This window comes from Somniosus microcephalus, chromosome 9 (assembly GCF_052327205.1).
Source record: "Somniosus microcephalus isolate GS21.2 chromosome 9, FLI_Smic_1.0, whole genome shotgun sequence".
Classification (NCBI taxonomy): Eukaryota; Metazoa; Chordata; class Chondrichthyes; order Squaliformes; family Somniosidae; genus Somniosus; species Somniosus microcephalus.
In genome coordinates, this window is record NC_140995.1 from 62,747,816 (window position 1) to 62,891,994 (window position 144,179).

A 144,179-nucleotide genomic window follows, 5' to 3' on the forward strand; every position below is an offset into this window, starting at 1 on the left:
ACTGGAGGGCTCCCCCGGAGCGATCGAGACAGCGGAACCGTTGCTTGAGCACGCCGATTGTTTGTTCTATGAGGTTCCTCGTCGCTTGATGGCTCTCGTTGTATGCCTCTTCAGCAGGGGTCGTGGGCGCGCGGAGCGGGGTCATGAGCCAGGTACACAAAGGATAGCCTTTGTCCCCGATAAGCCATCCTCTTGGGGGAGGCTGTGCCTGGAACATGTCAGCCACAGTTGTCTGTCGCAGGATAAAGGCATCGTGGCTGCTGCCTGGAAAGCGGGCATTGACAGCTAGGATGCGCTGCCTGTGGTCACACACCAGCTGTACATTGAGGGAATGGTAGCCCTTCCGGTTGCGGTACTCCTCGGCATGCTCAAGAGGTGCCCGCAAAGCCACATGCGTGCAGTCAATGGCGCCCTGCACCATGGGGAAGCCCGCTATTCTTGCAAACCCCACTGCACGCTGCTGCTGCTTGTCCAGGGTCATGGGGAAGGAGATGAATTGATGTCTCCTTCTGAAAAGGGCTTCGGTCACCTGGCGGATGCAGCAATGCACGGCGAACTGGGCGATGTTAGCGATGTCCCCAGTAGCGGATTGGAAGGAGCCGGAGGCATAGAAGTTGAGAGCCACCGTCACCTTCACTGCCACCGACAGAGACGTCCTGCGCATCAGCTGTGGCTGCAGATCTCTCTGAAGCAGCCGGCAGATGTCTGCAACCACCTCCCTTCGGAATCGCAGCCTCCTAACCCACATCGCGGCAGACATGGTCAGATAGGAGGTCTGCTGGCGGTATACCCTGTGTGGGTAAGGCCTCAGTTGGCGACGCCTGTTGCCCCCCCTGCATCTAGCCAGGGCTGCCACTCTCTCACGGCGTCTGTAAGCCCTTCTGGCATAAGGCTGAAATTCAGCGTTGCCACCCAATGCAGCCCCCATTATATGCTGGCAAACACTGAGCTCTGAATGAAGGCAAAGATAATTGGTAAGCTCTGGCCTGAGCCAAAAATACCTGTCCAAGTGTTGGTCCAAACCAGTAAACTCTCCTCTTTGGTCTCTGTCCAAAAAACCGTTGCACAAGAGTGAATGCTGCAAAATGGCTGGCCTTTATACTGCTGGGTAAGTGCCCTTTAATTGGCGCTCCCCACGGCCCGGCTGGGCTGTGTGCCGTTCCACTTCACAGTCGCTCGGGCCGCCCGGCGCACAATGGGCCGGCGCGAGTGAAGTTCCGGTTTGGGGCGCACAAAGGGCGTTGCACTATTAAATGACGTCATGATCTGCGCGCGCAGCAGGGCGTGCGCTAAGACTTTGCGCCGGCGCTAAATGTGTCCTGAAGTTGGGGAGAGGCGCAGATCACGCTGCGCCCAGGCGATAAGCGCCTAGCGCTCGAGATCTACTCCTCCTAAGGCGCTAACGGCTGGCGCGCCCAACTGAATTTCTAGGCCATAGTTTCCAGCCTTCTGCCTACTACCCTTTTTAAATAAGGGTGTTACATTAGCAGTTTTCCAATCTGCCGGGACCTTTGCTGAGTCCAGGGAGTTTTGGAAAATTATTACCAATGCATCCACAATCCCTAACGCCACTTCCCTCAAGACCCTAGGATGTAAGCCATCAGGTCCAGGGGATTTATCCGCCTTGAGTCCCATTATTTTACCAAGTACCACTTCCTTAGTGATTTTAATCGTATTTAGCTCCTCCCCCCCCTCGTGCCCCCTGTTTGTCCAGTGTTGGGATATTCTTAGTGTCCTCTACCGTAAAGACTGATACAAAATATTTGTTCAGCGTTTTTGCCATCTCCATGTTTCCCACCATTAATTTCCCGGTCTCATCCTCTAAGGGACCAACATTTACTTTAGCCACCCTTTTTCTTTTTATATAACTATAGAAACTTTTGCTATCTGTTTTTATATTTTTTGCTAATTTACTTTCATAATCTATCTTCCCTTTCTTAATCAATCTTTTAGTTATTTTTTGCTGTCTTTTAAAGACTTCCCAATCTTCTATCCTCCCACTAGATTTAGCTACCTTATATGCCCTTGTTTTTAGTTGGATACTATCCTTAATTACTTTACTTAGCCACGGATGGCTATCTTTTCTTTTACACCCTTTTTTCCCTCAGTGGAATATATATTTTTTGGAAGCTGTAAAATAACTCCTTAAATGTACACCACTGATCATGTACCGTCTCACCCTTTAATCTATTTTCCCAGTCCACTCTAATCAATTCCGCTCTCATACCTTCATAGTCTCCTTTATTCAAGCTTAGCACACTTGTTTGAGATCCAACCTTCTCACCCTCGAATTGCATATGGAATTCAACCATATTATGGTCACTCATTCCAATGGGATCCTTTACTAGGACATTTTTAATTAATCCTGTCTCATTACACAGGACCAAATCTAAGGTTGCTTGCCCCCTGGTCGGTTCAGTTACATACTGCTCAAGAAACCCATCCCTAATACACTCAATGAATTCATCCTCAAGGCTGCTCTGCCCAATTTGATTTGTCCAGTTAATATGATAGTTAAAATCCCCCATAATTATAGCTGTTCCCTTATTACAAGCCTCAACTATTTCCTGATTAATACTCCGTCCAACAGAGTTGCAACTGTTAGGAGGCCTATAGACTACGCCCACTAGTGTTTTTTTCCCTTTATTATTCCTTATCTCCACCCAAACTGTTTCACTATCCTGATCCTTTGACCCAATATCATTTCTCTGTATTATAGTGATTCCTTCCTTTATTAACATAGCCACCCCACCTCCCCTCCCTTCCTGCCTGTCCTTCCTGATTGTTAAATAACCTGGTATGTTTAATTCCCAGTCATGGTCACCCTGCAGCCATGTTTCTGTAATGGCTACAAGATCATACTCATATGTAGTTATTTGTGCCGTTAACTCATTCATTTTGTTATGAATGCTACGTGCATTCAGATAAAGAACTTTCAAATATGTTTTGTGACAGTTAGTTCCTGTTTTTTCCCCTTTTACTACTTTACCTTTTACTCCATACCTTCTGTCCCTTCCTGACACGTTCTGTTTTTTTATTCCCCCACTGCTACCTAAGTCTATGACCTTCTCCGTTGTCATTTCTATTATTTGCTCTCTAGAAACCTCCCCCCCACTAATTAGTTTAAAGCCCTCTCTACAGCCCTAGTTATATGATTCGCCAGGACTCTAGTCCCAGCACTGGCCAAGTGGAGTCCGTCCCAACGGAACAGCTCCCTCCTGTCCCAGTACTGGTGCCAGTGTCCCAAGAAGCAAAACCCATTTCTCCCACACCAGTCTTTGAGCCACGCATTTAACTCTTTAATTTTATTTATCCTATCCAAATTCGCTCGTGGCTCAGGTAATAACCCAGAGATTATTACCCTTGAGGTTCTGTTTTTTAATTTGGCCCCTAGCTGCTCATACTCCTTTAACAGAACTGCCTTCCTTGTCCTATCTACGTCGTTTGTACCAACATGGACTACGACAACTGGATCCTTCCCCTCCAAGTTTCTTTCTAGCCCAGAAGAGATGTCCTTAACCCTGGCACCGGGCAGGCAACACAGCCTTCGGGACTCCCGCTCTTGACTGCAGAGAACCCTATCTATCCCCCTAATGATACTATCCCCTACCACTACAACATTTCTTTTTACTCCCTCCACTTGAATGGCCCCCTGTACCACGGTGCTGTGGCCAGGTTGCTCATCCTCCCTGCAGTCCCCGCTCCCGCCCTCACAGGGAGTAAGAACCTCGATCCTGCTTGACAAGAGCAAGGGCTGCGGCTCCTTCAACACTTCCTCCTGGATCCCTGTACCTGCCTCACTCGTAGTCACACCGTCCTGTCCCTGACCACGGACTACATCTGCATTAATTAATTTCATAGGTGTGACCACCTCCTGAAACATAGAGTCCAGGAACTTCTCCCCCTCCCTGATGTGTCGCAGTGTCTGAAGCTCGGTCTCAAGCTCTTTAACATGGAGCTTGAGTTCCTCTAGCAGCAAACACTTATTGCAAATGTAATCACCGTGAGCCTCAATGGGGTCCACCGGCTCCCACATTTCGCAACAGTGACACATCACCTGTTCACCCATATCTATGTAATTAATTAAATTTCTTATTAGTTATGAAGACCCTCTGCCCCAATATAGATAATATTACACCACTATTCAATAGGACTTACCAACTTAAAGGTATAAAAGAGAAGAAAACCAACCAACCCAGCTGATCGCCAACCTCCTCCTTGAATACTGTCTGTGGGGCCTGTTTGGTTGACTCGTCTCGCTGCTCCGCCTCCGCAGTGCTGTCTGAGCCTGGGAGCGGGGAACAAAACAGAGCAAAAAACACTCCCTCACCTCCCACTTGCCCGAACACTCCACTTACCAAACTCTCGCAGCACTCAGTGCACAGCAGCAAAACTTCAACTTCTAATTCTATGATCCCAAACTAAAGGATATGAGTAAGACTGTCATCATGATTGTTTATTGCCATTTGCAGCTGGTCTTCCAAACATAGCAGCCTGTTGTTAATTGCTTCACACTGTTCTCCTATGTCCACTGCAGAACCCTTATAGGCAACCTACAAAAACACAAAATTCCATGGTCTGTGTGAATTGTAGTACTTTAAATGTACTTTTAACTTGTATCAAAACTATCATATTTACATGTCTCTAAGTAATTTGAACATAATATCTGATGTTCTTTAATGTTTTTGTTTAAACAATTACTGTTTGATACCATGGATAGGCTTACAGGAATAATTAAGGCTGACAGTATGAAGGACCTGAATTAATATCAGTTAAGATATAGAAGTGGATTGTCCTGTATGCAGCCATTAATGCTACTTTTGGCAGTAAATTCAAGGTAATTATGTGCATTTACATCCCAATAGTATTGACGATGTAAATTTACCAATGATGGCAAGTTAAACTAGAAAATTATTTTTTCCCAATGGCTGTTCTTAAGCAGCTTCATTAGCTAGAAATCAGGCCCTTATACTTATCAGATATACTTTAACTTTAGGAGAATTCCATACTTTTACTCACTGTATTTCAACTCTATATTGTATGAATATAGAAACATAGGAACAGGAGGCGGCCATTCAGCCCCTCAAGCCTGTTCCACCATTTAATTAGCACGGTGGCATAGTGGTTAGCACTGTTGCCTCACAGCGCCATGGACCCGGGTTCAAATCCGGCCTCGGGTGACTGTCTGTGTGGAGTTTGCACATTCTCCCCGTGTTTGCGTGGGTTTTCTCCGGGTGCTCCGGTTTCCTCCCACAGTCCAAAAATGTGCGGGTTAGGTTGATTGGCCATGATAAAAATTGACCCTTAGTGTTAGGGGGGATTAAATACGTGGGGTTACGGGGATAGGGCTTGGGTGGGATGGCTGTCGGTGTAGCGACCGGGTGCTAGGGTTTGGATGATCAGCCATGATCTCGTTGAATGGCGGAGCAGGCTCGAAAGGCCGAATGGCCTACTCCTGCTCCTATCTTCTATGTTTCTATGACTGATCTGTCCCTCACTCCATTTACCTGTCTTTGATCCATATTCCTTGATACCTTTACCTAATAAAAATCTGTTGATTTCAGTCTTGAAAGTTGTATCAATATATTGACTTGGTTACTGCACAATAATTAAAGATTTATCATAATATTTCAAGCAATTTTCAGTTCTACAAATCTTTGTACTGAGCACAGTCCAAAATTTAAAACCAGATGGAATCAGTAATATAGGCCCAGAAATTTGGGTCGGGGGCTTCCCGCGGGTGCAAGCCCCCGACCTGCATTTATCTAGCGCGCCGGCCGTTGAGCTGTGGGCCCCCGTGGAATTCCGATCCTGGGCCTGCTCCAACAGCCGGTGCGCAGTGCTTGCGTATCCCAGGGGCGCAGTTAGTTCGATGCGTCCCCTGGGATCACGTGGGCCATGGAGAGCCAATCGGAGCAGGGAATGCTCCATTCCTAAGTCTGACAGGAAGTGCTGTCAAACTTAGAAATACTACGGGCCCCAAAACATCACTAAATCTTCAAATAAATTTAAAACATCACATTTTTAAATAAACTATAAATTACATGAAATAACTATTTTAAACAATAATTTAAATTTTTGAAAAAAAGTAATTTTATTTTCTAACGGGCCTAAAAATAAACTTACCTTTCTTTAAAGTATTTAAAAATAATAAACCTGTGGAAAAAATGTTTTAATTTAAATTAATTCCCCACTTACCTTGTAAAAAGCAGGCCTTATGTCTAACTTCTGGAGACTTACCTTCCCGGGAAAACCTGTTAAAAAAAACGAAGTTCGATGCGCACGCGCAGCCTCTCCCGCGCACGACCTCTGAACCCCTGCTTTCAGGGGCACGGAAGTGCCGGTTTCCCGCGCATGCGCAGTGCATGCAGGAAACGGGCACTTCCATTGGGTTTACGGGTGAGTACCCCGTGCGTACTCACCCGTGGAGACCCGAATTTCTGGGCCATTGCCATGAAATTGCACTCCTAACACACTGGCAGCAAAGAGGCACTTTACACAGTACTGTTTGTTCCACTGGGTTTTGCGAGATACTGTCATTAGTATAGTGCTGTTACATTTTGCATGATGCATTGTGAGTGCAGAGGATAGAATGGAGGTGGGAGGGTTGTATTTCCTCTATAGCGGCTTATTAATAGCGCAGGTTCAGCACCTTAAAGCTGTACACTCACCTCCTGCTGTGCTTGAAAAAGTTGGTTAGTAGTACAGAATGCAGCAAGTGCTTAAAAAATTAGTCTCAAGTCAGTCAGTCAGTTCATAGGTTAGAGGCAAGACATCTCCCTTGAGGCAGGGACTACCTATGCTGAAACGGACCTGACCCAACACTGGAGGTTGATATGCCTGGTGAGATGAGACGTACTGGCCTTCAGAAGGGCACAGATAGACCCCTCCGGAGGGATCAGAATGTTCAGACTAGAGAAGCAGTGTGGACCCCCTAAGATTAGGTAACTTCGATGAATTGGCCCCTTTATACAGGAACCAATGCATGGGGTATTCAGAGAGGAAGGGGGACCCCTGGTCATCCCTCCCATGATGGTGGCTAGGTGCAGTGTTTCCAGCATCATATAGCATGCCAGGACCTGAGATGCACCAGCTGGCCCCATGCAAATGAGTTGCCCTCCAAATGACCCCACAAAGTCTGGCGGGATCAGTGCTGAAGGACACTGGTGGATGTAATGCCAGCATAATTGCGGAGATTGCAGATTGCATATTTTTGGGGCCCATGTGTATTCAGGTCTTATCAACAGAACAAGAAAATATAACCCACTATTTAAACCAAAGAAATAACCTAATCTAAAGTTCATGGAAGATTTGATTGTTTGGATGATATTATTTCCAGGGTATATTTCAAATGTCAATTTAAAATTTGTATTTCTTTAATTTGTAATCAGAGGTCATGCTGGAAAGTCATCTGTGTAATAAGCAATTAGCCCAGGGGAAAACAGATTGCAAAAAACACATGGTTTAACTAACTGCCTTTAAATGTATTCAGCATGCCACTCCAACACATGCTTCCAATTATTTCAGTCTTCAAACACTATAGCCATAACACCTAAGAATTTGTTATCACAGAAATAATTACATCATATCTGTTTGGCTGACCTTCTATTACATGTTAAACTTTAAACCTAAATATGTAAACAATTATATCTTAACAGCTAGGAAAATCCATCATCCATTTGCTATCTTTAAAGAGATACCTAATAAACGTTAGCATTGTTCATTTTCTTTTACATTTTAGTGCTGACATTTTATAAATATAAATATAACGTTCTAAGGATTTAATGTCTTAAATGCTTTCTTTAAGTAGTGTGAAAATAATGGTCAATAGCAGAGATTGCCTAATGCTTATAGTAATATATGGAAAAAAACTAAAGTGTGGCGGAGGGACTCAGACCAACTATATATAATTCCCTTTAACAATATGTTAGCTAAAGCCTGAGTCTGTATCTTTGTTTTACTGTTTGCATGTACAGAGCGCGGTCCCTTTAAGAGCGCGGGCAAACGTGATGATGTCACGTCGTTCATCATGTGATCCCCCACCGGCGGGAAAAACGTGATGACGTCAACCACGGGACTGCCCGAGCAGTCCTCGTGGAGCCTCCGAACTGACTAGACCTGTATACGTAGTTCTCTTGCATTTTGTTGTTAAACTCTGTTAGTTTTTCATTAAACATCGTTTGTTTGATCGCCTGAGTCGACCTCAGTCTCTTGATAGGAACTAGACATTCCTACAAAAGGACCAATTTTTAATCACCCGCACCTTATGAGAATGGGGCAAGCGAGAGGTTAAAATAGAGGACGAGTCCTGCCCTCCAACTAGACACTGCACTCACGTTGGCAGGTATTTTAACTCCTAGCTTTTCGGTGAGTGAGGGCTTTGCCATAGGCAGGCAAGCGCTTCATTAAAATGCAACGGTTGGGGCCTGATGACCTCAATCAGACCCCAACGCTATTTTAACTTTGTGTTGTGATGTCAGCGCAAGCTCCTGGCCTCGCTAGGGAAACCCAGCAGGCACAAAAGAAAGACAAAAAGGTAAGTAATTTTAAATAAGAAATGTCTTAAAAAATGTTTCCCTGTAGGCGAGGAGGGGCAGTAGGTCTTCCCTGCCTCCCAGTCACTTACCTGACTGTGAGAGACTGTTTCCAGACCCAGCTGCGGTCTCCAGATTCCCGTCCGCTAGCCTGACGTCGTTCACGCCATCTTCATGCGGGAGTTGGTCCTTGGATCACCAATGACCAGGATTTATACTTGGATCACCAATAACCAGGATTTATACTTGGATTACCACTGACCAGGATTTATACTTGGATCACCACAGACCAGGATTTATACTTGGATCACCACTGACCAGGATTTATACTTGGATCACCACAGACAACGATTTATACTTGGATCACCACTGACCAGGATTTATACTTGGATCACCACGGGCAAGGATTTATACTTGGATCACCACTGACCAGGATTTATACTTGGATCACCACGGACAAGGATTTATACTTGGATCACCACTGACCAGGATTTATACTTGGATCACCACTGACCAGGATTTATACTTGGATCACCACTGACCAGGATTTATACTTGGATCACCACTGACCAGGATTTATACTTGGATCACCACGGACAAGGATTTATACTTGGATCACCGCTGACCAGGATTTATACTTGGATCACCACGGACAAGGATTTTTCATCCAACACCAAGTTTTATGTATATTATATATATATATATATAAACGGATCGTTCTGTCTGTCTGTCCTTCTGTCTGTCCTCACGTGTGCATCTGTCCGGCTATGCGCTCGAAAGTTATAGAGCGTACCTACGCGCGCGTTACCTCCGAAGAAAGCTTACGGTTCCGGGACGGTCGTAAGCGTATTTACTTTTCGGTCGGACGAAAATTGTTCGCGCCTTATGCAAAAAACCTTCAAAATTAAACTCATTATCTGCTACTTAGCATTGATTGACTGACGTCAAGGTTCGACCAATCCTGTGCCGTCACGATTGACCAATTCTACAGTACGGTCCCCTGATGGTTGGCCAATCGGTGTGTGTGTGTGGGCAGGACTAATCATTTTCATCTCAGGGATCTGGCAGCCATTGTTTCACTGCCATTACTTCAGCTTCCAGCTCAAACTACTTTGATCATCCAGCTTTGAAAAAGTTAGTATCTCTTTTAAAAATAACATAAGATTTACCAAAAACGTTTTTAAAGTACTTTCACTTTCATCTTTCAAGGTATTAAAAGGTAGAAATGTTGCCCGGCAGCAGATTGAGAGAGGGACACAGACAGGGCCCAAAAGCCTGGGACTCGATTTAAAATGTTGCCCGGCAGCAGATTCACAGAGGGACAGAGAGAGGCCCCAAAGCCTCGCACTCGATTTAAACCACCCGGCCCAAAACAGCCCTGGCAAAGCCGGGCTCCCCCAGCTAGTAAGTAATAATAGAACTTTTTGGATTGTTAGGAAAACAACACAGTGTGGTTCTTTGAATATTGCACTTTGTGCCTCTAAAGTACACAGTAGGAAATCATATTGGCCTTTTCCCTTTCTACTTGTGCCACACTACAAGCTGCAGCACCAGGAGAGAACTTCCAAACACTCACCTCTGACTGTGTATCCTTGATGCTGAAAGAACATTTCATTGACACCTAAGAAATGAATATACAAAAGGTTGTTAAGTATATGATGGTGATGGCACAAGAAGTTTACATCAATTATCATTTAAAAAGTATACATCAATAATATTGATAAACAAGAAAGAAGATACCAAAGCTAAGGTAAGTGAAAGAATAGTCATTTGCAAGGGAAAGATGTACTTTAGTTTATCTGTATAACTACATAAGGGGTACAAAAAACATACAATCAGAGACAGTGAATACCATGAAGAAGGAAGTCTTTATACACAAGTGACAAAATTGTTAGTGGGTTGTGAAGGTCTTGGGTATGAATGAGACTCAAGATCCTACTAAACTCTATTCTGTATTATATGTACTATAGATAAAACTATCAACATGATTTGATGTTAAATGTAGTTACTAATGATGCCTTCTGGAAGGTAATAAAAGTTACTGAACAGCAGAATTAAGTACAGGATAATATACATGTGGGAGGGTGTTCCAAGATAGTGACATACAAATGTTCCACTGGCAAGAGCACTGTGGAGGACAGTGGAGGATAGCAATGAACAGCGTGGGCCAGTTCTTGATTTGAGAAGCACTGAATATAGCAATTAATTAAAGGGCCACTCTTCTGAAATAGTAAACCTTGTTTTGTTGTTTGAACACAGAATTAAATGACATCAGTTGCATCCTTGTGTTACTTACATTCAGTGTCACCATGATAAAAATGATCATCCTTTCTAGTTTCCTCTCCCCAAATGAAAGAAAGCTAGGCCTTGATGAATTTAACATAAGAAATAGGAGCAGGAATAGGCCATTCAGCCCTTCGGGCTTGCTCCGCCATTCAATAAGATCATGGTTAATCTTCTACCTCAACTCTACCTTTTGCACTATCCCCATATCTCTTGATTCCCTTAGTATCCAAAAATCTATCTACCTCTGCCTTGAATATACTCAACGACTGAGCATCCACAACTCTCTGGGGTAGAGAATTCCAAAGATTCACAACCCTTTGAGTGAAGAAATTTCTCCTCATCTCAGTCCTAAATGGCCGACTCCTTATTCCAAGACTGTGACCCCCCCTAGTTCTAGACCAAGGGAGACATCCAGCATCTACCCTGTCAAGTCCTTTAAGAATTTTATATGATCATCTCTCATTATTCTAAACTCTAGGAATATCGGCCTAATCTATTCACTCTCTCCTTATAGGACAATCCCCTCATCCCAGGAATCAGTCTAATGAACCTTTGGTGCACTCCCTCTAAGGCAAATATATCATTCCTTAGGTAAGGAGACCAAAACAGTATGCCAGGTGTGATCTCATCAACACCTAAATAATTGTAGTAAGACGTCTTTACTCTTATACTCCAATCCCTTTGCAATAAAGGCTAACATACCATTTGCTTTCCTAATTGCTTGCTGTAATCGCATGTTAATTTTCTGTGATTCATGTACAAGGACACCCAGGTCCCTCTGAATATCAACATTTCCTAGTCTCTTACCAATTAAAAAATATTCTGTTTTTCTATTTTTCTTACCAAAATGGATAACTTCACATTTATCCACATTATATTCCATCTACCATGTCCTTGCCCAATCACTCAACTTGTCTAAATCCCTTTGCAGCCTCCTTGCTTCCTCCTCACAGCTTACTTTTCCACCTAACTTTGTATCAGCAGCAAACTTGGATACATTACACTCGGTCCCCTCATCGAAGTCACTGATAATAGATTGTAAATAGCTGAGGCCCGAGCACTGATCCTTGCGGTACCCCGTTAGTTACAGCCTGCCAACCCTACTTTCTGTCCATTAACAAATCCTCAATCCATGCTAATATATTAGCCCCAATCCCATGAACCCTAATTTTGTGTAATAACCCCTTGTGTGGCACCTTATTGAATGTTTTTTGAAAATCCAAATACACTACATCCACTGGTTCCTCCTTATCCATCCTGCCAGTTACAACCAATGTCCCCTTTAAGCAGCATGGCCGCACAGCCACGTTGCGCTCTGCAGCTCCCACGCAGCCAGCTCACCGGCTTTTAAATAGGAAAAACCACGCATGTGCGGTATTTTGAATGGGTGCGCACCCAAAAAAAATTATAGCGAACATTGATTACAACCTCAAAAGACTCTGATCAGATTTGTCAAACACAATTTTCCTTTCATTAATCAGTGTCAACTCTGCCCAATTATATTATGATTTTCTAAGTGCCCTGTAATCACGTCCCTAATAATAATGAAGGAAGGAAATAATGGCATACAGAAATAATATGTACTCTGCAATAGTTCAGGAATGGAAACTCAGGGTAGAAACTCACACTATACTAAAAACTCTATGCAGAAAATCAAACAGACAAGAATAAATAACAGATGTTAAATCCAGAATAATGGTATAAGACCTTCATAATCCAGCCTTGAATTTGTCACTCCTTATTTTATGAAACTTTCCTCATTTCAGGATTAACTATGTACCCCATCTTTGTAAACGATGTAGGTTCTAAGACTGCAACTTGCTTGCTAAATACTGTATGTTAAACTAGTCCACTATGTTTATACTATGGGGGTATAATTTGGGTGGATGCACAAAATGGCTGATAGCTAATTAGCAGCCCATTTTACACCTACATGGTTTTCTTTATTGGGCACGGTGTAAAACGGGCTGCTGATTCGCTTTTGCCCACTTTGCGCTACCAAGAACAATTTCACTCCCTCTATGTTTGTAAATTATAGGCATAACAACACATGGTGGTCTGTTTTTGAAGGATGTAGCTTTCCATTTTATATTTACTTAATACTTTTATTCAGAAGAAACAAAAAAATTATACATATTTTACATTTCTTTCTTGGTTTGTTCAATCTTAATTCTTTCCAAGTGTTATAGCTATTATTAGCCATATATTCCTTCACTTTATTAACTAGAAATTCTTTTGTACTATTTCAAACAATATCGTTCACATTGAATAGACTTAACTAGTTAGGCAATACTATTATGAACTGTGGCTTGTACTTAGTTTATATCCTTTTTAATTTATAATTAGCCTTATAACCTCAGAAACTTTTAGAATAAAAGAACTGGCAAAAACAAATTGAGCTGTAAAGTATATCAAATTTATTTAGGCTGTCAATTCAAGTATTTATTTTATAGTTAAACAGGTGCCTGTATTTTGTAATGATTGTTAGAACACATACTGCAGCTACATAGTTATAAATTATATGTACATAACAAAATACAAAGAAGTATCAGCATGTTATTTCCTATGAGGTGTAATTCTATGATCTCGTGCTCCTAGCGGGGAGCCACATTCGCAGCAAACCTAGGTCAAAGAATCAAGGCTACATTATCCTAGACCCATTTCATCCATGGTCCCTTCAAGCACGGTTTCTCCACTGGAAGTGCAGGATCACAGATATACTCCTAAGAATTTAAAAAGTAACAAAAAAGTATATTCATGTATGAGAAATATTAATTAAATGTCTATTTTAAAGATCGACACAGCACCCAATTGTCTACTACAGAAATACTAGATGGCAGTAGTGTTACCTTTGGCCGTTTCTCACCTTCACTGACTTGGAATCTAGTAGGTTACTGGGAAGGTCAGCCTCTCCTTCATAGGGACAGAAAGGGAGCACTGCACAGCATGCAGGGCATAGAAAGAGGTCAGGAAATTAAAAAGTAAGCTTTAGGTATTTACCACAAACTACTACAGTAAATACGTTGGAAAGAAGAGTCAAAATTAGGTTCAGTTACAAAGCTGCTGATCTCCATGCAGAATCTAAATTGAGAATTGGCATGCAATAGTGTATAATATGAGGAAGGCTGTTAGTTAAGTCAGCAGAAGGAAGAGAAAGAACTGTTATCAAACATAGCTACACAACCCAATTTAGCTGATCAACAGCAATGACAAGTTTTGTTTTTCCAAAACTCCATATATACCCAGAAGTGTTTAGTGTGGCTAAGTTAGCATTTTGAAAGCACCACTATATTAAATAGGTTTCAGTTGACAGTAGGATTCTCTCTTTATAAGAATTCGTATTCTATATGGTTTTGTCTAAAATGTACTGTAATCATGTTCAATGACTCTATATAGGTCAATGAAAAGTGACGAGGATAGAACATATGCAAATCATTATGGGAAGAGATATATTTTTAGATATTGGTTTTAGGACATCAAGTCAGCTTTCACCTCTTTTATTCCCCCTTATAAAATTTGTGTAACTCCATTACTGTGAATATTTAGGCTAAGGAAAGAACCTGCAGCAATAGTAGTGAGTTGCAGAACAAGATAAGACTGTGTATAAAAGCCCCTACATGGCTACTTTTTTAGTGCTCCCCATTTTACTCTTTATGTTTTTGTTTCCCAAAACTCATACACATGAAAAATATAACTGTGAGTGTATATATGTATTCTTGTTTCATCTATGCTTGGATTTTTCTTATTTAAATCCTGTTAAATCCATAACATAATTTCCCTCCGAGTTCTGTTGATGGTTACACACCCAAATACTTTCTGTTTACAGATACAGACCTGGATATTGGAATACAGCGTAGTATTTCTAAATTTGCCAATGACACCAAATTTGGGGGGGTGGCAAACAGTGAGGTGATGCTAATCGACTGCAACAGGACATAGAAAGGCTAGCAGAATGGGCAGACAAGTGGCAGATGGAATTTAATACAGAGAAGTGTGAGTTGATGCATTTTGGCAGAAGGAACAGGGAGAGGCAATGGCACAGATTTAAAGAGTGTGCAGGGACAGAGGGACCTGGGAGTTAATGTATATAGGTCCCTGAGAGAGTGGTTAGCAAAGCATATGGGTTCTTGGGCTTCATAAATAGAGGTATTGAGTACAAAAGTAGAGAAGTTATGCTGAACCTTTATAAAGTGCTGGTTAGGCCACAACTGGAGTATTGCGTCCAGTTCTGGTCACCACACTTTAGGAAGGATGTGAAGGCACTTGAGAGGGTGCAGAGGAGATTTACCAGAATGGTTCCGGGGATGGGGGATCTTAGCTACAAGGACAGGTTGGAGAAGCTGGATTTGTTTTCATTAGAGCAAAGGCGGTTGTGGGGTGATTTGATAGCGGTGTACAAGATTATGACGGGTTTGGATAGGCGAGACGGGGAAAGGCTGTTCCCACTAGTTGATGGTACAAGGACTGGGGACACAGATTTAAGGTTTTGGGCAAGAGATACAGGGGGGATGTGAGGAAATAGACAGCCCATTTCCTATATGGATTCTTCACCTGACCGTGTCTTCCTATTTACCACTTATAAATTCTGTTTAATTTTTAAGGGTTCTCCTTAATGGAAAAGTTGCTGAAATACCAAAACTATTCCTATACAAGGCAGTTTAATGAAAGTTATTATGAGAATAAATGTAACTTAGCTCTTTGAATGTTTTAAGTTTTGGTTTAAAACTTAAAACAAATGTACCAATACAAATCTCCCTTCTTGAAAATGAAACTACTGTATATACAATACTCATGTGGAAAATTATCATGTTATTCCCACACATATGACACTGCAAATATCATTAGTTGGTTTTCTCCGTTTTAATAGTCATTCAAATTAATTTTTTATCTGGTTAAAAATATAAATCTCATAAATGGAATATGTTATAGCTGTTAGTGGCCTGTGATTTTATTTTTATAGTGAGGCTGATTATATAACTCATGAGCAAAAATGTACATCAAAGGTTTGGTCATTATCAGCTCTGGATTTTTAAATTTTATGTAATACAAATGTAGCTGCTAAGTATTCTTTACGTACAAATTAAAATAACAAATTCCCTGCAAGTGAAGTAAATATGGAATTAAAACAGAGGATATATACACAATCTCTTCATAATTCTATTTTACAAATTGGTAGAAAGTGTTCTACACAAGTGAGCAATGCAGTTTGGAATTTGAATCACTCTTTGATTTTGGCCAAACTGCCAACAATTGTTTATTAATAACAGTAATTGGGCAGGATTTTCATTGTGCTGTGGAGTCGGGATTGGAGGCGTGCGGGGGGTTAAAATCCCAAAATCACGGGTCCCGACCCCTTCCCGCACCCAAACCCGCCTCCATGCCAGTTTCAAAGGAGGCAGGTACCCGCCCCGCACTGGGACCCACCTACCCGAGGCGGGAAGGGATTAGTGCCAATTAACTGCCTGTTAACAGGTAGTTAACAGGCAGTTTTTAGCCTAATCCCTATTTTTGATGTTGAAGTATGGGATTCCCGACGGCTCCAAACCACGCCAAGTTAGAGGAGGCGGGCCGTCAGGCTGAAGGACTTGTAGGGGTCGAGATGTCGGTGTTCAGGTGAGTGATGTGTGCATGAGTGCAAAGGTAAGTGTGTTTTGTGTGTCTAAAGTGATTAAATAAGTTTTACATACCTTTTCAGCCTTCCTTCCTTTAGGTTCCGGGAGTCCCTCATCTCACCGGCACAGAAAGCAGAATGGCTGTGAACTGTCAAAAGTGACAGCCTGCAGCTTTCTGTGTAGGAGAGATTTCTAACTGAGTCTGTGGAGATGGACTCAGATTAGAAGTAAGACCGTCAGTGTTTGACAGCTTCAAACAGCTGTGAAACACTGATATTTCATCTGTCAAAAGCTCTTGACAGATGACATTTCAGTCTGTGACGTCACCTGTTGCCGGGTGGCCCTTAATTGGCCTGCTGAGCCCGCTGGGCAGGCTCAACAAGGTCAATCAAGTTAAAATCGTGTGGATTGGCCGCATCTCGATGGAGGCGGGACAACAACTCCGAAAGACTCCGGAGTTAAATTCCTGCCTATAGACTCAGTTATTGGGACAGATTGAGTCATCATATCCACAAATATGTGGGAACTGGTAAGGAGCAGATTATCTAAGAAACCTTATTTAAGAGTCTCCCAGTAGCTAAACTCAAACTGTTAAGCTGTTACTGAATCTAACAGTGGCACTGCATTGGCAACCAGTGTCAAAATATTCGATGTGGAATACAGAATACAATGGTTACCTCAGATGAATCAGTTTCTTTTTGGTCAGAAACAGAACACTGTATAGCACACCAATCTTGTTTACTTGGAAAGACACAGTCCCTTGTATCTTTAACCTCTGAGCATGCATCTTCAATGGCCTCATCCTCTTCATCTGCTCGGTACTCTTCTCCTTCAGAGGCACGGTAACTGGCCTCTTTCAGCTGTAAACTTCTGACAAAGAGCTGACAGGCCTCTAAGTCTGCTTCCCACACTTTGTCAAGCAGCTGGCTTCCACAACTGAAACAAGAGCCAAGGAAAGTTAGAGATATCCTGCAAAAGCTGCCAGTTACACTACAAGTGACCTACTTTTTTGAAGTTTAGAATGACCTTGTTTAAATTGTTACTCAAAGAATATTATTGTTCATTTAATCAGTTACATAAAATAATTAATACAATCGTAGTTTAAAAAATCTACCGTAAATTAATTTTAAATACACAAAATGAAGTAGCCAAAATACAGTAACTGAACTGCTTATACTCTGGCATAGGGTTATAACAACTGTTTTATGATGGCAAAACTTGCATTTATATAGTGCCTCATTAAATCTCTCAGAAACAAGCCAAAGTGCTCCACATACAATGAATCCCTGTGAGTGCAGTTATCTCGACAAATGTGGCAGCCATTTTCCACACAGCAAGATCCTACAAACAGCAATGTGATGAATGACTAGTTAATCTTGGTGTAAAAGTAATTTTGATGTATCTTCAAATGTTTTATTGCATTTTAAACATTCTTAGAAATGCTGTTACTTAATTTCATGAATGCTTGCCACAAAATACCCTTTAGAGCTTCAATGGAATCAGAAGAAATTTACTTAGATCAGGAAATGTGTTCAAAATCAAGTTGATACAAAATATTTCTAAGTTTAAGGTTGCTGTGATAAGAGTTGGGAGGTGCCTTATTGGCTTTTTGCTATTATAATTAAATACCTCAGTCACATTTAGTTTGTTTAAATTAAATGATCCAGTTGTTTCCCATTGAATCATACATTCCAAGAACGTAATTTAAATAACAAATCAGTACTATTTGCAATCCTAAACATAGGAAAAGGAGTAGGCCATTGAGCCCCTCGACCCTTGAGGGTAAATCAGTGTCAGAGAAGTGTTGAAGGTAAATCACTGTCAGAGCGGTGGGAGGCATTCAAGGAGGAGACAGTGAGGGTCCAGAGCAAATATGTTCCCACAAAGAAAAAGGGTGGGACTCCCAAATCTAGAGCCCCCCTGGATGTCAAGGGGCATACAGGGGAGGATAAGGGGAAAAAAAAGGGAAGCTTTTGTCAGATACCGAGAGATCAATACTGCAGAAAGCCTAGAGGAGTACAGAAAGTGCAGTGGTGAAATTAAAAAGGAAATTAAGAAAGCAAAGAGAGGGCCTGAAAAAATATTGGCAAGTAAAATCAAGGAAAACCAAAAGATGTTTTATAAATACATAAAGAGCTAGAGAATAACTAAGGAAATAGTAGGGCCTATTGGAGACCAAAAAGGTAACCTATGTGTGGAAGCGGAAGACGTGGGTATGGTTTTTAATCAATATACTTTGCGTCTGTCTTCACAGAAGAGAGGGACGATGCAGACATTGTAGTTAAGGAGGAGGAGTGTGAAATATTAGATGGGATAAACAGAGAGAGAGGGGAAGTATTATGAGGTTTTGCATCTTTGAAAGTAGATAAATCACCAGGCCCGGATGAAATGTATTACAGATTGTTAAGAGAGGCAAGGGAGGAAATAACAGAGGCTCTGACTATCATTTTCCAATCCTCTCTGACTCTAGGCCTGGTGTCGGAGGACTGGAGGACTGCTAACGTTGTGCCATTGTTTAAAAAGGGAGAAAGGGATAGACCGAGTAATTACAGGCCAATCAGCCTAGCCTCAGAGGTGGGAAAATTATTGGAAAAAATTCTGAGGGACAGTATAAATCATCATTTGGAAAGTCAGGGATTAATCAAGGACAGTGAACATGGATTTGTTAAGAGAAGGTCATGTCTGATTAACTTGATTGGATTGAATTCAATCCAGAGAAGTGCGAGGTAATGCATTTGGGGAGGGCTAACAAGGCAAGGGAATTTTTTTTTTAATTTGTTTATGGGATCAGGGCATCGCTGGCAAAACCAGCATTTATTGCCCATCCCTAGTTGCCCTTGAGAAGGTGGTGATGAGCCACCTTCTTGAACCGCTGCAGTCAGTGTTGTTAGGTAGGGAGTTCCAGGATTTTGACCCAGCGACGATGAAGGATTGGCGATATACTTCTAAGTCAGGATGGTGTGTGACTTGGAGGGGAACTTGGAGGTGGTGGTGTTCCCACGCGCCTGCTGCCCTTGTCCTTCTAGGTGGAAGAGGTCACGGGTTTGGGAGGTGCTGTCGAAGAAGCCTTGGCGAATTGCAGCAGTGCATCTTGTAGATGGTACACACTGCAGCCACTGTACGCCAGTGGTGGAGGGAGTGAATGTTTAAGGTGGTGGATGGGGTGTCAATCAAGCGGGCTGCTTTGTCCTGGATGGTGTCAAGCTCCTTGAATGTTGTTGGAGCTGCACTCATCCAGACAAGTGGAGAGTATTCCATCACACTCCTTACTTGTGCCTTGTAGATGGCGGAAAGGCTTTGGGGAGTCGGGAGGTGAGACACTCGCCACAGAATACCTAGCCTCTGACCTGTTCTTGTTGCCACAGTATTTATGTGGCTGGTCCAGTTAAGTTTCTGGTTAATGGTGGCCCCCAGGATGTTGATGGTGGGAAATTCAGCGATGGTAATGCCATTGAATGTCATGGGGAGATGGTTAGACTCTCGCTTGTTGGAGATAGTCATTGCCTGGCACTTCTGTGGCGCGAATGTTACCTGCCACTTATCAGCCCAAGCCTGAACGTCGTCCAGGCCTTTTTGCATGCGGGCATGCACTGCTTCATTATCTGTGGAGTTGCGAATGGCGCTGAACACTGTGCAGTCATCAGCGAACATCCCCATTTCTGACCTTCTGTTGGAGGGAAGGTCATTGATGAAGCAGCTGAAGATGGTTGGGTCTAGGACACTGCCCTGCGGAACTCCTGCAGCGATGTCCTGGGGCTGTGATGATTGCCCTTCAACCACCACAACCATCTTTCTTTGTGCTAGGTATGGCTCCAGCCAGTGGAGCGTTTTCCCCGATTCCCATTAACTTCAGTTTTACTAGGACTCGATGCCAGACTGGGTCAAATGCTGCCTTGATGTCAAGGGCAGTCACTCTCACCTCACCTCTGGAATTCAGCTCTTTTGTCCATGTTTGGACCAAGGCTGTAATGAGGTCAGGAGCCGAGTGGTCTTGGTGCAACCGAAACTGGGCATCAGTGAGCAAGTTATTGGTGAGTCAGTGCCGCCTGCTAGCACTGTCGATGACACCTTCCATCACTTTGCTGATGATTGAGAGTAGACTGATGGGGCGGTAATTGGCCGGGTTGGATTTGTCCTGCTACACAATAAATGGTAGGATTCTAAGAAATGTAGAGGAATAGAGAGACCTTGGAGTGCATGTCCACAGATCCCTGAAGGTAGCAGGACAAGTAGATGAGGTGGTTAAGAAAGCATATGAGATATAATCTTTGCCTTGGATAATAAAAGAAAGTAAGAGCAGAGAACTGTATAAAAAACTAGTTAGGCCACAGCTAGAGTACTGCGTACGGTTCTGGTCACCACATTACAGGAAAGATGTGATTGCACTAGAGAGGGTACAGAGGAGATTTACAAGGATGTTTCCAGGACTAGAGAGTTTTAGCTATAAGGAAAGATTGGATAGGCTTGGGTTGCTTTCTTTGGAACAGAGGAGGCCGAGTGAAGACTTAATTGAGGTGTATAAAATAATGAGGGACCTAGATAGAGTGGCTAGGAAGCACCTATTTCCCTTAGCAGAGAGGTCAATAGCCAGGGGGCATAGATTTAAAATAATTGGTAGAAGGATTAGAGGGGAGTTAAGGAGAAATTTTTCCACCCAGAGGGCGGTGGGGGTCTGGAACTCACTGCCTGAAAGGGTGGTAGAGGCCATGGAGGGATTTCAAAATAAGGATGAGAATTTTTAAATGGAGGCGTTGCTTAACCGGGAGCCAGTGTAGGTCAGCAGGGGTGAGGGGTGAATGGGGACTTGGTGCGAGTTAGAACACGGGCAGCAGAGTTTGGATGACCTCAAGTTTACGGAGGGTAATACATGGGAGGCCAGCCAGGAGTGCGTTGGAATAGTCAGGTCTAGTGGTAACAAAGGCATGGATGACAGTTTCAGCAGCAGAGAGGCAGAGCTGAGGCATAGGCGGAGTCAGGCGATGTTCTGGAGGTTGCAATAAGCGGTCTTAGTGATGGCGCGGATATGTGGTCTGAAGCTCATTTCGGGGTCAAATATGACATTAAGGTTACGGACAGTCTGGTTCAGCCTCAGACAGATGCTAGGGAGAGGGATGGAGTCGGTGGCTAGAGAACGGAGTTTGTGGCGGAGACCTAAGACAATGGCTTCGGTCTTCCCAATATTTAGTTGGAGGAAATTTCTGGGAGTATGATACTGTTGCTATCACAGAGACATGGGTGTCGCAATATTAATCAAGGAGTCAATTACTGCAGTAAGGAGGGATGGTATCTTAGTAGGTTCCTCTAATGAGGCCATATGGGTAGAACTTAAAAACAAAAAGGGGGCAAGCACTTTGCTGGTAGTGTACTATAGGCCCCCAAACAGTCAGGGGGAGATAGAGGAACAGATATGTAGGCAAATCTCAGAGAAGTGTAGAAATAATAGGGTAATAATAGTGGGGGGTTTCAACTTCCAAGATATTAACTGGGATAGTCAGAGTGTGAAAGGCTCAGAGGGTGCGGAATTCTTAAAGTGCATCCAGGAGAGCTTTTTGAGCCAACATGTAGAAAGTCCTACAAGAGAGGGGGCGGTACTGGACCTAATTCTAGGGAATGTAGCCAGGCAAGTGGTAGAAGTGTCAGTAGGAGAGCATTTTGGTGACAGTGACCATAATTCGGTGAGATTTATGGTAGTCATGGAAAAGGACAAAGATGGACCGGAAATAAAAGTTCTAAATTGGGGGAAGGCTGATTTTAATATGATAAGGCAGGATCTGGCCAAAGTGGACTGGGATCAGCTACCTGTAGGAAAATCCACATCAGAGCAGTGGGAGTCATTCAGAAAGGAAATAGAGAGAGTACAGCGTCAACATGTTCCCGTAAAGGTCAAGGGTGGGACCAACAAGTCCAGGGAACCCTGGATGTCTGGGATATACAAGAATGGATTAGGAAATAAAGGGAGGCTTTTGGCAGATACAAAGGACTAAAAACAGTGGAAGCTCTGGAGGAATATAGAAAGTGCAGGGGGGTACTTAAAAAATAAATTCGGAGAGTGAAGAGGGGGCATGAAAAAACACTGGTGGGCAAAATAAAGGAAAATCCCAAGGTGTTTTATAAGTATATTAAGGGCAAGAGGATAACCAGGGAAAGAATAGGGCCCATTAGGAACTAAAGTGGCAATCTGTGTGTAGAGCCAGAAGATGTAGGTGAGGTTTTAAATGAATATTTTGCATCTGTGTTCACTATGGAGAAGGACGATGTAGGCATAGAAATCAGGCAGGGGGATTGTGATATACTTGAACAAATTAGCATTGAGAGGGAGGAGGTACTAGCGGTTTTAGCGAGCTTAAAAGTGGATAAATCCCCAGGCCCAGATGAGATGTCTCCCAGGCTGCTGTGTGAGGCAAGGGAGGAGATTGCAGGGGCTCTGACACAAATTTTCAGAACCTCTCTGGCCACAGGGGAGGTGCCAGAGGACTGGAGGACAGCTAACGTAGTACCATTATTCAAGAAGGGTAGTAGGGATAAACCAGGGAATTACAGGCCAGTGAGCCTAACATCAGTGGTAGGGAAATTACTGGAAAAAATTCTGAGGGACAGAATTAGTCTCCACTTGGAGAGGCAAGGATTAATCAAGGATAGTCAGCATGGCTTTGTCAGGAGGAGATCATGTCTAACCAATTTGATTGAATTTTTTGAGGGGGTGACTAGGTGTGTGGATGAGGGTAGTGCAGTTGATGTAGTCTACATGGACTTCAGTAAGGCTTTTGACAAAGTCCCACATGGGAGACTGATCAAGAAGGTAAGAGCCCATGGGATCCAGGGCAATTTGGCACATTGGATCCAAAATTGGCTTAGTGGCAGGAGGCAGAGGGTGATGGTCAAAGGTTGTTTTTGTGACTGGAAGCCTGTGTCCAGTGGTGTACCGCAGGGATTGGTGCTGGGTCCCTTGCTGTTTGTAGTGTACATTAATGATTTAGATATGAATGTAGGAGGTATGATCAGTAAGTTTGCAGATGACACAAAAATTGGTGGAATGGTAAATAGCGAGGAGGGAAGCCTCAGGCTACAGGACGATATAGACGGGTTGGTAAGATGGGCAGAACAGTGGCAAATGGAATTTAACCCTGAAAAGTGTAAGATGCATTTTGGGAGGACTAACAAGGCAAGGGAATACACAATGAATGGTAGGACCCTAGGAAGGACAGAGGATCAGCAGGACAGGTAGATAAGGTGGTTAAGAAGGCATATGGGATACTTGCCTTCATTAGCCAAGGCATAGAATATAAGAGCAGGGAACTTATGATGGAGCTGTACAAAACGCTAGTTAGGCCACAGCTGGAATACTGTGTGCAGTTCTGGTCGCCACACTATAGGAAGGAAGTGATTGCATTGGAGAGGGTGCAGAGGAGATTCACCAGCATGTTACCTGGGCTGGAGCGTTTCAGCTATAAAGAGAGACTGGACAAGCTGGAGTTGTTTTCCTTAGGGCAGAGAAGGCTGAGGGGGGACCTGATTGAGGTGTACAAAATTATGAGGGGCATAGATAGGGTAGATAGAAAGGAACTTTTCTCCTTAGTAGAGGGGTCAATAATCAGGGGGCATAGTTTCAAGGTAAGGGGCAGGAGGTTTAGAGGGGATTTGAGGGAAAACTTTTTCACCCAGAGGGTGGTTGGAATCTGGAACTCACTGCCTGAAAGGGTGGTAGAGGCAGGAACCCTCACAACATTCAAGAAGCATTTAGATGAGCACTTGAAACGCCATAGCATACAAGGCTACGGACCAAGTGCTGGAAAATGGGATTAGAATAGATAGGGCTTGATGGCCGGCGCAGACACGATGGGCTGAAGGGCCTCTTTCTGTGCTGTATATGACTTTAAATCGTGGTGAGGTAGAGCTGGGTGTCGTCAGCGTACATGTGGAAATTGACGCTGTGTATTCAGATGGTGTCATCGAGGGGTAGCATGTAGGAGGAGGCCAAGGATAGATCCTTGGGGGACACCAGATGTAACAGTGCAGGAGCTTGAAGACAAGCCATTGCAGGTGATTCTCTGGCTATGATTCAATAAATAAGAATGGAAACAGGCGAGTGCAGTCCCACCCAACTGGACAACAGTGGAGAGGCGTTGGAGAAGGATTATGTGCTCAACCGTGTCAAAGGCTGCGACAGGTTGAGACGTTAAAGAAACTGTGTAATATGAAATGGTGGTTTATCATACATATTTCACTTGGTTAATGAAATATTTTTGGTATTGCCTTTTTATTAAAATCAGTGTAATATCTCCTATTGAAATCCAAAGCCAGCACTTTCATATTATATTGTCACATAAAGTATTAGCTGCTGATTGTAAGCAGACAGCCAAGAGCACTAAATATAACTCCTGAAATATTTATAGTTTGGAGGAAAAAACACATGTTTTCACTTCATTTTCACAGGAGAGAAAGAAACTATAGTAGAAACAATACAATGACAAGTCATATTTAAATTTGAAAAGCCAAATGTTTTGGAAAAAACTCAATGTACATTGAAAATAAGGTAACGTGATTTTTTTTCTTGCAGTGACTTTGTAAAATCTATCTGTATGAAAGTTTTGGCAGCCATCATACATCAATTATCAAAAGTATTTCAAAAAAGAGAAATAAAGGCAGACAGTCATTTCATGCTGTGTTTTTTCTCTTTTAGTCAGAAATTCACAACCAGCTTCCAATCTAGAAACTTCCTTCACCAAAAAGCAATTAAATACTGATCACCTCAGGCTGTGTTTATTTCCAGTAGTTAAGACTTTGTGGCCTTAAAAGGAAAGTTCATCTTAAGCAGAAATCCAGTTTAGCTGCAAAATAATACTGTGCAGTACATGGGACGCACAGTATGATATTCTGTTGGTAAGTGACACTGCTTATTCTTCTCCCACTCCAAGGAGACCATGCTAGAACGCTGCTGCACGTCTAAAACAGTGCATCATCTGGAATAGTTCTGATGAATGGTCATCGACCTGAAACGTTAACTCTGGTTTCTCTTCCCACAGATGCTGCCTAACTTGCTGAATTTTTCCAGCATTTTCTGTTTTTACTACAAATTTCCAGGATCCACAGTATTTTGCTTTTGTTTTAGTGTATCATCTGACTTACTGTGAGTAATGACACAGGAAATTCACTAGTAAAAAAAGTACTAGCATAATGACATACTGGAACTGGATTTCAATATTTACAATCTTGCATTAGACCTATAGGCCTAGAAATTCAGTATAGCCACGTTTGGGGCGCTACAGCCGGGCGGCCGCTAAAGTTCGCGCCACCTTCGCTGATATTCAGTGGCATTGCCCCAAGAGGTTGCTGCTGCGCTAAAACAGGCGATGCACGACTATCATTAGGCGCTAAGCGGGAGGCCCGGGGCGATACCCCCGAGGGCGGGCGCAGCGCAGGTGCGGCGAGTTGCTGATTGACGGCAGACACTCTGGCGCCGGTCAGCTCTTAAAGGGGGAGGGTGGATTTGTTTGCCTGCCACGCCCTGCACACTGCAGCCCTGAAGCAAGGCCTGACCACTTCTGCTTCATCTGTGCAACGCCCAGGACTATGGAGAAGGCCAGGGAGAGAGCGCAGCGCTTCAGCGACGGCGACCTGAGGGTGCTGGTTGGCGCAGTGGAGCGCAGGCGCCATGTTCTGTTCCCTGAAGGTGGCAGGAGGCCGCTGGCCAGCGCCTATCGGAAAGCCTGGAGGGAGGTGTCAAACAGGGTGACCTCCAACAGCGTGGTTGCCAGGACTCCTGTGCAATGCCGGAAAAAGTTCAACGACCTCACTCGGGTTGTCAGGGTGAGTACCCTTTCCAGTGTCCTCCTCATCCCTGCATGTGCACCTCAGTTTATGGGCAAAGGGACCTGAAAGCCCTAATGGCCAGCCCTCATCCAGCAGCTATGGGACTGTCATGAAAATCACTTGCACATTCAGCACTTTACACACTGTACAAGCTATTCGACCATGGGAGGCAGTACAGCCAAGTTCAGGGCTTCACACTGTCAGGGCTAGTCCACCATGGGAGGCAGTGCAGCCAAGATCAGGGCTTCACACTGCCAGGGCTAGTCCACCATGGGAGGCAGTGCAGCCAAGATCAGGGCTTCACACTGTACTTAGAGGCCGTCCTTTCTCTTGCAGGCCAAGGTGGCGCACAATCGGAGGCAGCAGCGTGAGACCGGGGGAGGCCGTCCTGACCTCAAAGAGCTCTCCGACCTGGACCAGCGTGTGGAGCGCATTATGGCAGGCCGGCTGATTGGCCCCGTCGCCAGTGGAGATGCCGACCCTGTTCTGGGCCCCAATGGTAAGGGCATCACCTTTTTGACCTCTCTCTTTCCACTTGCGCCTCAGAACAGCATCCTTTGCCACTGTCCGACCAATGCAGTGCATGGCAGCACTCATGCCTCCGTCGCTGCCGCCCTGTCCTCACTCTAAAGCAACTCTTGTGCTTCCCTGCTTTCAGATGGTGACTCGCCAGGTGAGGAGGCGGGCCCTCAAGCTGCCACTGATTCAGAATTCGAGGAGGAGGAGGAGGAAGCCGGCCCATCAGTGCCACCCTCAGCCGAGGCAGCCCATGGCGATGATGGGGACACGTCTTCCCTGGAGGGGAGCCGGGGGGAAGGGTCGGAGGAGAGTGAAGCTCCGGGGCCCAGCGGCCTGCACCAACGCGGGAGGGGTGGGGAAGCTCAGCGGACTTCTCCCCGGAGGGTGAGTGCGGCCTCCAGTCCTGCGACGGTGAGCGCAGAGGAGGTGCGGCTCCTAGAGGAAATGGCCGCCCAGGCTGAGCGCAGGCACACTGAGCTCATGGCTGCAGTGGCAAGGATGCCTGACTCCATAGAGTCACTGTCAAGGAGTGTGCAGGAATTCGGGGCAGCACAGGCGGCTTCTAGCCAAGTGCTCAGTCGTGCCGTCCATTCACTGGCTGGTGTCATGCGGACACAGACCAGGGCCACACGGGCACTAACTGCTGCCACCCTCGCTGGATCGGCCAGGCATCGCCAGGGCACTCGCCACGCCGCAGCAGCCCAGCAGTCTGTGCTTCAGCAGATTGCTGCGCATGCTGCAGTGCTGGCCCGTGCGAGTGCCACTGTCTCAGGCGACCAGGGAGTACCTGTGATCTGTCAGGTTGGCAGCATTCCTGCAGCCGACACTGCCACTCCTCCGTTGCAGCTGCCACCAGCCGCTGGACAGAGTGCTGCCGCACAAGCAGAGTTGCACTAGTCAGCAGCCGGCCCCTCCAGGGCCAGACCTGGTCCAGGCCGACCCCCAAGGGCATCTGCCGTCTCGCCATGTGACCCTCAGCAGCCTTCCCCCAGCCTTGCTGCAGCCACTGGGGTCCCAATGAGGAGGAGCTGCAGGGCGGGCAGGGGCCAGTCACGGATGCGAAAGGCATCACCCTCGCAGGCCAAAAAGTAGAAGGTGTGCCCAAATGTTTTGTTTCACATGCAAAGGCTGAGACTGTTCGTTTCGTGTTTTTTGAAAGGCCGAGATTGTTCGTTTTGTGTTTTTTGAAAGGCCGAGACTGGTCGTTTTGTGTTTTTTGAGGGGGCTTCTCTCCATTAGTTTGTAATGTGGGAAGGGCAGAGGTTTCCAAGTAATAAATGTTCTTAAATCGCACTGTCCATGCTTTATTTTGCAAGTCCTGGTTGCCCTGCTCGGCTGAGGGCTTGTGGAGCGGCTACATTCATCTGGTGACATTGGCACAAGCCATTCCCTGAGAGGGGGCCTAGAACCGACGTTCAATAAGCCGCCGACGGGCGGCCCTTGCACTTTCTGCCTCCCTCCTGTGCTGGTCCTCCTCCTCCTCAGGTGGTCCTCCAATCTCTGGTGGCAGTGGCTGAGTCCTGCGGATAGCCAGGTTGTGCAGCATGCAGCACACGACCACGAAATGGGAGACTCGCTCAGGCGAATATTGTAGGGCTCCTCCGGAACGATCCAGACAGCGGAACCGTTGCTTCAGGACGCCGATTGTTTGCTCAATGATGTTCCTGGTTGCTTGATGGCTGTCATTGTATCCCTCTTCAGCAGGGGTGCTGGGCGCACGGAGCGGGGTCATCAGCCAGGTGCACAAAGGATAGCCTTTGTCCCCGAGAAGCCATCCTCGTGGGTGAGGCTGGGCCTGGAACATGTCTGCCACAGAAGTCTGGCGCAGGATGAAGGCATCGTGGCTGCTGCCTGGAAAGCGGGCATTGACAGCTAGGATGAGCTGCCTGTGGTCACACACCAACTGCACGTTGAGCGAATGGTAGCCCTTCCGGTTGCGGTAATCCTCGGCATTCTCTAGAGGTGCCCGCAAAGCCACATGCGTGCAGTCAATGGCGCCCTGCACCATGGGGAAGCCCGCTAATGCTGCAAAGCCCATTGCACGCTGTTGCTGCTTGACAAGGGCCATGGAGGAGGTGGTGAACTGACGTCTCCTTCTGAAAAGGGCATTGGTCACCTGGCGGATGCAGCAATGCACGGCAAACTGGGAGATGTTGGAAATGTCCCCAGTAGCGGATTGGAAGGAGCCGGTGGCATAGAAGTTGAGAGACACCGTCACCTTCACTGCCACCGACAGAGACGTCCTGCTCCTCAGATGTGGCTGCAGATCTCCGCGAAGCAGGTGGCAGATCTCAGTGACCACCGCCCTTCGGAATCGCAGCCTCCGAACACACTGCTCGTCAGACATGTTCAGATATGAGAACTGCTGGCGGTATACCCTGGGTGGGTAAGGCCTCCTTTGCCGACGCCTGTTGCCCCCTCTCCGTCTGGCCATGACTGCCACTCTCTCACGGCGTCTGTGAGCCCTTTGAATGCAATGGAGAAGGCCAACGTTTGCACCCATTGCAGCCCCCATTATATGTTTGCAATCAATGATATGACACTGAAGTTAAAGACAAGTGGAAAGCTGTGGCCTGAAGCCACAAGTACCTGTGCGAGTGTTGAGCCAAAGCAGAAAGCTCTCCACCTTTGTCTCTCTGCAAAGATCCGTCTCTCACAAAGAAGGAGTGTTGCAAAATGGCTGCCTTTTCTACTGCAGGAGGAGTGCCCTTTAATTTGCGCCCCCCGCGCCCCGCAGCGACTGAGAACCGTTCCCCTCTACCAGTCGCTAGGGGCGCCAGACGCACAATAGGCCGGCGCCACTGAATTTCCGGTTTGGGGCGAACAAAGGGCGTTGCACGATGAAATGACGTCAGGATCTGCGCGCGCAGCTGAGCGCGCGCAAAGGCTTTGTGCCGCCGCTAAATCTTTACTGAAGTTGGGGAGAGGCGCAGATCGCGCTGCGCCCGGCCGCTAGTCGCCTAGCGCCCAACATCTCCTCCTCCTAAGGCGCTAGCGGCTGGCGCAAGCAACTGAATTTCTAGGCCATATTGTTTTACAATTCTACTTTAAAAATGCAGTTTTCTCAAATACAACCGCGCATTAACAGAAATTACAATTAAATTGAAATTACATTACTGTAAAGATGTAACAAATGCACAATTGTAGATTAGAAAAATAAAAATATGCTGAAGTCTAAATCTCAAATTCTGAAGACTTATTTAAATATCTGACAGAAACCCTTACCTATGAAGTTTGTCTTCTAGGACTTCCATATATTTAAAAACATTTTCCCTCAAGTTATTCTCTGCAAATTAAAGCAAAATATGAACCATCAACATCTAATAGATTTTTTGGTGAAAATAATATAAAACATTTGCCGATGGTGGCTATCCTCTACATTCAGTGGTAATTTTATGTACCCCTTCCCAAGTGCAAAAAAATTATTATGCATAAACAAATATTAAGTTAAAAGATAATATATTCTGGCAATCTAACTGTGACTCACAGCCATAAAGAGAACTGCACTTCTTGCATATGTTGTAATAGTATACAATTATTAACATAATAGAGGTAGAAATTAGTCGGGGCCTGTTTTTAGGCCCAAACTTGGTGCTGCAAGCACAGCTTGCATCCAAACAGAGAGAGGCCTGAGGCATCCCCGAAATTGAACCTCGGTTTCGTCTACATATTTGGGCCGAGCTGCTGGTGCCTCTCACGCCCCACGAGCAGGATCGCCAGGACTCTTGCTCCTCCTGGCTCCACAGAAAATGTAATTGATGAAGGCCCCCACAGGCGGACGTTTGTAACCAAAGGACCATATTCAATGAGTGAGTTTGCTCAATTCAGGACCGGGACTTGGAAAATAAGGCAGGAAATGGAGAAGCAGGAGGAATGACAACAGCTCAGGGTTGATACAGAACTTAACCTTCCTTTACACTCCATTCTATTTCCACCACACCCCATCACAGACACAACCTTGCATATATCAACAGCTGGCTGTTTGGGAGAAAGACTGCTCATCAATAAGTTATATAAGGACAGCAAATGCTGGAAAGACTCAGCAGGTCAGGCAGCATCTGTGGAGAGAGAAACAAAGTTAACGTTTCAGGTTGATGACCTTTCGTCAGAACTGAAAAAAGTTAGAGATGTAATGGATTTTAAGCAAGTACAGAGGCAGGGAAAAGGGGGAGGGGAGGAATGAACAAAAGGGAAGGTCTGTGATAGGGTGGAAGGTAGGAGTGATTAAATGGCAAAAGGGACAATGCTGCAAGGCAAAAGGGGGTGGTAATGGTACAAGAAACAAAAAAGATGGGTCTAGAGGAGCAGTAAATGGCAACAGCAGAACCAATACCATACCAGCACCTGCTGTCTAAAAAAAACAGGAAAAATGGTTATGATCTGAAACTGTTGAACTCAATGTTGCCCAGAAGGATGTAAAGTGTTTAATCGAAAGATGGTACTGTTCCTCAAGCTTCCATTGAGCTTCATTGGAACAGCATAGGAGGCGGATGACAGGGAGGTCAGAGAGGGAATGGGGTAGAGTATTAAAATGGCAAGCGACCGGAACCTCAGGGTCACACTTGTGGACTGAACGGAGGTGCTCAGCAAAGCGATCACCCAATCTGCGTTTGGACTCCTCAATGTAGAAACGACCACATCGTGAGACGGGAATACAGTATACTAAATTGAAAGAAGTAAAGGTAAATCGCTGTTTTACATGGAAAGAGTGTTTAGGACCCTTGACGGTGGGAAAGGAGGAGGTGAAAGGGCAGGAGTTGCATCTCCTGTGCTTGCATGGGTAGGTGCCGTGGGAAGGGAAGTGGGTGTTGGGGGTGATTGAAGAGTGGACCAGGGTGTCGTAGACGGAACGGTCCCTTCGGAATGTTGAAAGGGGAGAGGAGGGAAAGATGTGTTTGGTGGTCGCATCGCTCTGGAAGTGGCTGAAATGGTGGAGGATGATCCGTTGAATGTGGAGGCTGGTGGGGTGGATGGTGAGGACAAGGGGAACCTTATGTGCTGGAGTTATAAGGACATGCTCCTAACACTTCTCTTCCTTCTGTGTCTTTAGCTATAGCAGAAGAAGCTGCTGCGAGGCCTCAGAACTGGATTCTCCCAACACCCCATCACCCAATCTCATTCTGCCAGCAACAGCTAAGATCCATCCGATTTGGACTGCCAGTTTGAGGGCACACTAGGTGATGCACAGAGCAAAAGTGTGCAGGAGTAAGTGGAGTTGGTTCAGGAAGAGCGGGAAGCATCTGGCTGGAGGGTATAATCACCTCCATCCATACCGGATGAGGGCAGGTTCCTCATCTCCGGGATCCAGCTTTTAAAAGAATATTTTCTGTGTACACAAGATAGTTGGAGTCGCTCGGCAATTTCACTAGGCGCTTTCAGCACTTATTGGTTCTAATTAAAGAGGAACGTTCCAGGTTTTTTCCCCTAATTGGCCTGGGCTTTAACTGTTCTTTGCCTCTCCCAGATTACATGGCCCGGGTGGGGTGGGAGTGTCAGTATTCAACTGTATACTCTGCACCGAGTGACTTCTCATCCTCGGTGATTTCAACCTCCATCTCAATTCATCATGCTCTCTCTCCTCTGAGTTCACTACACTCCTATCCTCCCTTATTCTCTCCCTCCATGTGAATGCCCCAACCCATATTCATGGCCGCCCCCTTGACCTTGCCATCTCTCGTGGCCTCATTACTCCCGTGTCAATCGCAGATAAGGCCATCTCTGACCACTTCCTTGTATCGTTCTCCACCCACATACCCCTTCCCCCACACAACCCTACTTCTGTGTCCACCCCTGGAGAAAACTCTCTCCCAAGTCTCTTACAATTGCACTTATGGAAATCCCAACTGTCCAGCATTTGGCCCTCCATTCACCACAACATTTCTGCAGCTACCAATCAGCTCAACCACACCCTCACCACCACCTTTGATGCCCTAGTCCCTATTAAAACCATTACTCTCTCACCCTGGCCATTACCCCGGTACAGCCCTCATCTTCATTCCCTCAAGTCCAAGGGACACAGACTTGAACAGATATGATGGACAACTGGTTTAGCCATTCACCGTCAGATCTGTCTCGACCATATAAAGCATTATCGGGTCCCACTCTTGTCTGCCAAAATTGCTCACTATTCCAGGATAATTCTGGAATGCAAAGATAACCCCTGGCCTCTACTCTCTACTGCTAACTGTCTCCTTAATTCTTTCTCCCCTGTCTCCTCCACACTCGCCTCCAACAACAAGTGCGAGGACCTCATGGACTTCTTTGTCTCTAAGATTGAGACCATCCGAACAGGTGCCTCTGCCACTTCCCTTCCTTCCCCTAGCCCACCGGGTCAAACTTCCTCTAAAGTTCCCCCTGCCCTAGCCCTGAACTTGCATCTTTCTCCAGTTTCTCTCCAATCTCCACTCTTGACCGCTCCAAGCTCATCTTGTCCATGAGACCCACTTCCCGCTCCCTCGACCCTATTCCCACTAAACTGCTGACCACCCAACTTCCTTTTCTGGCTCTCATGTTAGCTGACATTGTTAATGGTTTGCTCTCCTCAGGTACTGCCCCCCTCTCCTTCAAATCTGCCTTCATCACCCCTCTCAAAAAGAAAACCCTGACCCCTTCGTCCTTGCAAACTACCACCCCATCTCCAACCTCCCTTTCCTCTCCAAAGTCCTTGAACGTGTTGTCGCCTCCCAAATCTGTGCCTATCTTTCCCAGAACTCCACGTTTGAATCCCTCCAATCAGGTTTCCACCCCTGCCACCATACCAAAACGGCTCTCATCAAAGTCACAAATGACATCCTTTGTGACTGTGACAAAGGTAAACTATCCCTCCTCATCCTTCTTGACCTGTCTGCAGCCTTTGACACAATTGACCACGCCATCCTCCTCCAACGCTGCGCCGCAATCATCCAGCTGGGTAGGACTGCAGGTGCCTGGTTCCATTCTTATCTATCTAATCGTAACCAGAAAATAGCCTGCAATGGCTTCTCCTCCCGCTTCTGCATTGTTACCTCCGGGGCTATGTTCCCTCTAAGCTGCTTGCATAGCAAGCTTGACTGTGCCACCAGTAAAAGAAACTGTCTGCGCACTCCGCTCAAGCTCACAGCGGGGGCTTTAATAACAGAGCGAAACAGCCCCGGCCAAGAAAAGAAACCGATCCGGGAGAGGGGGCAGGGCCTAACCCGCCCTGACCGACAGCCCGCTCCACCAATCTACGCCCAAACTTCTGTGACCAGCATCGACTCTAACCAATAGCAAGGGGGAACGGGTCCTGAGGACGAGCCAATAGCAGGTGAGAGGGGGCGGGTGCTGGATGGCTTCCCTGTGCCTAAACCGCTCTCAGTCTGTGGGCCGGTGGCACGAGGCAATCGGCTGATTGTGTGATAGATGTTTAACAGGCAGGCAGATTCCCGTGCCGCAGGAGTAGGATGAAGAGTGGGAGGGAGGTGTTCACGAGGGCAAATGGGACTACACGCCGGCAAGAAATGAGCAGTGAGTGTAGCGTGCACATTTATTGAGTGCGCCCTTGCAGCGCAGTGGGACATTCGGTTTCTCTGCAACGCTCCCGTATTCCAACATTTAAGACTTGCCTCCCTCCCACCTCTTACTTCTGCATTGATTGATATTAAAGCGTAGTTTTAAAACATAATTCATAAAGACTTTTTGTACCGAACAAACTTTTATCACAAAGTTTAATGTGCACAGAATCTGCATTAAAATGCGATTGGAATAAATCCTGGGCCAAACACACAACCATAGTGAATACCCTTTGGTTTAACGACAGCGGCTGACCATTAAACGTTGATTAAACTCAAAGGTTAATTAAATTACACAACCCACTCTCTCCAAAATTCATGAATATTGCTACTCTCTTTGGTCCATTGTACTGCTAGCGCCGGTTTTCAAATAAATCAGCATTTTGTTATGCCGCTCGAGTGTGTTGCATTTCACAGAAAGGAGAAGAAAAAAGCCAGTACAATTAAGGGTTCGCCTGTCACGAATTATTATCGCCTTTCTCCACCAGTCTGTCAACCGTGATTTTAAAAAATGTTAAATGCCATATCTGATTGCTTTTATTTAGTAAACTGCTGGAAAGAAGAATCATAGAATAGTTACAGCACAGAAGGAGGCCATTCGGCCCGTCGAGCCCATGACGGCTCTCTGCAAGAGCACTTCAGCTAGTCCCACTCCGCCGCCCTTTCCCCACAGCCCTGCAAATCTTTTCCCCTCTTATCCAATTCCCTTTTGAAAACCACAATTGAGTCTGCCTCCACCATCCTTCCAGGCAGTGCATTCCAGATCCTAACCACTCGCTGCGTAAAAAAGTTTCCCCTCATGTCATATTTGGTTCTTTTGCCAATCACCTTAAATCTGTGTCCTCTGGTTCTCAACCCTTCCGCCAATGGGAACAGTTTCTCTCTATCAACTCTGTCTAGACCCCTCATGATTCTGAACACCTCTATCAAATCTCCTCTCAACCTTCTCTGCTCTAAGGAGAACAACCCCAGCTTCTCTAGTCTATCTATGTAACTGAAATCCCTCATCCCTGGAATCATTTTCGTAAATCTTTTCTGCACCCTCTCTAAGGCAGTCACATCTTTCCTAAAGTGCGCTGCCCAGAATTGGATATAATACTCCAGTTGAGGCCGCACCAATGTTTTATAAAGGTTCATCATAACTTCCTTGCTTTTGTACTCTATGCCTCTATTTATGAAGCTCAGTATCCCGTATGCTTTTTTAACCACTTTCTCAACCTGCCCTACCACCTTCAACGATTTGTGCACATATACCCCCAGGTCTCTCTGTTCATGCACCCCCTTTAGGATTGTACCCTTTAGTTTATATTGCCCCTCCTCGTTCTTCCTACCAAAATGTATCACATCGCACTTTTCTACATTAAATTTCATCTGCCACGTGTCCGCCCATTTCACCAGCCGGTCTATGTCTTCTTAAAGTCTATCACTATTCTTCTCATTGTTCACTATACCTCCAAGTTTGTGTCATCTGCAAATTTTGAAATTGTGCCCTGTACTCCCAAGTCCAAGTCATTGGTATATATCAAGAAAAGCAGTGGTCCTAGTACCGACCCCTGTATACCTTCCTCCAGTCCGAAAAACAACCGTTCACCACTACTCTCTGTTTCCTGTCACTTAGCCAATTTTGTATCTATGCTGCCGCTGTCCCTTTTATTCCATGGGCTTCAACTTTGCTGGTAAGTCTATTATGTGACACTTTATCAAACGCCTTTTGGAAGTCCATGTATACCATATCAACCACATTGCCCTCATCAACCCTCTCTGTTACCTTGTCAAAAAACTCGATCAAGTTAGTTAAACACGATTGCCTTTAACAAATCCGTGCTGGTTTTCCTTAATTAATCCACACTTGTCCAAGTGACTGTTAACTTTGTCACTGATTATCGTTTCCAAAAGCTTCCCAACTACCAAGGTTAAACTGACTGGCCTGTAGTTGCTGGGTTTATCCTTACGCCCGTTTTTGAACACTGGGTGTAACATTTGCAATTCTCCAGTCCTCTGGCATCACCTCCGTATCTAAGGAGGATTGGAAGATTATGGCGAGTACCTCCGCGATTTCCTCCTTAACCTCCCTCAGCATCCTAGGATGCATCCCATCCGGTCCTGGTGACTTATCAACTTTAAGTTCAGACAGCCTTTCTAGTACCTCCTCTTTATCAATTTTTATCTCATCCAGTATCTCCACTACCTCCTCTTTCACTATGACTTTGACAGCATCTTATTACTTGGTGAAGAAAGATGCAAAGTACTCTTTTAGTACCTCAGCCATGCCCTCTGCCTCCATGTGCAGGTCTCCTTTTTGGTCCCTAATCGGCCCCACCCCTCTCTTACTACCCGTTTATTATTTATATGCCTATAGATGACTTCTGAATTCCCTTTTATGTTAGCTACCAATCTATTCTCACTCTCTCTTTGTCCCTCTTATTTTCTTTTTCACTTCCCCTCTGAACTTTCTATATTCAGCCTGATTCTCACTTGTATTCTCAACCTGACATCTGTCATACGCGCCCTTTTATTGCTTCATCTTACTCTCTATCTCTTTCGTCATCCAGGGAGCTCTGGCTTTAGTTGTCCTACCTTTCCCCCTCGTGGGAATGTACCTCCACTGTGCCCAAATCATCTCCTCTTTAATGGTAGCCCATTGTTCAATTACAGTTTTGCCTGCCAATCTTTGATTCCAATTTACCCGTCCAGATCTGTTCTCAACCCACTGAAATTGATCTTCCTCCAATTAAGTATTTTTACTCTAGACTGTTCCCCATCCTTTTCCATAGCTAATCTAAACCTTATGATACTGTGATCACTGTTCCCTAAATGTTCCCCTACTGACACTTGCTCCACTTGACCCACCTTATTCCCCAGAACCAGATCCAGCAATGCCTCCTTCCTCATTGGGCCGGAAATGTACTGATCAAGAAAGTTCTCCTGAACACACTTCAGAAGTTCTTCCCCATCTCTGCCCTTTACACTATTATTATCCCAATCTATATTAGGATAATTGAAGTTTCCCATTATTACTACTCTATAGTTCTTGCACCTCTCTGTAATTTCCCTACAAATTTGTTCCTCTATATCCTTCCCACTAATTGGTGGCCTATAGAATACGCCTAGTAGTGTAATGGCACCTTTATTATTTCTTAACTCTAACCAAGTAGATTCTGTCCTTGACCCCTCCAGGACATGCTCTCTCTCCAGCACTGTCACATTCTCCCTAACCAATGCTGCCACCCCACCTCCTTTCTTTCCTTCCCTAGCTTTCCTGAACAAGAGAAGAAAATACGTTTCTGAAAATTGAGAGCGAGATAAGTGGCGCACGGATATTCAATGTCAACATGCTCTGGTTAATCTGCCTTTTGATTCTCTGGAGTCTGATTGACACTGGATGTGAATACATAGTTCAGAGTGGATGCAACAATCAAGTTGGACTGTTATAACCAGGGCTAGAATTGGTGATGTGTTTCAATGGGGCTTCAATGCAACCAACGTGGAAATGTGAATTGCCTCACCTTCCCACAACTCCCTCCCACCCCAACAAAAAAGCTATACAAAATAAACCAATCTAAATTTAGAAAAGCAAAATAAAATCAGTTGGAAACAAGATAAAATTCATCAAAAGACAAAATAAACCCACTGTAAAGGAAAAAAACAGCAGAAACAAAATAAAAGCGGCCAAAAACAAGATAAAAGCATCAAAAAAGCAAAATAAATCAAAAACAAAGCAAGTGCTAAATCAAAATTTATATGGTTAAAGAATGTTGGATAAAATATTCTTTTTATGATGTCCATTCCATTTAAGTTTGTAAGATATAAGTCTGGTGTTACAACTTTACTCTCTTCACTTATTGTGCAAGTTTGAGTGGGATTTAGAGACCATAAGAAAATAAAAAGGAATAATTTGCCTTAATGCAAATCTTAAAAAGTTCCCCAACTCCCCCCTGCCCAGCATCCTGAGCCTGGAACCCCCGCCATACCCGAACCTGCCTTCAACCTGGCTTTGGGCTTGATAAAAGATATCAGATAGAATCATACAGCACAAGAGGAGGCCACTTGGCCCATTATGCCTCTGCCAGCTCTTTGGTAGAGCTATCCAATTAGTCCCACTCCCCTGCTCTTTCGCCATAACCCTGCAAATTTATCCTTTTCAAATATTTATCCAATTCCCTTTTGAAAGTTAATATTGAATCTGCTTCCGCAGCCCTTTCAGGCAGGGCATTCCAGGTCACAACAATTCACTGCGTTAAAAAGAATCTCCTCATCTCTGGTTACCGACCCTCCTGCCAGTGGAAACACTTTCTCCTTATTTACTCTATCAAAACCCCTCAAAATCCTAAACACCTTTATTAAATCTCCTCTTAATCTTCTCTGCTCCAAGGAGAACAATCCCAGCTTCTTTAATCTCTCCAGACAACTGAAGTCCCTCATCCCTGGTAAAATTCTCAAATCTACTCTGCACCTTCTCCAAGGCCTCAAGATATTAGAACCTGACCTGGGATTGCTTGATGTGAAGAGAGGAGTCAGGAGAAAAAGAGATAAAGTGAAGATATCAAGTCATTAACTCTTCAAAGAGTCCAATTGAGCAATGAACTAAAATAATGAAAGATCTGAATTTTCTGTTGCTGCTGCTGTTGTTGGGTAGGGTGTTGTTGTTGTTGTTAACTGCCCATGGACAAAAAAGTCGCGCTCATAGGAGTTTGTCGCCCGCCCAGTACAAATAAAAATTAGAGGGAACATTGCTCTGGGGTCCCCCAAGGATCTATCCTTGGCCCCACCTATTTCTCATCTACACACTGCCCCTTGGCGGCATCATCTGAAAATGCTCCGTCAGTTTCCACATATATGCTGTTGATACCCAGCTCTACCTCACCACCACGTCTCTCGACCCCTCCATGGTCTCTAAATTGTCAGACCGCTTGTCCGACATCTAGTACTGGATGAGCAGAAATTTTCTCCAATTAAATATTGGGAAGACCGAAGCCATTGTCTTGAGTTCCCGCCACAAACTCCGTTCCCTAGCCACTGACTCCATCCCTCTCCCTAGCATCTGTCTGAGGCTGAACCACACTGTTCGCAACCTTGGTGTCATATTTGACCCTGAAATGAGCTTCCGACCACATATCTGGCTGATAGAATATAAAGAACCACTGATAGGAGTTTCAGTAATATCATTGTTGCCATGGGGTCTGATGGCCTATAGAACAGTGGGCATGGTGCTACAGAGGCTGGGAGCAGGGACAGGCCCGACTGAGTAATGGATGTTGTTGTCACTCACAATGGTAATTAATCCATATCAGCCTATTAGCCCTCCAATTACGTTATAGGTAATACAAATCAGGCAAGGATAGACTGCCCCAGACCCTTCAGAAGAATAGCAGCCTGAAACAGGCCCATGCTCACAGAGGTTAAGGGCCAGCTGCATCCCAGGAGTCGCTCACAGACACTCAGCTGCTAGCCATACCACAGACTCTTGCCACAGTGATTCCATAGAAAATAAACACTAAATTAGTTCATATTAAAGTAAATAATACAATAAATGTTTATTCCATCATTAGTGTGTGAACTGAAAACAAAGCTTAGAGCTTAGAGAGACTGGAATCCTACAGGTTAAAACTTAACTTCATCGTGTTTGCAACCTTGTCATTCTATCTGACCTCAAGCTGAGCTTCCAACTTCATACCCTCTCCAACAAAAAGTCCACCTGCGTCCAAGTGAGTACAACACACATGCATTAAAAGATGCCAAAACAACCATTAATGGGCGAGTTGCAGTTCATGTATACGACATGTCTGTTGCAGGTGCACAAAGGCCATTAATGGTGTCATCAATTAACCCTTAGTCTTTTGAGAATGCTTCCATTCAATAGAAATCTAGCTCTGTGGTCTGTTGTTCCCTGGGGAAAGTGATGCAAGTTGTTTGCTAAGGCATCAATCACCTGTTTTATGCAGCAATGCACTTCAGACTGACTGATATACTCACTGACCCTCCAAAAAAGAATCCAAGGCAAAAAAGTTCAACACCATTGTAAATTTGACTGCCACCGTCAGTGCTATGCTTGCCTTAAGAGTGTAACTACAGGTCCTCCTACAGCATGTTGCACACCTTCCTGGTGAATCAAAGCCTCTGAAATCATTGATTCTCTGTGAGGTCCAGATAATTTAAACACAAGGATGAGAATTTTAAACTATGGGGGACCGGAAGCCAATGTAGGCCAGTGAGGACAGGGGTGATGGGTGAGTGGGGTGTGGTGCAAGATAAGACAAGGGCAGCAGAGATTTGGAGGAGCTGAAGTTTATGGGAGGTGGGGGATGGGAGACTAACCAGGGCAGCATTGTAACAGTCGAGTTTGGAGGTGACAAAGGCATGGATGAGGGTTTCAGCAGCAGATGGGCGGAAACGGGTGATATTATGCAGTTGGACGTAAGTGGACATCTTGATGGAGAGGCTATGGGGTTGGAAGCTCAGCTTGAGGGTCAAATAGGGTGATGAGGTTGCAAACACAATGGAGTTAAATTTTAACCCGTAGGATTCCAGTTGCTCTGAGTTGGCCAGTTTTCAGTTTGGAATAAACACTTATTCTATTATTTAGTTTAATATTGATAAGTTACAGTTCATTTAGGAATCCTACAAACTAGTAACAGCAGCTTAATGGTTAAAGACATAAACAATTTCACAAGGAGACATATTGCAATTTAGTTGGCTTTAAGTGTCAAGTCATTATCTTTGTAATGAGATGGTCATAAAACTAAAGAGCTAAAGGCAAGGTGCCAGCTACACTTGGTATAGCACTTAAAAGGCAATTAAAACCAAATGTTCAAATTGTACAAATAGAATTATGGCAAAAGAATTGCACTTAAAGGGTCAGTTCTGTCTTTCCCCTGGACTCCATGAGCTGAAAATCATTATTTCTGAGAATTAGTGCGGACGCTAAAAGCGTGAAACTGTGATTTATTTCTTTTAATATAGCTTAAAATAAATTATCTTGAAAATTTCCAATTAAGGAGGAGCAGATGGCCCATACTCTGTTTCTGTTATTTTAGCAATGCTCAGGAATAGATGCTCAGAACCATATAGTTTGTAATATCTTGGAGTTATATCCAAAAACATTTCAAATTCCATCTCAAAGTGACAACGGAACAAGCATCTACCACACCTTTCAAGGTCTTGGAGAAAGAGATAACAAGACCCAATGAGATGATGCAAGGCTTTTCGGATGAAAAGAAATAAAAAGGCTCATCATATCTGTACAGTGATCTGTTCAATGAATAGAGCGGTCTACAGTATAAGTAGACAGAATAACTTCAGCACACTGAACCATGGTGCACACCAATTACATGTCAATATGATCAAAGTATATCCCTATTGTATCATTCACCAAACATTTAATCTACAATAACAACAAATTGGATTTATATAGCATCTTTATCATAGTAAAATGTCCCAAGGTGTTTCACAGAAGTGTTATAAACCAAAATTTTGACACCGAGCCACATAAGGAGATATTATGACAGATGACCAAAAGCTTGGACAAAGAAGTAGGTTTTAAAGGAGGAGAGAAAGGTAGAGAGGCCAAGAGGTTTAGGGAGGGAATTCCAGAGCTTAGGGCCCAAGCAGCTGAAGGCACAGTCACCAATGGTGGAGTGATGAAAATCAGGGATGTGCAAGAGGCCAGAATTAGAAGAGTGCATATATCTTTAAGGCTTGTAGGGCTGTTGGGTGTTAGAGATAGGGAGGGGCGAGGCCATGGAGGGATTTGATAACAAGGGTAAGAATTTTAATATTGAGGAGCTATTGGACTGGGAGCCAATGTCAATCAGCTAGCACAGGGATAATGGGTGAACAAGACTTGGTGCGAGTTAGGATGCGGGCAGTAGAGTTTCGGATGTGCTCAAATTTATGGTGATGGAAGATGGGAGGCTGGCCAGGAGATCACTGGAATAGTCAAGTCTATAGGTAACAAAGGCATGAATGTGGGTTTCAGCAGCTGATCAGCTGAGGCAGGGGCAGAGTAAGACGATGTTACAGAGGTGGAAGTAGGCGGTCTTGGTGATGGAGCGGCTGTGTGGTCAGGAGCTTATCTCGGCGTCAAATACGACACAAGGTTGTGAGCGGTCTGGTTCAGCCTCAAGACAGTTGCCAAGAAGAAGGATGGAGCCGGTGGCTAGGGAATGGAGTTTGTGGCGGGGATAATAGCTTTGGTCTTCCCAATATTTAGTTAGAGGAAATCTTTGGTCATCCAGTACTGGATGTTGGACAAGCAGTGTGACAATTAAAGACAGTAGAGAGGTCGAGAGAGGTGGTGGTGAGGTAGGGCTGGATGTCATCAGCTTTCATGTGGAACCTGACGTTATGTTTTCAGATGATGGCGCTGAGGGGCAGCATGTATATGAGAAATAAGAGGGGGCCAAAGGTAGATCCCTTGGGGGACTCCAGAGGTAATGATGCGGGAGCAGGAAGGGAAACCATTGCAGGTGATTCTCTGGCTATGACTGGATAGATAATAATGCAACCAGATGAGGGAAGTCCCACCCAACTGGATGATAGAGGAGAGGCGTTGGAGGAGGATGGTGTGGTCAACCTGGTCAAAGGTTGCATACAGGTTGAGAAGGATGAGGAGGGATAGTTTACCACGGTCACAGGTCACAAAGGATGTTATTTGTGACTTTGATAAGGGCCATTTCATTCAGTACTGCAACAGAGGCAGAAACCTGATTAGAGGGATTCAAACATGGAGTTCCGGGAAAGATGGACCCAAGTTTGGGAGGCGACAGCACGTTCAAGGACTTTGGAGAGGAAAGAGAGGCTGGAGATGGGGTGGTCGTTTACAAGGACAGAGGGGCGTGGGTTTTTTGAGGAGAGGGGTGATGATGCCAGATTTGAAGGGGAGGGGGACAGTATCCAAGGAGAGGGAACAATTAACAATATCAGCTAACATGGGGGCCAGGAAGGGAAGTTGGGTGGTCAGCAGGGGAGCAACACCAGTAAGCATAGACTCTAAACAAGGGACCAAGAAACATTCAGGGGAATTTGGTATGTGGAGAACACCTCAAACGGAAGAATCAAGAGGATCCTTTTAGCTGACTAACTTTTTCTTCTACACGCTCAGCATCCTCCAGACACCCCAGAACACAGACCAAGTAGTACCATTACAAAGAACAAGAGGGAATCGAATTCTAGCAGCTAGGCTTGCCAAAAGTATAAATCTTCCCTACCTGATAAATCTAAGCAAGTGTTTTGAAAATATGTGTCAATTACATGCAGTAGCTTTACAGATGCTCTCAAATATTAGGCCATAAAGCAGCAGTAGGTCTTGTAGAATGCCTCATGTGGCCTCCTGCTTTCCAGTAGTGTAGAAATACTATCCACTATACATTTAGCCAGCTTCTGCTTGGAAATGGCCTGACCCAAGATGTTGGGGCAATATGCCACAAGCCGTTAACTAGACCAGCATTGTCTAATACGTTAGCCAATAACCATGTGTGGCTAATTGTGAATCCAGATGTGGCTAATTGCATTTCTGAATTGTAAATAAAAAATGAATAATAGATATCAGCATTGGACATGATCTCAATATTCATATTTGCATAGCATATCCATGTGTACTTTAACCTGTCTTGGTATTTGTTGGTAAATAAGACGAAGAGCAGAATGTACAAGAGATTTTTTTGATCATTGTGAGTGCTTCACTTCCTTGGTTACTGAATGGTGGTAGATAAAAGAAAAAGAAAGACTTGCATTTAGACAGCGCCTTTTATAACCTCAGGACGTCATGAAGCACTTTACAACCAATGAAGTACTTTTGAACTGTAGTCACTGTTGTAAAGTAGATGTTTGTTAAGTAAATATACACGTGAAGTACATTAATAAATAAAAACAAAAAAAAAAGTTCTGATGAAAGATCCTCAGCCTGAAATGTTAACTCAGTTTCTCTCCACAGATGCTGCCTGAACTGCTGAGTATTTCCAGCATTTTCTGTTTTTATTTCAGATTTCCAGCATCCACAGTATTTTGCTTTTGTGAAGTACATTTAGCTGTATTGTGTGAGTGTATGTAAAAGAGTGTCACCAAAGCTACACCTGTGGCCAGTCAGTGATTTCTATTGGACAACACTGAGCTAAATATAAAATTACATAGAACCTACAGAACAGACACAACCCATTCGGTCCAACTGGTCTATGCTGGTGTTTATGCTCCACACGACCCACCCTTTCCCCTCCACTCTAATTACCTCTTCCCACCCTGCCCCCGTAGAGAGACTATTTCCCTCTCCCTTATGTACGCATCAAGCCTCTCCTATCTGCTATCTGCTTCAACCACTCCATGTGGCACCACTCTATGTAAAGACATTTCTCCTGAATTCTTTATTTGCTCTGTTGATGTCTATCTTATATTTATGCCTCCTTGTTCTGGACTCATCTACAAGTGGAAATAGTTTCTTAACATCGACCCTATTAAACCTCATCATCATTTTAAAGAGTGCGGTTTCAACAGAGTGCTGCGAGTTGGGTGAATCAGGGAGGCTTAACTGGTTGCTAAAATCAACCTTTTGTTTGCTTCATATTTACTGTTTTTTTTTTACTGTTTTATTCTTTATTCAAGTACAACAGTACTTATACAACTCATCAATTACAAAGTAAATCCATTACATCCATTGACCACAATAAGAAAAGAATAAAGCCTTAAAAAAACAGCTTTATGGTTAACAATATAAATGCAATGATAAATTTTTACAAATAAATCAATAATATTTACAGTACAAACTACCACTATTTCAATAAACCAAGAAAAAAAACCAGTATCACGCCAGTCCTACTGGCATTGTTTACCCAATCGTTCACTCATCCGTTCGTTCGCTTGAGCGCAAGTTCCATTGTGCGTGCGTGCGTTTGTGTCTACGTGCGAGCATGCGTGCGTTCATTCATTCGTTCGGTCGAATGTTAAGTTCCATTGTACGTGCGTATCATTTGTGTCTACAGCATGCGTTCACTCGAGCGTTCGTTCAATCCAGAACCCAGCCGTCGAAGTACTCAGATTTCTTACCAATGTAATTTATTTTATCTATTTTTTCCCCTTCCTTTTAACTTTCCCCTGTTAACTTATTTTTCTCCCTTTTGTAAAACATATAATTTACTAGGCAATAATCTCAAAGTAAATTCCACATAAACACTAATTAAAATCACAATGTACAAAGTCCCATAGCCTTATCAGAAGTCAATTAAAGCTTCAAGTAGACTGCTTTCAACCAGAAAACCAGAAACTTCTTCAACAAAACAAGTGAATACCAGTTCTACACCAGTCCTATTGGCAATCTAATAACTCCTCGTTTTCACTTGATACCGTCTAACCATGTAATGTCACAATCCTTGTCCACGGAAAAGAGGCCAATCACTTTCTCAAATCCCGTAAAAAGACTGAATACTCAAATTTTCTTCTGCTTGCTGTTATCGCTCACAGGACCCAACCATCAAAATACTCAGTATTCCTTGCCGATATTACTTTGTTTTGTCTTTTATCTTCCTTTTATTTTCCTTTTCTTTTCACTTTTATTCCGTTCTCTTTTCCCATCTTATGGCCGCTCATGTGCCATGCTACAGATGGAAACAGTCTGTCTTTCCTCCACCAAAATGGCGGCGCACAAACCCGATCCCATCACCAAAACAAAGCCTCACAGCTGCCACCAGATGGAGCACAGGCGGGGCCGCTGGAACTCATTTGGGCCCGAGACCGTTCTTCAACCTTAGAAACCGTGCAGCATGTTCACCCACAGCATCACCCGACTCCGCTTCTGCTGATCAGCCGCACCGCCCTGGGCCTCCCGCCTAGGGTCCTCCGTGCTGGGCCTCCCGCCTAGGACACTCTCCTCTGGGTCTTCCACCCTGGGCCCTCTGCACTTGGCCCTCCACACTGGTATTCCCCGTGAGCAGCCGGGGTGTGGAGCAGCTCGTTCACACAGCACCGAGCAGAGCTGAGCTGCTGAGAATCTTGCAGCCTGTGTGTCTCTCTCCACATTTACTGTTACTGTCTACCGTTTAAAATCTAAATTTCCCAGCTTTAAGCAGGGTTATAAAGGGATATACAAGGCGTACAATTCAGAGCAGCTGAAGGCAGTTAATTAGGGAAACTAGATTAAGCTGGTTCTGCTGAAGCTGGGCTCAGCAAGTCTCCTTTGTTTCAGGGCCTATAAAACAGGGCGATTTTGCACTGAGTGCGGTTTCAACAGAGTGCTGCGAGTTGGGTGAGTCAGGGAGTTAGGTGAGGAGTGTAAGGAGGAGCTCCCTTGTTTCGCCTTTTTTTCCCTAACTTTTCACCCTGCAGGAAGAGGCTGGTGTCGGGAGCAACAGGCCAGCAGTGAGTATTTAAACTCACTTTCGCAGGCTTTTTTTCAAAGGCAGACCGGCGGCGGCGTTCCAGAGCCACGCCACGATTCAAAAAGTGACGTGGGCAAGAGGAAGCAGCTGGGTGAGTATGGCCAGGTGAGTATTTATACTACTCTATAGTTTGACAGTTAAGGTTAATAGTTTATAAAGTTTAGAAGGTCTTAATTCTTGAGGTTATAGTTTCTAAGGTCTCTGCTGTGTAGTGGGGAGTGCTAGTAAACAAGGGCCCTTAAGTATATCATTTAATTGTAGTGTAATTAGTGGCATTGATTTGATTTAATTTAATTTAATTAAAATTAATTAAAGGGTAAGTCATGGCAGCACATCTCGGCCCCGTGGCATGCTCCTCCTGCACTATGTGGGAAAACAGGGACACTTCCTGTGTTCCTGATGACCATGTGTGCGGGAAGTGTATCCAGCTGCAGCTACCGGCAGAACGCATTGCGGCGCTGGAGCTGCGAATAGATACTGATGCTGAGGACGTCGTGGATATCACGTTTAATCAGTTGGTCACACCGCAGGTAAAGGCTGCACAGGCAGGAAGAGAATGGGTGACCACCAGGCAGAGTAGTAGGTGCAGGCAGAGTAGTGCAGGGGTCCCCTGTGGCCATCCCCTGCTCAAACAGATATACCAATTTGGATATTGTTGAGGGAGATGGCTTATCGGGGGAAGGCAGCAGCAGCTAACTTCCTGGCACCATGGGTGGTTCTGCTGGGGGAGGAAAAAGAGCAAGAGCTACAGTGTTAGGGGATTCTATTGTAAGGGGAATAGATAGGCATTTCTGCGGCCGCAAACGAGACTCCAATATGTTATGTTGCCTCCCTGGTGCAAGGGTCAAGGATGTCTCGGAGCGGCTGTAGGGCATTCTGGAGGGGGAGGTTGAACAGCCAGTTGGCGTGGTGCATATAGGTACCAACGATATAGGTAAAAACAGGGATGAGGTCCTAAAAGCTGAATATAGGGAGTTAGGAGGTAAATTAAAAAATAGGACCTCAAAGGTAGTAATCTCAGGATTGCTACCAGTGCCACGTGCTAGTCAGAGTAGAAGTAGAAGGATATTTCAGATGAATACGTGGCTAGAGGAATGGTGCAAGGGGGAGGGATTCAAATTCCTGGGACATTGGAACCGGTTTTGGGGGGGTGGGACCAGTACAAACTGGACGGTTTGCACCTCGGCAGGGCCAGGACCGATGTCCTAGGGGGAGTGTTTGCTAGTGCTGTTGGGGAGGGTTTAAACTAAAATGGCAGGGGGTTGGGAACCTGTGCAGGGAGACAGAGGAAAGGGAAGCAAGGATAGAAGCAAAAGACAGGAAGGAGAAAAGCAAAACTGGCAGTCAGGGAAATCAAGGGTGTAAATCAAATGTGGCCACAGCAAATAATAATTCTAAAAGGTCTAAGAGTGTTTAAAAAAAACAAGCCTGAAGACTTTGTCTCTTATTTCGAGGAGCATTCGTAATAAGGTGGATGAATTAGCTGCGCAAATAGATGTAAACGGATGTGATATTGGGATTACGGAGACATGGCTCCAGGGTGACCAAGGCTGGGAATTCAACATCCAGTGGTATTCAATATTCAGGAAAGACAGGCAAAAATGAAAAGAAGGTGGGGTAGCATTGCTAGTCAAAGAGGTGATTAACACAATAGTAAGGAAGGATATTAGCTCTGATGATGTGGAATCTGTATGGGTAGAGCTGAGAAATACCATGGGGCAGAAAACGTTAGTGGGAGTTGTATACAGACCCCCAAACAGTAATGCTGAGGTTGGGGATGGCATTAAACGGGAAATCAGAGACGCGTGCAATAAGGGCACAGCAGTTATCATGGGTGACTTTAATCTACATATAGATTGGGCTAACCAAATTAGTAACAATACTGTGGAGGAGGAATTCCTGGAGTGTTTACGGGATGGTTTCCTGGACCAATATGTCGAGGAACCAACTAGAGATCAGGCCATCTTAGACTGGGTATTATGTAATGAGAAAGGATTAATTAGCAATCTTGTTGGGCGAGGCCCCTTGGGGCGGAGCGATCATAATATGATCGAATTCTTCATTAAGATGGAGAGTGAAGTAGTTCACTCAGAGACTAGGGTCCTGAATTTAAATAAAGGAAACTACGATGGTATGAGGCGCGAGTTGGCTAGGATGGATTGGGGAACGTTACTTAAAGGGTTGACGGTGGATAGGCAATGGCAAACATTTAAAGATCGTCTGGATGAACTACAGAATTTGTTCATCCCTGTTTGGCATAAAAATAAAACAAAAAAGGTGACTCAACCGTTGTTAACAAGGGAAATTAGGGATAGCATAAGATCCAAGGAGAGGACATATAAATTGGCCAGAAAAAGCAGCAAACCAGAGGATTGAGAGCAGTTTAGGATTCAGCAAAGGAGGACAAAGGGATTAATTAAGAGGGGGAAAATAGAGTATGAGAGTAAGCTAGCAGGGAACAAAGAAACTGGTTGTAAAAGCTTCTATAGATATGTGAAGAGAAAAAGATTGGTGATGTCAAGTGTAGGTCCCTTGCAGTCAGAATCAGGGGAATTTATAATGGGGAACAAAGAAATGGCTGACCAATTAAATACATACTTTGGTTCTGTCTTCACAAAGGAGGACACAAATAACCTCCCAGAGATGTCGGGAAACATAGGGTCTAATGAGATGGAGGAACTGAATGAAATCAGTATTTGTAGGGAAATGGTGTTAGGGAAATTGACGGGATTGAAGGCCGATAAATCCCCAGTGCCTGATAATCTACATTCTAGGGTACTTAAGGAAGTGGCCCTAGAAATAGTAGATGCATTGCTGGTCATCTTTCAAAATTCTAGAGACTCTGGAACAGTTCCCATGGATTGGACAGTAGCTAATGTAACCCCACTATTTTAAAAAGGTGGTAGAGAGAGAACAGGGAATTATAGACTGGTAAGCCTGACATCGTGGGGAAAATGCTAAAGTCCATTATAAATCATGCTTGACTAATCTACTGGAATTTTTTGAGGATGTAACTGGTAGAATAGATAAGGGAGAACCAGTGGATATAGTTTATTTGGACTTTCAGAAGGCCCGCGTAAGAGATTAGCGTGCAAAGTTAAAGCACATGGAATTGGGGGTAAGGTACTGTCTTGGATAGAGAACTGGTTGGCAGACAGGAAGCAAAGACTTGGAATAAACGGGTCTTTTTCCGAGTGGCAGGCAGTGACTAGTGGGGTACCGCAGGGATCAGTGCTAGGACCCCAGTTATTCACAATATATATTAATGATCTAGACGAGGGAACTAGATGTAATATCTCCAAGTTTGCAGACGACACAAAGCTGGGTGGGCGTGTGTGCTGTGAAGAGGATACAGAGAAACTCCAGTATGATTTGGACAGGTTGGGTGATTGGGCAGATGCAGTATAATGTGGATAAATGCAAGGTTATCCACTTTGGTGGCAAAAACAGCAAGGCAGATTATTATCTGAACGGGAATAGATTGGGAAAAGAGGAAGTGCAACGAGACCCGAGTGTCCTTGTGCACCAGTCACTGAAGGTAAGCATGCAGGTGCAGCAGGCGGTTAAGGCGGCAAATGGTATGTTGGCCTTCATAGCGAGAGGATTCGCGTACAGGAGCAAGGATGTCTTGCTGCAGTTGTACAGGGCCTTGGTGAGACCACACCTCGAGTATTCTGTGCAGTTTTAGTCACCTTATCTGAGGAAGGGTGTTCAGCGAAGATTCACCAGACTGATACCTGGGATGGCAGGAATGACGTATGAAGAGAGATTGGGTCAATTGGGCTTGTATTCGCTGGAGTTTAGAAGAATGAGAGGGGATCTCATTGAAACTTATAAAATTCTAACAGGACTAGACAGACTAGATGCAGGAAGGATGTTCCCGATGGCGGGGGAGTCCAGAACCAGGGGTCACAGTCTAAGGATAAGGGGTAAGCCATTTTAGGACTGAGATGAGGAGGAATTTCTTCACCCAGAGAGTGGTGAACCTGTGGAATTCTCTACCACAGAAGGCAGTTGAGGCCAATTCATAAAATATATTCAAGAAGGAATTAGATATATTTCTTAAGGCTAAAGGAATCAAGGGATATGGGGAGAAAGCAGGGACAGGGTACTGAATTTGGATGATCAGCCATGATCTCATTAAATGGCGGAACAGGCTCGAGGGGCCGAATGGCCTACTCCTGCTCCTATCTTCTATGTTAAAACCTACCTCGCCATCTGCCCTAATTTCACCTTATGTGGCTCGTGTCAAATTTTGTTTGCTAACACTCCTGTGAAGCGCCTTGGGACGTTTTACTACGTTAAAGGCACTATCTAAATGCAAGTTATTGTTGTTGGTGCAGAGAAAGGTAAAGGAGTTAAGAGTTTTGTAAAATTATGAAGTTTTGATTGGATGAACAGGTGAAGAACATTTCCTCTGGTTGGGGAGTCAGTGATGAGAGCTTATCAATGTAAAATGGTCACTAAGAGAGTGAGGAGAAAAGTTAGGAGAAATTTCTTTGGAGCATGGAATGCTTTGCCACAGGGAGTAGTTGAGGCAAAGTCCACTCTTTCAAGAGAAAAGATGAATATTTGGAGCAACGAAATGGCTATGGGGAGACAATAGGGCAGTGGTATAAGTTTGGTATTGCTCTAGCAAATAGTTGGCACGGCCAAAAGGTATCCTTCCAGGCTGCAAAACTTTTATGGTTTCAGACAATTCCACCCCTGACCGAGTGTTAGAAGATATTTCCTTAAGGTCACAGCATTAAAAAATCTCTTTGAGCCTCACAAATGACTGTTGAACATTTGTGTTGTAAGGACTGCCTTCCATCAAATTGTTATGATGCATCCTGCTACTTGGTAAGCTTGGAATCAGCTTGATACCTTTGAATGTTTGGCAACATCAAAAAGCAGCATAAACAGGTATTGTAAGTATCCATTGCAAAAATGGAGCATCATAATATTCTATGAAAATCTTGAACCAAAGATTAAGACGTAATAAACTGAGTCTACTGTTTACAATGTGAGAAATTGAACTAGATATACAAGATATGGAAGCGAGTCCTAGGCAAGCATTAAAATCTGATGGGGTAACATCTCTAGGTGTCTGCTCCCTGGCCCAGTACAGATAAGATTATCCTGTGCATGTGGGGTTGAAGACTGAGAACAATTTACATAACCTGAAAAGGGAACAGTATTCAAATGAATTGCCGGATAATTCTAATTATAGAGGGTGATATCCCTACAATTACTGGTATCGCTCAGTCAAGAATCTGGACATAAATGCTCTTACCTTGCTGTATAGATTGATGCATTGGAGTATGTAAATGAATATTCAGGATTAGGCCCAAAGGCCTATCTAATCATAAAAATAAATATTCCAATTTGGGACAAAATTGAAACTGTCCTTGTTGGGGCTATTTTGTGACACTGCTTCCCACTAAAGGGATGGACAGCATAGAGCCAACCAAGCAATAAACATTGTGTTTTTGTGCCAAAATGAGCACACCCAAATTGGTATTTTGTTTATTCATTCACAGAACGTGGGTGTCACTAGCAAGGCTGGCATTTATTGCCCATCCCTAGTTGCCCTCGAGAAGGTGCAGGCGAGTCTTCTTCTTGAACTGCTGCTGTCCAGGTGGTGAAGGTACTCCCATAGTCAAGATGGCGGCCGAGACGGTCCGATGCTAAGCGCGCTCTCCCTGCTTCGGGCAGCCCGCTCTCGCCGCTCGCTCCCGCAACCAGAGCGAAGTGTTCGGCGAGTCGGGCGGAGGCAGCGCAGCGCAATGAGCAGCAGCAGCAGCCCCGACGACCCACTAGAGCACGTCGGCCGGCAGCTCCTCGGCGGGAAGGCATTCTGACTAAGAGGGGAGCCGAGCATGGCGGCCAGGGGCCGGACCGTGAGCGGGAGAAGCAGGCCCCGGGCCGTCGGACCGTGGAGCCGGCGACGGTGAGGAGGAGGCCACGGCGACCAGAGCATTTACATCCCGATGATGTGTTCGGCGAGTCGGGCGGAGGCAGCGCATCGCAACGAGCAGCAGCAGCAGCCATGACGACCTGCTACAGCACGTCGGCCGGCAGCTCCTTGGCGGGAAGCTCGCAGTCCGACTGGGAGGAGGGGAGCCGGGCATGGTGGCCAGAGGTCGGATCGTGAGCGGGAGAAGCAGGCCACCACACGTGGAGCTGGCAACAGTGAGGAGGAGGCCGCGGTGACGAGGAGGATGGAGCGGCTGAGGGATATTGTGCTCCCACTGCCACTGGATGCCACTGAATTGACTTTCTGAACACGGCGCTGTAAGAATAGCTGACGTGTCCCTACGGGGAGTAAGCATTCCATTGTACTTGTACTAGTACTACAGGAAACTTTGTGCTATCCGGCACTGACGGGACCGAGCTGTTGCCGTTCCCTCAAAACTGCCGGACACACCAGCGCTGATGTTGAAACATATGGAGATTTTCAGCTCCGTGTGAATCAACAAACCCTGTTGCTTAGCAACAGCTTCTAAACAGTCGGCAAGCGTCTCTGTAGCGTCTCTAGCTGAAGCTGTTGCTTAGCTACAGACCTTGCAGAGCTTGACTGTTGAGAGAAAAAAGCAACGAAAAGAAAAAAAACCTAATGAAACGGCTCCTGATTTTTGCCGGAGGCTTGAGCTTGCCGGACATTTAGCCTCCGGATAACACAAAGTTTCCTGTAGTTACATATGGCAAATAAAATTGAATTGAATTGAATAGTGCTGTTAGGTAGGGAGTTCTAGGATTTTGACTCAGCATATGGTTGGAGCACAATCCTGAAGCAATAATATTTTTAAGTCCACCTTTGCACACAGCTCATGTGAATGTGTTCATCCTTGGCAATGAATATGGCCAAAAACTTTAATTCTGTAATTCTCAGTCTTTTTGGGCCAAGCACTACCATTTCTAACTTTCTGGGACGGGCTTTACCAAAAAAGACCACCTCATTCTGTCCCCATCTTTATTAAACTTTACTTCTGTTTCTCTCTCTCTCTTCACACCTTTTTTCTGTCCCCATTCCTTTTTGCCTCTCCACTTATTTTTCTATTTCCCCTATCATTTCTCTGTCATTTTTCTCCCTCCTTTTCTTTCCATTTTGTCCATACTTACCTCACTCTCCCAGGTTTGTCCTTGCAATGCTTTCTTTCTTCCCCTACCCCATTTTTTAAACCATCTAGCAGTACAAACTGCTGAGCCAGAAGCCCAGAGAGGTGAGGTGGGGGCGGGGGGAGCAAACTACTGAACAAGGTACCCAGAGAGCAAGAGGGGGCAGGCCACTGAACAAGGTGCCCAGAGAGCAAGAGGGAAATGTCACTGAACAACGTGCCCAGAGAACAGTCTATCAAAACTTTGGAAAAGGTGGAAGTTGCCAGTGGAGCATGTCATTGTTATGGGGAGGAGCTTCCAGTGACTGCCATGGTCTGCAGCTAAATGGCAGAAACCAACACAGCCCTACCACGATGTCAGTATCGTTCGAGCTAAATATATCAATTTTGAGAGCACTGAGGCCAATATTGCAAATTCACATGTAATATTGCAAATTCACTTTTAAATTTGCAAATTATCAACAACAAAAAAAGATTTTTGCGATAGGATGTCCAGCCTTAGAAACACCAAAAAGATAGCAGCCCTGGTCAATCAGACATCACATGAGCACCAACCCCCACCTTCCCCAACAATTCCCCAGCACGGTGGCATAGTGGTTAGCACTGTTGCCTCACAGCGCCAGGGACCCGGGTTCGAATCCGGCCTCGGGCGACTGTCTGTGTGGAGTTTGCACATTCTCCCCATGTTTGCGTCAGTTTCCTTCGGGTGCTCCGGTTGCCTCCCACAGTCCAAAGATGTGCGGGTTAGGTTGATTGGCTATGATAAATTGCCCCTTAGTGTTAGGGGGATTAAATACGTGGGGTTACGGGGATAGGGTGGGATATGTGTAGGGGTTACGGGGATCGGGTGGGATATGTGTCGGTGCAGGCTCGATGGGCTGAAATGGCCTCTATCTGCACTGTGGGGTTTCTGTGATTCTGTGAATTAACCTGGAATTATCTGGATCGCCTGCATACAGCGAATATCGTAAATTCAGGTGGGTAGGACTGCCACCTATAAAGGAACATGCTGATTTTCTAATATTTGCTGCACCCAGGCTATCCGCTACACCTGGCCACAGAACCAGGAAACTCTTCCCAAATGGGATTTTTCCAAAAGTGTTTTTCTGAAATAAGTGATTCCTTTTTTTGATTGACCAAATGTGTAATACTACTGATAAAGTTCAATACTGTGCTTCAAATGGAAGTTGATAATAAGACTCTTAACAGATGGTCTAATATAAATAAAGCAAAACAGTAGAAAGAACAACCAGCCCAGAGAATTGGAAATATCAAAGCTGCAAAAGAAACTCTGCTGTTAAGACTGTATCTCTTCTTCTTAGGCAGTCCCTCGGAACTGAGGATGACTTGCTTCCACGTTAAAAATGAGTTCTCAGGTGACTGATGAGTCCAATGCAGGACCTACAGTCTCTGTCACAGGTGGGGCAGACGGTGGTTGAAGGGGCGGGGTCAAAGCTTCGATGCTGGGGATGTTGGCCTGAGCAAGAACACTGACGTTGGTGCGCCTATCCTGCCAATGGATTTGCAGGATCTTGCGGAGGCAGCGTTGGTGGTACCTCTCCACAGACCCAATTCACGTACGGACTGAGGTCAAGCAAGGCTGTGTCATCGCACCAACGCTCTTCTCGATCTTCCTTGCTGCAATGCTCCATCTCACCCTCAATAAGCTCCCCACTGGAGTGGAGCTAATTTACAGAACAAACGGGAAACCGTTCAACTTCCGTCGCCTCCAGACCAGATCCAAGGTCGTCCCATCCTCTGTCGTCGAATTACAGTATGCAGACGACGCTTACGTCTGCGCTCACTCGGAGGTCGAACTCCAAACATTGTCAACACCTTCACCGAAGCGTACGAGAGCATGGGCTTTACACCAAACATCCGTAAGGTCCTCTACCCACCTGCCCCCGCCACACAGTACTGCCCCCCTGATTATCAAAATCCATGACAAGGCCTTGGACAACGTGGACCACTTTCCATACCTCGGGAGCCTACTGTTAATAAGGGCAGATGTCAATGATTAAATCCAACACCGCCTTCAGTTTGCCAGTGCAGCCTTCGGTCGCCTGAGGAAGAGTGTGTTTGAAGACCAGGACTTCAAACCCGGCACTAAGCTCATGGTCTACAGAGCAGCAGTGATACCTGCCCTGCTGTATGCCTCAGAGACATGGACCATGTACAGCAGGCACCTCAAAGCACTGGAGAGGTAAGACTGTATAATGCTGCAATAGCACCCTCTTGTGATCAATACCAAGTCAAACACTAATCTTGTGAATTTTACAATTGGACTTTAATTAATTTCATAATTGGACTTTAATTAATTTTATGATATGGTAATTACCCCCAAGATTAAGGGTGGTGGAGAGTAAGAATGTTGATGCACCCAAGTATAACTTTGCTGAAGTCTATGGCCATACCATTCCGAAAACAAATTGGTAACACAAATATATTATGGTACTGGTATACCTCAGAAGGATTTTCGAACATTACATCCAAATACTTATTTTAAATCTACAAATGTACTGGAATATTTTTGCTTTCACAATCTTTAAGAACACAAGGCCAAAATATTGTTTTTTTTACATAGATAGGGATTTATTCACATTACTTTATAAAGAAAACACATTAGACTAGAACTTCTGCTTATTCTGCGGCTGAAGTCAGTTATCCTAGGAGCAGATGGGGCTGGAAATTGGGGCAGAACCTCTCTCGTTAGGTTTCCATCACTTCCTCAGCACCACGCTAACATTTGACTGAGAGTGCAGTTGCTTCTTCTGCTGCCACCCGTTCAGAATTCTTTTTTGGGGGCATCGGGGGAGTTCCCGGGCTTCCCTAGAAATCCCACCACATATACATCTGTAAAAGCACTTGCCATTCTGGGCCATATGTGGGTTCGACAATGACAGCTTCAAATGGCAAGCAATCCTAGAGGGATTGCCATTTGAACTGCGGGCCTACTACTATCAAGGGAGAATTTGGATGTCTTCCAATCCTTGACAGTTTCAGCCTGTGCCGAGCCTCCTCCTGCCACAAAGCATCATGGTGTCTCCAAAACATTCTTCCAGTTCCGCTGGGTGAGTGGCTTGCAGTGCCATAACTAGCATAGGTGCCTGTTCCGAATATGTAAATAACCCTATACCAAAGATTTGTTCTGCCTCACTGCCCTTCTGGCAGCGCCTTTTTGCTGCTGCAATTTCTATGCTATAATTCTTACAATACCGACATTGCTATAATATGTCCAATTCCCTGGGCTGGTCGTTCTTTCTACTGTTTTGCTTTATTTTTATTAGACCATCTGTTAAGAGTCTTATTATCAACCCGCCAACCTATATCATTTTTTAAAGATCTGTCATAATGTTACGTCTCTTAATATAATTTGAGGTTTAATTCCCACTCTGCGCTATTTTTAGCCAACGGCTAACATGCTTCAGTAAAATCCTATATGCACCATTTTAATGCAGTTAATTCATTTAACTTAAATGAGTTAGCACCTGCATTATAATAGTGCAGACAGAAATTTATGTTAACATTTAAACTAGTGTGCTAAAAATTGCATAGGGGAATTAAATCCATTTTTGTAGTAAATCCATCCAAGAAATTTGCTTTTACACCAGTAGATCTCCCGTGGTATTGCTCACTGTGAGTCAGAGGATTCACTGCTTTATAACAAAAGGGGTGTTTATGCCACAGAAAATAACACCAGGGCCACTGATTTGTGGTAACTGAATAGTCAAATCCATTTTTATTAAATAGTTATTCTGGAATTTTTACTGGTGCTTTGGCGATTGAATTCCATAACCACTCTATGAAAACTCTAAATGAGTGACCTTACCATACACAATGGATCTTCTGTGGCCATGCATATCCTAAATTGGAGAATACAGTTACTCTCATCACTTTTTAATATTTTAACATTACTGTTTCTCCCTGTCTCTCTTCTGCTCCTGTCACTTTTTCTTCTCCCCACAATTTTTCTTTTTGCTTCTCTCTGTCCTCTTCTCTCACTGACAGAGACTTTCACCTGCTGGCCACCTGTTTCTCAACAGCAAAATGGGTGACTGGCAGTTGAAAGTCTGCTGGGAATGCCGTGCATCCATTTGCCCACCTGGATCAACTTTTAGGCAGGCCTTTAAATGGGTTCCCAGCATTCCCGCCCAAAAACAGACAGCAGGCTGCTTAGTTAGGAAAATCAGTATTCTACGTCTGTGTAGGACTCCGATTGCAAAGGTGGAGCATGCCAGTCCCATTTCTCCAGGCACTGACAGACCTCACAGGTGATTTGTAAAGGGACCACTGAAGGCCTCTCCCAAAAGAAAGTTTTTTTAAAATATACTTTTGTTGGACATGGGGAACTCCTCCGGGCCTCAGAAAAATCATCCGGTGCCTGCCGACCCGTTCTCATGCAACCCCCCGACAAGCTTTACCTGCCGGCCGGCTGTAGCATGATTTTCCATCACAGAATACTGGCAAGCTGCAGCGAGGCGCCTGTTTGGAACTTGCAGCTCGCCCAAAAAGTGTAAATGAGGCCCAAACCTGAGCGGTAAGAGACAATGAAGGTTAGTTTAATGTCTCAGCAAACACTCACACCTACTACGTTAGGATGGCCCATTCAATTGAAAGCAGCACGAAACAGCTGCCAGTGAACCTTCACCTAGGAGGGCAGTAGTCAGTTTGATGGTGCCTCATATGGCCAATCTCAAAGAGAGAGGGTCAAAGGTCAAGAAACATATGGCAAAAGACAGTCCATGACATTTGGTGGATTTAAAGAAAGAAAATTCTCTCCTTTAATTCAGGGCTGGCCAATTTCAAAAAATCTTCTGCTCCAAAGAGTGTATTTAGCCCACTAACCTGTGGCCTACCTTGTTTTTTTGCTGTGACAAATGTTACAAAAATAAGTTATTGTTTGTAAAATAAAATCAGCTGTTTGATTTATATTTGGCCCACGTTTAGGAGAAATTTGTAACAACATTTTATGTCCACTTCACTAGATGTTACAATTGCAACAGTTTGAACAATTAAACAGCCATATTAATATATCCATCACTTGGAACTTACCAAAGAGACCTTCTTCCTGCTCCAGTTGAGTCTTTAGCCTGCTAAGATCTTCCCCGATTGCCTCAAGTCGCTGAGCATTCCTAATACTTAAACCCTGCAGGTCACTGATAAGTTCTTCAAGTCTAGTTCTCTCAGAAGTCAAAGATTTGATCTCCTCAGCAAGGTCCTTCGCAGTGGAGAATTCACGCCCTACAGAAATGAAAGAAGCACTCAGAATTCAGTGTAAATAATTAAACTCAAAAGCAAAACTCCTTTAGTCTTTATACAAGTCCAATTGGTTAGGGACTTCCAGAGATGAGACACTGAAGCTGTTATTAAATGCATTGAAAAACTAGGCAGATCTGACCAAGCAGCTACCCCAGGCTGACCGTCATCATCTGACCATCAGAGGTGTCAGCCGTAGCTCAGTTGGTACACTCTCTCACCTCCGAGTCAGAAGGTTGTGGGTTCAAGTCCCACTCGAGAGACTTGAAAACAAAAATCTAAGCTGACACTACTGAGGGAGCGCTGCATTGTCAGAGGCACCATCTTTTGGATAGAAACATAGAAACATAGAAGATAGGAGCAGGAGTAGGCCATTCAGCCCCTCGAGCCTGCTCCGCCATTCAATGAGATCATGGCTGATCATCCAAATTCAGTACCCTGTCCCTGCCTTCTCCCATATCCCTTGATCTCTTTAGCCTTAAGAAATATATCTAACTCCTTCTTGAATATATTTAATGAATTGGCCTCTACAGCCTTCTGTGGTAGAGAATTCCACAGGTTCACCACTCTCTGGGTGAAGAAATTCCTTCTCATTTCTGTCCTAAATGGCTTACCCCTTATTCTTAGACTGTGACCCACCGGCCATCGGGAACATCCTTCCTGCATCTAGTCTGTCTAGTCCTTTTAGAATTTTATAAGTTTCAATGAGATCCCCTCTCATTCTTCTAAACTCCAGCGAGTATAAGCCCAATCGACCCAATCTCTCCTTATCCGTCATTCCTGCCATCCCAGATATCAGCCTGGTGAATCTTCGCTGCACTCCCTCCATGGCAAGAACATCCTTCCTCAGATAAGGCGACCAAAACTGCACACAATACTCAAGATGTGGTCTCACCAAAGCCCTTGTACAACTGCAGCAAGACATCCTTGTTCCTGTACTCAAACCCTCTCGCTACGAAGGCCAACATACCATTTGCCTTCTTAACCGCCTGCTGCGCCTGCATGCTTATCTTCAGCGACTGGTGCACAAGGACACCCAGGTCTCGTTGCACTTCCCCTTCTCCCAATCTATTGCCATTCAGATAATAATCTGCCTTCCTGTTTTTGACACCAAAGTGGATAACCTCGCATTTATCCACATTATATTGCATCTGCCATGCTTCTGCCCAATCACCCAACCTGTCCAAATCATACTGGAGTTTCTCGGCATCCTCCTCACAGCACACACGCTCACCCAGCTTTGTGTCGTCTGCAAACTTGGAGATATTACATCTAGTTCCCTCGTCTAGATCATTAATATATATTGTGAATAGCTGGGGTCCAAGGACCAATCCCTGTGGTACCCCACTAGTCACTGCCTGCCACTCGGAAAAAGACCTGTTTATTCCAACTCTTTGCTTTCTGTCTGCCAACCAGTTCTCTATCGAAGTCAATACCTTGCCCCCAATCCCATGTGCCTTAACTTTACACGCTAATCTCTTATGCGGGACCTTATCGAAAGCCTTTTGAAAGTCCAAATACACCACATCCACTGGTTCTCCCTTATCTATTTTACCAGTTACATCCTCAAAAAATTCCAGTAGATTAGTCAAGCACGATTTACCCTTTCTAAATCCATGTTGACTTTGTCCGATCCGGTCACTGTTTTCCAAGTGCTCTGCTATTACATCTTTTACAATGGACTCTAGCATTTTCCCCACTACCGATGTCAGGCTTACCGGTCTGTAATTCCCTGTTTTCTCTCTACCACCTTTTTTGAATAGTGGGGTAACATTAGCTACCCTCCAATCCACGGGTACTGTTCGAGAGTCTATCAAATTTTGGAAGATGACCAGCAATGCATCTACTATTTCTAGGGCCACTTCCTTAAGTACCCTAGGATGTAGATTATCAGGCCCTGGGGATTTATCAGCCTTCAATCCCGTCAATTTCCCTAACACCATTTCCCTACAAATACTGATTTCTTTCAGTTCCTCCCTTTCATTGGACCCTATGTTCTCCGATATCTCTGGGAGGTTATTTGTGTCCTCCTTTGTGAAGACAGAACCAAACTATGTATTTAATTGGTCTGCCATTTCTTTGTTCACCATTATAAATTTCCCTGATTCTGACTGCAAGGGACCTACGCTTGACTTCACCAATCTTTTTCTCTTCACATATCTATAAAAGCTTTGATGAGACGTTAAACTGAGGCCCTGTCTGTCCTCTCAGGTGGATGTAAAAGATCTGGGTTGCCCAGTGTCATCAAACAAAAAGATCTAACAAAAATGCCCTCTTTTTAGAGAGGCAGAATTAATAAACACCCAAATCATAGAAAAGAGAAAGGAAACTTATCAAATTAAACAATAATATTGTTTCCACTGTCGACTATGCACTCCAGTCCCTGTGGTGTCGTGGAAGACCAGCAAACACCGCGTGCTGCTTCTCCAGGGCCACCCGGGCATGGACAAAGCCGCTGGGGAGAGGCAGGCAGCCAGGGCGACCACCCCTGCTCTGTGGATGGCCACGTTAGCCAGGCCCAGGAGCAGAGCTTCTTATTCTAAGAGGCGCAGCAGAAGCAGTTAGTGCCAGGGCGTCACCTAATTGCATGGATTGGGACTAAAGTGGGTGGATTGCTGAAGAGTTTCAGGCAGTTCACCTTGATCCACACCATTGGTGTATCAACCAGTGTGTACCCCATGTGTTGTTCAGCGCCAAAAATAACCAATGACCAGCACTGTTTAGCAATGCCAGTGTGGGTCGGATCATGCCTAAACTATCTTCTGGCTGACTCCTCTAACGCCACGGGGACAGGAAGAGTTTCCAATGCCATTTGTGTCAACATCTACTTTTGAATGCAAAGTCTCCTCAAACAGCACCCCTCAAAGGGGTGGGCTTAAGGGTTACTCTATTTGATTAGTACGAAGCTAGTGAAGGCTCCTGCAGCTGGGGGAACCACACAAAGAGGAGCTCTCTTTATCCCTTCTCTTTTTGTCAATTTTATCTTGTATAATTTTAAATATTTTTTGCAGTTTATCCCACAAGATGAATAAGTACCAAAGACAGTATTTAACACAATGAAACTTCTACTGTAATTAATAAAATAGATAAAGCTTTTGTTGCTGGGTGACATCGACAGGGCAAAATGAATTATCCAATTTTATTGAAAACTTTTTTTTAAGAAAAAGAGACAAGTTAACTAACTATGAAGAAACCAAACACAACAACATTAAGCTTTATGGGCAACAATTTGTGAAAATGGCATTATAACTCCAATTTGTATATAAATGGATACAGGACAGGTTGACAGTCTCCTGTTAGAGGTGAAATTATGAAATCATCCTGGACAGGAATGTAGGAAAGGGACACCAAACATTCATCATCCAACTGTTGCTAAAAATATATTAAGATTACAATTCAAATGAGTATATCTATTTGTGTTACTTTCTGATTACACTACAGACAACTTACCTGATATGGCTAACATTTTGGCTTCCAAGAGGGTTGGAAGCTGTGTTTCAATGTCACTCACTTTCTTGCTCAGATTGCTGCATAGCTTTTGACTGCTAAAGACCTAAATGTGTAAAAATGCAACAGTTCATGAAAACTAATATGCAGTTAGAAGGTTGTAGAAAGTGCAAAATGTGATCGGCAAGGTTTAAAACTATGATACTACATTCTCTAAAGAAGCACAGTAAAAGGTATATTAACATTCCAGGATATCAGAAAGGTACAAGGGCTCTGATATTTATGGGGAGGCGGGGACAGTGCAGTAGAAACCCGGCAAGGCCGAGGACATGGGGGTCCTGCCGATTTCAACAACAGGAACTTATTATAATTTTTATCTTCCATTTCCTGCCCAGCAGCCGGCTAGATTGACAGGCTGGCCAGTTGCGGGAAAGCCAGTGGCAGGTGGCCGCACCCAAGAACCCTGCTCTTCCTGGCCCACAAGTAATGCTGTGAAAGGCACTTACCTTCTTGAGTCGGCCACTCCCTTCTCACTTTTACTGCCGGGCCCGAACCCTGGGAAACCCGGCTAGCAACTGTTAAATTTAAATCTGGCTCCGAATTGCACTGCAGAAGCCTGATTTAAATATGTTAATGAGTGCCGTTACTCATGCTCAAGAGTATGGTTATGACCATTTGTACTTTAATTCATACTGCCTTTCTAGCTGACTACATTACCGCACTTGTATCAAACTGACATTAAAGCCAGATTTAAATTTAACAGTTGCCGGCCGGGTTTCTCAGGGCTCGGACCCAGCAGTAAAAGTGAGATGGGAGTGGCTGGCTCAAGAAGGTAAGTGCCTTCTACAGCATTCCTTGCCAAAGAGGTGGGTGGGGGGGGGTGGGGGGAGGAGAAGAGCAATTATATTTGATAGCAGCTTTAAGAACTGTTAGAATTTCTGGTTGAAAATACTTAAATGAAGCTGACCAAAAAATAGATGCAAGAAAATTCAGTACTTTCTTGCTTACCTTTACCAAAATGACCAAATTTGAACTTGAGAAAGTAAACTAGTTGGTGGAGCCACCCAAAATTATACAGGAGGTCATTCTACCCAAAATTATACAGGAGGTCATTCTGCCCAACGGGCCTGTGCCGGCAATTTGAAAGAGCTATCCAATTAGTCCCACTCCCCTGCTCTTTCCCCACAGTCCTGTAATTTTTTCCTTTTCAAGTCTATTTTCCAACCTTTTAAAAGTTACTATTGAATCTGCTTCCACCACCCTTGCAGGCAGTGCATTCCAGATCACAACAACATGCTGCGTAAATACAATTCTCCTCATTACCCCTCTGGTTCGTTTGACAATGATCTTAAATCTATGTCCTCTGGTTACCAGCCCTCCTGCCAGTGGAAACAGTTTCTCCTTATTTACTCTATTAAAAACCTCTTCTCTAGTCTCTCCACGTAATTGAAGTCCCTCATCCCTGGTACCATTCTGGTAAATCTCCTCTGCACCCTATCCAAGGCCGACAGGGAGACTTAAACCAAGCTTTTTAATATGTAATTCGAGTTACTGGTTTTTGTGACTGAAAAATGTGCTCTAAATGGGCAAAACCTTACTACAGCACCACCTACAGGCATCACAGGCAATCACTAATATAACACATGTATGAACACAATTAACAAGGAAATTGCCATAGAAAATGCTTACAGGTAACAGACGTCAATTTTTGGAGGGAGAATGGTCAGGAAAAGGTACACCGACTTGCCTCGTTTGTAGAAATGGGCCCCATTTGGGGGTTCCAGGCCGGAACTTGGCTTGGACCCCTGAAGTTTTATCTAAAAAGTTTTACTTTCTCAGTCTTTCTATAAAGGGGATCAATGGACAACATTGTGGAATGGTTTTGGGGGAAGACAGGGAACTTTCTCCAACCCCGCATTCTCTGGCAGGGTCAGTGGTAAAGATTCCCTGCAGGTGTATCCCAGCACTTATCGTCAAGATGTCACCTCCGTGGATTTTTGGAACCAAGACTTTTGACTTGATCATATTCCCCTTTCATCTTCTTTTCTCCAAAACAAGTTCAGTTCTGCAAATTTCTCCTATAACTTAAAATCTCAAGTCCTGGAATCATCACCATCATTCTTTGAAACTTTCCAATGCATTAGTGTTTTTTTGAAAGTGCCCAGAACTGCACACAGTACTCCAAACATAGTCTCACCAGAAAGATAACAGGCACCATCAATCCAGAAATTTCAATGTGTGACTTCTTTGTAGGCATGCACTTCCTGATTAATGAGGCACACCAGGTGCAACTATTGTATTTCTCTAGCCAAATACGTAACAATTTGATTCCTATTTTTCTTCAAATATCACTCTTATAGATGCACATCAAAAATTACTAACAAACAATACAACCAAGAAAAAAAAACATAGTTTAAATAGTACAGCCTTATAATTTGGAACCAATAGTAATTAGTAGGGGAGGACAGTAAAATTATATGCTGGGAGTTTTTTTTAAATATTGCGCTTACCTTGGCAGTAGCTGTCTTAATAGCCATACTTTGTGATTGTTCTTTCTTTTGAAGCCTAAAAAACATTTTTTTTTTACAATTACTATTTACAGTATTTTAATCATCATCTTTCATCCATGTGAACCTGCAAGGTGCTTCTCGATCCCAGTACTTCCCAACCACAAGAAGCCAACACTACTTGTCCCTCGGAGAAATAATTTACACCCAAAAATCAAAAGATTTTTTGGCGGGAGAAGGAAAGAGGGAAGGAAGAGGTTGTCAAACTGATGGTGTGCACAGGTTTTAAGATTTAAAACTTTTTGTAAGAAATTTAACAAAGGAAGCCATTCCTCTGTGTGCAGTAGAAAAATGGGTAGTGTTATGTCCAAAGTAAACTATCTATTCATTAGTAGTTGATTTAAATTTACAAGTCTGCTCTTGGAATATGTCAGAAAAATCTTGTTTTTATGCATGTATGCAAAATCAGACCAGCAAGGGAGAAATATAGTAGCCACATCCCATCACAAAACCATACATCAACTAGCATTGCATCATTTCTTGACTACTTAGAGCAACAAACTGGACTTTAAAATTAACATGGACTTCATAAGATTGGCTCTGAAAATCAAAACACAACATAACTGAATCCTGATAACAAAGCTGTTTTTCCAAAACAAATGTTATACATCTCCCTTTCATTTCTGCACTAACCTCTAAATTTAACAGTTGAAATAAAAATCTGATTGACCTCCATTTCGTCTAGCCCAAATACTTTACCACTTCCTGTTTAAAACTTTAGTTGCAGAACAACACGAAGTCCATCTCAAAGGGGGCAGTGTGGGGAGGACAATTAACAATATGGTTTGGAAGTGACAAACATCATGAGATGGCACAGTGCCAGATGATGATGGGGGAGACAGGATATTCTGGTCCATGAATTCCTTTACAATTGTTACTAAGTTCATTAAATGACTGGTCACAATGAACTTCAATTTATGCATGAAAATCTGGTCTATAACTTCATGTGGCATTTCATACATTTACTTACTCAAAACATGGTGAGATCATCCAACCAACATAAAAGGAATTCCACTAAATGACACCCTGGGACATCTTCTAGGAAGCCAGCCACTTTTCAACTACCAGGCTTCCATGAGACTAATCTAACTCATCTATATACGACTTCAATATTTTAAAAAAAAGTCTTGTTTTATAAAATAACAACTTGTATTTATATAGTGCGTTTAGCGTAGCAAAACGTCCCAAGGCGCTTCAAAGGAGTGTTATAAAACAAAATTTGACACCAAGCTACTTAAGGAGAAATCAGGACAGATGACCAAAAGCTTGGTCAGAGAGGTAGGTTTTAAGGAGTGTCTTGAAGGAGGAAAGAGGTAGAGAGGTGGAGAGGTTAAGGGAGGAAATTCCAGAGCTTAGGGCCTAGGCAGCTAAAAGGCACGGCCACCACTAGTTGAGCGATTAAAATCAGGGATGCTCAAGAGGCCAGAATTAGAGGAGCGCAGATATCTTGGGGAGTTGAGGGGCTGGAGGACATTACAGAGATAGGATGGGGTGAGGCCAATGAGGAATTTGAAAACAAGGATGAGAATTTTAAAATCGAGGCGTAATTTAATAAGTAAATACTAACTGGTATAAATTTAAACCGAGGGTCAAGATAACTGGTCCAGCAATAATAAAGCTGCAGATCCCAACTTCAAAGTCACTGAACAAGATAGTTGTAAAATACCAGTGATTATTTTGTTTATCTGAACTACCTTTTTGCTTTTTTTAAAAAAAAACCCTTCCTGGTTTTCAGAGTTTAAAGGTTCAGTTATGCTACCACTTTTGTATCGTCCCAAAGTGGTCTCTAACTTGCATAGGAGGAGGCAGTCTCATGTCACGTGGGTTCAACACCACAGAATACAACTCCAGTGCAGGGCTGTACTTGTCTAAAAAATACCGAGGAAAGCCCACACATATCCAAACAAATATTTTGTGTATTCTAAAAATCCTTTACAACTTTAGGATAGGAATCCAGTGTAGGATTAGTGAATGTACTTGACTGTTAAAAAAAGAACTTGCATTGGTATAGCGCCTTTCACATACTCAGGGTGTCTCAATACACTTCATAGCCAGTGAAGTACTTTTGAAATGCAGTCACTGTTGTAATGTAGGGATACACAGCAGGCAAATTGTGCACAGCAAGGTCCCACAAATAGCAAATGAGGTAAATGAGCAGTTAATGTTGGCTAAGGGATAAACCTTAGCCAGAGCTTTGAAATCTTAAAAGTCTCCAACCTGGAGCAGACTTCAAACATTTCCTGTAAGACAGTGCTCCCCACTGCTTGTGATGGGGCAACTCTGGAACATTCCCTGTAACACGTCATTGCGGCAGGCCAGCAGTAAATGGGGTCCCTACTACCCAGGGAAGACACTAACCAGCACCCTATATCCAATATCCGTTTCCTCTTCAACATCATTGAACATGTTGTTGCCTCCCAGCTGGGGAATTTAAATTCACTTAATTAAATAAATCTGGAATAAAAAGCCAGTGTCAGTAATGGTGACCATGAAACTATCGGATTGTCGTAAAAACCCATCTGGTTCACTAATGTCCTTTAGGGAAGGAAATCTGCCATCCTTACCTAGTCTGGCCTATATGTGACTCCAGACCCGCAGCAATGTGGTTGACTCTTAACTACCCTCTGAAATGGTCTAGCAAGCCACTCAGTTGTAACAAACTGCTACGTAACACATTAATAAGAATTAAACCGGACGGACTACCCGGCATCGACCTCGGCAACGGCTACGGACACTGCAACAGCACACCCAGCCCAGTTGACCCTGCAAAGTCCTCCTCACCAACATCTGGGGACTTGTGCCAAAATTGGGAGAGCGGTCCCACAGACTAGTCAAGCAACAGCCTGACAGTCATACTCACAGAATCATACCTTTCAGCTAATGTCCCAAACTCCTCCATCACCATCACTGGGTATGTCATAGAAACATAGAAGACAGGAGCAGGAGTAGGCCATTCGGCCCCTCAAGCCTGCTCTGCCATTTAATGAGATCAAGGTTGATCATCCAAATTCAGTACCCTGTCCCTGCTTTCTCCCCATATCCCTTGATCCCTTTAGCCTTAAGAAATATATCTAACTCCTTCTTGAATATATTTAATGAATGAATTGGCCTCAACTGCCTTCTGTGGTAGAGAATTCCACAGGTTCACCACTCTCTGGGTGAAGAAATTCCTCCTCATCTCTGTCCTAAATGGCTTACCCCTTATCTTTAGACTGTGACCCCTGGTTCTGGACTCCCTGACCATCGGGAACATCCTTCCTGCATCTAGTCTGTCTAGTCCTGTTAGAATTTTATAAGTTTCAATGAGATCCCCTCTCATTCTTCTAAACTCAGGCGAATATAAGCCCAATCGACCCAATCTCTCCTCATACATCATTCCTACCATACCAGATATCAGTCTGGCGATTCTTCGCTGCACTCCCTCCATGGCAAGAACATCCTTCCTCAGATAAGGCACCAAAACTGCACACAATGCTCAATGTGTGGTCTCACCAAGGCCCTGTACAACTGTAGCAAGACATCCTTGCTCCTGTACTCGAATCCTCTCGCTATGAAGGCCAACATACCATTTGCCTTCTTAACCGCCTGCTGCACCTGCATGCTTACCTTCAGCGACTGGTGCACAAGGACACCCAGGTCTCGTTGCACTTCCCCTTCTCTCAATCTATTGCCGTTCAGAAAATAATCTGCCTTGCTGTTTTTGCCACCAAAGTGGATAACCTCGCATTTATCCACATTATACTGCATCTGCCATGCATCTGCCCAATCACCCAACCTGTCCAAATCATACTGGAGTTTCTCAGCATCCTCCTCACAGCACACACGCCCACCCAGCTTTGTGTCGTCTGCAAACTTGGAGATATTACATCTAATCCCCTCGTCTAGATCATTAATATATATACTGAATAGCTGGGGTCCTAGCACCAAACCCTGCAGTACCCCACTAGTCACTGCCTGCCACTCGGAAAAAGACCCGTTTACTCCAACTCTTTGCTTCCTGTCTGTCAACCAGTTCTCTATCCAAGTCAGTACCTTACCCCCAATCCCATGTGCTTTAACTTTACATGCTAATCTCTTATGCGGGACCTTATCGAAAGCCTTCTGAAAGTCCAAATACACCAAATCCACTGGTTCTCCCTTATCTATTCTACCAGTTACATCCTCAAAAAATTCCAGTAATTAGTCAAGCACGATTTACCTTTTGTAAATCCATGTTGACTTTGTCCGATCCTGTCACGGTTTTCCAAGTGCTCTGCTATTACATCTTTTATAATGGACTCAAGCATTTTCCCCACTACCGATGTCAGGCTTACCAGTCTATAATTCCCCGCTTTCTCTCTACCAGCTTTTTTGAATAGTGGGGTTACATTAGCTACCCTCCAATCCATGGGTACTGTTCCAGAGTCTATAGAATTTTGGAAGATGACCAGCAATGCATCTACTATTTCTAGGACCACTTCCTTAAGTACCCTAGAATGTAGATTATCAGGCCCTGGGGATTTATCGGCCTTCAATCCCATCAATTTCCCTACAAATACTGATTTCATTCAGTTCCTCCCTCTCATTAGACCCTATGTTCCCCGACATCTCTGGGAGGTTATTTGTGTCCTCCTTTGTGAAGACAGAACCAAAGTATGTATTTAATTGGTCTGCCATTTCTTTGTTCCCCATTATAAATTCCCCTGATTCTGACTGCAAGGGACCTACGCTTGACTTCACCAATCTTTTTCTCTTCACATATCTATAGAAGCTTTTACAGTCAGTTTTTATGTTCCCTGAAAGCTTACTCTCATACTCTATTTTCCCCCTCTTAATTAATCCCTTTGTCCTCCTTTGCTGAATCCTAAACTGCTCCCAATCCTCAGGTTTGTTGCTTTTTCTGGCCAATTTATATGTCCTCTCCTTGGATCTTATGCTATCCCTAATTTCCCTCGTTAGCCAAGGTTGAGTCACCTTTTTTGTTTTATTTTTATGCCAAACAGGGATGAACAAATTCTGTAGTTCATCCATGCGAACTTTAAATGTTTGCCATTGCCTATCCACCGTCAACCCTTTAAGTAACGTTCCCTAATCCATCCTAGCAAACTCGCGCCCCAAACGATCGTAATTTCCTTTATTTAAATTCAGGACCCTAGTCTCTGAGTCAACGACTTCACTCTCCATCTTAATGAAGAATTCTATCATATTATGATCACTCCGCCCCAAGGGGCCTCGCACAAGATTGCTAATTAATCCTTTCTCATTACATAATACCCAGTCTAAGATGGCCTGATCTCTAGTTGGTTCCTCGACATATTGGTCCAGGAAACCATCCCGTATACACTCCAGGAATTCCTCCTCCACAGTATTGTTACTAATTTGGTTAGCCCAATCTGTATGTAGATTAAAGTCACCCATGATAACTGCAGTGCCCTTATTGCACGCGTCTCTAATTTCCCGTTTAATGCCATCCCCAACCTCAGCATTACCGTTTGGGGGTCTGTATACAACTCCCACTAACGTTTTCTGCCCCATGGTAATTCTCAGCAATACCCATACAGATTCCACATCATCAAAGCTAAAACCCTTCCTTACTATTATGTTAATCTCCTCTTTCACCAGCAATGCTATCCCACCTCCTTTTCCTTTTTGCCTGTCTTTCCTGAATATTGAATACCCCTGGATGTTGAATTCCCAGCCTTGGACACCCTGGAGCCATGTCTCCGTAATCCCAATTATATCATAACCGTTTACATCTATTTGCGTAGCTAATTCATCCACCTTATTACGAATGCTCCTCGCATTAAGACACAAAGGGGGAGAAATTCGGTGGGCTGCGCCACCAGTTAGCGCCTAAAGAGGGCACTCAGTGGCTTTAGCGCCACTGGCCACGCCTCCCGCGATATTTAGCTGGGGCGCTAATGGCGGCGTTAGCCTGTTGCGCTGCGGCCGATGACGTCATCGGTGTGCGCAGCGCCCCACTATCGCCCCGATCGCGATATTTGGCAGCGACCGCCTCTGTAGCGCCGCTCGCTAATCACGCCCGGTTCATGGGGCCTACCTGTGGCGGCAGTGGCGCAAATTAAAGTGGAGGTGCGGGGCGGCCGTTTTTTTCGCCGGCCGCCTGCCAGCACCTCCGTCCCCGGCCTCCTGTTCGCCCCCCGCGGCATTGCCGGCTGCTTTCCGAGAGCCCGGCACTTCTCCTCGGTGCCGGGCTCTTTTGCCGGCACTCGCGATCGCTCATCGCGCTGGTGCAGGCCCCTCCCCCTTAAGAATGGGAGGAAGGCCTGCAGTACCACTGCGGCATGTTGCGCTGCGATATTGAGTTTCAGCGCCCTAAGAGGGAAGCGGAGCGCCTCGAGCCTCGCCCCGTGTCCCTCTTGGGGCGCTCAAGCTGAATTTCCGGCGGTCGCTGCTGCTCCGATCGCAGCACAAAATCTGGTGCCCAGGCGAGCTTGACACCCCGTTTGCGGCTCCACCCAATTTCTCCCCCAAAGCCTTCAGGCTTGTTTTTTTAACACTCTTGGACCTTTTAGAATTATTATTTACTGTGGCCATGTTTGATTTACACCCTTGATTTCTCTGACTGCCACTTTTGCTTTTCTCCTTCCTGTCTTTTGCTTCTATCCTTGCTTCCCTTTCGTCTGTCTTCCTGCACAGGTTCTCAACCCCCTGACATTTTAGTTTAAACCCTCCCCAACAGCACTAGCAAACACGCCCCCAGGACATCGGCAGGACAGACTCGCCAGGGGTGGCAGCACAGTGGTATACAGTCGGGAAGGAGTGCCCCTGGGAGTCTTCAATATTGGCGCCGGACCCCATGAAGTCTCAGGGCTTCAGGTTAAGCATGGGCAAGGAAACCTCCTGCTGATTACCAGCTACCGCCCTCCCTCAGCTGATGAATCCATGTTGAACACCACTTGGAAGAAGCACTGAGAGTAGCAAGGGCACATAAAATACTCTGGGTGGGGGACTTCAATGACCATCACCAAGAGTGGCTCGGTAGCACCACTACTGAGCGAGATGGCCGAGTCCTGAAGGACACAGCTGCCAGTCTGGGCCTGCTATAGGTGGTGAGAGAACTAACACGAGGGAAAAACCTACTTGAACTCGTCCTCACCAATCTACCTGTCGCAGATGCTACCAGTACTGGTAGCAGTGACCACCGCAGTCATTGTGGAGACGAAGTCCCGTCTTCATGCTGAGGACACCCTCCATTTGTGTAGTGTGGCACTACCACCGTGCTAAATGGGATAGATTCAGTACAAATCTAGCAGCTCAAAACTGGGCATCCATGAGGCGCTGTGGGCCATCAGCAACAGCAGAATTGCATTCCACCACAATCTGTCACCTCATGGCCCGACATATCCCTCACTCTACCATTACCATCAAGCCAGAGGACCAACCCTGGTTCAATAAAGAGGGTAGAAGAGCATGCCAGGAGCAGCACCAGGCATACCTAAAAATGAGGTGCAAACCTGGGGAAGCAGCAACACAGGACTACATGCATGCTAAAAAGCAGAAGCAGCATGCTATAGACAGGGCTAAGCGATCCCACAATCAACAGATCAGATCAAAGCTCTGCAATCCTGCCACATCTAGTCGTGAATGGTGGTGGGCCATTAAACAACTAACGGGAGGAGGAGGCTCCATGAATATCCCCATCCTCAATGACTGTGGAGCCCAGCACGTGAGTGCAAAAGACAAGTCTGAAGCATTTGCAACCATCTTCAGCCAGAAGTGCCGAGTGGATGATCCATATCAGCCTCCTCCTGAGGTTCCCACCATCACAGAAGCCAGTCTTCAGCCAATTCGATTCACTCCATGTGATATCAGGAAACGGCTGAGTGAACTGAATACAGCAAAGGCTATGGGCCGCGACAACATCCCGGCTATCGTGCTGAAGACTTGTGCTCCAGAACTAGCAGCGCCTCCAGCCAAGCTGTTCCAGTACAGCTACAACACTGGCATCTACCCGACAATGTGGAAAACTGCCCAGGTATGTCCTGTCCACAAAAAGCAGGACAAATCCAATCCGACCAATTAGTGCCCCATCAGTCTACTCTCAATCATCAGCAAAGTGATGGAAGGTGTCATCGACAGTGCTAGCAAGCGGCACTGACTCACCAATAACTTGCTCACTGATGCCCAGTTTCGGTTCCGCCAAGACCACTCGGCTCCCGACCTCATTACAGCCTTGGTCCAAACAAGGAACTGAATTCCAGAGGTGAGGTGAGAGTGACTGCCTTTGACATCAAGGAGCCCTAGTAAAACTGAAGTCAATGGGAATCGGGGGAAAACTCTCCACTGGCTGGAGTCATACCTAGCACAAAGGAAGATGGTTGTGGTGGCTGAAGATCAATCCTCTCAGTCCCAGGACATCGCTGCAGGAGTTCCTCAGGGCAGTGTCCTAGTCCCAACCATCTTCAGCTGCTTCATCAATGACCTTCCCTCCAACATAAGGTCAGAATTGGGGATGTTCGCTGATAACTACACAGTGTTCAGTACCATTCACAACTCCTCAGATAATGAAGCAGTCCATGCCCGCATGCTACAAGACCTGGACGACGTTCAGGCTTGGGCTGATAAGTGGCAGGTAACATTCGCACCACAGAAGTTCCAGGCAATGACTATTTCCAACAAGCGAGAGTCTAATCACCGCCCTTGACATTCAACGGCATTACCATCGCCGAATGCCCCACCAACATCATTATGGGGGTCAGCATTGACTAGAAACTTAACTGGACCAGCCACATAAATATTGCGGTAACGAGAGCAAGTCAGAGACTAGGTATTCTGCGGCGAGTGTCTCACCTCCTGACACCCCAAAGCCTTTCCACCATCTACAAGGCACAAGGAGTGTGATGGAATACTCTCCATTTGCCTGGATGAGTGCAGCTCCAACAACACTCAAGAAGCTCAACACCATCCAGGACAAAGCAGCCCGTATGATTGGCACCCCATCCACCACCGTAAACATTCACTCCCTCCACCACCAGCATACTGTGGCTGCAGTGTGTACCATCTACAAGATGCACAGCAGCAATTCGCCAAGGCTTCTTTGGCAGCACTTCCCAAACCCGCGGCCTCTTCCACCTAGAAGGACAAGGGCAGCAGGCGCATGGGAACACCACCACCTCCAAGTTTCCCTCCAAGTCACACACCATCCTGACTTAGAAGTATATCGCCGATCCTTCATCGTTGCTGGGTCAAAATTCTGGAACTCCCTAACTAACAGCACTGTGGGAGTACCTTCACCACACGGTCTGCAGTGGTTCAAGAAGGCGGCTCACCGCCACCTTCTCAAGGGCAATTAGGGATAGGCAATAAATACTGGCCGTGCCAGTGACGCCCACATACCATAAACACATTTTTTAAAAATCCATGCCCACTCTCCTGCAATTCCCTGTTCGAATCCCTCCTATCAGGTTTCCACCCTTCCTACAGCACCAAAATGTCCTAAAAAAGTCACAAATGACATTCTCTGTGAATGTGACCATAGTGCCTTATCCTTCCTTGTTCTCTCTTCAGCTTTCAATTTAGTTGATCACATCATTCCCATCCAACACCCCATATCCTACCCGTTCATCACACCTGTCCTTGTTGGCCTACACTGGTTCCTGGGACCCAAAGCCCCAAATTTAAAATTCTCATTCTTGTATTTAAATCCTTCCATGCCCTCGCACTTTCCAGCCCTGCATCTGTTCCCTAACTCTGTGCTCCTCTGACTCCGGCCACTTTTGCAACCCCCTCTGTAATGATCAGTAACATGTCATTCTAGAATGGTACACTAGGTGGAGCTGTATGTTTAGTAGGGGGCTACCCACAAGGCAGTAGTCAAGATGGATGCCTGTACACTAGTCCACTGGCTGAATAAATGACTAGCTGTTCATAATGAAAACGTCTATTTATTTATGAACATAATATGGTACCAGGATTGGTAATATCTGCTGAATATTGTGAAACGCGACATGGAGAATTTGAAGCCACCGGAGGGTTTGAAACTCACGGGGAATGTCGACTGCAATTAGCGGACTTTCAAACAACAATTCGAACTCTACATTGCTGCCATCGGGTTCGGTACGAAGCCAGGCGCAAGGAAAATAGCGTTAATGCTCACGGTTGCAGGCCCGCAGGCAATAGAGGTATTTAATACGTTTGTATTTGATCAAGAGGACAGAGAAAAAATGGACGATGTGCTAAAGAAGTTTGATACACATTGTTCTCCCAAAAAGAACGAGACCTATGAGAGGTACGTGTTCTGTTCACGGACACAGCAGCAAAATGAGACTTTTGATAGCTTTGTGACCGATCTGAAACTGAAAGCAGACATGTAATTTCTCTGAACTGAAATCATCCATGAATCGTGACCAGATTGTGTTTGGTATTCATGATAAAAAAGTCAGGGAACGTTTGTTGAGAGAAACCGAACTAACATTGGAGGATGCTGTGAAAATATGCCATGCCAGTGAGCTAGCTCAGAAGCACGCGAAGACTTTCAGTGAAATTAATAATAATGCGACTGTAATGAGTGACTGTGCTGCTGTCGGTGCTGTGTCCTACAAGGGGAAGAAACATGGGCAGAACAGAAATGCAACGCAATCGGAGGATGGCACTTTTAATTGTAAACGCTGTGGTTACCAGCACCAGTCAAGACAATGCCCAGCGTTTGGGAAAATGTGCACAAAATGTAATGGAAAGAATCACTTTGCCAAACAATGCTTTTCAAAAGTAAAAACAAAGAAAGGGCAACAAGTCAATGTGATTGAGGACACTGATTTAAGTGAGACATTTTTTGTAGGAATGGTGTTATGTGACAATATAGAAAAGGATACAGAAAATGTGCAGCCCTCAGGAATGGACAATGCTGAACATAAAGTTAATGCAGTAAAAGAGGACAAATGGATGATGCCACTGCAGGTAAATGGAGCATTAGTTACATTGAAACTAGACACTGAGGCAAAAGCAAACTTAATCAGTATGAGTGACATTAAAAATATGAAAGAAAAGCCCAAAATACAGAAAAAGTCAGTACTACTGAAGAACTATAATGGACAGAAAATAGATAGCTTAGGTGTATGCAGACTTAAAGTGACAGTCAAAGACAAAGTGCATCATCTCATGTTTTCTGTTGTGGCTGAAGGACTTGATTCACTACTAGGTGACAAAGCTTGTGAGGACTTAAAACTGGTCACGAGAGTCTACCATATAAACTGTGCCATAAGCAGACCAGATGACTCGGTGGATTCTGTAGTGAATAATTTCCAGGATGTGTTCAAAGGATTTGGAGTTCTACCATTCACATACAAGATCCGGCTAAAGGAGGATGCTCAGCCAGTGGTACATGCTCCACGGAGAGTTCCAGCACCCCTGCGTGACCGGCTCAAGAAAGAACTGGACAGAATGACCACGCTAGGAGTCATCAGGAAAGTCGAAGAGCCAACAGACTGGGTTAACTCCATGGTATGTGTAAAGAAAAAGAACAATGATCTAAGAGTATGCATGGATCCAAAGGACTTAAATGCAAACATAAAACGTGAACACTACCACATTCCCAAGTGAGAAGAAATCACCAGTGCCAGATACTTCACAAAGCTCGATGCCTCACAAGGATTTTGGCAACTAAAACTGGATGAAGAGAGCACCAAATACTGTACCTTCAACACACCATTTGGCAGGTATTGTTTCCTCAGAATGCCTTTCAGGATAATATCTGCACCTGAAATCTTTCATAGAGCGATGGAACACATAATTGAAGGTCTGGAAGGAGTTCGGGTCTATGTTGATGGCATCATCATCTGGGGCTCCACACTGAAAGAACACAATGAGAAACTGACTAAAGTGCTACAGAGCATACGCCGGAATGGACTGAAGCTCAACAAAGCCAAGTGTCAGTTTGGCGTCCAGGAAGTCACTTTCCTAGGAGATAATCTATCTGGTAAAGGAATAGAGCCAGATATGGAAAAAGTAAACGCCATACTCAACATGCCCCGACCCACTGACAAAAAAGGAGTGCTACGCATCATGGGGATGATAAACTTCATTGGAAAGTTCATTCCTAACTTGTCAGCCAAGACAGCCTGTCTGCGAGACCTGCTACATAAAACAAATGAGTTTGCATGGACAGAAAGACATGAACAAGAGTGGATGAACCTCAAAACAGTGCTGACAACCACACCTGTACTCACCTTCTTTGACCCAACAAAGAGAATCAAAGTGTCAACGGATGCATCAAAAGATGGCCTAGGCGCGGTCTTGCTACAAGCAGAGGGTGAAGATTGGAAGCCTGTTGCCTATGCCTCCAGGTCTATGACTGATTCTGAGTGTCGATACGCCCAGATTGAAAAGGAATGTCTAGGCTTGGTAGTTGGACTAGAAAAGTTCCATGGCTACATATATAGACTTCCCACCTTCACAGTTGAGACAGACCACTGCCCACTGGTTGCCATCAAAAAAAAACTGAATGAGATGTCTCCAAGGATTCAACGACTCATGAGGAAGCTGCAAAGATATGACTTTGAACTGATCTACACACCAGGCAAATACATAGTGTTAGCAGATGCACTATCCCGAGCACCCACAATGAGTCATGTGAGCTCTACTGAGGAAGACGTGGATGTTCATGTGAGTATGGTCACTGCTGCGCTGCCCGTGTCAGACACAAAATCAAAGCAAATAGCAGAAGAAACAGTAAAAGACACAGTGTTACAAACAGTAATAGAGAACATTCATCATGTTTGGCCAAAAGGTTCCTGTCCAAAGTACTATCACATCAGGTCAGAGTTAAGTGTCGCAAGTGAACTATTACTAAAACAGAACAGAATAGTCATTCCACAGGCTCTACGTCAAGACATGCTCAAAAGGATTCATGAGGGACACCTTGGAATTGAAAAATGCAAAAGGAGAGCGAGACACTATTTATTGGCCTGGCATAAATAAGGACATTGAGAACATGATAGGCGCATGTGAGACATGTTAGAAACACCAAAACAAACAAGCAAAGGAACCAATGATAGTAGCTGACTTACCAACAGCACCATGGCAAAAGGTTGGTATGGACCTCTTTCATCTGAATGGTAAAGACTATCTAATTGTGATTGACTACTATTCTAACTATCCTGAGATGGCGCTGCTCTCAAGCACATCAGCAAGCAGTGTCATAATGCATGTTAAATCCATCTTCACCAGACATGGAATTCCCAGGATTGCCGTTAGCGACAATGGTCCGTGCTTCAACTGTAAGGAGTGGCAACAGTTTGCAGCACATTATGACTTTCAACACATCACATCCAGTCCTCTGTATGCTCAGTCAAATAGCAAGGCAGAGAAAGGTGTTCAAGTTCTCAAACAGCTACTGAAGAAAGCAACAGAAAGCAAGTCTGATCCTTATCTCGCCCTGCTGAGCTACCGAGCCTCCCCTTTAGACTGTGGTTCTTCACCTGCTGAACTCCTAATGGGTCGCAAGTTGCGCACCATGCTACCCTGCTGTGCAAAAGAAAAGCAGAGTAAGGAACTGAGACAGAGACTTCAACTGTTAAAGCTGAAACAGAAATCACACTATGACAAGTCATCCAAAACTCTGAAACCATTGACAAGGGATGATGTTGTCAGGATTGAGGATCCAGATGCATGGAACAGGAATGCTACAGTTCTTGAGGAAGTAGGACCAAGGTCATACACTGTTAGAACTGAGGAAGGACAGATTCTCAGGAGGAACCGCCGTTCCCTCCTGAAAACACAAGAAATTATCCAAGAGCAAATCGATGACAATGCCGCAACTGAATCTTGTCACTCACCACCAGAACAATCTAACACAAACACACATACAGGCTCTCATGAAAACACATCAGACTTACCTGTGCTGAGAAGATCCACACGTGAAGTAAAAAAGCCTGATAGACTTAATCTTTGAGTACAAAGAAAACTATAATAAAAGAATGAAAAGCTTAGAGTTCATAAAGTAAAGCTTTGAAAATGTGTTGACTGTTGTGAAGATGTTTATGTCGTTATGATTGATTGATATTGATTTTGTTTAACCTCTAAGGGGGATGTAATGATCAGTAACATGTCATTCTAGAATGGTACACTAGGTGGAGCTGTATGTTTAGTAGGGGGCTACCCACAAGGCAGTAGTCAAGATGGATGCCTGTACACTAGTCCACATGGCTGAATAAATGACTAGCTCAAGCTAGCTGTTCATAATGAAAACGTCTATTTATTTATTAATATAACACCCTCCTCTCCCAAATATTGGCGACTATGCCTTTAGCCATTTAGGACTCACTCTGGAAGTCTCTCTCTGAACAACTTTGCCTCTCCTCCTTTAAAACCCTCCTTAAAATCCACCTCTGGCTATGCTTTTCGTCACTCCTCAATCTCTCTTCCTTTGGCTTGGCGTGCATTCTCCTCTCACACCTCTGTGAAGCACCTTGGGACTTTTTGTTTATTATTTGTTCCTGGGATGTGGGCATCGCTGGCAAGGCCAGCATTTATTGCCCGTCCCTAATTGTTCACGAGAAGGTGGTGGTGAGCCACCTTCTTGAACCGCTGCAGTCCGTGTGGTGAAGGTACTCTCACAGTGCTGTTAGGGAGGGAGTTCCAGGATTTTGACCCAGCGGCAATGAAGGAACGCCGATATATTTCCAAGTCAGGATGGTGTGTAACTTGGAGGGGAACTGGCAGATGATGGTGTTTCCCTGCGCCTGCTGCCCTTGTCCTTCTAGGTGGTAGAGGTCGCGGGTTTGGGAGATGCTGTCGAAGAAGCCTTGGCGAGTTGCTGCAGTACATCTTGTAGATGGTACACACTGCAGCTACGGTGCGCCAGTGGTGGAGGGAGTGAATGTTTAAGGTGGTGGATGGGGTGCCGATCAAGCGGGTTGCTTTGTCCTGGATGTTGTCGAGCTTCTTGAGTATTGTTGGAGCTGAGCTCATCCAGGCAAATGAAGAGTATTCCATCACATTCCTGACTTGTGCCTTGTAAGTGGTGGTAACAGATGATTGGGGAATCAGATGAGTCACTCACCCCAGAATACCCACCCTCTGATCTGCTCTCCTATCCACAGTATTTATGTGGCTGGTCCAGTTAAGTTTCTGGTCAATGGTGACCTCCAGGATGTTGATGGTGGGGGATTCGCCGTTTAATGGCATGGGGTGGTGGTTAAACTTGCTCTTGTTGGAGATAGTCATTGCCTGCCACTTGTGTGGCGCGAATGTTACTTGCCACTTATCAGCCCAAGCCTGAATGTTGTTCGGGTCTTGCTGCATGTGGGCATGGACTACTTCATTATCTGGGGAGTTGCGAATGGAACTGCACAATGTGCAATCATCAGCGAACATCCCCACTTTTGAATTTATGATGAAGGGAAGGCAATTGAAGCAGCTGAAGATCGTTGGGCCTAGGACACTGTCCTGAGGAACTCCTGCAGCGATGTCCTGGGGCCGAGATGATTCACCTCCAACAACCGCAACCATCTTCCTTTGTGCTAGAATGACTCCAGACAGTGGAGAGTTTTTCCCCCCGATTCCCATTGACTTCAATTTTACTAGGGCTCCTTAATGCCACACTAGGTCAAATGCTGCCTTGATGTCAAGGGTAGTCACTCTCACCTCACCTCTGGAATTTACCTCTTTTGTCCATGTTTGGACCAAGGCTGTAATGCGGTCTGGAGCCGAGTTCCTGGTGGAACCCAAACTGAGCATCGGTGAGCAGGTTATCGGTGAGTAAGTGCTGCTTGATAGCACTGTCGATGACATCTTCTATCACTTTGCTGATGATTGAGAGTAGACTGATGGGGCAGTAATTGGCTGGATTGGATCTCTCCTGCTATTTGTTGACAGGACATATCTGGGCAATTTTCCACATTGTCGGGTACATACCAGTGTCGTAGTTGTACTGCAACAGCTTGGCTAGAAGCGCAGCTAGTTCTGGAGTGCAAGTCTTCAGCACGAATGCGGGGATGTTGTTGGAGCCCATAGACTTTGCTGTATCCAGTGCGCTCAGCCGTTTCTTAATAACACGTGGTGTGAATCGAATTGGCTGAAGACTGGCTTCTGCGATGGTGGGGACGCCAGGAGGAGGCCGATATGGATCATCCACTCGGCCCTTCTGGCTGAAAATGGTTGCAAATGCTTTAGCCTTGTCTTTTGCACTCACGTTATGGGCTCAACATTCTTTGAGGATGGCAATATTGATGGAGTCTCCTCCTCCCGTTAGCTGTTTCATTTTCCATCACCATTCACGACTGGATGTGGCAGGACTGTAGAGCTTTGATCTGATCCGTTGATTGTGCGATCGCTTAGCTCTGTCTATAGCATGCTGCTTTTGCTGTTTAGCATGTATGTAAGTCCTGTGTTGCAGCTTCCCCAGGTTGGCACTTTATTTTTAGGTACACCTGATGGTGCTCCTGGCATGCTCGTCTGCACTCTTTGTTGAACAAGGGTTAGTCCCCTGGCTTGATGGTAATGGTAGAATGAGGGATATGCCGGGCCATGGGGTTACACATTGTGGTGGAATACAATTTAGCTGCTGCTGATGGCCCGCAGTGCTTCATGGATGCCCAGTTTTGAGCTGCTAGATCTGTTCTGAATCCATCCCATTTAGCACGGTGGTAGTGCCACACAACACGATGGAGGGTGTCCTCAGTGTGAAGCCAGGTTTTCGTCTCCACAGGAACTGTGCGGTGGTCACTGCTACCAATGCTGTCATGGACAGATGCATCTGCGACAGGTAGATTGGTGAGGGCAAGGTCAAGTAGGTTTTTCCCTCGTGTTGGTTCTCTCACCACTTGGCGCAGGCCCAGTCTGGCAGCTATGTCATAAGAACTTAAGAAATAGGGGCAGGAGTAGGCCATTTGGCCCTTCGAGCCTGCTCTGCCATTCAATAAGATCGTGGCTGACCTTCTACCTCATCTCCACTTTCCTGCACTATCCCCATCTCGCTTGATTCCCTTAATATTCAAAAATCTATCGATCTCTGTCTTGAATATACTCAACGACTGAGCCTCCACAGCCCTCTGGGGTAGAGAATTCCAAAGGTTCACCACCCTCTGTGTGAAGAAATTTCTCCTCATCTCAGTCCTAAATGGCCGACCCCTTATTCTGAGACTGTGACCCCTGGTTCTAGACTCCCCAGCCAGGGGAAACATCCTCCCTGCATTTACCCTGTCAAGCCCTGTAAGAATTTTGTATGTTTCAATGAGATCACCTCTCATTCTTCTAAACCCTAGAGAATATAGGCCTAGTCTACGCAATCTCTCCTCCTAGGACAATCCCCCCATCCCAGGAACCAGTCTGGTGAACTTTTGTTGCACTCCCTCTATGGCAAGTATATCCTTCCTTAGGTAAGGAGACCAAAACTGCACACAATACCCCAGGTGTGGTCTCACCAGGGCACTATATAATTGCAGTAAGACGTCCTTACTTTTATACTCAAATCCTCTTGTAATAAAGGCCAACATATCATTTGCTTTCCTAATTGCTTGCTGTACCTGCATGTTAACTTTCAGTGATTCGTGTACAAGGACACCCAGGTCCTTTTGAACACCAACATTTCCCAATCTCTCACCATTTAAAAAAATATTCTGCTTTTCTATTTTTCCTACCAAAGTGGATAACTTCACATTTCGCCACATTATATTCCATTTGCCATGTTCTTGTCCACTCATTTAGCCTGTCTTTATCCCCTTGAAGTCTCCTTGCATCCTCCTCACAACTTACATTCCCACCCAGCTTTGTATCATCAGCAAACTTGGTATATTACATTTGGTCCCCTCATCCAAATCATTGATGTCGATTGTGAATAGCTGAGGCCCAAGCACTGATCCTTGCGGTACCCCACTAGTTACAGCCTGCTAACTGTTTATTCCTACTCTCTGTTTTCTGTCCAATAATGAATCCTCAATCCATGCTAGTATATTTCCCCCAATCCCGTGAGCCCTAATTTTGTTTAATAACCTCTTGTGTGGCACCTGATCGAATGCCTTCTGAAAATCCAAATACACCACATCCACTGGTTCCCCCTTATCTATTCTGCAAGTTACAACCTCAAAAAACTCTTAACAGATTTGTGAAACACGATTTCCCTTTCATAAATCCGTGTTGACTCTGCCCAATCCTATTATTATTTTCCAAGTGCCCTGTTACCACGTTCTTAATAATAGATTCTCACATTTTCCCTACTACTGATGTCAGGCTAACTGTTCTGTAGTTCCCTGTTTTCTCTCTCCCTCCTTTCTTAAATAGGGGGGTTACATTTGCTACCTTCCAATCTGCAGGAACCGTTCCTGAATCTATGGAATTTTAGAAAATGACAACCAATGCATCCACTATCTCTAGAGCCACCTCTTTCAAAACCCTAGGATGTACGCCATCAGGTCTAGGGGATTTAGCGGCTTTCAGTCCCATTAATTTCTCCAGTACTGTTTTTTTACTAATACTAATTTCTTTCAGTTCTTCATTCTCTCTAGACCTATGGTTCTCAACTATTTCCTGGAAGTTTTTTGCCTCTTCTTCCGTGAAGACAGACAAAAAGTATTTGTTTAATTTCTCTGCCATTTCCTTATTCCCCATTATAACTTCTCCTGTCTCAGCCTGTAAGGGACCCACATTTACTTTTGCTAACCTTTTCCTATACATACTTATAGAAGCTATTACAGTCTGTTTTTATGTCTCTTGCTAGTTTACTCTCATTTTATTTCCCTTTCTTTATCAATTTCTTGATCCTCCTTTGCTGAATTCTAAAATCCTCACAATCCTCAGGCTTACTATTCTTTTTGGCAACATTATAGGCCTCTTCCTCTGATCTAATACTATCTTTAACTTTTCTTGTTAGCCACAGTTGGACCACTTTTCCTATGGGGTGTTTGTGCTTTAAAGGAATGTATATATGTTGCAAATTATGTTTTAATTCTTTAAATGCTAGCTATTGCTTGTCTACCGTCATATTTTAAATGTAGTTTCCCAATCTACCGTAGCCAACTCACCCCTCATACCCACTTAGTTTGCTTTGTTTAGATTTAAGACCCTAGTTTCGGATTTAACTAAATCACTTTCAAACTCAATATAAAATTCTATCATATGATGGTCACTCTTCACTAAAGGCCCCTTTACTACAAGGTTATTAATTAACCCTTTCTCATTGCACAATACTAGATCTAAAATAGCTTGTTCCCTAGTTGGTTCCTCAACATACTGATCTAGAAAACTATCTTGCATACATTACTTGAATTCGTCCTCCACACTATTACTGCAAATTTGATTTGCCCAGTCTATATGTAGATTAAAGTCCCCCACGATCACTGTATTACCCTTGTAACATATACCTCTAATTTCCTGATTTATACACTGCCCTACATTACAACTACTGTTTGGGGGCCTATAAACAACTCCCACCAATGTTTTCTGCCCCTTCCTGTTTTAGTTCCACCCAAACTGATTCTTCTACTTGATTTTCAGAGCTAAGATCCTTTCCCTCTACTGTCTTTATCCCCTCCTTTATTATCAGGACTACCCCTCCTCCTTTTCCATTTTGCCTATCTCTTCTAAAAGTTACGTACCCTCGAATATTTAATTCCCAACCTTGGCCACTTTGTTATTGCTATTAGATCAAACCCGTTCATTTCTATCTGCGCTATTAATTCATCTATTTTGTTGCAAATGCTTCGCGCATTCAGATACAGTGCTTTTAGCTTTGACTTATTTCTATTTTCCCCGATGTCACCTTAGTCACTGATGCCTTATTACCTTTGTTACTCTCTCTGTCCCTTCCTGACCTAATATTTATACTACTCTATGCTTTGACAGTTAAGGTTAATAGCTTATAAAGTTTAGAAGGTCTTAATTTTTGTGGTTGTAGTTTCTAAGGTCACTGTTGTGTATCGGGGAGTGCTAGTAACCAAGGTCCCTTGAGTATATCATTTAATTGTAGTGTAATTGGTGGTATTGATTTGATTTAATTTAATTTAAATTAATTCAAGGGTAAGTCATGACAGCACAGCTCGGGTCCATGGCATGCTCCTCCTGCACTATGTGGGAAATCAGGGACACTTCCTGTGTCCGTGACGACCATGTATGCGGGAAGTTTATCCAGCTGCAGCTACTGGCAGACCACATTGCGGCACTGGAGCTGCGAATGGATACATACTGGAGCATTCGTGATGCTGAGGACGTCGTGGATATCACGTTTAATCAGTTGGTCACATCGCAGGTAAAGACTGCACAGGCAGGAAGGGAATGGGTGACCACCAGGCAGAGTAGTAGGCGCAGGCAGGTAGTGCAGGGGTCCCCTGTGGCCATCCCCCTCTCAAACAGATATACCAATTTGGATATTGTTGAGGGAGATGGCTTATCGGGGGAAGGCAGCAACAGCCAACTTCCTGGCACCATGGGTGGTTCTGCTGCACAGGACGGGAGGAAAAAGAGCAGGAGAGCTTTAGTGATAGGGGATTCTATTGTAAGGGGAATAGATAGGCGTTTCTGCGGCCGCAGACAAGACTCTAGAATGTTGCCTCCCTGGTGCAAGGGTCAAGGATGTCTCGGAGCGGCTGCAGGGCATTCTGGAGGGGGAGGGTGAACAGCCAGTTGTCGTGGTGTATATAGGTACCAACGATATAGGTAAAACACAGGATGAGGTCCTAAAAGCTGAATATAGGGAGTTAGGAGGTAAATTTAAAAATATGATCGCAAAGGTAGTAATCTCAGGATTGCTAACAGTGCCACGTGCTAGTCAGAGTAGAAATAGAAGGATATTTCAGATGAATACATGGCTAGAGGAATGGTGCAAGGGGGAGGGATTCAAATTCCTGGGACATTGGAACCGGTTCTGGGGGAGGTGGGTCCAGTACAAACTGGACGGTTTGCACCCGGGCAGGACCGGGACCGATGTCCTAGGGGGAGTGTTTGCTAGTGCTGTTGGGGATGGTTTAAACTAAAAAGGCAGGGGGTTGGGAACCTGTGCAGGGAGACAGACGAAACGGAAGCAAGGACAGAAGCAAAAGACAGGAAGGAGAAAAGCAAAAGTGGCAGTCAGAGAAATCAAGGGTGTAAATCAAACATAGCCGCAGTAAATAATAATTCTAAAAGGTCTAAGAGTGTTAAAAAAAACAAGCCTGAAGGCTTTGTGTCTTAATGCGAGGAGCATTCGTAATAAGGTGGATGAATTAGCTACGCAAATAGATGTAAACGGATATGATATAATTGGGATTACGGAGACATGGCTCCAGGGTGACCAAGGCTGGGAATTCAACATCCAGGGTTATTCAATATTCAGGAAAGACAGGCAAAAAGGAAAAGGAGGTGGGGTAGCATTGCTGGTGAAAGAGGAGATTAACACAATAGTAAGGAAGGATATTAGCTCTGATGATGTGGAGTCTGTATGGGTATTGCTGAGAAATACCATGGGGCAGAAAACGTTAGTGGGAGTTGTATACAGACCCCCAAACAGTAATGCTGAGGTTGGGGATGGCATTAAACGGGAAATTAGAGACGTGCAATAAGGGCACAGCAGTTATCATGGGTGACTTTAATCTACATATAGATTGGGCTAACCAAATTAGTAACAATACTGTGGAGGAGGAATTCCTGGAGTGTATACGGGATGGTTTCCTGGACCAATATGTCGAGGAACCAACTAGAGATCAGGCCATCTTAGACTGGGTATTATGTAATGAGAAAGGATTAATTAGCAATCTTGTTGTGCGAGGCCCCTTGGGGCGGAGCGATCATAATATGATCGAATTCTTCATTAAGATGGAGAGTGAAGTCATTGACTCAGAGACTAGGGTCCTGAATTTAAATAAAGGAAACTACGATGGTATGAGGCGCAAGTTGGCTAGGAAGAATTGGGGAACGTTACTTAAAGGGTTGATGGTGGATAGGCAATGGCAAACATTTAAAGATTGCATGGATGAACGATAGAATCTGTTCATCCCCGTTTGGCATAAAAATAGAACAAAAAAGGTGACTCAACCGTGGCTAACAAGGGAAATTAGGAATAGCATAAGATCCAAGGACAGGACATATAAATTGGCCAGAAAAAGCAACAAACCTGAGGATTGGGAGCAGTTTAGGATTCAGCAAAGGAGGACAAAGGGATTAATTAAGAGGGGGGAAATAGAGTACGAGAGTAAGCTTGCAGGGAACATAAAAACTGACTGTAAAAGCTTCTATAGATATGTGAAGAGAAAAAGATTGGTGAAGTCAAGCGTAGGTCCCTTGCAGTCAGAATCAGGGGAATTTATAATGGGGAACAAAGAAATGGAAGACCAATTAAATACATACTTTGGTTCTGTCTTCACAAAGGAGGTCACAAATAACCTCCCAGAGATGTCGGGGAACATTGGGTCTAATGAGAGGGAGGAACTGAATGAAATCAGTATTTGTAGGGAAATGGTGTTAGGGAAATTGATGGGATTGAAGGCCGATAAATCCCCAGGGCCTGATAATCTACATCCTAGTGTACTTAAGGAAGTGGCCCTAGAAATAGTAGATGCATTGCTGGTCATCTTCCAAAATTCTATAGACTCTGGAACAGTTCCCATGGATTGGAGGGTAGCTAATGTAATCCCACTATTCAAAAAAGGTGGTAGAGAGAAAGCGGGGAATTATAGACTGGTAAGCCTGACATCGGTAGTGGGGAAAATGCTAGAGTCCATTATAAAAGATGTAATAGCAGAGCACTTGGAATACAGTGACAGGATCGGACAAAGACAACATGGATTTACAAAAGGTAAATCACGCTCGACTAATCTACTGGAATTTTTTGAGGATGTAACTGGTAGAATAATTAGGGGAGAACCAGTGGATATAGTTCATTTGGACTTTCAGAAGGCTTTCGATGAGGTCCCGCATAAGAGATTAGCGTGTACAGTTAAAGCACATGGGATTGGGGGTAAGGTACTGACTTGGATAGAGAACTGGTTGGCAGACAAGAAGCAAAGAGATGGAATAAACGGGTCTTTCTCCGAGTGGCAGGCAGTGACTAGTGGGGTACTGCAGGGATCGAAGCTAGGACCCCAGCTATTCACAATATATATTGATGATCTAGACGAGGGAATTAGATGTAATATCTCCAAGTTTGCAGATGACACAAAGCTGGGTGGGCGTGTGTGCTGTGAGGAGGATGCCGAGAAACTCCAGTATGATTTGGACAGGTTGGGTGATGATACTGCAGATTATTATCTGAACGGCAATAGATTGGAAGAAGAGGAAGTGCAACGAGACATGGGTGTCCTTGTGCACCAGTCGCTGAAGGTAAGCATGCAGGTGCAGCAGGCGGTTAAGAAGGCAAATGGTATGTTGCCCTTCATAGCGAGAGGATTCGAGTACAGGAGCAAGGATGTCTTGCTGCAGTTGTACAGGGCCCTGGTGAGACCACACCTTGAGATTTGTGTGCAGTTTTGGTCGCCTTATCTGAGGAAGGATGTTCTTGCCATGGAGGGAGTGCAGCGAAGATTCACCAGACTGATACTGGGATGGCAGGAATGACGTATGAGGAGAGATTGGGTCGATTGGGCTTATACTCGCTGGAGTTTAGAAGAATGAGAGGGGATCTCATTGAAAATTCTAACAGGACTAGACAGACTAGATGCAGGAAGGATGTTCCCGATGGCGGGGTAGTTCAGAACCAGGGGTCACAGTCTAAAGATAAGGGGTAAGCCATTTAGGACTGAGATGAGGAGGAATTTCTTCACCCAGAGAGTGGTGAACCTGTGGAATTCTCTACCACAGCAGGCAGTTGAGGCCAATTCATTAAATATATTCAAAAAGGAGTTGGATATATTTCTTAAGGCTAAAGGGATCAAGGGATATGGGGAGAAAGCAGGGACAGGGTACTGAATTTGGATGATCAGCTATGATCTCATTAAATGGTGGAGCAGGCTCGAGGGGCCGAATGGCCTACTCCTGCTCCTATCTTCTATGTTTCTATGACCCACTCTGCTTATTTTTACCCCAAACTCTACTCTGCTCTAGAGCCTTGACATTTCTCTCGCTGCTTTTAAAATGTCCTTCAGAACTCTGCCAGCTGTGGTGTTACCGAGCCACTCTTGGTGATGAACATTGAAATCCCCCACCCAGAGTACATTCTGTGCCCTTGTACCCTCAGTGCTTCTTCCAAGTGGTGTTCAACATGGAGGAGTATTGATTCATCAGCTGAGGGAGGGTGGTAGGTGGTAATCAGCAGGAGGTTTCCTTGCCCATGTTTGACCTGATCCCATGAGACTTCATGGGGTCTGGAGTCAATGTTGAGGCCTCCCAGGGCCACTCCCTCTCAATTGTATACCACTGTGCCGCCACCTCTGGTGGGTATGTTCTGCCGGTGGGACAGGACAAACCCAGGGATAGTGAGGGAGAAGTCTGAGATGTTGGCTGAAAGGTATGATTCTTTGAGTATGACTATGTCAGATTGTTGCTTGACTAGGCTTTGAGACAGTTTTCCCAATTTTGGCAGAAGTCCCCAGATATTAGTGAGGAGGACTTTGCAGGGTCGATTGCGCTGGGTTTGCCTTTGTCGTATCTGGTGCGAAGGTCGATGCGAGGTGGTCTGTCCAGTTTAATTTTTAGTATACTTCTTTGTAGTGGTTTGGTAGAACTGAGTGGCTTGCTAGGCCATTTCAGAGGGCAGTTAAGAGTCAACCACATTGCTGTGGGTTTGAAGATAGTTAGGGAAATGGGAAGCAAAATTAGGAATGGTGACCAAAAACTTGGTTGAAAAGATGTGTTGTGAGTGGGTTTTAAAGGAGAGAGGAAAGGAGAGGCAGAGGGTTTAGGAGGGGAGTTTCAGAGAGTAGGTCTGAGGTCAGTTGAATACTCTACTGCCGATGGTGGGGTAAAGTTTGAAGTATGGACAAATGGTCGCAGTCAGAGGACCTACGGCATTACCATCGCCGAATCCTCCACTATCAACATCCTGAGGGGTCACCACTGACCAGAAACTTAACTGGACCAGCCACATAAATACTGTGGCAACAAGAGCAGGTCAGAGGCTAGGTATTCTGCGGCGAGTGTCTCACCTCCTGACTCCCCAAAGCCTTTCCATCGACAAGGCACAAGTAAGGTGTGTGATGGAATACTCTCCACTTGCTTGGATGAGTGCAGCTCCAACAACACTCAGAAGCTCGGCACCATCCAGGACAAGCAGCCCGCTTGATTGGCACCACATCCACCCACTTTAAATATTCATTCCCTCCACCACCGGTGTACTGTGGCTGCAGTGTGTACCATCTACAAGATGCACTGCAGCAACTCGCCAAGGCTTCTTCAGCAGCACCTCCCAAACCCGCGACCTCTACCACCTAGAAGGACAAGTACAGCAGGCGCATGAGAACACCATCACCCTGACTTAGAAATATATCGGCGTTCCTTCATCGTCGCTGGGTCAAAATCCTGGAACTCCCTCCCTAACAGCACTGTGAGAGTACCTTTCTTTCACAGACTGCAGCAGTTCAAGAAGGTGGCTCACCACCACCTTCTCGAGGGCAATTAGAGATGGGCAATAAATGCAGGCCTTGCAAGCAACGCCCACATCCCATGAATGAATTTAAAAAATCACCTTGGATCATTTTTTACATTAAAAGGTGCTAAATAAATGCAATGGGCTGTTGTTGAGTGGAAAAGTCTGGAATATTTATTGAACAGCAACTAACAAGGGTGTGAGCATAAAGTCATCAATTAAGCCATCTTGGTTCAGTTAGTAGCATTCTAGCCTGGACTCAAAAGGTTTCAAGCCCCACCCCTAAACTTGGAATCATAATCTAGACAGACATCTCAGTGAAGTACTGAAGAAATGTTGGAAGTGCTATCATAGGAACAGGAATAGACCCTCGGGCCTGTCATGCAATTCAATTAGATCATGGCTGATCTGTATCTTAACTCCATCTACTCGCCTTGGTTCTGCAACCCTCAATGTCCTTGCCTAACAAAATTCTATCAATCTCAGTTTTGAAATTTGCAGCAAAGGCCTGAAAATTGGAGGTGTTAGTGCTGGCTGTTAAGGCCCAATCTGCCACTTTCAAGTTCGCCACACCAATTACTGGCCTGTGTTAATTACGACCAGCTGACCAAGCATTCACAAGCAGGAACGAGCCTCCAGCAGCGTTATTTAAAGGGATCATCAGCAATAACTGTCAAAATCAATTTTCACATGGTCCCTTTAAGGAAACCGGCTGATGACGTGTCATCAAATGACATCATCAGACCCGCTTCCTTCAATTGGCCAGCAAACGCACTGGGCGGCCTTAACAAGCCCAATCAGTGGAAGATCATTTTACAGAGCAGGCTGGAGCCAGCAGCGAGGCTGGGACCCACCACCGACATCGCCCGCCACGGGCCCGCTGAGGTAGGGAAAATGCGGCCGTTAAGTTCAGGCCCTGTATGTCTGTTCGGTGGTTCAGGTGGATATTGAAGATCCAATAGTACCATTCAAAAAAGAAAAGGGAATTCTCCCAGTGTCCTGGCCAACAATTCTTCCCCAACCAACATCGCCAAAGGTATATTAACTGGATATTTATCTCAGTGCTGTTTGTGGGTCTTTGCTGTGCACAAACTGGTTGCCACATATACCTATACATAAAATAGCAAATCAAAATAATTAATTGTATGAGAAGTGCTTTGGGTTGTTCTCAAGAGTCATGAAATAGGTTTTTGTTTAAACCACCTATTGTGTTAGAAGGCCGTGTCAAGTAACATCTAAATATTCTTTTACCTCCTTATATCTTCAGGAAGCTCTGCATTGAAGAGGATTTTATTTCGTAATGGCAGAACATCCTCCAATGTCTTATTCAGATCTTGTAATTCATTAGCTGATACAGTTGATAAGAAAGGAAGTTCACAATCATATGACTGTATTAGTCTGTTTTCTTCTTCTATTTCTATGCTCAGCTGATGGTCTTTAGCTTCCAATACTCCTAGTCGTTCCTTAAGATCAGTGATTTCTTTCTGTTTTTGTAATAAAATGCATTATTTAACTAGATAGCAGTAAGTCAAATACAAACCTCATTTCAAAGCTATTTCCTTCACAGTATTTCGCAGAAACTTAATAGCTACATTAGACTGCCTAAGAGTTAGAACTCAATTTGTTCACAGTTACTTTATTGTTTTTTTCCATGTGTTTTATTATTCAGCATTCTCATTCTTCATTGGTGCATTTTTCTTGTATAAACGATTGCTGGTAGGGGACTACAGTTGTCCCCAGCACTCTGGAGCACAACTAGAGCCATTACCTTCAGGAGAGGAAGGGAGAAATGTCAGAAGAAAAAAGCAAAGCATATTGATTGCTGACATATCAACTTGATTAATGGAGTAACTATTATGTTGAGCTAAGCTAAGCTAGGTTAAAAAAAAGTCGAACAACTTAACAAGAAATTATTCAGGATGTATATTTACATTGATGCAAAACCAAAATGATTTTGCATTGACACAACGTAACTGTTCTATAAATGTACATCCTGATAGAATTATAGCCCAGTTATACTGCAAAGTTGTGTCCATGTAAAGCCGTTACGTGGCCTCACTATTCCCATCGTGCCAATCACAGAAAAGGCTATCTCTGATCACTTCCTTGTATCCCTCGCCACTCATACTTCCCTTCCCCCTCACAACCTCACTTCCTTCTGTAACAACCATGGAAAAAACTCTCTCCCAAGTTACTTACAACTGCACTTTCAAATTCCCAACTTTCCAGCCTTTGAACCTTCATTCACCACAATATTTCTGCAGCTACCGATCTGCGCTCACACCCCCACCGCCACCTTTGACGCCCTAATCCCCATTAAAGCCATTACTCTCTCTCACCCTGGTTGATCCCCCTGGTAGGGCCCTCATCTCTGCTCCCTTAACTCCAAGGGATGCAGACTGGAACATTTGTGGCGATGTGGCCATTCATTGCCAGAGCTGCCTGGAACACATAAAGCACTATTCAGTCCTGCTCCTCTGCCAAAACTGCTCACTATTCCATCATCCTGGAATGCAAAGATAATTCCAGGCTTCTCTTCTCCACACTAACCACCTTCTTAAACCGCTCTCCCCTGCCTCCTCCACCCTCATCTCCAACAAGTGCGAAGAGCTCATGGACTTTTGTCATTGAGATTGAGCTCAGCTGCCTTTGACGCTTCCCTCCCTTCCCCTAGCCCACCGGGCCAAACTTCGCCTAAGATTCCCCCCTGCCCGAGCCTTGGATCTTTCTTTAGTTTCTCTCTTATTTCCCCTCATGCCCTCTCCAAGCTCATCTTGTCCATGAGACCCACCTCCTGCTCCCTCGACCCTAATCCTACCAAACTGCGGATCAACCAACTTCCTTGGGACGTTTTACTATGTTAAAGGTGCTATCTAAATACAAGTTGTTATTGCTGTTCCCTTTCCTGACTCCCATGTTAGCTGATATTGTTAATGAGTCCCTTTCCTCAGGTACTGTCCCCCTTCCCTTCTGCTATCATCACCCCATTCCTCAAAAAACCCACTCTTGGCCCCTCTGTCCTGCCAAACTACCGCCCCATCTCCAACCTCCCTTTCGTCTCCAAAGTCCTTGAACGTGCTGTTACCTCCCAAATCTTGTCCAGCTTTCCTAGAACTCCATGTGTAATCCCTCCAATTAGGTTTCTGCCCCAGCCAGAGTACTGAAACGGTCCTCATCAAAGTCACAAATGACATCCTATGTGACTGTGACCATGGTAAACTATCCCTCCTCATCCTTCTCAACTTGTCTGCAGCCTTTGACACCGTTGACCACACCATCCTCCTACAATGCCTCTCCTCCGTCGTCCAGCAGGGTGTCACTGCACTCGCCTGGTTCTATTCTTATCTATCCAGTCGTAGCCAGCGAATCACCTGCAATGGCTTCTCTTCCCACAGCTGTACCGTTACCTCTGGAGTCCCCCAAGGATCTATCTTTTGCTCCTCATATTTCCCATCTACATGCTACCCCTTAGCGACCTCATTTGAAAACACGTTAGGTTCCATGTGTACATTGATGACACCCAGCTCTACCTCGCCACCACCATCTCTAATTTGTCATACTGCTTGTCCGACATTCAATACTGGATGAGCAGAAATTTCCTCTAACTAAATATTGGGAAGACCGAAGCCATTTTCTTCAGTCCCCACCACAAACATCATTGCTTAGCCATTGACTCCATCCCTTTCCCTGGCAACTGGCTGAGGCTGAACCAGACCGTTCGTAACCTTGGTGTCGTATTTGATCCCGAGATGAGCTTCTGACCACATATCCGCTCCATGACCAAGACAGCCTACTTTCACCTTTGTAACATCGCCCGAGTCCATCTGCTGCTGAAACCCTCATCCATGCCTGTTATCTCTAGACTTGGCTATTCCAATGCTCCCCTGGCCGGCCTCCCATCTTGCAATCTCCATAAACTTGAGCTCATTCAAAACTCTACTGTCTGTATCCTAAGTCGCATCAAGTCCCGTTCACCCATCACTCCTGTGCTTGTTGACCTACATTGGCTCCCGGTCCAGCAACACCTCAACTTTAAAATTCTCATCCTTGTATTCAAATCTCTCCATAGCCTCACCCGTCCTTATTTCTGTAACCTCCTCCAACCCGACAACCCTCCAAGGTCTCTGCGCTTCTCCATTCTGGCCTCTTCCACATCCAATTTTAATCACTCGACCATTGGCGGCCATACCTTCAGCTGCCTAGGCCATAAGCTCTAGGACCTTATCGCCACTCTACCACCCTTTCCTCCTTTAAGACGGTCCTTAAAACCTAACTCTTTGATCAAGCTTTGTCATCTGCCCTAATATCTCATGTGCCTCAGTGTCAATTTTGTTTGGTAACACTCCTGTGAAGCACCTTAGGAAATTTTACTACATTAAAGGTGCTATATAAATGCAAGTTGTTGTTTTGATTTCACAGACACAAACTTTGCAGTATAATTCAGATGTGAAATCACTTAAAGCATACTTAGGCAAGAGGTGCAAGACCACGTTCAGGAAGTTGGCTCTTAACCACAAACACACACAGCTCCGTTTACTTTGGGCACTGACGTGATGCAGAACTGGCAGTATAACTGGGCTCCACTGACTGTACTTCACTCACAACAACACTTTTATTATACTTACAATACATCTCTATTATGTACTGCAGTAATATTGCAAATTATATTTTCACAAATGTGTATACAACCTTTTCATAAATTTAAATTTCAAAGATGTTACCACAAAAAACAATGAATATAATTTACTTTAATGGTAATATTCAAATAAAAAAGACATTAACTATATGTATAATTCATCACATACCTGTAACTGTTGTCTATCTTGAATAAGCCGGCTTCTCCTTGACCATGACATCTGTAGGTTATCAGGATTTGAATCTGAATATTTATCTTCAACACTTTTCAGTAAGAAACTACCTGCATTGCTAAACATACATTTACAAAATGTCAAACTATTTAAATGTACATTCTTTAAATGCTTATGATTTGCACATGAAACACAAGCATACCCCAAATCCTAAAGTTCTAATGTTAGAAAATGGGACTTCCATACAGAGAGCCAGTGTTTAAATGTCAGCTATTGATTGACTGCTTAAGTTTATGTCTCTCAGTTTCACCAGATTTCACCCAAGAAGCTAGGCAGGACATTGGAAACACTTCAACAGGATAAAGGTAAGTTAAACTAGAGCAGGAGAGTCCACACTTTTTGTCTTCATGTCAGTCTAAGTGTGCAACTTGGATCCTGTGGATCACATATTGGCCCTGAATTTCCGATCGGAGGCTTCCTGCATGCGGATGCCTCTGATCGGAAAAAAATCTACGGACTTACCTGCTGGCTCTGTAGGTCCCAAGACTTCCGATCCTGGGCCTCTGCTGTACGAAATGAGCAGAGGCCCAGGTACACATGCGGTTCGCAAGCGTCCCTGGGATCACGTGGGCCATGGGGAACCAATCAAAGAAGGGAAACCCCCTTCACACTTTTGACGGATCTCTACGCACAAATCTGTCAAAAGTATGAATGGGGGCCACTTAAAAAACACAAATACATTTTTTTTTTAAATTTTAAACATCACATTTAAAATGAGTTAAAATTACATTAAATTAAATATTTTAAACAAAAATTTAATTTATTAAAAAAAATATTTAAAGTTCTTTAGGGGGGCTAAAAATAAATGTACCTTTTTTTAAAGTATTTTTAAATTATAAATGAGTGAAATCTTTTTTTTAAAACTTTTATGCTGGTAAAAGCAGGCCTTATGCCTGCTTTTACCAGCCATAAGATTTTTAAAGGTTTTCAGCGGGCAGAAGTTGTGCAGAAAGCGCAACTCCCTGCCCGCGAAGGCCCATCTCCCAGGCAGGCGGATGATCTGTCAAGAGAATCTGACAGATCGCAAGTGCCGGGTTTTAGCGCTGCCCCTCGTACGCACCTGTGGGGATCGGAAAATCCGGCTCTATAAAGTTTAAATTAATGTTCCCATTATTTACTTATATCTCAAGCTACTGATACCAACAGATCTTGTAAATTTAGGATTTTATCCACTAATGAGGCAGAAGCATTAAGAACAGTCCTTTACAAACATCCAGACCCATAAAATTCAAACAGGGCAAACCAGGGAGTAAGAAACTTAAGTAAAAATAAGAGAGAGTTGCCAAGACTTCATCGGCTAGATTGCCTGGACTTGCAGGTTTCAAGATCCACAGGGAAATTGGGGGGGGGGTGGTAAGAAGAGCAGAATTCAAAATACAGGGAAACTATTAATATCTAAAAGAACAACTCTCACACACATGCAGCTAGGGTTATACCAAGGCACATATACATTGCAATTTAAAAAAAACCTCAAATGATTTTAATGAGTCTACCCTCTCAGGTGGATGTAAAAGATCCCATGGCACTATTTCGAAGGAGAGCAACGGAGTTCTCACAGGTGTCCTGGCCAATATTTATTCCTCAACCAACACCTAAAAAACAATCATCTGGTCATTATCACAGTGCTTATTGTGGGAGCTTGCTGTGCACAAATTGGCTGCTGCGTTTCCTACATTATAACAGTGACTACACTTCAAAAGTACTTCATTGGCTGTGTAGCACTTTGGGATGTCCCGAGGTTGTGAAAGGCACGATATAAATACAATTTGTTTTTTTGACTGGGACACACGTGCTCTCTCTCTCTCTCTCTAAGAACCTGGTGATCTTCAACTAAACCAGGGGTCTCTAAGCTTTTTATCTTTATGGGTTGCATAGGTGCATACTAAAGAGCCTTGAGGATCACACAAAATTTAAACCTATGTGCCCATTAATGTGCATATACAGTCCCATTGCTTACAGCGTATGTGTTGGTGCTAACACGATTTGTAACCTCAGGATATGGAAGGACATGTGTACTCTGCCCCAGCTACTAGCCAGGAATGGGAAGGGTCAGCATGTCCCACAGCTGCTTTGGGATTCAGAGAGCCTCCTTATAATTGGTGTCAGCAGAAAAACCCAACAGAGAGGGAGGGAGAGCCTACCCGTGGGTTCCAATGGTAGCAATAAAATATATATCTGGAAAAAATCTAAGACATTTCTGGTATAATTAATTTCTTCTATAAAAAGCACTCCCCTCAGACTTTCCTTCTCCCTTTATATACACTGACTTTTCTTTCCAGTTTTGCTTTATATTCAGATAATAGAGTAATGTACATACTTATTTAAGATACAAAAATTCTGGTGCTCAGCAACTTGTGCTTGAAGTTCAACTTTTTGAAGAAATCTTGCAATACAAGGGTGGTAGGAAGGCAGCTGGAACTTTAAGGAACTCTTCTCTCTTTTCAGCTCTGCTAACTTCTTGTTGAACTTGTCAGCTACGACAAAATCAAATTATAATTTTAAAAAACTGTTGATACAATTGCTATTTATAAATGAAAAGCAAGTCTCTTTACAACAAAGAAATGATGAGACTGCAAATTAAGGTTTAACGCTGATCTGCTCCACAGTTTGTTTATATCAGTATGCAAATTATCAAAAGCAAATCAGACATAACTGCACAGCACAGTTCCACAAACCAATTATAATTTAAGCTAAAGAAATAGTTAACTAAATATATTACACCGATAGCATAGTGAACTTAGCTGCTAAAGCTAAGCGAAGATAACTCAGCAGTATTGGAGAGGCAAGACTCCAGTGTCATAATCAACAGCAGTCCAGATGTCTAGAACCAAGAGTTAGAGAAGCCCTCAAAACAAAATAAAACAGAAGTAGAATGGAGTCCTGTAGGGGTGGCCATCACAGCAGGTCAGATTAATGATTGCCCTATGTGCATTTTGTGTGCCCTTTGTTGCTAAGTTTGATCAGTTTGCATTATATGATCTCAGCATTTGCACAACTGCAAAAGTCACCAGTACTAATCCAGTGAGAATGTGAATGAACTAGGATATCTCCACTCAGAAGCATCAATTTTAACCTAGGACAGGTTTGCAGTGTGTGGGCGACAAATCTCCATGACGGCATCATTGTGAGGCTTAGACAATTTTAACTCCTGAGCCTCATTTAAATGTGGGAATGCTGACTTCTGGCTGAATCCAGCGGGAATGTGGAGACTGGTGGGTGGGAATAGGCAGAAACCGAGAACCCAAGGGAAAGGTCCCAGCACATAGATTAAGTGCTTTTAATCAACAATTAGGAACATTAGAAATAAAATGTTGGAACTGGAAGCATACATCGCAGAAGCAAACAGTGACTATCTAAAATAACAACAGAAAATGCTGGAAATACTCAGCAGGTCAGGCAGCATCGAGGAGAGAGAAACAGAGTCAACGTTTCGAGTCGGGGACCCTTCATCAGAACTGGAAAAGGTTAGAGAAGAGCGATTTTTAAGCAGGGGCAGGGAGGAGGGGAGGAAAGAACAAAGGGAAGGTCTGTGATAGGATGGAAGGCAGAAGAGATTAAGAGACAAAAGGGATGGTGGTGCAAGGCAAAAGGAGATGGTAATGGGACAAGTTAAGAAACAAAAGATGACTCTAGATGAGGTGTGAATGATGATGGTACACCTCAACAGCCTACCATGTGAAAAAACAAGAGAAAAAAATATATAAAGAAATACAGGGGCCGAGGTTAGTCTGAAATTGTTGAACTCGATGTTAAGTCTAGAAGGCTGTAAAGTGCCTAATCGAAAGATGAGGTGCTGTTTGTGATAAAAATGATAACTTCCGGGAAGTTATGTCATCACTTCCTGTGAACTATGAACTGTGTACATACCTCACTTCCTGTCATATGTCACTTCCTGTTGGACTGGTATAAATACTGGTCTGTTCAGTATTGTAAGAGGCTTCTACCAGAGGCATGGTAAAGACCTCTCTTGTGTATATAGTGTGTTTATAAGTTACTTAAAGCTTACTTTAAAGTTACTTGATGGTAAGTCTCCTTTTTCTTACATCAATTTAAGTAACTTAAATATTTACACTGACAAATACTAGGCCTTCAGACAAACTCGGAAGTTAAGGATCCAGGGAACCACCCATCATGGAGAAAATCCTTAGACCTATTCGTCTGGACTTGGACCCGAATACACCAGCAGCTGGCAGGGTATGGAAGCATTGGTATCGTACTTTTGAGAATTTTCTGGATGAATGTAAAGCGGATGCTCCTGCTAAATTGAAGATACTTGTCAATTATGTGACCCCAAAAGTGTTCGAATATGTTGATGACTGGGATAATTACGAAGAGGTGATTCGGGCACTTAAGAAACTGTATGCGAAGACCCCAAATGAGGTCTATGCTAGACATCTACTGGCCACAGCCCGACAAGGGCCAGGGGAATCAATTGACGAATTCCTGCAAGAACTTCGCAGGCTCAGCGTAGATTGTAACTTTCAGGCAGCCTCAGCTGAGCTGTACCGCCAAGAAATGATTCGTGATGCTTTCATCTGCGGGATTGCCTCTCCATTTATACGCCAGCGTCTACTAGAAAGTAAAACACTTGAGCTACAAAAAGCTTTTGACCTAGCTTGTTCACTGGATTTGGCAAAGAGAAATGCAGACCTCTATCAGCTGCCCAGATCTCGATCTGCTGCTGTAGCTGCAACCAGACAATTCAAGCGGTCTCAGGTGAACCCTATCATGGGGGAATCTAATTCTGATAATTCTGATGAAGAAGAGGAGGACGACCCCACTTTAGCAGCCTCTTGGCAATCTAGGAAGGAATGCTTCTTTTGTGGAGATGCTTTTCACCCTAGGAAAACCTGCCCTGCTCGCAATGCAATCTGCAGTTATTGCGGGAAAAAAGGACACTTTGCTAAAGTTTGCCTATCAAGGGCCTCTACGAGGGCCAATCCAGCTAAGGCCTACCGAACTGCCCCAATTAGGGCCTATCAAGATGCTCCAGCTAGGACCTATCAAGCTTCCTCTCGAGCTCTCTCCCGAAGAAGCACACCGAGAGTTTTAGCCACTCTCTGTGCAACGACACCAATTACAGCTGCTTGCCCACAGAACCTGTCTCATGCAGCCACAAAAATTTTAATTAAAGGGCATACCTTAGATGCCTTGACTCAGGAAGTACTGATAGTTTCATTAAGGAACAGATTGTTGCGAAATTGAAACTACATGTCTTCCCATCGGACCAGGCAATTGCGATGGCCCAGTCATCACTTAATACCAGAATCTCCGGCTTTTGTGTTGTTGATATGACACTTCATGGTCGTATGTATCCCTCCACCCGACTTTCGGTGCTCAAGGACTTATGTAGTGATCTCCTCTTAGGGCTGGACTTCCAAAAACAGCATAAGAAACTCACCATTGAGTTTGGTGGATCCAAACCCGGACTTACTATTTCTAATATACCGTCTAAATTACCATTTTGTGCATTATCAGCAGCTTCACTTGATGAACCCTCATTATTTGCCAGTATTCCGCCTCAATGCCAACCGATAATAACGAAATCGCGGCGCTTTAATCAGGAAGACCAATCTTTTATTGCGGCTGAAATCTCTCGACTTCTAGCAGAGGATATCATTGAACCATGTTCGTCGCCCTGGCGGGCTCAAGTCGTCATTGTCAAGAACCCTCTAAAACCTCACAAACAGCGACTATGCATCGATTATTCGCAAACCATCAATCAATATACCGACTTGGACGCCTACCCATTGCCACGCATTGATGATATGGTTAATAAACTGGCCGAATACAAAGTGTTCTCAACTTACGATTTAAAAAGTGCCTATCATCAGTTACCCTTGAAGGTCTCAGATAAGCAGTACACAGCCTTTGAGGCTAATGGACGGCTGTACCAATTTCGTCGCCTCCCATTCGGGGTTACTAATGGAGTGGCTGTCTTTCAACGGGCAATGGATGGCCTGGTTAAGCAGGAAAACCTAAGGGACACTTTTCCCTATCTTGATAACATTACCATTGCAGGTCACGATCAACAGGAACACGACTCCAACCTCCAAAAATTTCGGGATGCCCTCCATCGCCGTAATTTGACCCTGAATGAATCCAAATCTGTTGAGTCGCAACCGACCATCAACATCCTTGGCTACTGCGTAGGCAATGGTATCATTAAGCCAGACCCAGAAAGACTTCGCCCGCTCCAAGAGCTCCCGTCACCTAAGAATCCGGCTTCTTTACGTCGGGCTCTCGGTCTGTTTGCATACTACGCTAAATGGATTCCTCATTTTTCGGACAAAATCCAACCCTTGCTGCATGCTAGATCATTTCCACTGGGAACAGCGGCTGTTGCAGCCTTTAACCTTCTCAAAAAACAGTTGGAGAAAGCGGCTCTTCACTCCATTGATGAGAATCTCCCTTTCGTGGTTGAATGTGATGCCTCGGAGGTGGCGATCTCGGCTACTCTGAATCAGGAAGGTCGTCCTGTAGCATTTATGTCCAGGACCTTACAAGGTGCCGAGCTACATTATCCTCCGGTTGAGAAAGAAGCCACAGCCATCATAGAGGCAGTATGGAAGTGGAACCATTTTCTAGCTCGCCAGCACTTTACATTGATCACGGACCAACGATCAGTCGCCTTCATGCTCGATAATCGAAAACGAACCAAAATTAAGAATAATAAAATACAACTTTGGAGGATGGAACTGGCCTCTTTTGGTTATACCATTCTCTATCGGCCTGGCAAGGAGAATGTGGCCCCGGACACCCTCACACGGGCATTCTGCTCCACTATGTCATCCTCCACTCTCATGGATGTCCACAATGGTTTGTGTCATCCTGGCGTTACGCGCATGCTACATTTCGTACGATCACGGAATCTCCCTTTTTCCACTGGAGATGTAAAGAAAATATGCTCAGAATGCCGGCTTTGTGCGGAATTAAAACCTCAGTTCTTCCGCCCCTCAGATGGTATACTCATACATGCAACCCAACCGATGCAACGACTTAGCATCGATTTTAAGGGCCCAGTGCCCTCTTCAACTCGGAACACATATTTGCTCACCATGATCGACGAATATTCACGTTTTCCGTTTGCCTTCCCCTGCTCCAATATGCTGGCGTCCACAGTAATCTGCTGCCTTGAGCAGGTATTTTCTCTCTGTGGCATGCCGGCTTATATTCACTCAGATCGGGGTCCATCCTTTATGTCAAGGGAACTCAAGGACTACCTCTCAGAACGGGGAATTGCTACAAGCAAAACAACACTATACCATCCCATCGGAAATGGGCAGGTAGAGAGGTATAACGGTATCATCTGGAATTCCGTACGTCTCGCTTTAAGATCTCGGGGCCTACCAGACCAGCAATGGGAAACAGTGCTTCTGGATGCATTGCACTCTATACGGTCCCTGCTTTCTACAGCCACAAATACTACACCTCATGAGCGGTTCTTTGGATTCCAGCGTCGCTCATCTCATGGGACATCACTCCCGTCATGGCTAACTACTCCTGGACCTGTATTACTCCGAAGATACGTTCGGACGTCTAAAAATGACCCTCTTGTAGACGAGGTCGAACTAACCGATGCCAACCCCACCTATGCAAACATACGATATTCCGACGGCCGAGAATCTACCGTATCATTACGGGATCTGGCTCCCTGCCCACCAGGACCTAGTGGGACATCGGGTGATGGCATTTCACCAGGAAACTCTTGGGACCTATCGGGTACCCCTCTCCAGGATCCTGATCGGACACCAACTAGCTTGGTGCCGGTAGAACCCCGTGCTCAAGGTTGCGACCCTCCCAGTACCGCGCATGAAAGTACTGATCCGCCACAGACCAGCTCTGCACCTCCCTCTGAACAGAGGCAGTCCGACTTTGAACCTATTGGGGCTCGTACTCGAAGCCATGATCTCCCCGACCCTTCACAGGGCAATCCAGGCCACAGACTCTGACCAATGGCCAACCGCATGTAAGCGGACCAGCGACCCTCTACGACGGGAATCCAAACGGGTGCGACTCTTCCTTGTTCGGCGGCTGCGGACCAAAAGGTAGACCACAGCCTCCTAATCCTGCAGGAGGGAAGAATGTGATAAAAATGATAACTTCCGGGAAGTTATGTCATCACTTCCTGTGAACTATGAACTGTGTACATACCTCACTTCCTGTCATATGTCACTTCCTGTTGGACTGGTATAAATACTGGTCTGTTCAGTATTGTAAGAGGCTTCTACCAGAGGCATGGTAAAGACCTCTCTTGTGTATATAGTGTGTTTATAAGTTACTTAAAGCTTACTTTAAAGTTACTTGATGGTAAGTCTCCTTTTTCTTACATCACTGTTCCTCAAGCTTACGTTGAGCTTTGTTGGAACAGTGTAAGAGGCCAAGGACGGGGAGATCAGAGTGGGAGTGGAGGGGAGAATTAAAGTGACAGGCAACCGGAAACTCAGGGTCACGCTTGCAGACTGAACGGAGGTGTTCCGCAAAGCGGTCACCCAATCTGCGTTTGGTCTCCCCAATGTAGAGGAGGCCGCATCGTGAGCAGTGAATACAGTATACTAAATTGTAAGAAGTACAAGTAAATCGCTGTTTCACCTGAAAGGAGTGTTTGGGGCCCTGGACGGTGGGAAGGGAGGAGGTAAAAGGGCATGTGTTGCATCTCTTTGCGCTTGCATGGGAAGGTGCCGGGCAAAGGGGAAGGGGTGTTGGGGGTGATAGAGGAGTGAACCAGGGTGTTGCGAAGAGAGCGGTCCCTTCGGAATGCTGAAAGGGGAGGGGAAGATGTGTTTGGTGGTGGGATCACGCTGGAGGTGGCGGAAATGGCGCAGGTTGATCCATTGAATGTGGAGGCTGGTGGAGTGAAAAGTGAGGACAAGGGGAACCCTATCGTGGTTCTGGGAGGGAGGAGAAGGGGTGACAGCACAAGTGCGGGAAATGGAACGGACTATCTAAACATGGCTTAACGCAGACAATGGGAGTGAAGAATATTCAGGGATATAGGTTGTTCAGAAAGATACAAATGACGGGAAAGAAGGACAATGTGCAAGATAATCAGGATATCAAGGATATTGAAAATGTTTTAGGGGAAGGGAAACAAATGAAATAGTTTGGCTGGAACAAAAAAATTGTCAGAGGACTAAGTTAACAATTGGGAATTGCTACAGGCATCCAGGACAAGTGAAGCAAGGCAACAGTATTTTATAGGTTACAGGAGAATGTACAGCTAATAAATTTGTAATAATAGGTGACTTCAACCAATCCAATATTAACTGTAATGGCCAAATGGAAGTGTGGTGACAGAATCTAAACTGGTAAATGTGTAGCACAAGACTCTTCCAGATACAGTGTAATAGACTCAGCTGGGAATATTCACATCTCGAATGGGTTCCTACTAGCAATCAGGAAGTTAGATACAATTTAGATGTTACAGAATCGCGGAAGATGGGTAATATAATCAAATTTGAGATTTGACAATCAGAGCCAGTAAAGGCCAGGACAGAAATATATGGTTTCAAGAAAGCAAACCTCAATAGAATGAGGGAGAAACTAAAATAAATCAAGTGGGATATACTGCCGAGATAGGGAACGGTCATGTCAAAATAGAAACCCTCAACCTCCTCTCATTAGAGGTTAACCAAAATCAGCAGCTTGCCTTGTGGTGCATTACATAGAAACGTAGAGGATAGGAGCAGGAGTAGGCCATTTGGCCCCTCAAGCCTGCTCCGCCATTTAATGAGATCATGGCTGGTCATCCAAATTCAGTACCCTGTCCCTGCTTTCTCCCCATATCCCTTGATCCCTTTAGCCGCACGAAATATATCTAACTCCTTCTTGAATATATTTAATGAATTGGCCTCAACTGCCTTTTGTGGTAGAGAATTCCACAGGTTCACCACTCTCTGGGTGAAGAAATTCCTCCTCATCTCAGTCCTAAATGGCTTACCCCTTATCCTTTGACTGCGACCCCTGGTTCTGGACTCCCCCACCATCGGGAACATCCTTCCTACATCTAGTCCTGTTAGAATTTTATAAGTTTCAATGAGATCCCCTCTCATTCTTCTAAACTCCAGCGAATATAAGCCCAATCGACCCAATCTCTCCTCATACGTCATTCCTGCCATCCCAGGTATCGGTCTTAGGCATGTATCCCATCTCACCATTATATTCATAGCTTGTTTGCGCACCAGCACAATAGGACACTGAACTTTCCAGTCCTAATCATTATGAGGAAATTCAGCTCATGTTCTCAAAAAGGACACAATTCCTTGACTAATATAACATTTTAGAATAATGCAATTAACAATTATGAGAAAATCCAACAAGAGCTCACCTTTCTCATAATCATCTTCCTGTACAGCCTTCTTCTGAAGTTTCTTTAGCTTTAGGATCAAAGACTGAAGCTACAGATGATTAAAACAGAAAAAGTTGTAAGGTGAAAGCTAGAGCAGAAGCATATTTAAAACACAATATACGGGGCATATTTGAACGTTTCCAAGATGAATTCTTTGGGAGTGGTGAAGTTTACCATAACCAAAATTCAAACTGCATGCATCTCTGTAGATCTTTTATAATGAAAAGGAAAGATTTGTGAGGTACTTGCTTTCTGAAACTAGATGATGTGTGTGTATATAGAAGTAATATATATACACATATAGATAATACATACATAGATAAATATGCACCAAGTGTAATAAAATCCAAAACACATTTTATAAACGCATTTATTATTTCTTACACATTGCACAGATAAAATCTTCCTCCCTTTAATGGCAGATGCTAGATGTTCACGATACCAGCTAGTCACATTGTACAACTTGATTTTGCTCCTAAACCCTCAGAAGATGTTGCGCAGAAAGGTCTGTAAGATTTCTATGGCACCAGTGTCAGATCTGCTTATGGTTGGAGTATAGCAGTAGTCAATTCAAATAGTTTGGTACTGCACAAATTTCACCCAAAATATCTGTTAAAAGGTCATCCACACCCGGAGGGCTTCCTGTACACAAAGTACCTCCAAGAAATTGGACAACCTCATTGTCTCAATGATATATGAGCCAGCACAAAGCACTGTTCAGCCACTACTTCTTTACTGGAGCATTCCTGGCATATCTCCGTGTTAATATTTAATTTTCTATTTGACTTGTGCTGTGGAACAATCAAAATTAGATATAATTGTAGTTGGAATTTGATTCTAGCAATGAGGCGATCCCATCTACCCTTTTTAAAAGAACAGAAGATAGTGTAAACAGGTATCAGTTACTGGGAAGGATGTATAATTTTTAATGTGTATTTAGGAATAGGGAGCTGGCATTGACTAAAGGCTGAAGAAGAGTCAACTGAAACTAAAATGTCTGCCCACTAAGTGTGCTTTAGTAGGTCGATACTAAGATGTGCCTATTATCTTCCAGGATAAAACTCTATTGCAGACCAATCAAAAACAACACTTTACCAAATATAAGGAGGGGGGGGGAATATTCATGATTTTGCTTGAAAATGAACTAGACAGTTATGAAACCAGCAACAAATATCAAAGGAAATATTTCTTTCTGGCATGGATAGATATGTAAAGACTAATTGGTCACAAGGGGGAAAGAAAAACTACAGATGCAGTTCAGAACTGGGCCTTGCATATACTAGAGTGAGGGGCCTCACAAAATCAGGCCTTATATGTAATCAGCTAGAATACACTAGACAATGGTGTACCCACATACAAATGTTACAAATCATCTCAAAACACTAGGCAGAGAATTATTTTCAAGTAAACTAAAAGTAATTCTTGAAAGTGTTGACTGCTCACAAGACCTCCATAAAACCTAATAACTTTACTTTTCCTATAACAAACTAGTAAGTTCTTTAGAGTTTGCCACTGAGACTATTTCTACACAAACATAAGTTACTGAAGTTTCATTTATGTATAGATAATTACAATTCACTCAATGGAAGTTTAAAGGGGAAGTAGCAGTTAGCTGCTGTTTCTATGACTCTTCTATTAGGAGCAGCAGCGAGAGCGGACCGACCTGTGAGGGAACAGGCGAAGGAGGAGCGAGGAAATAAAGTCCGAGGCTTGAGGCCCAGACCAAGCTATTGGGAGCAGCAGCGAGAGCGGACCTCAACAGGCAACATTCGAAAGTGATGTCAGAGATTAAAAGTGACGTCGGCACAAGGGAAGGAGCTGATTGGTAAATAGGACCTGGTGAGTATTTCTACAGTCCAATCGTTAAAGTAAAAGTAAGTTTGCTAGTTCAGAGTAAGTAGTGTTTAAAGTGAAGTAAGGTCCCTAGTGTATTTAATATTCTTTAATTTAAAGGAAGTGAAGGGAGGACATGGCAGGGCAACTCGGCAGCGTGGAGTGCTCCTCCTGTGCTATGTGGGAAGTCAGGGACACTTTCGGTGTCCAGGGCGAACACATGTGCAGGAAGTGTCTCCAGCTGCAGCTACTCGAAATCCGCGTTTCGGAGCTGGAGCTGTGGCTGGAGTCACTATGGAGCATCCGTGAGGCTGAGATCTTCGTGGATAGCATGTTTAACGAGGTGGTCACACCGCAGGTAAAGAGTGCACAGGCAGTCCGGGAATGGGTGACCGCCAGACAGAGTAAAAGAACTAGGAAGGTAGTGCAGGAGTCCCCTGGGTCCATCTCCCTCTCCAACAGATTTTCCGTTTTGGATACTGCTGGGGGAGATGGTTTCTCAGGGGAATGCAGCAAGAGCCAAGTCCGTGGCACTTCGAGTGGCTCAGCTGCACAGGAGGGGAGGAAAAAGAGTGGGAGAGCAATAGTGATAGGGGATTCTATCGTAAGGGGAACAGATAGACGTTTCTGTGGCTGCAGACGTGACTCCGTGATGGTATGTTGCCTCCCTGGTGCCAGGGTCAAGGATGTCACTGAGCAGCTGCAGGACATTCTGAAGGGGGAGGGTGAACAGCCAGAGGTCGTGGTCCATATCGGCACTAATGACATAGGTAGAAAGAGGGACGAGGACCTGCAAGCAGAATATAGGGAGCTAGGAAATAAATTAAAAAGCAGGACCTCAAAGGCAGTAATCTCAGGATTACTCCCAGTGCCACATTAGGCAACAGCAGAAATAGGAGAATAGACCAGATGAATGTGAGGCTGGAGAGATGGTGTAGGAGGGAGGGATTTAAATTCCTGATCCATTGGGACCGATTCTGGGGAAGGTGAACGGGTTACACCTCGGCAGAAACAGGACCAACATCCTCACAGGGGGGTTTGCTAGTGCTGTTGGGAAGGATTTAAACTAGTTTGTCAGGGGGCTGGGAACCTAAGTGTGGGCCCAGAACGGAGAGAAACAAAGCTGGAAGTGCAAGTTAGAAAAGTAGTCAGCAAAACTAGTAGGGAGCAGAAACAAAGGCCAACAGTAAAGAGGGTCAAAGTGCAGAAAAATATTAAACAGGCAAAGTTGAAGGCACTTTATCTAAATGCATGTAGCATTCGCAACAAGGTGGATGAATTAATGGCAAAAATAGAAGTAAATGGGTATGATGTAATTGCCATTACAGAGACATGGTTTCAGGGTAACCAAAGCTGGGAACTGAATGTTCCAGGGTACTCAACATAGAAACATAGAAGATAGGAGCAGGAGTAGGCCATTCGGCCCTTCGAGCCTGCTCCGCCATTCAATGAGATCACGGCTGATCATCCAAATTCAGTACCCTGTCCCTGCCTTCTCCCCATATCCCTTGATCCCTTTAGGAAGGACAGACAAAAAGGAAAAGGTGGTGTAGCGCTGTTAATAAGGGATGAGATCGGTACGGTAGAGATAAAAGATCTTGGCTTGGCAGATCATGATGTAGAACTGGAATCAGTTTGGGTGGAGCTAAGAAACAGCAAAGGGTGGAAAACATTGGTGGGAGTTGTGTATAGGCCACCAAACAGTAATGGTAATGTAGGGCACGGTATCAATCAAGAGATTAGAAGTGCATGTAGCAAGGGCAATATGGTAATCATGAGGGACTTTAATCTACATATTGACTGGGCAAATCAAATTACCACTAATGGTGTGGAGGACAAATTCTTGGAATGCATGCGAGATGGTTTCCTGGATCAATATGTGGAGGAACCAACCAGGGAACAGGCTATTCTGGATCTGGTACTGTGTAATGAGAAAGGGCTAACCAATAATCTTGTGGTAAAGGGGCCTTTAGGGACAAGTGACCATAATGTGATTGAATTTTACATTAAGTTTGAGAGTGATGTAGTCCAATCTGAAACTAAGGTCTTCAATCTAAACAGAGGAAACTACAAGGGTATGAGGGACAAGTTGGCCATGGTAGATTGGGAGACTACACTAAAAGGTATGAAGGTGGACATACAATGGCTAACATTCAAGGAAATAATGCCTAATTTGCAACAAACATATATTCCTCTAGGGCATAAAAACCCAAAAGGAAAAGTGATCCAACCATGGCTAACAAAAGAAATTAAAGCTAGTATTAAGTCAAAGGAGGAAGCTTAAAGTTGCCAGAAAAAGCAGTCAGCCTGAGGATTGGGATCATTTAGAAATCAGCAAAGGGGGACCAAGAAATTGATAAAGAAAGGGAAAATGGAATATGAGCACAAACTAGCGAAAAATATAAAAACGGATTGTAAAAGCTTCCATAAGTATGTGAAAAGGAAAAGACTGGCAAAGGTAAATGTAGGTCCTTTACAGTCAGAGACAGGAGAATTTATAACGGGGAATGAGGAAATGGCAGAGAAATTAAATAAATACTTTGTTTCTGTCTTCATAGAAGAAGACACAAAAAACCTCCCAGAAATACGCGAAAACCAAAGGTGTGACGAGAATGAGGAACTTAAAGAAATTATTAGTAAAAAAACAGTACTAGCAAAATTAATGGGACTAAAAGTCAATAAATCCCAAGGACCGGATAACCTACATCCTAGGGTTTTGAAAGAGGTGGCCATTGGAATAGTGGACGCATTGGTTGACATCTTCCAAAATTCTATAGATTCTGGTTCCTGCAGATTAGAGGATAGCAAATGTAACCCTGCTATTTAAGAAAGGAGGGAGAGGGAAAACGGGGAACTACAGACCTGTTAGCCTCACATCAGTAGTTGGGAAAATGCTGGAATCTATTATAAAGATGCAATAACTGGGCACTGAGAAACTAATAATAAGATTGGGCAGAGTCAACATGGATTTATGAAAGGGAAATCCTGTTTGACAAACCTATTGGAGTTCTTTGAGGATGTAACTGGTGGAGCAGACAAAGGGGAACTGGTAGATGTGGTGTATCTGGATTTTCAGAAGGCCTTCGATAAGGTCCCACACACGAGGTTGGTGAACAAAATTAGGGCACGTGGAATTGGGGGTAATATACTGGCATGGATTAAGAATTGGTTAACAGACAGAAAACAAAGAGTAGGGATAAACAGGTCATTTTCAGGAAGGCAGGCTGTGACTAGTGGGGTACTGCAAAGATCGGTGCTTGGGCCCCAGCTATTCACAATTTATATCAATGATTTGGATGAGGGGACTAAATGTAACATTTCCAAATTTGCTGATGATAAAGCTAGGTGGCAGTGTCAGTTGTGAAGTGGATTCAAGGGGCTCTCGACAGGCTCAGTGAGTGGGTGAGAACATGTCAGATGGAATATAATGTGGATAAATGTGAAGTTATCCACATTGGTAGAAAAAACAGAAAGGCAGAGTATTTCCTAAATGGTGAAAGATTGGGGAATGCAGATGCTCAAGGGGACCTGGGTGTCTTTGTACATGAGTCACATGAGTGAATGTGCAGGTGCAGCAAGCCATTAGGAAGGCAAATGGTATGGCTGGCCTTCATTACAAGAGGATTTGAGTACAGGAGCAAAGTCTTACTCCAATTATACAGGGCCTTGGTGAGACCACACCTGGAATACTGTGTACAATTTTGGTCACCTTACCTAAGGAAGGATATACTTGCCATAGAGGGAGTGCAACAAAGGTTCACGAGATTGATTCCTGGGATGGCGGGACTGTCGTATGAGACGAGATTGAGTAAACTAGGCCTGTATTCTCCTGAATTCAGAAGAATGAGAGGGGATCTCATTGAAACATACAAAATTATTACAGGACTTGATAGGATGGCTGTTTGAAGAATGTTTCCCTTGGCTGGGGAGTCTAGAACCAGGGGCCACATCCTCAAGATAAAGGGTAGGCCATTCAGGACTGAGATGAGAAGAAATTTCTTCACAGAGGGTGGTGAATCTTTGGAATTCTCTACCCCAGAGGGCTGTGGAGGCTCAGTCATTGGGTATATTCAAAACAGAAGTTGACAGATTTCTGTCTAGTAAGGGCATCAAGGGATATGGCAATAGGGCCGGTGAATGGAGTTGAGGCAGAAGATCAGCCATGATCTCATTGAATGGCGGAGCAGGCTCGAAGGGCCGAATGGCCTACTCCTGCTCCTATTTCTTATGTTCTTATGTTCTAACCATGATAATTCAAGAATTGTTTAGCCTTCTGTCAAACAAAATCCTCCTGAAATCACCATTCTTGGTCATTTCAATGTTCAATGCTTTAAGGGAAGGACATTGGTGAATTCATACAACAGTCTATACACATTTTGTTTCAGAACTTAACACTGCATTTATAACATAATGATGCATGCAACATTGAACATTAACTATTGAGAGTATTCTGATAATACTAGCCTTTAACTTCATTCTGTTTTCAAGCAGGCAATCTTGAAGAATCGGTTCATTCTTCCTCAGTAAGTAATTGCATTTCTGGTCAAAGGCAGTGATGCTGCTCTCATACCCTGAAGTTACAGATGAACCAGCAGAAGAGCCATCAGAAGAATCAGCCAAACACAGAAATGGAATGTCTATATCTAGTGAGAGCAAGTCAAAATCCTGAGGCCTGTCCTTTGATTCTGTGTTTGTGCCACATTTAACGTCAACATTTTGACTCACATGCAAACAAGGAGTCTCAACATCTTCCCATAAAGGTTTGGGGCAGAACTCATTTCTTGCTAATGTACTAACATCATACTGTCTCACCTGTGGCTCAGATTTGGGAAACTGTAAAGCTGAAACAAATCCATTCTGCTGCAGTTCATCTTGACTGTCAACATTAGTACTGCTACAATTTAATGACATTTGTATGAAACTGAAGCTGGAAATGAAAGCATTAGTTGAATCTATTTCTTGGTCTATGTCCCAAGGCTGTAGTCTTTGCAAATTTTCACCATCCACTTGTTTATTTGGACTAGTAACAGCTTGTGGCTTGCTTACATCAATACCCTTTTCCTTTTTACACTGTGTGAGACAATCATCCTGCTTCTGTAGACAGCCTGTTGGCAAATCCTTGGAGTAAATATTAATTCCAGTGTAACAGGAGCCATCACGACTGTCAGTCCACTGACAGTTAGAATCAGGAGAACACCGAATGCTTTCCGACATGATCATATTTGGCCTGAAAGCTGCAACTACAGGACTTTCGGCAGGTAAGTGATTTGAAACTGTATTTTGATGTTCTGCAAATTTGTTTTTCCTTAGATGCTTAAGATTATTTAAGCAGTGCCCCTCCCGTGTATTAATATTAAAAGACTTTCTTTCATTTTCAACATGTTGTGATACCAAGTGGACACCAACAAGAGTAGGGTGATTTAACCTTTGTTCAACATCTTTCCTCATATACCCTGGTCTCTTTGAAAGTTTCTTTTTGCAAGAATTGACTCCAGTCACTATTGAAATACAACAATCTGAAAAAAAGAAAAACACATTAAAAAAAAAAATAGATACACTGTTGAATAATTGCCCTCAAATTCAACTCTTAAATTAATATTGTTCAATATTGAGCACAAACAAGGAGATAAAGAATATAATCTCTACAGATAAAAGTTATGCTTCAGTTACTTAAAAAAAAATCAAAAACTGAAACTGTGGCTCACTTTGATTAGTAAGAAAATGTTCTAATAATATTTACACATACAAGTACTTGTGAATTACAGAAATTAAACCATGCGCCACAAGACTATGTAAATCACAAGCATTACTGATATAATTTATGTTGGTCACACATAGTTTACTTCTGTCAATCACTATTAGTTTTAATTTTCTTGGGTTTTATAGTTCCTGTCTCAAGAAAGCAACCTCCATGTGCCAGTCTCCCTCTTTTAAACTTCCATGTGCCAGTCTCCATAGGCATGTTGGGCTCTACTGTGCAATACAGAGGTCCAGAGTTCACATGTGGAAGACTGACTCCTCATAATTCGCCGCTTCAAGATGGCTCCTGGGCTGGCAGCTCCTTTACTGTGCAACTCTATCCTTGCTCATCCGTTGCTATCCTTTGCCCTTTCTTCCCCAATCTCCTCTCTTCCACTGTTTAAGTTCCCCTGGAACTAATAATGGGTGCATTTTAGCCCTAACTACAACTTCAAGAAGTTTAAAGTTACCTGGTCCCATTGTCCATCCCCTGACCATGCTTGCTCTTTGTTTTCATCAGTGAGCACTGGATCTTTGCTCAAATTTGTCTTTCAAGTTCCTGGACTTCTCTGGACATCAAGACTAAGCTACTCCATTGGACTACGCTGCAAGGCTCAGCTGCTATAACTCTGATCTTCTATTCAGTTGCTTAAGTTTTAAGGTAACTTTTCCTAGCCTACAGCCCATCGCCCACTGCTGCTGTTACCTGCTGAGCTTATGACTGTCCTACTGGTTTTTCAGCTTTATTTTGCTACAGTGTGCATCCTGGCCAGAAATTCACTCTCCTGGGCCAAAGTCCATTTCCCTGTCTCTTCTGAATCTTAGTGATCTTCAACTTCGTCACCATTTTTCTGCCCCACAATCAATTCTGCACGCCTACTGGCTCTTCAATCCCACGGAAATACATACAGCAGTGCGTCCTCCAATACACTACCCATCAAATAGCTTCTGGACTCACTCGTCCTCCACATCTGTCTCCAAACCTGAACATCAATTCATTGATGCTCCAAACTGACTCCATCCTACTTACGTCAACTTTATCCCACTACGACACCTCTGACTTTAACTTTGGACTCCCTCCTATTGTCTCTTCTCTATTTCCCATTTATAACCATGACGTCTCTCCTACTCTTGCTATGTAACCATGCCGAGGTTTTTGAGTTTCCGTCTCCATTCATGTGTACGTTTTGGCTACCACTCCGAACCCGAGCCCATCACTTCTATTTCTCCTTCTTCCCCCACCCCTGCTTTTTTTGCTTCTCTTCACCCCTCTCTCCTGTTGTCATGCCTCCTTTCACTTCTCCCCTCTTGGGTACTCTGCTCCCACAAATTCCTACCCCAACCCTTCAGCACTTCTCAACCTGCTACCATCCCAGATTTGACTCCCTCTTAGATAAGCTTGCAGCTTCCCTCTGTGCCTCTCTTGGCATCCTCCGAAGGGCCCATCGGGGCACTTGTCGCTGCCTCCTTACATGCAGCAATCCCAACTGGCCCTACCTACTCTCTTGACGACCTTCCCACCCAGCGCCCCCGTGGGGGCTAATCTTGGCCATGAACTTCCTGTCTTACTCACCCCTCCTAGCGCTGACCCTGTGGATTCTACCAGCGGATCCGCTATCACCGCCCCTCTCTGCATCTCCCTCCAGAATGTCCGTTCACTTGCGAAAAAGGCTCTTGCTATCCAGGAGCTTATTGCGGATTAGGGCATGACATCACGACCATGGCGGAAGCTTGGCTGACAAGTGATGACACCTTTACCCTTAATGAAGCCTTCCCACCTGGTTACGCCTTCCACCACTTTCCCTGTCCAGACCGTTGCGGTGGCGGTGTGGCCCTCAACACTAAATCACACCTTGGTCTGTCCCCCTACTCCTCCTCTGAGCATCTCACTTTGTTCCACCCCATTCACTTCTCCTTTAAAATCCCCATTCTCAACTGCCCACCCAATTACCACACCAAGGCTGCAATTTCACCGGCGCTCAGAGTGCGGGTTTGAAGGCGGGTCTGCTATCAAAATCACAAAGATTGACAACGGGTCGTTATCCCACTGTAAACCCGCCTCCTTGCCAGTTTCCCCCAAGTGTCGGGTCTGTCATCTCTGAACAGGCGGTGACTACTAGGGTACCGCAGGTGTTGTGTCTGTGTTGATAGAGACACTGAAGACAGGAGTTGGTTTCATAGGTGTTTACTAAACAAAGTTTGGAGGGGAACTAACTGATACAACACAATATACAGGCTTATCTAGCCCGAGTGGCCATTACTGGCATTACAGTACACAGGGGGCTCTTAAAGGCACATACACTACAATTCCTCCCCTTTTAGCCAACCAGTACATAATATTTTAAGTAATTATTATTACATGTTACAAGAAAAATAATCTACTCATTGCTGCAGTTAATTAATTATAAGTCAGTCTCTCTGGAGGCTTCCTGACTCGGTCCGTATAACGCCTCGGTGGTGTAGTAGTTTCTGGTGGTGTAGTAGGTTCTTTTGGCAAGGCTGATTCGGCTTGAATGCCAGTGTCGGGTTCATCGGGTTCCAGTATCACCGGATCGGAGGTAGATATGGGTATCTCTACTTCATCGTTAAGCGTATAGAGTTGTGGTGTATGATCTGGTCAGCATGGCGCCTTATTGTGCTTTCTCCGATGTCCACGGTATACATCAGCGGTCCTAGTCTGGAAGGTTCTAGTTGGCCTTTCATTCATGCCTTGAAATTGCCGGTTCTCCACGTCCCTTCTGATGTTCACAGAATCCCCACAGTGCAGATAGAGGCCATTTCGGCCCATCGAGCCTGCACCGACACATATCCTACCCTATCCCCGTAACCCCACGTATTTTAATCCCCTAACACTAAGGGTCAATTTATCATAGCCAAATCAACCTAACCCGCACATCTTTGGACTGTGGGAGGAAACCGGAGCACCGGTAGGAAACCCACGCAGACACAGGGAGAATGTGCAAACTCCACACAGACAGTCGCCCGAGGCCGGATTTGAACCCGGGTCCCTGGCTCTGCTAACCACTATGCCACCGTGCCCCCCTGGGCTTGATCAAATCCAGCCGGCATCTTAGGCTTCTATTGAAGAACATCGTGGCGGGAGTTTGGTTTGTAACCATATGTGTTGCATTCCTGTATGCGAACAAGAAGTTATCCGCCTTGTGTTGAAGTTTTATGTCTTCATTACCCATGGCCTTTATGGCCTTCTTGAAGGTCTGGACAAACCTTTCAGCCAATCCATTGGTGGCGGGATGGTATGGGGCGGACGTGTAGTGCTTAACCCCATTGTTTTTTAAGAACTTCCTGAATTCTTCGGACACAAATTGCGGTCCATTATCAGAACAGATCTGTTCCGGCAGCCCATTCCTGGCAAATATGGTCCTTAATACTGTGATGGTTTTTTCCGTGGTGGTGGAGGACATCTTTATTACCTCCGGCCACTTGGAGTGTGCATCAACCGCGATTAAGAACATTGAGTCCATAAATGGACCAGCAAAGTCGATGTGTACCCTTTGCCAGGGAGATGAGGGCCACTCCCATGGATGTAGAGGGGCTTGTGGTGGAGCGTTTTGGACCTTCTGGCATCCTAGGCAGCTCTTGGTCATTTCTTCGATGTCTCCATCGATACCTGGCCACCATACAAACGCCGTGGCTAGGTTCTTCATTTTCACTCCACCCAGATGCCCCTCGTGAAGCTCCTTTAGAACTTTATCCTGGAGTTTGGGTGGAATCACCACTCTGGATCCACACATCAAGGTTCCTCGGCACACTGACAGCTGTTCTCTTCTTTGCGAGAATGCTGGCAACAGTGGTTCGCCATGTGCTGGCCATCCCTTCACTGTTAAATCGTAGACTCGTGAGAGAGTCGGGTCATTTCTAGTTTCCCTTTCAATGGCAGAATTTGTTACTGGTAGACATTCGACTATGGTAGAGTGGAAAATCTCCACTGGGTCTACGGTAGGTGCTTCTTCTACCGTTGGCAACGGTAGGCGCGATAACCCGTCAGCATTCCCATGCTGTTTTGATCCTTTGTATTCTATGTTGTATTGGTGTGCCCCTAGAAAAAGGGACCACCTCTGTAGCCTTTGCGCTGTCATAATGGGAACACCCTTTTTAGGGTTGAATATGGAGATGAGGGGTTGATGGTCAGTCAACAAGGTAAATATTTGTCCGTGTAGGTAATGGTTGAATTTCTTCACTCCCCATACCAGGCTGAGTGCTTCCCTGTCGATTTGGGCATAGTTACGCTCAGCTGAGTTCCATGAGCGTGACGCAAAAGCTATCGGCCGTTCCGAGCCATCAGGGAATTTATGCGATAATACTGCTCCTACGCCGTAAGGGGATGCATCGCACGCCAGTCTGATTGGCAGTGATGGGTTGTAATGAGCCAAAACTTCTTTGGACGTGATTAAGTCTTTGCATTTATGGAAGGCACGTTTACAGTCTTCGTTCCATTTCCAAATTACTCCTGTTTGTAGCAGTTCATTAAGAGGGTGTAGAAGAATCACATCACAGGAATCACAGAAACCCCACAGTGCAGATAGAGGCCATTTCGGCCCTTCGAGCCTGCACCAACACATATCCCACCCGATCCCCGAAACCCCTACACCAACACATATCCCACCCTATCCCTGCAACCCCACGTATTTAATCCCCCTAACACTAAGGGTCAATTTATCATAGCCAATCAGCCTAACTCGCACATCTTTGGAGTGTGGGAGGAAACCGGAGCACCCAGAGAAAACCCACGCAAACACGGGGAGAATGTGCAAACTCCACACAGACAGTCGCCCGAGGCCGGATTCGAACCCGGGTCCCTGGCGCTGTGAGGCAACAGTGCTAACCACTATGCCACCGTGCTGCAAGAGTTGATAAGTTCGGTAAAAATTTATGATAGTAATTTATTAATCCCAGGAACAACCTTAATTGTGAAACATTTTCAGGTGCTGGGGCTTTCATGACCGCTTCAATTTTTTCAAGTGACTTATGCAACCCTTCCTTATTAATTATGTGGCCACAATATGATATTTGATTTTGGAAAAAAATCGCATTTGGGGCGATTTGCTCGTAGGCCCCGTTCTCTCAGCCTAGTGAGCACCTGCTCCAAATTGGCAAGGTGCTCGTTGTCGTTTTCTCCTGTTACAAGGATGTCGTCTAGGTAGCATTGAGTCCCCGGAATCCCTTGGAGGACTTGCTCCATAGCTCTTTGCCAGATAGCTGGAGCGGATGCTACTCCGAAAACTAGTCGATTGTACTGGTACAGACCTTTGTGTGTATTTATCGTGAGATATTTTTTTTAGAGGCCTCCTCAACCTCCATCTGTAGATATGCCTGTGCCAAGTCAATTTTGGTGAAACGTTTCCCTCCGGATAGTGAGGCGAAAATATCTTCTATCCTCGGAAGAGGATACTGTACCGTGTGAAGGACTGGGTTTACAGTCACCTTGAAGTCTCCACAGATGCGAATTTTTCTCTGTTCTTCAGATTTATCATTATTCAATGCTTTCTTCATGACTGGAACGATGGGTGTTGCCCACTCGCTCCAATCTATTTTAGATAATACGCCTGCCTTTTCCAAATTCTCCAGCTCTGCCTCGACTGCTGGACGAATTGCGTATGGCACCGGTCTTGCCTTAAAAAACTTGGGAATTGCTGCATCTTCTACTTTTGTTGAGGCGGTGATGCCTTTCAAGGTTCCTAGTTTCTCTTGAAACACTTCTTTGGCGTTGGCCAAGATGTCTTTTAATCGTTCAGGTATGACGTCATCACGGTTTTTTTCTTACTGGTCACCGTCAGTGCCTGAATGGAGTGCCAGTCTAAACGTATTTTCCTGATCCATTCACGTCCCAACAGCGGTGGACCACCATCTTGTAGAACGTATAAATACAACTTTTGTATTTCCTTGCCGTTGTATACAACAGGCACCCTTATTTTTCCTTTGGGGTATACTTTCTGCCCCGTATATGTTTTCAAGATAATGGATGTGTCTTTTAAAAGGTATATGCGGAAATAGCCACTCGTAATCACGTCGATTTATGACGGTCAGAGCTGATCCTGTATCTAGCTCCATTTTAACTGGGGACCCTGCTATCGTGAGGGTAACCCAAATGGTCTGGTAATCATCTTTGGCAATTACATTATGTAATTTGAGACAGCTTAGTCTCTTGTTTTCAGAGTCGCTATCGCTCTTCTGGTCAACGGAGCTACTGTCCGTCATCATTTGTACCTTTCTGTACTTTCCTTTATTGATTTTTTTTTTCCTGTCTGTGGATTTTTTTTGTCCAGATCGGCATACCCGTGCAATGTGCCCAATCTTTCCGCATTGCCTGCATGCTTTGTCCTTGAACCAGCAGTCCCTCTGGTCATGGGTGGATCTGCCGCAGCGATAACATCTCTCGAAACCCTGTGTCATTTCATGGGTGCCGAAGTCCTGTGTCTTTTGTTGTATCTCTGCAGCTCCTCTTGCGGCTGCTTCGTATGATACAGCCATACTGAAAGCCTTGTCCAGTGTTAAATCTTTTTCAGAAAGCAGCCTTTTCTGTGTTCCTTCACTTAAGAGACCGCAGACGAATTTGTCTCGAAGATAATCTGCTAGTCTTGCCCCGAATTGGCAGTGTTTTGATAGCTTTCTTAATTCGGTGAGGTAATCAGCATTACTTTCATTCTTGTGTTGATTTCTCTTGAAGAATTTGAATCGTTCCGCTATCAGCAGCGGTGTTGGGTTTAAGTGCTCCTGTAGGGTATCAACAATTTCTTTAAAATTCTTGTCCTTTGGTTTGGCTGGAGTGATTAAATTTCATAACAGCCCGTATGTCTTTGCGCCCATTAGATTTAGCAGTACTGAAGCTTTTTTTTCATCTTCTATTCCATTTGCGGTGCAATATACCTCCACTCTTTCCACATATGTGGTCCAATCCTCTATCTCGTTATCAAAAGCATCAATATTGCCAGACTTAGGCATCCTAGAAAAAAAATGGCGCTTCCCGCGCTTTTCTTTCTTTTCTGCAGAAAAGATATGGCGCTTCCCCGCCGCTGCTGCCGATGACAACGCTGTTTCCCGCGGTTTCCGTTCTTTTTATTTATTTATTTACAGTTGGAGACTCGTTCCCACTGGACTCTCTCTCTAGGTCTGAACGCCGACCTGCTTGCAGCGCCGGCCGTCTCCCGAGTGCTCCCTCCCCGTCTGTTACTGCTTGCCTCCGCTTTCGCTGCTTGGCCTAGCTGTAGAGCCAGCCGCTGGAGCCCCAGCCCGATGCCCAGGAAGGATTATTGCAGTACCTGCCACCAGCTTGGCTAGCTGGTGAAACCACAGCTTTTTCTTTTTCTTGATTTTTGTTCAACTTTGGACGCCAGAGGAATCAATGTCCTTGAGGTGCTGCCGAATTGCAGGTAAGTCCGTTTCCAATTCATCGCCACTGTTGTGTCTGTGTTGATAGAGACACTGAAGACAGGAGTTGGTTTCATAGGTGTTTACTAAACAAAGTCTGGAGGGGAACTAACTGATACAACACAATATACAGGCTTATATAGCCCGAGTGGCCATTACCGGCATTACAGTACACATGGGGCTCTTAAAGGCACATACACTACAGCAGGGATCAGTGCTTGGGCCCCAGTTATTCACAATATATATCAATGATTTGGATAAGGGAACCAAATGTAATATTTCCAAGTTTGCTGACGACACAAAACTAGGTGGGATTGTGAGTTGTGAGGAGGATGCAAAGAGGCTTCAAGGCGATTTAGACAAGTTGAGTGAGTGGGCAAATACATGGCAGATGCAGTATAATGTGGATAAATGTGAAGTTATCCACTTCGGTAGGAAAAACAGAAAGGTAGAGTATTATTTAAATGGTGATAGATTGGGAAATGCTGATGTACAAAGGGACCTGGGTTTCCTTGTACACCAGTCACTGAAAGCAAACATGCAGGTGCAGCAAGCAGTTAGGAAGGCAAATGGTATGTTGGCCTTCATTGCAAGAGGATTTGAGTACAGGAGCAAGGATGTCTTACTACAGTTACACAGGGCCTTGGTGAGACCACACCTGGAGTACTGTGTGCAGTTTTGGTCTCCTTACCTAAGAAAGGATATACTTGCCATAGGGGGAGTGCAGTGAAGGTTCACCTGACTGATTCCTGGGATGGCAGGGCTGTCGTATGAGGAGAGATTGGGTCGATTAGGCCTGTATTCACTAGAGTTTAGAAGAATGAGAGGGGATCTCATTGAAACGTATAAAATTCTGACAGGGCTAGACAGACTGAATGTAGGGAGGATGTTTCCCCTGGCTGGGGGCTCTAGAACGAGGGGTCACAGTCTCAGGATACGGGGTAGGACATTTAGGATTGAGATGAGGAGAAATTTCTTCACTCAGAGGGTGGTGAACCTGTGGAATTCTCTACCACAGAAGGCTGTGGAGGCCAAGTCACTGAACATATTTAAGAAGGAGATAGATAGATTTCTAGACACAAAAGGCATCAAGGGGTATGGGGAGAGAGCGGGAATATGGTATTGAGATAGAGGATCAGACATGATCATATTGAATGGCAGAGCAGGCTCGAAGGGCCTACTCCTGCTCCTATTTTTCTGTTTCTATGTTTACCAGGTTTTCAACGAGGTTCCCGGACAGCGGGTATCACATCAGGTAAATATGTCGTGTTCTCAATGACTGTGGATTGCTGTGAATAGGTGACAGCTGCAAAAGTGATATACAACCTACCATTTCACAGCTGTTCACTTCCCAATCTTAGAAGCTGGAGCATTAATGATTTGGAATCCACTTTTGAACTTTATGTACTTTTGTAGTGTTTGGAGTAATCTCTCTATCCAGTGTCACCTCCTTGGAACAACCTATGTCAACATTGGCTGATCTGATCTTGGCCTCAACTCCACTTTCCTGCCTGTTCCCCATAACCCTTGACTCCCCTGTAGCTCAAATATCTGTCTGTCTCCCCCTTTAATATATTCACTGACTCAGCCTCCACAGCTCTCTGAGGTAGAGAATTCCAAAGATTCATGACCCTCAGAGAAGAAATTCCTCCTCATCTCCATCTTAAATGGGCACCCCTTGTCCTGAAACTATGCCCCCTAGTTCTAGGCTCCCCCACGAGGGGAAACATCCTCTCAGCATCTACCCAGTCAAGCCCCCTCAGAATCTTATATATTTCAATAAGATCACCTCTCATTCTTCTAAACTCTAATGAGTATAGGCCCAACCTGCTCAACCTTTCCTCATAAGACAACCCTTTCATCTCAGGAATCAACCCAGTGAACCTTCTCTGAACAGCTTCCAATGCAAGTATATCCCTCCTTAAATAAGGTGACCAAAACTGTATGCAGTACTCCAGGTGTGGTCTCACCAGCGCCCTGTAGTTGTAGCAAGGCTTCTCTACTTTTATACTCCATTCCCTTTGCAATAAAGGCCAACATTCCATTTGCCTTCCTAATTACTTGCTGTACCTACATGCTAACTTTTTGTGATTCATGTACGTGCACACCCAGATCCTTCTGTACTGTAGCATTCTGTAGCCTCTCTCCATTTAAATAATAATTTGCTTTTCTATTCTTCCTACCAAAGTGGATAACCTCACATTTTCCCACATTATACGCCATCTGCCAAATTTTTGCCCACTCACTTAACCTACCTATATCCCTTTGCAGACTCTGTGTCCTCCTCACAACTTGCTTTCCCACCTATCTTTGTATCGTCAGCAAATCTGGCTACAGTACACTCGGTCCCTTCATCCAAGTCATTAATATAGATTGTAAATAGTTGAGGCCCCAGCACTGATCCCTCTGGCACCCCACTAGTTACAGTTTGCCAACCTAAAAATTACCCATTTATCCTGACTCTGTTTTCTGTTAGTTAGCCAATCCTCTATCCGTGCTAATATATTACCCCCAACACCGTGAGCTCTTATCTTGTGCAGTAACCTTTTATATGGCACCTTATCAAATGCCTTTTGGAAATCCAAATACACTACATCTACTGGTTCCACTTGATCCACCCTACTCGTTACATCCTCAAAGAACTCTAATAAATTTGTCAAACATGATTTCCCTTTCATAAAACCATGTTGACTCTGCTTCATTGTATTATAATTTTCTAAATGTCCTGCTACTACTCCCTTAATAATGGATTCCAGCATTTTCCCAATGACAGATGTTAGGCTAACCGGCCTATAGTTTCCTGCTTTCTGTCTCCCTCCTTTCTTGAATAGGGGCGTTACATTTGCGGTTTTCCAATCCGCTGGGACCTTTCCAGAACCTAGGGAATTTTGGAAGATTACAACCAATGCATCCACTATCTCTGCAGCCACTTCTTTTAAGACCCTAGGATGCAGGCCATCAGGTCCAGGGGACTTGTCAGCCTTTAGTCCCATTAGTTTGCCTAGTACATTTTCTCTAGTGATAGTTTTAAGTTCCTCCCTCCCGTTTGCCCCTTGATTATCTACTATTATTGGGATGCTTTTAGTGTCTTATACCGTGAAGACAGATACAAAATATTTGTTCAAAGTCACTGCCATTTCCTTGTTTCCCATTATTAATTTCCCAGTCTTATCCTCTAAGGGACCAATGTTTACTTTAGCTACTCTCTTCCTTTTTATATACTTGTAGAAGCTCGTACTGTCGCTTTTTACAGTTCTTGCTAGTTTACTCTCAATCTATTTTCTCCCTCTTTATAATTTTTTGTGTCATCCTTTGCTGGTTTCTAAAAATTTCCCAATCTTCTGGCCTACCACTAATCTTCGCAATATTGTATGCCTTTTCTTTCAATTTGATACTATCCTTAACTTCTTAGTTAGCCACGGATGGTTCATCCTTCTCGTAGAGTCTTTCTTTCTTACTGGAATATATCTTTGTTGAAAGTTATGAAATAGCTCCTTAAATGTCTGCCACTGCTTATCTACCGTATTACCATTTAATCTGTTTTCCCAGTCCACTTTAGCCAACTCTATCATCATACCCTTGTAAATGCCTTTATTTAAGCTTAAGACACTAGTTTCAGACCCAAGTTTCTCACCCTCAAACTGAATGTGAAATTCTATCATGTTATAATCACTCTTCCCTAGAGGATCCTTTTGAAATGAGATCATTAATTAACCCTGTCTCATTACACATTACCAGATCTAAAATAGCCTGTTCCCTGGTTGGTTCCACAACGTATTGTTTTAAGAAACCGTTCTGAATACACTCTATGAACTCGTCCTCAAGGCTACCTTTGCCAATCTGATTTGTCCAATCAATATGAAGATTAAAATCGCCCATGATTATTGCAGTACCTTTCTTACAAGCCCCCATTATTTCTTGATTTATACTTTGTCCTACAGTGTAGCTACTGTTAGGGGGCCTATAGACTACTCCCACCAGTGACTTCTTTCCCTTTCTATTTCTTATCTCCACCCAAACTGATTCTACACCTTGATCTTCTGAGCCAAGATCATTTCTCACTACTGTACATCCTTTATTAACAGAGCTACCCCACCTCCTTTTCCTTTCGGTGGCATAGTGGTTAGCACTGTTGCCTCACAGCGCCAGAGACCCGGGTTCAAATCTGGCCTCGGGTGACTGTCTGTGTGGAGTTTGCACATTCTCCCCGTGTTTGCGTGGGTTTTCTCCGGGTGTTCCGGTTTCTTCCCACAGTCCAAAGATGTGCAGGTTAGGTTGATTGGCCATGATTAAAAAAAAAATAAAAAATAAAAAATTGGCCCTTAGTGTTAGGGGGGATTAAATATGTGGGGTTACGGGGATAGGGCTTGGGTGGGATGGCTGTCGGTGTAGGGACCGGGTACTAGGGTTTGGATGATCAGCCATGATCTCGTTGAATGGCGGAGCAGGCTCGAAGGGCCGAATGGCCTACTCCTGCTCCTAGTTTCTATGTTTCTGCCTATCCTTCCGAAGTGTCAAATACCCCTGAATATTCAGTTCCCTGCCTTGGTCACCTTGCAACCACATATCTGTAATGGCTATCAGATCATACCCATTTATTTCTATTTGTGCCGTCAATTCACCTATCTTGTTATGAATGCTGCGTGCATTCAGATAAAGAGCATTTCGTTTTGTCTTTTTACCATTTTTCCCTACTCTGGCCCTATTTGCTGGTGCACTCTTATGTTTGTACGCTCTGTCCCTTCCTGTCACACTCTGGTTATCATTACCCCCCTATTGCTACCCTGTACTATTGCCTTGTCCTTTCTCTTAAACTTTCTAAATTTCCCCTCACCTGACCCCAGCCCCCACTATTTAGTTTAAAGCCCTATCTACAGCCCTAGTTATTCGAATCGCCAGGACACTGGTCCCAGCATGGTTCAAGTGAAGCCCGTCACAACGGAACAGCTCCCTCTTTCCCCAGTACTGATGCCAGTGCCCCACGAATCGAAACCCGTTTCTCCCACACCAATCTTTGAGCCACGCATTCAACTCTCTGATCTTATTGAACCTATGCCAATTTGCTCATGGTTCAGGTAGTAATGCAGAGATTATTACCATTGTGGTTCTGCTTTTTAATTTAGCCCCTAGCTGCTCATACTCCCTCAGCAGAATCTCTTAGTCTTATCTATGTTGTTGGTACCTACGTGGACCACGACAACTGGATCCTCCCCTTCCCACTCCAAGTTCCTCTCCAGCCCAGAGGAGATGTCCTTAACCCCGGCACCAGGCAGGCAACACAGCCTTCGGGACTCACGCTCTCGGCTGCAGAGAACAGTATCTATCCCCTAACTATACTGTCCCCTACCACTACTGCATTCCTTTTTACACCCCCAACTTGAATGGCCCCCTGTACCATGGTGCTATGGTCAGTTTGCTCATCCTCCCTACAGTCCCTGCTCTCGTCCACACAAGCTGCAAGAACCTCGTACCTGTCGGACAAGTCCAAGGGCTGAGGCTTCTCCAATGCTACCTTCTGGATCCCCATACCTGCCTTACTCGTAGTCGCACCTTCCTGTCCCTGACCATGGCCCAAATTTGAAGTATTTAACTTAAGGGGTGTGACTGCCTCCTGGAACCAAGTATCCAGGTAACCCTCCCCTCCCTGATGCATCGCAGTGTCTGAAGCTTGAACTCCAGCTCATCAACTCTGAGCCGAAGTTCCTCGAGCTGCAGATGTGGTCGCCCTGGATCACACTGGGATCCACCAGCTCCCACATGCTACAGCTGCAACATATCACTTGCCCTGCCATCTCTATTGTATTTTATTTAACTAATTCAATTTTTTAACTTTTGAAATATCACTCAATTATCTATGTATAGTTTTTAATCTATAATCACGGCACTTAATTTAAACCAATGCCCTAGTTTAGCGAAACAGAGAAAACAAGAGAAAAAGAGAAATACTCACCAACCAATCATTTACCTGCTTTCCTATGACATCACACATTGATTTTTTTTTCTTTTCCCTGTGTACAGTGTGTGACTTTCCCCAGTGTGGAGTTGGACTCTGTAACAAGTGTCCTTGTCTACAGTTTGTGTCTCTCCCAGTGTGGAATCGGACTGTGTAAGAAGTGTCCCTGTCTACAGTGTGGAGTCGGACTCTGTAACAAGTGTCATGTGTACAGTGCGTGTCTCCCAGTTTGGAGTCGGAATCTGTAACAAGTGTTCCTGCATATCGTGTATATCTCCCACTGTGGAGTCGGACTCTGTAACAAGTGTCCCTGTGTACAGTGTGTGTCTCTCCCAGTGAGAAGTGGGACTCTTTAACAAGTGGCCCTGCGCTGTGTTAACACGTGGCAGCTTGGTTTAGCTCAGGCCTTATCTCGTTCTTGTTTTAAAACTGGTGTTACTGTTTTAAGATGTTGAATAAATTTTCCTCCGATTGGTCTCCTACACCCGGATGATCCGTTTATTGAACCAGGTCTCAAAACAACGTCGCAGTACCTTCCTGATGGTGGCCCTCCTGCTTAAACTTGCACTCATGAGGCGCTGTGGGCCATCAGCAGCAGCAGAAATATATTCCACCACAATCTGTAACCTCATGGCCCGGCATATCCCTCACTCTATCATTACCATCAAGCCAGGAGCAGCACCGGGCATACCTAAAAATGTGGTGCCAACCTGGGGAAGCTGCAACAGAACTGACTACATGCATGCTAAAAAGCAGAAGCAGCATGCTATAGACAGAGCTAAGCGATCCCACAATCAATGGATCAAATCAAAGCTCTGCAGTCCTGCCAGATCTAGTCATGAATGGTGGTGGACCATTAAACAACTAACAGCAGGAGGAGGCTCCATGAACATCCCCATCCTCAATGATGGTGGAGCCCAGTGCGGAGTGGATGATCCATATCGGCCTCCTCCTGAGGTCCCCACCACCACAGAAGCCAGCCTTCAGCCAATTCGATTCCCTCCACGTGATATCAAGAAACGGCTGAGCACACTGGATACAGCAAAGGCTGTGGGTCCCGACAACATCCCGGCTGTCATGCTGAAGACTTATGCTCCAGAACTAGCCTCGCCTCTAGCCAATCTGTTCCAGTACAGCTACAACACTGGCATCTATCCAACAATGTGGACAACTGCCCAGGTATGTCTTGTCCACAGAAAGCAGGACAAATCCAATCCAGCCAATTACCACTCCATCAGTCTACGCTCAATCATCAGCAAAGTGATGGAAGGTGTCATCGACAGTGCTAGCAAATGGCACTGACTCACCAATAACTTGCTCACTGATACCCAGTTTTGGTTCCGCCAAGACCACTCGGCTCCCGACTTCATTACAGCCTTGGTCCAAACATGGACAAAGGAGCTGAATTCCAGAGGTGAGGTGAGAGTGACTGCCCTTGACATCAAGGCAGCATTTGACCGAGTGTGGCATCAAGGAGTCCTAGTAAAACTGAAGTCAATGGGAATCGGGGGGAAACTCTCCACTGGCTGGAGTCATACCTAGCACAAAGGAAGATGGTCGTGGTGGTTGGAGGTCAATCTTCACAGCCCCAGGACACTGCTGCAGGAGTTCCTCAGGGCAGTGTCCTAGGCCCAACCATCTTCAGCTGCTTCATCAATGACCTTCCCTCCATCATAAGGTCAGAAGTGGGGATGTTTGCTGGTGGCTGCAATGTTCAGTGCCATCCTCAGATAATGGAGCAGTTCATGCCCGCATGCAGCAAGTCCTGGACAACATTTAGCCTTGGGCTGATAAGTGGCAGGTAATATTCACGCCACACAAGTGCCAGGCAATGACTATCTCCAACAAGCGCGCGTCTAACCACCGCCCCTTGACATTCAACAGCACTGCCATCGCCGAATCCCCCACCATCAACATTCTGGGGGTCACCATTGACCAGAAACTTAACTGGACCAGACACATAAATACTGTGGCAACAAGAGCAGGTCAGAGGCTGGGTATTCTGCGGCGAGTATCCCACCTCCTGACTCCCCAAAGCCTTTCCATCATCTACAAGGCACAAGTCAGGAGTATGATGGAATACTCTCCACTTGCCTGGATGACTGCAGCTCCAACAACACTTAAGAAGCTCAACACCATCCAGGACAAAGCAGCCCGCTTGACTGGCACCCCATCCACCACCTTAAACATTCACTCCCTCCACCACCGGCGTACCGTGGCTGCAGTGTGTACCATCTACAAGATGCACTGCAGCAACTTGCCAAGGCTTCTTTGGCAGCACCTCCCAAACCCACAATCTCTTCCACCTAGAAGGACAAGGGCAGCAGGCGCATGGGAACACCACCTCCTCCAAGTTCCCCACCATCCTGACTTAGAATTATATCGCCGATGCTTCATCATCGCTGGGTCAAAATCCTGGAACTCCCTCCCCAACAGCACTGTGGGAGTAACTTCACCACACGGACTGCAGCGGTTCAAGAAGGTGGCTCACCACCACCTTCTCAAAGGCAACAAATGCTGGCCTTGCCAGCGACACCCACATCCCAGGAATGAATACAGAAAAAAACTCCTTTCATTGTATTCGACCAAGTCCAGACATACACAATGGGCTCGATTTTGTCATTGGGGCGGGCTAGGGGCGTGTCAGCCACTTTTCGTGTTATCCACCCGACTCCACTTTGATGTGGGGGAACCCCTGGCCCAATGAGTCTTTCAATTCTGAAAGTCGCTTCCGATGATGTCATCAATGCTGTTGGATTTAAGGCCTGCAAGCAGCCTTGCTTCTTCTGCAGACTTTAAGCTTTATGGCCAATGCTGTGATCGATTCATTCAGCCAATATGTCCAGCAGTAGGCCAACGTCTGCACCAAGATTCAATGACGCAGCCCTGTAAGCTCTGGTGGAGGGAGCAAGAGGAAGTAAGGAGGTGCTCTTCCCTTCCTCAGGGAGAAAAAAGCCTCCCCAGCAGACGAAAGCTGTGTGGATGCAAGTGACCCAGGAGGTCAACTCGCTGTTTATGTGCCGCAGAACCTGGCTGCAGTGCATGACCTTCTGCGTACTGGAAAAGTGAGTATGACTTTCCCATCATCCTCAATCTGATCCCCATTGCCTCTCCTCACCAGCACTCAGCTTTGACAACCTCTTCCTCCACATCCCACTTGACAATGACATCCCTGCACCCTTACCCATTCCCTCTCTCTCTACAGTCACATTCACCTAACTATTCGACTATGCAGCCCTCACACTCCCTATCGCTGTGATGCTATGAAAACTTACAACACACAGGGAGGGCCCTTGGTCTTGCCACCTCACTCCATCGTTGTCTCCTTCTAGCCATCAATGATATGGATTCTCTACACTCGCTCCTTCATTCTCACTCAAACTCCACTTGTCTCCCTCATTGCAGGAAAAGAGAGCTCACAATAAGAGGAGAGCCACCCTCAGTAGCCCAGCTCACCCCCTGGGAGGAGGCGGTCCTGGAGATCGTGGGAGTGGAGGAGGATGCGCAAGTGAGGGACGGACAGACGGGTGCATCAGAGCAAGCTGGTGACAGAATAGTTTATCATCTCTCTCATTGACATTGCATGAGTCACTGATAATGATTCTGATGCTCTAACAGACTGGCTTTTGATCATCTGCAATATTCAATGTGCATGTAACCTTGGCCTCACATCTCTGACTCTTTCGTTTACTTCCCCACAGGACCATTGAAAGCCCCCGTCCCACTATCCAGGAGGAACAGCCTGAGCCTCCAGACTCCTCAAAGGAAGCTGCAACCTCTGAGGGCGCAGCGTCAGCAGAATGAAGCGCACCCAGCACCAGCGTAGACACTCACACCTCGGTGGTACCTTCGCGAGATAGAGTAGAGTTGTCACCTGGTGTATCACAGCTCACAAGTGAACATCAGCAGATTGTGGAGACAGGGACAGCAGTGGAGAGTCCTAGTCGGAGGGCGCAGGACTCTGCCAGCTCGGCTCAGCTGCATGTCGACCCTCTGCCTCCGCGTCCATCCAGAAGAAGAGCGGTGCTGGAACTCCAGAAAGAGGTGCAAGAGTCTCTGGCAGGTTTTGTCTCCAGGGTCGCTGCAAGTGTGGAGCGAATGGTGGAGTCCATCGCGAACATGAGCAGAGTCTTTGTGGAGGCGTTGGCGCATGAACGCATCACCACGGAAAGGATGGCAACCTCCATGGAAAGGATGGCTACCTCCATGGTAAGGCTGGCTACCGTAGAGGAGAGGATGGTTACGGTGAAGGAGAGAATGGCTATGTCCATGGAGGAGCTTAGTTGCCAGGGTATGGTAACTCCTTTCCCCACCCCCACCCCTCCTTTTTTTCTCTCTCCCACATGGCAGCTGTCTCTTATCCTGCCAGTACACTTCACACCTAATCTCAACTGTCTTTTGTCTCCACTGGCCTATCACCATCTCGTCTGGTTTTGAATACCTTTTAATGTCTCTTACTTCTTTTGTTTGATCGCAGCCCTGCCTTTGATCTATTTCATTTCCTTTCCAGTTTTGAAAAAGGGTTTCGACCCGAAACGTCAACTCAAATTTCTCTCCACGGATGTTGCCTGACCTGCTGAGTTTTTCCAGCATTTTCTGTTGTTATTATGGAAAACATGTTCTTTGTTCAGCATAGACTGACATCTCTTGAGGAGCGATGGTCAGCTATTCAGCAAACAAACCAGACCTTCAAGCAAGTCCTCGGGAGTAGAACTTCCAGTACAGAAACGGGTCCTCATGGCCCCCCTGAATTGCAGCAAGGTGCTGTCAAGCCACTTGCTAGCTCTGAAGTGGGGTTGACCCATGAGAGGGATGTTGTTGGCAGACAACAAGGAAGTGGGGGCTACTCTTCAAGCGCTCACACGACCATGCCACTGCAAAGCCCTCGGTCAGAGCCCCACCCAACTGAGATCGGTGTCTCAACCCCTGCACAGCCCCAGAAGCAGCAGACTGTTGCCGAGCCCTCACAGGTTCGCAACCCCAGAGGACGCCCGCCAAAGGTGTCAAGACAGGAGCAACAAGAAAGTGAGCAGGGGGCCTCCACATCTGCTGAAGCCACAGGGGAAGCACCACGTAGGAGCACGCATAAGAGGAAGATAATGCACAAGTAATCACAAGGGTAGTCACTTGGGTGTCATGATGTGTTTATTTTTGAAATGCCATCAGTTGCTTGTTTTGATTTTTAAAAATTCTGATGGCAAACTGTTGCAGTTGTGGCCTATGTCATTTCGCAAATGGGACTTCCACAACGAGGGCTTAGGGTGACTTGCAATTGTCAGTATGGTGGTCAGGGTGATAGGAATCCGCAGGTTCTTGGCCATTGTCAATGCTCTGGTAAGAAGGTGCGAGACAAAGGTTTTTGATTGGCCAGGCTAAGCAAATCTGGCCAAGATGAGTGCATCCCTTGCATCCCAGCCAGCAATGTGCTCGCATGCAGCTGGCGCTGGTTGACATGCCTCTGCAAGCTGGTCATTGTTGCTCTCCTCCTCATCTGAGGAGGCTATGTGATGAGCCACTTGTTCCTCAGGCATCTGCAAGCCATGATGCTGTGCCACATTGTGAAGTGCACAGCAAACCACGATGATTCTGGAGATCCTGGCTGCTGAGTACTGCAGGGCTCCACTTGATCTATCCAGGCATCTGAAGCGCATCTTCAGCAAGCCGATGGTTTGCTCGATTAAGGATCTGGTGGAAATGTGGCTGTAGTTGTAGCGCTCCTCAGCTTCGTTGGATGGCCTCAACAGCATCATTAGCCACGTCTTCAGCGGATAGCCCTTGTCTCCAAGTAGCCATCCGTTAAATTGGTCTGGCGGACTGAAGAGCGGAGGCACACTAGACTGGTGCAGGATGAAGGAGTCATGGCAACTGCCATGGTACTTGGCACAAACATGCAAAATTTCCTTCTTGTGGTCAAACACCAGCTGTACGTTGAGGGAGTGGACGCCCTTGCGGTTGACAAAAATACCTGGATTGTGATGGGGTGCCTTAAGGGCCACATGTGTGCAGTCAACGACGCCCTGCACCCTTGGAAAGCCTGCCAGATTGTCAAACACAACCGCACACGCGGTTACACTGGCTTGATCCTTGGAGAAATAGATGCGATTGCCATCGCGCACAAAGAGGGCATTGGTTACCTGCGTGATGCAAGTGTGTGCGGCCGCCTGGGAGATGCTGATGTCTGCTGCTGATCCCTGGAATGATGTGCAAAGATGTGCGAGTTAGGTTGATTGGCTATGATAAATTGACCCTTAGTGTTAGGGGGATTAATACGTGGGGTTACGGGGATAGGGTGGGATATGTGTTGGTATAGGGGTTACGGGGATTGGGTGGGATATGTGTCGGTGCAGGCTCGATGGGCCGAAATGGCCTCTATCTGCACTGTAGGGATTCTGTGATTCTATGAGCCTGAAGCAAAAAAGTTGAGTGCGGTGGTAACTTTGACGGCCACTGGTAAGGGGTGTCCACCTGCTCCTCTGGGCTCCAGGTCTTGCTGCAGCATTGCGCAGATGTCACCCACTACCCCTCGAGAAAGTCTGAGCCTCCTTTGACACTGCTGCTCAGTCACGTTGAGGTAGCTGATCCTCTGTCTGTCGACCCTGTTTGGGGGGTATCTCCTGCGCCGACAGGCTTCCACGCGCTGGCGCCTTCTGGCCTGTGCAGCTTCAGGTGGGTCAGCAGCAGCTTGGTGCTCCTGTTGTTGGTGCTGCTGTTGTTCATGGTTCTGCTGCTGCCGCGGCTGGTCTTCGTCCAAATCTGATGTCCAGGAGGAAAGGAAATAAATGGTTCCCATGCTTCTGGTATATGCCTCAGTTGAGGAAGCGCTCAGTCAAGGTGGGGAGAGGGGTTTCCCAGGAGGTCACACTGGAGATGGGTGCCAGGCTCCAAACTTCCACAACAATGCTAAAAGTTCCCCTAGACCTGAGACAACAAAGCTCTGCCACCTGCAAATGAAGATTGCTGAAAACTCCATTTTAATGGTGGAGATGCAGCTGGTAGCAAGCAATTTACTTGTGCTACCGCCAGGTTTCACTGGCGTGTTTCAGAGGAGGCGGGATAGAAACGGGATCAGAAAACACGCATTTGGGAAAATTGCTCGGAGGCGGTATGAGGCCCGCCTGCCAGTTTTTGCGATTTTAACACCTCACACGCCTCCAATCCCGCCTCCTCGGGCCTGGCAAAATCGAGCCCAATGTCTTTAATCAGTAGACATACAGAGAAATAAACGATATTGCCGCATTTTTCCAGGTAGAGATGGAACCTGCGTTGATCCTTTTCAATCCAGACTCTCTCTACAAATTGTTAAGAAAAGCTTAAGATCTTTATAGTCTGTCTCTCTAAACACTATCATTGCTGATTCATTATAGCATGACAAGTGTTATTGTGAACAAGACCCCCAGAAATGAGAGAGTTCATTCAAAAGCACCAGATGCTAACTTGTTTACCATCCTGTCCTATTGTCTCACTTCTCATCTATATCAATGACTTAGATGAAGTGACCGAGTGTAATGTATCCAAGTTTGCTGACCATACAAATCTAGGTGGGAAAGTAAGCTGTGAGGAGGATGCAAAGAGGCTGCAAAGGGATATAAATAGGTCAAGTGAGTGGGCAAGAACATGGCAGATAGAATATAATGTGTAGAAGTGTGGGGTTATCCACTTTGGTAGGAAAAATAGAAAAGCAGAGTATTTTTTAAATAGTGAGAGGCTGTTGGTATTCAGAGGGACCTGGATGTCCTTGTCCACAAATCACAAAGTTAACACGCAGGTACAGCAAGCAATTAGGAAGGTAAATGGTATGGTAGCCTTTATTACAAAAGGATTGGAGTATAAGGGTAAAGAAGTCTTAATACAATTATATAGGGCCCTGGTGAGACCACACCTGAAGTACAGTTTACAGTTTTAGTCTCCTTACCCAAGGAAGGATATACTTGCCTTAGAGGGAATGCAACAAAGGTTCACTAGACTGATTCCTGGGATGAGGGGATTGTTCCATGAGGAGAGATTGAGTAGACTAGACCTATATTCACTAGAGTTTAGAAGAATGAGAGGTGATCTCATCGAAACATATAAAATTCTTACAGGGTCGATGCTGGGAGGATGTTTCCCCTGGCTGGGGAGGCTAGAACTAGGGGTCACAGTCTCAGAATAAGGGGTCGGCCATTTAGGACTGAGATGAGGAGAAATTTCTTCACTCAGAGGGTGGTAAATCTTTGGAATTCTCTACCCCAGAGAGCTGTGGATGCTCAGTCATTGAGTATATTCAAGACAAAGATCAAGAGGTTTGGTTACTAAGGTAATCAAGTGCTATGGGGATAGTGCGGGAAGGTGGAGTTGTAGAAGACCAGCCATGATCTATACCTGCTTCTATTTCTTATGTTCCTATCTCAAGACTGCCTTGACTATCTCGTTTTACAGTCTTGACTATCTCGTTTTACAATGTGGTCACAAAAGTAAGTCAATAGACACGAATCACGCATCCTGCAGTTTTAGCAAAAAAAAGCAGTCAGCTAAATTGTACCCTGACATATTAAACCCTAAAGCATCCCGGGAATTAACAACTTTAACCATTTCATTATTTCTAGCTACAGTAAAAATCTACAAGCTTAAAGTAAAAGAAACCAAAAACTTTGAGATTAAACCAAATCCTAACCCTACGTATATATGTATATGCAACTAGGTTATCTTACATTACTTCCCAACTCCACGCAGCTATGACACCACCAACTCAAAAATGAAGGTATTTTCTATGATATCTTTCTAGTCCTTTATTATAAATTTTAATCACTTTTTTGTTCCTTCTTGTCTACCTTTGTTCTCCACTCCTACTCCAGACCCATCAAGCACCTTGGGATGTTTTACTATGTTAAAGGCGCCATATAAATTTAAGTTGTTGTCATCAAGAAAGCTGCTTTTACTTAATTAGTTTGCAATTTGTTAGAAACCTGCACCATTGCCCAGTTTTCTGTAAGAATTTTTTTTCCAGGCAATTTGCTAATGTTTTAATACAAATTATTCATTTTCCATTTATTTAATTTATTATTGACTAACTTAATACATGCCGCTCCCTACCTGAACTGATAAGAAAATCAGAAGCCAGAGTTTATTTAATCAAGTTAGGAGGCACAGTAAGTTGTGTATATGGAAGTTTAAGTTACAAAGGGCCATAAGACTAATTGAGTGGACAACTATGGCAAATGGAGTTCAATGTTGGGAAATGTTTAGAACCGAGAAAAGTAAATCAGAATATTTTCTTAATGGTGAGAGACTAGGAGCTTTGGAGGAGCAAAGAGATTGGTGTGCACAGATCACTAAAAGCTAGTGCATAGGTACAAAAAGTCATGAAAAAGTCTAATGAAATGTTGACCTTTGTTTCAAGAGAGTTGGAATACAAAAAGGTGAGGAAGTGATGCTTCAGTCATCTGGAGTGCCATGTTCAGTTTTGGGAAAGATATAAAATAACAACAGAAAATGCTGGAAACAGTCAGCAGGCCAGGCAGCATCCGTGGAGAGAGAAACAGAGTTAACATTTCAGGTCTGGGACCCTTCATCAGGAAAGCTATATTGGCCTTTGAGAGGGTACAGTGCAGATTAAAAAACAGAAAGACTTGCACTTATATAGCGTCTTTCAGAACCTCAGGATGTCTCTAAGCACTTTACAGCCAATTAAGTACTTTTTGAAGTGTAGTCACTTTTGTAATGTATGAAACGCGGCAGCTAATTTGCAAGCTCCCACACACAGCAATGTGATAACAACCAAATTATCTGTTTCAGTGATGTTGATTGAGGGATAAATATAGGCTTGGACACCGGAGATAACTCCTCTGCTCTTCTTCAAAATAGTGCCATAGGATCTTTTACATCCACCTTAGAGGACAGATGGGGCCTCAGTTTAATGTCTCATCAGAAAGATGGCACCTCTGACAATGCAGCGCTCCCTCAGTAGTGTCAGGTTAGATTTTTGTTTTCAAGTCTCTGGAATGGGACTTGAACCCACAACCTTTTGACTCGGAGGTGAGAGAGTGCTACCAACTGAGCCATGGCTGACACCTCTGATGGTCAGATGATGACGGTCAGCCTGGGGTAGTTGCTTGATCAGACGTGCCTAGTTTTTCCAGCGCATTTAATAACCGCTTCATGTCTCATCTCTGGAAGTCCCTAACCAATTGGACCTGTATAAAGACTAAAGGAGTTTTGCTTTTGAGTTTAATTATTTACCCTGAATTCTGAGTGCTTCTTTCATTTCTGTAGGGCGCGAATTCTCCACTGCGAAGGACCTTGCTGAGAAGGTCAAATCTTTGACTTCCGAGAGAACTAGACTTGAAGAACTGATCAGTGACTGGGGCCTCGGTTTAAACGTCTCATCCAAAAGATGCCACCTCCAACAGTGCAGAACTCCCTCAGTACCACACTGGAATGTCAGCCTAGATTTTTGTGCTCAAGTCTCTGGGGTGGGACTTGAACCCACAACTTTCTGACTCAGAGGCGAGAGTGCTACCAACTGATCCACGGCTGACAATTATGAGGACAGTTTGCATAAGCTTGGTTTGTATTCCCTTGAGTTTAGAAGGTTGAAGGGTTATCTAATCAAGGTCTTTAAAATCATAAAGGTATTCAATTGAGTAAAGAAACAGTTTTCCTCTGATGGGGGAAACTAGAACAGGGGGACATAATCATAATTAGAGCTAAACCATTTAGGAGGGAAATCAAGAAGCACTTCTTCACATAAAGGGTAGTGGAAATCTGGAATTCTATCCCACAAAAGGCTGTGGATGCTGGGTCAAATGAAATTTTCAAGACTGAGATCGATAGCTTTTTGTTAGATAAGGGTATCAAGGGATATGGAATAAAGGTAGGTAAATGAAATTAAGGTACAGATCAGCCATGATCTAATTGAATGGCATAACAGGCTTGAAGGGCTGACTGGCTTACTCATCTTCCTATGTAAGTTGCTTATTCCTCACCTGATTCTTCTCTTCTCTAAAGTTGCTTATAATTATTTACTGAAGTCTGCATTCATTTACTTGATCTATTGCAGAGTTCACCAAAAGTCTGTATCTCATTTATTTGACCATTATTGACCTAATTTTTCCCTATTTGAAAATAGCTTTTAATTACTGAAGCCTGTTTAATTAATTTATTAACAAATTCAGTACATTCCACTCCAGATTTAATGCCTGACTTTAATTTCTTTGCCTATTCCCAACCTGATTTTAGTCTTCCCAAGACCCACTTTTAATTAATTATTAAGCCCGCAATTATTTCATTAATTTATTGCCAGGTTAATTAATTACTTAAGCCCGCAATTATTTCATTAATTTATTGCCAGCCCAGACCCGACCAGGAAGCCAGTAGTTAGAGTTTATTTAATTAATTTGGCCCATTCCCTCACCCCTCTGAAGCTGCACTTATTTTATTAACTATTTTGTGAGAGCCCACATATATTTAATTAATCTGTTTATTGCCAGGTTTAATTAATATTCAATTCTGGTTGGAATTTTACATTTCTCCTTTTTCTCCATGTTGTGTTGCCAGAGGTGCCAGCATATTTCAATTAATTAATTAATTCCTACTGACGGGTGGATTAGGTGTCAGTTTGGCTCAGATTACCTGAGTCAGATCATATTTTCAAGTTCAGGACTTGAACACATAACAGGGCTAACACTTCAGAGCTGCATTGTCAGAGGTACCATCTTTTGAATGTGACGTTAAACCAAGGCTCCTTCTGTCTGTTCGGGTGAACATGAAAGGTCCCATAGCACTTTTCAAAAAAGAGCAGGGGAGCTTTCCCAGTGTCCTGGCCAACAATTCTCTCTCAAACAATACTACCAAAACAGATCAACTGGTCATTTATCTCACTGCTGTTTGTGGAACCTTGCTGTGTCTGCATAATAGTGGTTAGACTCCAAAAGTCATTAATTAGCGGGGAAGTGCTTTGTGATGTCCTGAGAACATGAACAACACTATAGAAAATCAAGGTCTTCCTTAGGAACATTTTCTGAAAAATATTTTTGCAACTTAAATCAGCGTTTGTTTTGTTTTTTTCTAAAAACATACCGAGTAAATTTCTTGCTGTTCCCTCTTTGTTTGGCTGCCTCCAGATTAGACAGCATTTTATTTCATTGGGACTTTAAAAAGTCTCTTGTATTATACAGTACATTTTGCATCAATATAAAATAGTATACCCTTGGGTGCACCATGAACAATGGCCCAGAAATTCGGGTCTCCACGGGTGAGTACGCATGGGGTACTCACCTGTAAGCCCAATGGAAGCGCCGGTTTCCTGCATGCACTGCGCATGCGCGGGAAACTGGCACTTCCGTTCCCCTGAAAGAAGGGGTTAAGAGGTGGAATGCGTGCGCCAGCGAGGCAGCGTGTGCACATCGAACTTACGTTTTTTTCCAGGTTCTTCCGGGAGGGTAAGTCTCCAGGAGTTACACTTTTAAAACGCAGGCGCAAGGTCTGCTTTTTACAAGTTAAGTGGTGAATTCATTAAAATTAAAACATTTTTTCCACAGGTTTATTATTTTTATAAATACTTTAAAGAAAGGTAAGTTTATTTTTAGCCCCGTTAGAAAATGTAATTAATTTTTTCAAAAATTTAAATTATTGTTTAAAAGTTATTTCATGTAATTTAGTTATTTTTAAAATGTGATTTTTAAAAAATTTATTAAGATTTAATGATGTTTTGGGGCTTATAGTATTTATAGGTTTGACAGGTCTTCCTGTCAAACTTATGAATGAAGCATTCCCTGCTACCATTGGCTCTCCATGGCCCACGTGATCCCAGGGGACGCATCGAACTAACTGCGCCCCTGGGATACGCAAGCACTGCGCGCCGGTAGTTGGAGGAGGCCCAGGATCGGAATCCCATGCAGGCCCACAGCTCAACAGCCGGCACACTAGGTACGTGCGGGTCGGGGGCTTGCACCTGTGCGAAGCCCCCGACCCGAATTTCTGGGCCATTGTCACAGGCGGAATATGAAATTATGGATTTTTTTTTATTTCTCAGGCCGTGGGCGACACAGGCATTGTGACATTTATTGCCCATCACTAGTTGACACGAGAAGTTGGTAGTAGTGGGCCTTTTCCTTGAACCGCTACATTCTTTGTAATGATGGCACTCCCACAATAGTGCTGGGTAGCGAATTCAAATGCTTTGGCTTAGCAATGGTGAAGGAACAGTGGCAATATATATCCAAGTCAGGATGGTGTACGACTTATTGGGAATTTGGAGCTGATGTGTTCCCATGACATTGCTGCTGGTCCTTCTCAGTGGTAGAGGTTGCAAGGGAGGAAACTGCTGTCAAAGCAACCATGGTGAATTTCTGCAGTACATCCTATAGGTAGTATATATTGCAGTCACAGTGCACCAGTGATGGAGTGGGTGGATGCAAATTTCTCTGGTGCCGAGCTTCTTGAGTGCACCCATCCAGGTAAGCATTCCATCACACTTCTGACTTGAACCTTGTGGATGGTGAAGAGAAGGGTACTGAATTTGGATGATCAGCCATGATCTCATTAAATGGCGGAACAGGCTCGAGGGGCCGAATGGCCTACTCTTGCTCCTATCTTCTATGTGTCTATGTTTCAGGGGTCAGGAGGTGAGCCACTTATTGTACCCAACCTCTGCCCTTCTGTTGTAGCCAGTGTTGCTATGACTAGCCCACTTAAGCTTCAGATAATGGTGATCCCAATGGGACTTGGCAATGGTGGTGCCATTGAAAGTCAGGGGTTGCTGGATAATAATCAGGGACAGGAACCTTGTTTGCTCTTACTTGCATGGAGACCATTTGCAGTGTTTCTATCATTACTCGGGCTGCGATTAGCTGACGCAGTGTAGACTGGGGTTTGAATCTGAGACAGTCATGGGCTGTATTCTCTGCTACTATTGATAAATATCAGTTTTTAAAAGATCAAAATTGCAAAAAAAATGTAATGACCTCTAAAGAGCATTACGATTCCTTTATCTGTTATTTACACAATTATAAAAGATATTTCTTCCTCCTCTCCTTTACTTCCCCAAATGGATTTGTGATTCTTGCTGAACCTGCCAATGTAGCACTGCTCCATGGCGGGGGTGGGGGGGGGGGATCTCCTTCTCAAAGGGAAAATGACTCAAGAGAAATTCTAAGAAAATACAAGAGCATAAAAGATTATTGAAAATCTTGTGCATCAACAAAGCACCTAAGATGATTAAAGCACAAAGTATAGCCTAAACACCCATATATAAATATATACAAGATCATCACTGGGTTAATGATACTTTTGTTTTGTTTTTAAATGTAATCAGAGCCTGTCATGTTTCAGAATGTAAAGTATATTCCAGTGATTGGGCCAGTAAAAGGGAACTAGTTTTCCCATAAGTTGAAAGATAATATCCTTTCAGATATGCTTGACAACAGCTGCCTTATTTGGAATGGTCAATGGATACTAAATTATGCATTGTAGTTCAAGATTAGAATTACTGTTTGAAATTTGAAACCTTACTGAGAGTTTAGGGCACTTACTTTGATAGGGATACAGGGGTGCTCTTGAAAATTAGAACTTAAAATTACCTGCTGCTTTTGACCCAGTCAGGGCACATAAATTATGAGAGAATCAAATCTTTTTCTTTTTAAAAAAAAATGTAAGGGAAGTCTTCTGTACTCTCTTCTACAGAAAGTCATTGTAAGAGTTATAACATTAGTGTTAGTGTAACTGAAATGTTTTCACAATTAAGTGCTGCTTTACCACTTAAAAATTAGTGCTTTACATTTGTAAATATGTAGATTATGTTTGCTTAGAATGTATCCATTTTTGACCAGGACAGTTACCTTCTTCCTGTTAATATCCAGGCAAGTACATTCATCTTCAGATTATTAAAATATTGTCTAATCTTTTTCCAAAGAATGTAATTGTACATTAAAGAGATGCACCATTGTATTGTGGTTTTCTCTCCTATGCAACAATACTCAAGAGTGAACTTTGCAGCCTGGCAGAAAATTTACAAATAATTGAGGTGTGAGTGCCAAAATAAGTGCCACGCTCAATCAGCATTGTCCGCATCCTGCGATCCGCGCTCAACGCCACGTGCCGCCACATGAACACTCTCGACCACTCTCTTCAGCAGCACCGACGCACTCTTTCTCAAAACTGTCCTGGTCCACAGTTCCATTTCATCCTTCGACTCATCCGACTCTTCAACAAAAAACTTTTTTTCTTCCTTTCTGATGTCAAGGATTGCAAGCTTCATCAACTCTTGGACACCAACGGCCCTCGGGAACCTTCTTCCCCTTCACTTTCCTCTGACCCCATCCCTTCTTCCAATCTCACCCCCTGCTGTGTTTTCACTATCCCCTCTGACCTTCCCCTCTCTGACCCCGAACGATCAGTCCTCAGCAAGGCTTGAGCTTCATCCCCTTACGGCCCCGCCCCCCCCACCAATCCCTCTACACCTCCATCCCCCACCAGGACAGCCTGAGGGCGCTCCGCTTCTTCCTTGAACATAGAAACAGAGAAGATAGGAGCAGGAGTAGGCCATTCGGCCCTTCGAGCCTGCTCCGCCATTCAATGAGATCATGGCTGATCATCCAAATTCAGTACCCTGTCCCTGCCTTCTCCCCATATCCCTTGATCCCTTTAGCCTTAAGAAATATATCCAGCTCTTTCTTGAATATATTTAATGAACTGGCCTCCACCGCCCTCTGTGGCAGAGAATTCCACAGGTTCACCACTCTCTGGGTGAAGAAATTCCTCCTCATTTCAGTCCTAAATGGCTTACCCCTTATCCTTAGACTATGATCCCTGGTTCTGGACTCCCCGGCCATCAGAAACATCCTTCCTGCATCTAGTCTGTCCAGGCCTGACAGAATTTTACAGGTTTCCATGAGATCCCCTCTCAATCTTCTAAACTCCAGTGAGTATAAGCCCAATCGACACAATCTCTCCTCATACGTCATTCCTGCCATCCCAGGTATCAGCCTGGTGAATCTTCACTGCACTCCTTCCATGGCAAGAACGTCCTTCCTCAGGTAAGGCGACCAAAACTGCACACAATACTCAAGGTGCGGTCTCACCAAGGCCCTGTACAACTGTAGCAAGACATCCTTGTTCCTGTACGCGAACCCTCTTGCTACGAAGGCCAACATACCATTTGCCTTCTTAACCGCCTGCTGCACCTGCATGCTTACCTTCAGCGACTGGTGCACAAGAACACCCAGGTCTCTTTGCACTTCCCCTTCTCCCAATCTATTGCCATTCAACTAATAATCTGCCTTCCTGTTTTTGCCACCAAAGTGGATAACCTCACATTTATCCACATTATAGTGCATTTGCCATGTTTCTGCCCAATCACCCAACCTGTCCAAATCGTACTGGAGTTTCACGACATCCTCCTCACAGCATACCCTCCCACCCAGCTTTGTGTCGTCTGCAAATTTGGAGATATTACATCCAATTCCCTCGTCCAGATCATTAATATGTATTGTGAACAGCTGGGGTCCTAGGACCGATCCTTGCGGTACCCCATTAGTCACTGCCTGCCACTCGGAAAATGATCCGTTTATTCCAACTCTTTGCTTTCTGTCTGCCAACCAGTTCTCTATCCAAGTCAATACCTTGCCCCCAATCCCATGTGCCTTAATTTTGCACGCTAATCTCTTATGTGGGACCTTATCGAAAGTGAGAGTGGGTGAGTGAGGGGGGACTGAGAGTGGGTGAGTGAGGGGGGACTGAGAGTGGGTGAGTGAGGAGACAGAGTCGGTGAGTGAGGGGGATTGAGAGTCGGTGAGGAGGGACTGACAGTCAGTGAGTTTCCTGCTCCCGCCCTGAACTAGAAAAGTTAATTCACTTTACTTCCAATTTCCATCCTTCCCTCACCTTCACATGGTCCATCACCGACTCTTCTCTTCCCTTCCTTGACTTCTCTGTCAAGGCCCAAACAGTCACCATCCACCACCACCCTCCTCCGCCTGGCTGAACTTGTTCTCACATTGAACAACTTCTCTGACTCCACTCACTTCCTCCAAATTAAAGGTGTTGCTATGGGAACCCGCATGGGCCCTAGCTATGCCTGCCTTTTCATGGAATATGTGGAACATTCTTTGTTCCAGTCCTACTCAGGTCTCCTCCCTCACCTCTTTTTCCGGTACATCGATGACTGTATCGGTGCCGTTTCCTGCTCCTGCCCTGAACTAGAAAAGTTAATTTACTTTACTTCCAATTTCCATCCTTCCCTCACCTTCACATGGTCCATCACCGACTCTTCTCTTCTCTTCCCTTCCTTGACTTCTCTGTCTCCATTTCTGGCGATCGGCTATCAACAAACATCCACTACAAACCCACCGACTCCCACAGCTACCTGGACTACACTTCCTCATACCCCAATTCCTGTAAGGACTCTATTCCATTCTCCCAGTTTCTCCGTCTCTGCCGCATCTGATCGGACGATGCCACCTTCCATACCAGTGCTTCCTTTTTCCTCAACCGAGGATTCCCCTCTACTGTGGTTGACACGGCCCTTGACCGTGTCCATTCCATTTCCCGCACTTCTGCCCTCACCCCTTCCCCTCCCTCCCTAAACCACGATAGGGTTCCCCTTGTCCTCACCTTTCACCCCACCAGCCA

General features: G+C 44.7%; 1 protein-coding gene across 2 annotated transcripts; it reads right to left on the reverse strand.

Moving 5' to 3' along the window:
• Nucleotides 1-4,336: 4,336 nt before the first annotated feature.
• Nucleotides 4,337-113,121, reverse strand: disc1 (DISC1 scaffold protein). Of its 2 annotated transcripts, XM_085996665.1 has the most exons (12): nt 111,962-113,121; nt 105,644-105,713; nt 97,634-97,790; nt 95,254-95,374; nt 91,700-91,932; nt 64,966-65,020; nt 62,459-62,561; nt 58,805-58,993; nt 29,987-30,047; nt 17,110-17,368; nt 10,111-10,155; nt 4,337-4,553 (listed from the first exon to the last, which is right to left on the reverse strand). In XM_085996665.1, the coding sequence occupies exons 1-12, from the start codon at nt 112,943-112,945 to the stop codon at nt 4,422-4,424; spliced, it is 2,409 nt and encodes an 802-aa protein (XP_085852791.1). In that variant the 5' UTR covers nt 112,946-113,121; the 3' UTR covers nt 4,337-4,421. The 2 variants fall into 2 exon arrangements, with proteins under 2 accessions (XP_085852791.1, XP_085852792.1); XM_085996666.1 differs by lacking the exon at nt 4,337-4,553 and having other exon boundaries at nt 10,153-13,543; nt 111,962-113,120.
• Between the last annotated feature and the right edge of the window lie 31,058 nt (nt 113,122-144,179).

Coding starts and splice junctions, on each gene's coding strand:
- disc1 (XM_085996665.1), bottom strand. CDS start 112,945: ATGAGGAAAGATGTTGAACAAAGGTTAAATCACCCTACTCTTGTTGGT. Junction 65,021..91,699: donor CTTCCTGAAGATATAAGGAG/GTAAAAGAATAT, acceptor AATGTTTTTTAG/GCTTCAAAAGAAAGAACAAT. Junction 17,369..29,986: donor CTAGAAGACAAACTTCATAG/GTAAGGGTTTCT, acceptor CTCTTGTTTCAG/TTGTGGAAGCCAGCTGCTTG.